Here is a 137,093-nt window from a genome sequence, read left to right on the forward strand (position 1 = left end):
GAGATGATGGATTGGCGGGGAAGGATGACAAATGGCAACCCAGTGTGATTCTTCACGCTACGACAGGGCATCTGCTGAAAAGGATTTGAGATGAAGCAAGGCAGAAGAAAGTTCACCTCTCTGTCCCTGGCAACATTTCCCCCCCAGTGTCCGATTAATGTTTCCTTCATATTGTAATAGAGCAACAGTGACATCAAGTGTTCGCTTTTCTGTTACCTTTAAGAGCAATTCTACATTTGCACCTCATTCAGAGTTGCCAGGCTCAGCTGGCGAAGGACGCTCCACCCTTGGCTAAAAATCACCTTGCAAGGAAAAAAGCAGCGCTGCCACTAAATGCCTATTAAAGAACTCTTATTGGGGTTGGGGGTGTAATTTTTTTATTTGATACGAACTTAGAGGAACATTTCTTTAAAAGGCGGTTCGGATAGTCCTCAACGTACGACCAAAATCGGGACGACATTATTCATTGCTAAGCAAGGCGGTTGTGAAGTGAGCCACACCCGATTTTGCGTCCATTTTTGCCACCGATGTGGCAATAAAATTGAAAAGTTGGAATGAAATAAAAGCAATTGTACTGTTCCCTAGTTCAAACATTAGGTTAAATTAAAATGTGATCAATTTGATCTGGCATAGTGCATTGTGTAAAGTTCACCATTGTGTTTTCTAATCAATAGTTTACAAACCCAGGCAAATGTACTTTATTTAATCATCATTAAACAACTAGAGCATGGTGCAGTATGTGAATCCAACCTGCAACTTCCAGCATTATCTAAAATTTGAAAGATTTTCTCCAATTGCTTGTCACTCTACTATTTTTTTAACCTGGATTTTCTTCTTGAAAATATTGAAATGGAGTGAAGATATCTTTCAAAGTGATTTCATTTTATTTTTTTCACTTTTTACAAATTTAATCATTTTGATAGCTGATAGCCACAGATCTATAACTCAGATTTATAGGGTTGGTTGTGTTTTTTTTATTAAAAAGTAATATATGTATTTAATTTTCTGTAAAATGAAAAGGATTATGGAATAGCATATGTATTTTTTTTGCTATGGTTCAAAATACAATAATTTACTCTGCACCTATCAAATAAGGAAACTTATAGACCTTTATAAGCTTAATTTATACCTTGTAATTTTTTTAAACCATCTGGAAATAAAGTCTTCTTTTTGAAATGGCTGGAAAGAATTGCCAAAGTACATTTATTCTCCATTTTATGTAATAGTAAATAAAAAATGTTCTGAATTGGTTATCCTAGTGGAGATTTGGAGGAATGGGTCAATAATCATTAAAAAGCTCAATAAAACCAGGCATTAATAGCTAAGGTATATGTAAATGAAAATAGTGTTTGAAGGGGGGAAAAACATATTCTGCTTTATTTAAAGTTAAACTAATCTTGAAATCCAATAAAGATTAAGCAAAATCCATGGGCAAGCCAAAAGCAAAGGATTTTCAGGGATGTATTCCAAATAAATTATTTAAATTCCACAGATCTACTGAAGTGAGAACTCAAATATCTGCTCAAGGATATTGCACAGTTGGGAGCAGCCTTCTCTATCTTTCTTCCACTAGATGGAGTCTGAAATTTTGCCAACTGACATTTGTGATTCCTGTATTCCAAAGTGATACCAAACAATAAAAGCCAAAAAGGAGGAAAAGAACCTGATGTCTCAATTCACCTTTATCTAGGAATCATTTATTTTGAACTTAAAGGGAGTTGCTTCTGAGAATATCAGTATAACTTGTATGGGAAATGAACTTTATTCAATGCAAAATTAGATTTGGGGAAAGTGAATTATGGTATTATTGATATAAGAGTACCTAATAAATCCAAGTGCTATATTTTACTTTCTCTCTTATTGAAAATGATTTTATTACTTCAGACGTATCCTCAAAGTGAGGATATAAGATGTTGGACATAACTTCCATTTCCAGTAACCTGCAACTAACTCTGTATACCTTACAGAGATATTATTATCTGCATCAACCAGCAAAAAGTATAAACAAGCTATCGACACACAACTCAGGATACACACACACACACACACACACACACACACACACACACACACATGGTATACACCAGGGAGTAATGATAAATGATTGGTGATGATGATGTGTCATGTCATCTCCATTATAATCTGTCTCTAAGACAGGAAGACCTGTCAAGTCTTCCTATGGTGCACAAATCTTCCCAATAATTGAATTGATCTGGCTGCTGGTTATCCTCTTCTTTCCTAATATTTCCTAATATTAGAGCCTCCTCTAAAGAACCAGGATATCATATCATGTGTTTCCAGTATGATGATGATATAATTTGTACCTTGAGTAAGGTGTCTGGGTTGATTTTTCTGATGTTCCATTTGTTGTTCAACAATTTTGTTTTTCTGTCGTGTTAAAAATTACAACTCATCAGCAACTTTTTGAGAGAGGGATTCTGGGACTCACATTCCAAATGTTTAGGATCCGCTTTCACTTTTGAGTCATCTGCATGCACATCTGCTTTCCACTGAGTGTAACCCTTCCTGTAGTATTCAGTGGCATTCACTCTCTATATTAGTAACAGTTCTTAACATTGAGCTACCACAAGGTGTCAGAAGTGAAGAAACCCATTTAAATTGAAATAAGTTTATAAATTACAAGAACTATTGTGATTTTAAAATTGCTGGGTAAAGCTATACTCTTTTTCATAGAAAGCAGAGGGGATTCAGGTTTATCTTCTCTTTGAAAAAACAACATGGAATTGCTTATGCATCTTCCTAGTTTGTTACTAATGTCTTTCCAACTTATCACTCTTGCCCATACCTACTCCACAAGCTGGAATTAATTTTAGATGCATTTAATATGTGCCATATATATCTATGAACAGTGTATATATACATACGTGTGTTTCTGTGTGCGCGCGCGCATGTATACTGCTCCTGTTCCTGCACCACAATTAAAGTGGGTCATTGGGAGGAATTAGCATATTATGGGGGAAAACAAAATGATGTTTAGCGGCTCCATCAGCCAACTTGCAGGATATAAATGTAACTCAGTAATTGACCAGTGGCGAGTTTCAATTTATTTTACTACTGGTTAGCACACGTGCGCACAAGCCTCCTACCACTGCCACTATCGGTTCGCCCAATCCGAGGCGAACTGGCAGAAACCCACCTCTGTAACTGACCCAGTCAAAGGAAGTAAGAGGATTTGGTTTACTGGGTTTGAAATGGTATTTCACTCCTTGTTTTTTGGTCTGGATGAAAGAATGGATGTTGCTGAGAAATGAGAGACTTTTACAGATAGAAGGCCATGACATGAGGTTTGGATGGCATGGATATTTATAGCATGATAAATATGAACAAAAACAAAGCAATATACATTTAGAAAAAGCAGTAAATACTGATCTTTGAAGTGTGCCTCTGCTTAGAGGTCCAGGGATACTGATTGACAATTGGAGGAGAAAGGGATCAGGAAATGGAAAAAGAAATGGAATTTTGTAAATCAGAGGGGGATCAGCTAAGCAGCTCAGAGTTTGCTCTTCATCTCATTCATTAGATGTGCTTTTCTTCCCTGATGTCTTCAAGTTCAAGTTGAATTCCTATTGGCTGCAAGGCACTAAATTAATGATTGCTGTTTTAAAACTCTTTGAATTTTTCTAGCTTAAGGAATTTCTGAATTTTGCCAGGTATCTTGAATATGAATGTATTTATTTATTGATTGATTTTCCAGAGAACTGATACATCATCCAAGTAGAGGAAAACGAGAAAAGAAGTGGTATTCAGAGACCTGGAAAGGAACTCAAAAACCCGGAAGGAAAACTAATATAACAATATAGCATTTATTTGAGTATCGCCACACACACACACACACCATGCAGTATCATTTTTGAGAGAGGAACTGCATGGTGTGATACAATTGGCCATTAATTCTGTTCCAAGTTACAGAGATTAGGAGTATCTAATCTTATCAGAGAGTTTTCCCCCTAATTGAAACCTCATTTATATAAAGGCACACAAAGAACAGCAATATACATTTTTCTGAATTCTAGGCAAGACAGGATGTGGGGGAGGGAAGCCAGGGCAAGCAGGTTATGTGAGGATTTAACTGCAAAAGAGGCCAAGGTGATAAGATAGAGGATGTCATTCAGTTGCAACCTGTAAGGCTAAGAAGACCAACAAGACTTCTGGTTTAGTGAGAATGCCTGTGATATTCAAGAATAATAGAGTACAATGGATTTTTTGTTAAAATCTTAAATAATCATGAGACAGAACGTGGGTTAAAAGATATTTCAGGTCTCCATAATTAAAACAATTTTCCTGTCCACTTAGTAGCAACAGCCTGGATGTTTAAGACTCCAACTCAGCCTGTTCCAACTTTGGGTCTATTGGAATTTGCTCTACTATGGTTAATAGCAGAAAGTAGGGAGACTGGGAACCTTGAAAAGAAATATAAAATATTAAAGCAGAGCTAATCCGTGATGAAACTAAAATGAATCTAGGGAGAATAACCTCTGAAGTAAACTACTGCCTAAGGAACTACTGATACAGTTCTAGAGAGGAATTATTGAGTCTGTCATTTGTACTTCTGTAACTGTCTGGTTTGGTACAGCAACCAAACAGAACAGGTGCAAACTTCAATGGATAGTTAGAAAAATTCATTCCATACTATAGGGGGAAAAAACCCCAATTGAAATCAACCTGCCTTCTGTTGAGGACTTGTAAACTTCACATGTCAAAAAAAAGGCTGAAAAAATATCTAGACCTCTCATATCCTGAACGTAAATTGTTTCAAACCCTCCCATCAAGACGCTGCTATAGGACACTGCATGCCAAAACAACTAGACATCATTGTGCTAAACACCTAATTCCCACAGCACTGTCTTATGCCAAAGGATATTTACTTATATGGTAGGGCTGTATTACTATTATCTTTCTCATCTTTCCTATTACCTACTCCTATTGGTATCTTATAATGATTACTTTGTTGGCTATATCTTATGATTTATAATTATATTTTATGCTTTACGATTTATCACTTTGTTGCTTGTATGTATACTGAGAGTTTATACACCATAGACAACTTCCTTGTATGTCTGATCACACTTGGCCAATGGATTCTATTCTATTCTATTCTATTCTATTCTATTCTATTCCAATTCCAATTCCAATTCCAATTCTTACTCTACTCTACCCTACTCTAGTCTACTCTACTCTACTCTATTCTACTTTATTCTACTCTATTATTTCGTATTCCATTCCATTCTATTCCAGTTTGCAAATGCTTTATGTTAATGAAACAGTACTTGGAAATCTGGAACTTGCATCCTAGCTATCTAGAGGGGATACAATTAGGGAAAGTTTGTCTGACTTATTCCACATCCTTCCATTTTTGATGACTCTTCTATCTTCTGCAACACTTTATTCATTCATTAAAAAGGGTTACATTTAAAGCACAGTTGAGATAAATTTGGAATGCATCAGTGGTGGGTTTCAAAAATTTTTGGAACCTCTTCTGTAAGTGTGGCCTGCTTTCCAGGTCCACTGATGAAACCTCTTCTAACTGGTTTGATAGATTTGACGAACCGGTTCTACCGAACTGGTGCGAACTGGTAGGAACCCACCTCTGGAATGCATGCTCTCTTTTTGTAATTGTTTCTCCATCTGCATCTTGAAGGACTTTGGGAAAAAAATTTTCAGTGTATAGTGTTTCAGCGGCACATTTTCATGCCTGAGCACCTGATTTTTTTTCACAGATGTCACCTAAGACAACAACGAAATCAGTATTATTTGAAACTCAGTTATGTTTATTCAAGGTACCTGTTTAATTAAAAGTGTTATATAATATGAGTATCACTTAACAACGCTCCTGCTTAGCAACCAAAATGTTGGCTCAGAAAGTCTGGCATTTGAAACAAAAAATAGCCTTTAAAGTTGTGGTGTGTTAGGAGCATTTTTATTCCTGCATTTTAAACACACACACACACACACACACACACACACACAGAGAGAGGGAAACATAGGAACTTCGAAGGGTGAATAATTTGAAATGGTAGTTGGAGAAAATAGTGTAAGTAAAATAGTGCTTTATATAATTAATGAACAGGGTTTTTTTAATAGTTTCTTTTTACATTCATTTCTGTGTTCATTTTCTTGCGAATGAAATTCCTTGAGGCTAACTTAATTTTTGGAAGAAAAAAAATAATGCCTGTAAACCAGCAAGAAATTTAAGACAATCTTTAAAATTTGTATTCGAAGAATTTAACAAGAAGGCATTTCTGTTTGCATTGCTTTCAGCAAACATTTCCTATTTTTACTGCCTTTCATTCACCCACTTTTCACTGATATGTTTATACATATTCATTAAGTGACAGCATTTTGGCAGACAGCATTGCTTTTTCTACATCGTGACCCGTCAAAACCGCGGTAGACAAAACCGCGCTCGATGAAAGCGCGTACCTGATGTCATCAGCAGCGCGACGAAAAAAATTAAAAATAAATTAAATTGAAATTAAAATAAAATTAAAGCAAGCCGATTCACATAAAGGTAAGGGTTAGGTTTAGGGTTAGGTTTAGGGTTAGGTTAAGGGTTAGGGTTAGGTTTAGGGTTACGTTAAGCGTTAGGGTTAGGTTTAGCGTTAGGTTAAGGGTTAGCGTTAGGTTTAGCGTTAGGTTAAGGGTTAGCGTTAGGTTTAGCGTTAGGTTAAGGGTTAGGGTTAGGTTTAGGGTTAGGTTAAGGGTTAGGTTAAGGGTTAGGTTTAGGGTTAGGTTTAGGGTTAGGTTTGGGGGGGGTTAGGGTAAGGTTTTCACTTTAATTTTAAATTTTCCGCTCACAGCGCAATGTTTTCATCGCGCTGTGATGACATCACGTATGCGCTTTCGTCGAGCGCGCTTTTGTCTACCGCGGTTTTGTGGTGGAACCTTTCTACATTACTGTATGAAAATGTCCTGCATCTAAAAATGACTGATTTATGGCCTTATCACTGCTGTGACGAGCCCCCCCCACCAGAATAATTGCTGCCGCCGCCTCCTCCTCCTCCAACAGCACCACCACATTTGCTGCCCGGCGCTGCAGCTGAGGTGAAGCTGCCAAAGCTCCCGCTGGCGCCCCTGCCCATGGCAGCAGTGGCGGTGCCTGCCTCCCCCTCTGCTCAGAACACCTCACCTAAGCAGGGGTGCTGGCGGGAGCTTTGGCGGCTTCACCTCAGCCGCAGCGTTGGGCGGCAAATCCGGCAGTGCTATTGGGGGAGGAGGAGGCAGCAGCAGATATTCCGTTCAAGCAGAAAGCAGAGCAAGGGATGGGAGAAAAGAAAAGAGCCTGAAGCGCCCGAAGCGATGTGCTTCCGGAAGGCGGAAAGCGGGGGGGAGATACCAGCAGGTCAAGCGTCCAGGAGAGCCATCTCGGTGCCGCCGAGGGGGGGGGACACCAGGTGCTGGGCTGCCTCTGACTTGCCCTCTCCATGGCTCCCCAGGGCTGCAGCAAACCAAGCAACAAAGCGAGCTAGAAGGACCGCTGTTTTTTTTGCTTTGATAGAAATCTCTGCGTGGCAGTTAGAAACTGCTGCGCGGGGGTTTCTTGCCACATGCGCGGCCGCACAGCCACGTACCTTAGAGGGAACAGTATTTGGGATGGGAAGTCACAGAAGAATTTTCTTAGACAACACAGACCAAGGTGGTTACGAAAAATAGAAATGGGAGGAGGGAGGAGCCAACGTTGCGACGACACATCGCACGGACCCGACAGTCTGGGTCCATTGATGAAACTTTTGTCTTTGGATGGTCTGGTAGGACCTAAACCGTCCCGAAGAGACGGTGACAGGGAAGCCAAAGCCTTGCTGGTCACAGGGACATCACAAAGTCCCTGTTTGACCCAAGGGTAGCGCTTCCAACTGAGGACAAACAGGCAGCCCCCAGGCTGGCATAGTCGGAGACAGCTCCTGAAGGAAGAGACGAAGCGAAAGCGTTCCATCTGGTGAGGTTTTTTTTCTTTTTTTTACTTTCAGAAGACCCGTGTTAAGAAACTTTTTTTCAAAAAAAAAAAAAAAACATCTAGTCCTCAAAGTAAGAATAAAGCGGTGATTTTGACACTTATTGGATTGCTACTAGAAGATTTCCTGCTCTAGTTAGTAATGATGTTTTGTGGATTGAAGTAATTGCAACATTTCCTGTCTCCCTGCTTGTAGTCTATGGACTGATCTTTTTTTTCTATTTTTTCCTTTTTACTACCCTAATTTTTTTTGTTGGCAAAATTAAACTACTTTTCTTACTTCAACAAATTTTTCCTTCTATTGGTTAAAACTATATGAAAGATATTTAAGGGAAAGCAAAAAAAATAACAATTGACTAATTATTGAATCTGCCACCTGGAAGCCAAAGTCTGAACTTTGTTTCTGTTTTGGATACAATGTATCCTTTGTTCTGCTTCACTTGGTTTCACTGACCTTGCAATGGAAGGGTTTGGAATTTACTTTTAAAACTTGATAAGACTTAAAGCACGAAACTTGTTTTGTTAGTGCTTCTGGTAAATATTTTGGCAAGAGAAGGAAAAGACAAGCAAGAATAAAAACCCTCCTATGTTAAAAACTTTGAAAGAACTGGTGTTTAAGATTCAAAATAAATACAGACACATTTCCTAAAATTTTGACAGGCTAGAGTGGCAGATTCCTTTTCCTATTTTTTTCCCTTTATATTTCTTTGCATTTTGAAAAATGGATCAATATTCAGAGGAAGAAAATTTAATAATCCAAAACATCCTGGCTGGACTTCAAAATATTGCAGAAGGACTTAAGAAATTTGACAAGAAATGGGACAGTTTATGGGGTGCTACAGCTAAAGCTCTGGTTGGAGCCCCAGAGATTAAAGAAGGGAATGGAAACATAGAAAATAAAGATAAGATGTCAGATGAATCCATCAATGGACTAAATACGAGCGAAAGTGAAAAGAAGGGAAGCTGGAAAAGTGTTTTTGACAACTTGGAGCCTTTCTTTCAAGATGCAGGAGGGGAAAAAAGAGTGAAAAAATGGAACTAAGAAGACAAATATATCCAGAAACAAGTTTGATAACCAAAGTTAAGCCTATGCTAATAACAATTAAAGAGCAACAAAACTACATGAGAGATCCTTTAAGCTACAGAGTGCGAAGAGAAGTGTTAAACTCTGAAAATATTTTAATAAGAGAAATGAACAACTGCTGGCAAGAGAGAAAGGTTTATTTTGCTACTGGAAAGACACTGGCTGATAATGCCAATTGATGATAAAATTAGTTAATTTTTGATGGTTAATAAGTAGGGATTTTAGTATTTTGTAGACTCTTATAGATTATCATTGAATGTTTAGTCGCTAAAATGTAATATACCATGATATTAACAATGAAAGGATAACATTAATTAGGCTAAATAACCAGGCCACAAATTGCAACTGAGATTTGATGGAATGATAAAACCTATAAATTTGTGTTTTAGACCTTGTTATGAAGCTATAAATAATTTGGATTAGAATAAGAGGTGATGTGACGTAAATAGCAAACAACTCTCCCAAATCTCAGTTTTCTTTTCTTCTCTGTCTTTCTCTAATTACAATAATAACAGGGAATGTTAATGCATATCTTGGAGATTTTCAATTAGAAATTTAAATTTGGATTAGAAATGGTAAACAATTGTTTTTTCCCCCGTCTTTCACAAAAGGGAAGGTTAACATATACTTTGGTGATTATTAACTAGAAATATCAATATTTTTTCTTTTCTCTTTAGATTGTCTTAGATTTTAAAAGGTCATATTGTTAACACATATTAATAGATTGTTGTTTAGAGATTGTTGTTTCTTGCGTTTGTGGAGAGAAGAGGAGAGAAAAATGTAAATAATCCTTAGTTAACGATAATAATAACAAAGATATGTTAGAGAGAGGAAATATTAGATGTCCTACTAATTGACTTTATTTTTTTTCTTAGAATATGCTATAAAGATATAAAGATATGGCATGTTGACTGGAACTGGGGGTAGGGGGAAAAAATTCCAGCAGGTGGCTGTGTTTTTGAAATCTTAACTAAATGAAAATTGTGGTATGGTGATAGTAAAATATATAAATTTTTAACTTATACAATTTAAACTGAATGGAATATATGTGATTGTGGACAGAATGCACGAAATGTACTTGTGACCAATTGGGATGAATGGAGTTAAGAATGTAGTGCTTCTTATTGGAAAAAAAATAACAAAAAATTTAAATTAAGGAAGCCATTCTAACTGATAAATTAAGAATGTATATCAATATCTGATCACTGATCAAAAGTTTTAAAAAGGTTTTTTTTTTCATCCCCTTCTTAGGGTAAAAAGTCAGGATTATCTGTACAGCTGCTGTGAAGCCAGGAACTGGGAGAGAAGAATCAGTGCTAAAGAATAAGATTTGGTCCACTTGCATTTCAGTGGTGGAACAGACTCATTCAACTTGGAACATTCAATATGGGACCTTGTATTGCTTTTCTATCAAGAATTACCTTCCTTCCATGGGTCACACAGGTGCAGTCTTTGTATCATTTCCACCAGAAGTAGAAAGTTGTGGGTTGTAGTTTTAACTGACTTTTTAAAAGTTTCAAAAATACAAAACTGAAAATCCTCATAGTTCTTCTCCTCTACTGTATTTTAAAAACACAATATGGTGTATTTAGGTTTAGCTTCCCCCCCTTTTGATCTTCATTTTAGTTTCTGCTATTAAATTGCTTTGACAATATTTTTTTTCTGGCTCCCACAAAGGTGAAATGCAAACATTTTTTTTCAGAATGCACAGATGTTAATTGATGTCACAGGTGTTTCACTTTTGCAATTTCTTGCTGTCAGAGTCTGTGTGAAGCAAAATGTGATATATCTGCTTTTTATAGCTTATCTTTCTAGTCAATTTGAGCGCTTAAAGCAGTGGGTATTCACTCTTTCTCACTCTATGTTGAATTGTTATGAAATGGAATATGTTACTGAAGCAAGAAGCAGACCAATTTTCAGCAATTTCTGTGCAGACATTAACTATGGCTCATGGTACACCGTCATTTATTTATACTCCAATTCCATTTGTAAGGTTAAAACCATGGAAAATAAATTATACTGTTTCAACTCTAATGCTAGAAAAGATTATAGCCTTATAATCTGGATCCCAACAATAATATGGCACACAGCATTAACAGGAACTGCACTTATTTTTATCTGGAAAATGTAGTCCAGAGATTACAGTGCCCATCACAGAAATATTGATGGATTTCAGGACAAAAGTTCCAAAGCATAATCACGTAGAGATATTATAAATGTTTAATATAATGAGCTATCCTGCCCAAATCTGGTGATTTCTAGGTTCTTGAAACTACAACTCCCAGGATTCTCATATTTTTAGGGTGGGTTCAATCCTTCCCTTTCTCAGCTCAATTCTCTTTCTCTTTTGACCCTGTGTAGTTTAGGTACTCATCATAATGGAAGAGACGACACTGCAGGCTTTTAGCTTTAGATGGACTTAAATAAGTTCTGTCACAGACTTAAAATTACTAAAATTACTTTTCTTTTGCGCATCACTAGCCTTTATACTCCCTGAAAAAAATTGTATTCATAATGTCAATGTTTCTTTTTTCCCCTGATCCCTTTCTTCTCAATAAAGCTATCCTCTCAACAGCTAGATGTGAGGTAGGGTGTCCCTTACTTGGAAAATAAAAGAAGATAAAAGGCATATTATAAATGTATGCATTGTTTCAACACACCGCAACAACTTCCTGAGTTTATCTCTTCCCAAACTTACCATTCTTTTTACATCTTCATAGGAGACTCCAAATAGGAATCAGGATAGTTTCAGACAAATTTTTCCAAGAAAATAAGATAATTCAAGGAATTCCCCAAAGATCCAATGAATTTAGAGAAGTGAAAAAGGTAACAGTTCTTGGAAAGCCCAAAAACAACAAGTATCACCAACTTATATGACTGCATTTGTATAAATGTATTTCTTGTTTTAATGTAAATATACTTCCTCTGCTTATAATATTAGATTATAGGTCTCAAAAGTTACTTACTCTCATCAGTTATATTTACATCTCATGTTCAGGGCAAGAGAACCTAAAATTTCATTCAGGACAACATATCTATAAAGCCAAGCTGACTTTCTTCAGATATAAATGACAGGTGAAAATCAAGATCAGCATAGAGTTTATTTCCACCCACCCACCCAAGTCCTTAGCATGCTACATTAACCGGACAATTTTAATTAATGTGTTCAATTTTTCCACAAGACAGTTTCATGCAACTTACAGCTGTTATTTACTTTACATTGATGCTATAACATTGTTTTATCAAGCCGTGTGAAAAACATAGGATTTATGGTGCCTCCAAAAAGTATTTCAGCTGGAACCACATGTGGGCAGTTCATTCTTAGTCTTTTTATGACTCATGGGTATAACACCAAGACAGTGATGGTCATAAAGTCAGCAAGGTCATTGCTTAGTCCTCTTGCTATTTAATTATTTGCTTTTTAGTTGCTTATTTATCCTGAGGAGTCCTTTTGTTGAACACTGCATTCAAGACAATATCAACATTCCCAGTAGTGTAAAAGATAATACATGTTTGCTCTTCTTTAATAGTTTTACAACCCCCCCCCCCAGTTTCTTACTTGTGTGTTTAATTTTTTTTTTCAGTAGTAACATTCAGCACTAAAGCCATGAAATAGTAACTATTTGGCATTTTTCAGTGAAGTGCAAGAAATAAAATAAATTATGTCTTTATTGCTAACAGATAGTAACAAGCAGAGTCACTTTTTTCCTGTAGATATATGACCCACTGCTTCTTTTGTATGAAGTCCAGCATTTCTGTCACATTGAAAAATGTCGTGGCAAATAATCATATTACGAAGATGTGTTTAATATTCTAGAATCTGAAGAATCAGATCTTTCATCATAGTCATCCTCTGTATAAATGGGTTGTTTTGCCACAATTGGGCATCCGTCCTCTTGAAGTGAGATTCTAGGATCCTCTGATGGGCGAGTGGGAAGGACAGGAGAACTTCGGAAGACCGTGGCAGAATTAGCAGAGAAGGGACTGACATACTGAGACCTCAGCTGATACTGCTGCTGAAGGGTCATGGTGTTCCACAAAGTAACATCATTGGGTAGAAATGGACTGGACTGGTTCCTTGCCAAAGTATTCCTCAACATCAATGGATACCGAGGAGGTTGTGGGAAGGGATGCTGTAATGGAACAGCCAATGGATTTGGTACAACATTACTAGTATCTGCAGAAAACCTCAGTGTGTCTGGGACTCGAAAAGCAGACCCCACTGACCATTTTGAAGAGGAGATAGGATAGGAGCTCAGAGTGTGTTCAAAGAGGTGCCCATTTGAAGGCAAAACAAGGCCTTCTGGTTCTGCAGAAGTTCTGTCTCCTCCCCCTAGGGAGGATCTGCTTGACAGGAGGACCTCAACCGCACTCACCAGGTCGCCCCCACAGCCTTTCAAAATCAATTCAAGCACGGTTGGCTTTTGGTTAGGGAATATTTTCTTTAACACTTCAAGGGGTGGCCGGTTGGCTTTTAAGCCAAATGGCAGAGAAACTGTCCCTGATGGGCCTTCAATCAAGAAATGGTTCTGCTCTGGTTGATACTTAGGGCTCTCAGGTCTGCTGTCAGTGCTCCCGCTGCTTTTCTGGACTGCGTAACCACCCTCATCAACGGAAACTATTTCAGGGCTCTCGGGAGTGAAGCTGTTCTTGGTCTTGGTCACCTCTGGGGAACTCCTTTGGTCTGTATCTTTGTCACTGTAGGTCTCAGTACTGTCTCCTCCACTGACGTCACCCAGTCGCTCTTCTGTCATGTCTATAAAACAGAGGGCAGCTTTGTTATGCCACTGGGAACAAAGGCATTATCATTTCTGTGTACATTTTTTGACTATTACAAGCACTGAATCCTTATGAATATATTGTTCTAGATTACAAGTATTAAAAAGGTGTTGATTTATAACAAAGATAGGGTATTTGCCCATTTAGCAATAGCAATAGCAGTTAGACTTATATAACGCTTCATAGGGCTTTCAGCCCTCTCTAAGCGGTTTAGAGTCAGCATATCACCCCCACAGTCTGGGTCCTCATTTCACCCACCTCGGAAGGATGGAAAGCTGAGTCAACCTTGAGCCGGTGAGATTAGAACTGCTGAACTGCAGATAACAGTCAGCTGAAGTGGCCTGCAGTACTGCACCCTAACCACTGTGCCACCTCACCTCTTTAATCCATTTATAATGACTTTGGCCCTTTTATTTATTTTCTAGATATTATGCTTTGCTTGTACCACAGACCACAGTCACAAATTGGAAATGAAAATAAGGAAATCATGTCCCCATTTGCTACTTCCCATAACTCTTGTTGTAGATCACTTATCTATTACACCACTACAATATTCTATGTTCATACAGTTATATAAGAATAAACCAAGTATATCATTGAAGCATTTTAGTTCATTTATTAGAAAATATTGAGACTAGATTCAGTGATTCATTAACACCAAATGGTTTTCAAAGGAATTATAGTTTTTCTTTTAGTCAAAGTCAACTGAGAAAAATAGTATTATTTATTTGTGGTCCATGGCATTACTATGATAAAGTACTCTTATCAATCAGCTGTCACTAAATCCTGAAGAGAATCTTAAAACTTTGGTCACTGTTGTCAAAGCATAGGTCAAATGCCAGCTTGAAGCATCCTGTCTGGAAAACATGTATGCTCTCATCTTTATTAATTTCCAAAATAATTGTTCTCAATTTCTGAAACCTCATCATGGTTCACCAAAAGGGAAGTAAGGAGACAGCTAAAGTAAGATTTTTCCTTCCAGAATGCTTGTCTGATGAAGAACTCTTAAATATTCAAGTTTCTATATTGTTTAATAAACTCCAAATTGGTATTAGTAAGGGCTAGAGTTCTGTTGATTTGGGATTGCCTTTTCATATCTAATTAATCATATCTGATTAATATTGAAAGTGTTTTTTAAAAATAATCTCCTTGACTATTTTGCAATTTCCTTTATCCTCACTTACATGACTTGGTGGTACAAATAATAAAATAAATAATAAAATAAAATGAATAAAATAAAATTAAAAATAAAATAGAATAAGACCACAAAGCAAAACAAAAATCTGCCAGATAAATTAAGATTACACACTAATCCTAAACTTTGCCTTTATTTGAGTTCTCTGTGCAGTTCACCAAGCCACACCTCTTTGTGAGAAAACCACAGACAACATGAATGGGGTCTGTTGAATGAAATGTCCTGTAGCATGTTTTCCTAGACACTCCTTCATTTTAGCCTATATTCTTGAACTTCTTGCTAAAATAAAGTAAGCAAGAAATAGCACAAATAGCTACCTGAAATGCACCTGTTTTTACACATTAGATTGGGGTAGGCAACCCTTTTTGATCTGAATATTTAGTCTCATGTTTGCTCGGGGTTCCACTCACTTGTGGCAGGCATAAAAACTATCAGAACCCAGAAACTAATAAGTGTAAAAATACCATACTTATTAGGTATAATAAGAAAATACCCACCAGGATATCTATTACATGAATAACTATAAATTATGCACTTTATATCATAATCTTAACTACATGTAAATCCTAAAAGCATTAATAAATCAATTCCCCTTTCCTCACCTATAATGCCTTCAGGCAACTTATTCTAAATATTCTAGAGACTACTTCTAAATAGTCTACCATTTAGATTTAAATTTTATGTAAAATTGATCTGGAGATTCAATACATGTATCATTATTACAAATATGTATCTGTTTCATTCATTTATTTAAAGAAAGTGAGAGGAAAAAGATAAGTAGAGAAGGTTGTAACCAAAATAGTTTTTGAAAAGTAAATAGGCATTCTTGTTCATTAGCATTTGTAACCAAGAAAAAATAAATATTTCATCTGAATCTGCCAATTTTTTACAGCAAAGTGCATAAATGTTCATGTTGCAATAGATAGAACCAAACCCAAATGGAATTCAAGAAAAAATATTTTATTACAGTTTTAAAATGCCAAATCTTTCAGGTGAAGATTTTGTGTGTCAGGATTCAATTAACATTGCTTTGAAAATATTCACATTTGTACATTATTTTGCTGTCAGACTAACAGAATTCAACAAGATTTCTAGATCTATTTATCAAATTGTATCCTATGTTGTTAAGCCTACATTACAATTGCAAGTCATCCTAAGTGTTGGTCCAAATCTCAGATTGAACTCTTTTTCCCCCTTCAAGAATCCATCTCACCTGCTGAATCTACACACACCTTTAATTCACGTGTGTAACTTTTAATTTTACATTGCTGAAACTGAGTAAGTGGATTTATAGCAAGTTTATTGAAATCCCCAGAAGTAGCTTGAAGCTTAGTTCATGTCCCCAGCAGTCTCCCAGAGAACCATATAATCCCTTTTCATTCAAACAGACTACCTGAAAAGATGTATACAATAAGTCATTCAAACATGGGCATTTGAATGAAGCTAAATATTTATATCTATTTAAATTAAAGAGGACTTTATTTGCTGCTTTAGATAACTTAGCTCAACAATTATTTTCCTTCTGAGAATGATCACTTACATGTCGAATATATACACAGATGGTGTAAAGCAGGGCCTCCAACCTTGGCAAACTTAACACCCTTGGACTTTAATTCTTAGAATTCTATGGATTCTATGAATTCCCCAGCCAGCCAAATCCACAGGTCTTAAAAGATTCCAAGCTTGGACAACCCTATATAAACATATCTGTTGTTTATTTGATTTTGGCTTTATGTGTGTGTGAACCCAGCCATTGCTATTTATGATCCATGTTTCTAGCTTAATTTATTCTGTAAATTTAGCCTATTGTAGTTTATTCAACAATCCACACTTAGCCCTGCCATGGTTTAGCATGGTGTCTGAACCAGGTCAGAAATTCTTGCAAAACATCATCCAGCAGCAGCAGCAGCTGCTTAGCCCCCTGGAGCAAGCAGGGATCTTTGACGGATGGAGGTGTCCTCCTCCCTTCTCCTAAGCCGTTAAGCAGAAAAGTGCTGACTAGCTGGCAGGGAAGAATTTCTCATCAATGAGCTTTGATTGTATTTGGTAAAGAAAATGCCTGTTGCCTGGTAACATTTCACTTGAGCCTGACCTACTCCAAAGTTATTGCTACCCGATTCGATTTACACTGTCCTCTGGTGATTACTGTAATCTTTTAAACTGGGAGGTTCATACATCAGTGGGGCAAAAATTGTGTGCTTGTCCCCCTCAGATTTATATGCTTTGAAGAAGAGCCAGACAGGGTAGCCTGTTTCTTCAAGCAATGGAGAAATCAATGCAACCTTCAAACCCCTCATGACCAGGAATGTTGCCCCCACACAGTATGTTAAGACCAAAACCTCACACGATGTTTAGGTATCCACTAAGAGAAACCATGGGAACCATCCAATGAATCAAGCAACACAGCACTAGAGACAATCTTGCAAAGACAACAACCTAAGTGGAGGATGAGTACAGACAGAGATAACTTGGCAAGCAACTGAAAGCTAACACGTCATATATATGTACTCATCAAAACTATGAGCATTTAAATTTCATTGATTTCAACGTGCTTACTTTTCTCCCAGGGCAACAGGCTGGCCTCCAGCTGGCTATTAGCCAGCATGATTACAGCAGTAATCCACTTCCTTGGAATTGAGAAAGGAGAACTCTTAACTATTCCTAGGATTAAAGAATGAATTTTCACCACTGCAATTGTAATAAATGTTCCATAGAACTATATCAAGGTACAGCTAGTACCTTGATATTTGATCAAAGCAAATATTTTTATGTCATCTCACTAATTACTTTATACTTATTCTAATTCTCTAGGGATTCTGCTCTTAAAAGATTCTCTGTTCTTAAGGATTGTGTCAGGGAATCTTCAGTCATTCAATTAAATCAATTAAATCAGTGGAATTAAAAAAAACCCACTCAAATGCTAAGGGAATTGTGTTACATACTTTTCTTTTTGAATAAGTTTTGCTTTGAATGGAAGTATTTTGTGTGCTCCATCTTGTGTATGGTACTCATCATGGATGATGATAAGGTTTGAACAATTCTGATATAGTCACTGATATCTATCAAACAAGAGCAGGAATAAATTATTCCAAATTATCTTCTTCCCATTTAGGTCTACTGGGAAAGGCAGAGACTGATTTCAAGAGAAATTCAGCTAAGAATTACAATATTACATGGTTCTGAAGCAACAGTATAACAATATACCACCACCTGTAAAGTTTCCTAATATATATTATTTTTCTTGATTTTAACTAGAGAAAACAAGAAGAGAAATGCTAGCTATATTTTCTTTCTTGAAAAGGATGCCACTTCTAAGACTACAAAAATACTCTAATAGCTCCCTTCTTAATCTCCAGCAGTAGGACAGGGCCTTCTTCACTGCCCAAGTTACAACCTCTCCCTTAATGGTGAGGGAAACACACATAGCTGCCCAAACTCTGTTTGCCATTAATTAAAATGCCTCTTTCCATTAAATTCAGTTTTTAAAAAATCCCTCAGCAAATGCAAAAAGAAATATAAAGAAAGACCAGATCTCCTCACCCAGAAAGTAAAAATAACAAGAATGGCAAATATTAAAGATCTTTAGTGAAGGGTTCGTACTCGGAGATAAGAACGGAAAAACCATTTCTAGTAGGAAAAGATGGCATTTTAGAAGATGCTTCAATATGAAGCTGAAGATGCAATGCCCAGAATGCTATGCACACTATTGCCCCAAAGAGCAAGGAAACGTTTGATGGGAAAAGGTTGACATTCAGAAGAGTCTGATGCTGTCAAGGAGCAAGTCTTGCTCGCTTGTGCAGTTGTCAAATCCAAGTTCTTCCATTTTAATGCGGGGGGGGGGGGAACAACCACCAAAATCTATTGAAGTAAATATGCACCTTCAAATTATGGACATTTGCAACAGAATTTAAACTCCTAAAAATGTGCAGCGGGGTTGTTTGCTTGCTCAGGATGAAGCCTAATCAAAATAAAGGAAACTGCAACAATTCTGTGCAGATAGATTCATTCTGTTGAATCCCATAACACTGTTCCCAAGTAAGGCCCACAGCACTGCAGTCTCTCCCACTCCCCCATTGACTCAGAATGGAGTCTTAGCTTACTCTACACTTTTTATAAGATTAAATGGAGACTCCAAACCAAGGGTGGCAACTATGACAACTTTACAACCTGTGGACTTCAACTCCCAGGAGTGGCTCAGGAATCTGGAGGTTGAAATCCTCAGGTCCTAAAGGGGTCATAGTTGCTCATCCCTGTTCAAAATTCCTCTTTGGAAATGATGTGGGGAGCAAGGGAGGGAAAGAGAGAGAGAATGGCCTGAATATGTCACCTCTGAACAATGTGTGTGTGTGTGTGTGTGTGTGTGTGTGTGTGTGTAATTTTCTGCAATCAAAATGGCTAATGCAAAGGCCTCCCACAGCATCTAAATTCGTATTTACTGGGAAGGTGGAGGAGAGAGAAAATCGGAAGGCATAAACGAAAGAATCACACGTGGACACAGATTTTGGGTTAACAATTTGAGTTCTTGTATGTGCCAGTATTTAAATTTTGCATAATAGTTCAAGTTACACGAGTCTTAAAAAAACTACCGTTTTGCCTAGATTCCATAATTTATTAAAGTGGGAATTACAATTTCTAGGATCTGTTCAGAGTTGGGGAGAAAAGAAACCTGGCAGCACTCATTCCCCAGAGTGACTATTTGGGGATCAGGTGCAGTTTGTTCGGCTTGTCTAACTTAAACGGACGGAGGCGCGCGGCAGACCGATCCATAGCTCGGGACTGAAGATCAGGCTGGAGAGGACCGGAAAGCGGGAAAAGGAGGCGTTGGTCCAAATCTTCCTAATCCGGACAAATAGTTAACGCAGAAACCCAACATCGAACCGGACTGACTCGGAACAAATATTCTGGGGCAAGATAGAATTTGCACACACAAAAATTATGGCGAACGTCGCCTTTTGGGGTTTTGGTTTTCATAGATAAAAACGACCGATCCGCACCTCAATTTTTAGAAAAGGACAGCAACATTCCCGAGGTCTGGTTCGGGCGCGTGGGGAGCTCCTGCTTCGCGCTTCTCCTGGGGACAGGAAAAGGAGGCGCTGGAAACAAAATTCCGGCCACAGCCTAAATGTCTTAAACAGCCCCATCTGAAGAAGTGCATTTCCGCATTTGGTCCCCTACGAGAGCGAGGGCGAAAAAGAGAGGGAGTCTAGAGAAAGAGAGGGAGAGGGAGAGGGAGAGGGAGAGGGAGAGGGAGAGAGAGAGAGAGAGAGAGAGAGAGAGAATGAAAGGCGGGGGAGAGGAGAGAGATAGAGGGAGAGAGAGAGGGAGAGAGAGAGAGTTGCAAAGAGATTTGCGGCAGAGAATTCGGAATGGAGTGCGAGGGAGAGGCGGCGTGTAGGTCGAGGTCCCAAGTTTAAGCTCCAGAAACCCGTAGCCCTCCAAGCGCACGCATGAGTAAGGAAAGAGTAAACATCTTTACACACGATGTTTAACCAGGGTCAGTTAATCTATTTTTTGAACTCATGAACTCACCAAAAGAGCTCGTCGGCGCGCTAAGACACCTTCCCTCCCCTCCCACCCAGCTCTGAACAAATGTAATACTTGCAAACAATTCGGTTTGCAAGTCGCCGAGGCTAGAGCGCGGCGTAGATCCCACCTGTGTAAAATCGGAACGGGTCGCCAGAGACTTAGGAGCGAGCCTGTAGCCCTGTGTGGGGGATGACCCATCAGCGGTTTTCCATCTAAGTAGGACTCCTAACCTGGTTCATTCACGAGCCCTACTTTCCTTAATCGTGGTTTAACACGACCCAAAATCGAGGATGTTGATTCATATATTGCCCAAGCCAACGGAAGGCAACCACACGATGCCTGACTTGAAATACCACGCCAAGACTAAGTTAAGAGCTGCAAAGCTATCTGGGGAGTTCTGGGAGTTGAAGTCCCCCAGGCTTAATGTTGCCAAGGTTGGAGACCCCTGTGATATGGGAACACGGACCAACATACTTCCGATTTCGGGAGAGACGTGGTAGGCACCAACGTCCTGCCTTCTCCTTGCGCAGAAAGGATCGCAATCAAAGGGCTTGGGGGGACGCTGCTGGCCAAGCTCGGTGCCCCAGCTCCAAGTCTTCATCAGAAGCCAACAAAACACCTTGATGAAGGTCGCTTACACTCGGTAACGTCTGACTTCCGCCCCGTCCCATTGCTTCTTTCAGCTGCGACTCCAAAAACCCATCATTCCCAGCTCCGCTTTGTCTGAAGAACCTGGAAACTGGAATCCTTGCCCCGACAATTTCCACTCAGCGGCGGGAACGCTTCTCTTCAGTGATGGGCTCTCTAGCCAAACGAAGAATGATGAGATCTGTGCAGGCTCCTCCTAAGGCTTGGGAGTCGGTCGGGATCGCTGGGGCTTCGCCAAACCAGGCCGTGCAGGACTCGATTGCACCGGGGGCTCAGACGCAGGTTTGTGCGCTCCCCACACTTTGCAGACACTCACCTCTGGGTTAGCGCTGACTGAACCCATCGCCGTTTATGCATCAGATCTTGGTTAATAGATTAGGGCCTTGTGTAAATCCAGCCGGGGTCTCCTTCATTGCTTGATTGTCTCCCGAGAGCGGGGACGAAAATATCTGGAAAGAACCTCACGTCTTTGACAGGTATCCAGAATAATGGAAGTGGGTTTTTTTTTAAAAGCACCCCACCTTCTGATAGCAGCCTCGATCTATTGCTTTCTTGGAAAATCTACCCTACTTTAACTGGTGTGATTTAAAATGTGGGGTTTGGGAGGGGGTATCCCTTCCTCCGCAGTCCAACCCTAGCAGTGGCATTGCACAACGAATGGGCACTTTTACAGCCCACTTTCTGCCCTGTTACTTTTCCTCCAAACAAACAAACAAACAAACAAACAAACCCCTATACAAAAGCGGGTGGGTTTCTGGAGTCAGCAAAAGAAGCTGCTGTGGAGTCCGAAAAAAAAACTTCCAGGTGGACACTGAGAGTTTGGGATGGTGTCACTAAATGAAATGGGGGACCCTTCTTGTTGACCGGGTAGACATGGCCTTCTCTATAGCTGCCTAATGTTGGTGGAATTAGCTACTGCAGGAAAAGCTTTTGGGAAGCTAACACTTTCTCACTGCAACTATCTAGAGAAAAGGATGGTTTCAATCCTCACTATTGATTTGTCTATATTTCTTTATTATCTCGTTTGTTTTATTTTGTTTTATTGTCTTTTTATCTTTTTTTCAAACTTTAGTCCTTGTTTATATTGATAAATAGAGCCTGAGCTCAATTTCATTTTTTTTATTTAAATGCATAAAACAAGGGATTAAACCATAAGTGCAATAATTAATTCAGATGTGTAACAATGAGAGGCTACCCTCAAAATTGCAATTAACTATTACAGCCTTATCCTGCTTCTTCCTTTCATCTATTTTCTCTTTCTTTTCTTGCCTACTTAATGTCAACCAGATCCACAGTGCCGACTCAAAAGATCCACTGACCTTAACAAACATCACTCCCAGGAAAAAGCATGAGAATAAACTTGCAGCCTAGATTCTTTTATATGCCTTCTGTTTTCTTGAAAACGTGGATGAGCCAGGACCAACATTAGGAAGACAACAGGAAAAAGGACTAGAGTTGTTTTATAATTAAAAGTTAGCGTCAGGATGACTTCATTGAAATATTCATTTTGGTTCATATATTCTTCTAACTCTCTAGGCAGCAAAAAAGATATTTATTTTCCTGATTTTTTTTTAAAAAAATAGAGGGGAATAAGAAGAGATTAGATGAAGCTAATACTCAAAATTGCCACTGTAGAAAGCTTCTAGTGTGTATTCAAGTAATGATGGTGTATTTAATAAATAAGCAAATCGTGTTTACATAAACCATGGCTTACTGTATATGATACCAGAAGGAACTGTTAAAGTAAGAAACAAGTTTACTAACTCATTGCAGGACCAAATGTAAAATCCTTGGAATTTTCCAGGCTCATGAGTATCTACTAACAGACTTTCTCACAGGATTTAGTAGGACTTGGCACATGTCCATTTCTTTTAGGCTTTAATTTTTATGGATCTTTTTAAAAATTGTCCACAGACTGATTTTCTGTTTTCACCAAGTTTCTGCAATGGGAGAAGAAGCCTTTAAAAAAAAAGCTTTCTATAAACGCTAACTGTGAAGTGGATCTATTTTGATTTTTCCAGATATATGATGAACCTAAATGGGACTGATTATTGTTGTCCAATAGTTTTAAGGGACTTTCAAGTTTCAGGTTGATGAAAGAGTAAATTCAGACATGAATATTGTTTCCAACAGATTTGCAAAGCACATCTTGTCTTTGGGAGTTACCTACAGAGTAACTCCCAAAAGGGTCCATGGGCTTCCACTCTATGCTTTCTTTGACCTGAAAGGTGACCTCAAATGTGACTCAAAAAACAACAGACCTGTGGAAAACTTGTTGTCTTCTGAAGAACCTTTTTAAAGATGGTGTCCATAGCTATTCAGGAACCCTGTTTCCAGAAAGAGAAGTCAAGAACCACCCTTAATATTTAATACAAAACAGGGTGTTCAGTAAAGCCCTTTTAAGAAAGGCTTATGGCTTGCCATGGCAAAATAACACTCCAGTTTTCAAATCCTTCAACATTTGACTGTGGAAAGTACTTCAAAGGCTGAATGTCATCCCAAAATCTGATGGAAGTGAAAATAAAATAGAATATATCTACATTGGTCATTGACCAGAATAATAAACAGCTTTATAGTAGGATTTACTAGACAGGGCTCAAGTGGAAATACATACTTTTAGAATTATTATTATTAAACCCTGAATTACTCTCCTTAAACTTAAAAGAGGCTGCTGATTGGGTGAAGCATTGAGCATCCAGAAGTAGTCAGGATGACAGAGAACCAACAAATTAAGATGATCCTGAGATGGCAAGGCTGGTTTCTTTTCCCCATGCCTGAGGCTAGGTTCACACATTACACCAAACCCCAAATTGTTTTAGTATACCTTGTGGAACCACCACAGTAGATCCACTGCTTGAACAACTCACCAAGTCACAAGCTGCCTTAAATTGCTTGGTGTCACAAGCCAGTCTAAGTCAAAACTAAGCAATCGAAATCAGGGCTTTGCCTGTTGGGTGAACCAGGCCAAAAGTGTACAAAAGGGGAGTTTTAATTTTTCCTTTTCAGACCCCTCTCAAATTGCTTCTCACCTAGAAACTTAGTCTGACAATCCACCGGTTTTACAAGAATAGCGCCAGATAAAAGCTTTTTGGGAAGCCAACTCAGAAGTCAATTTTTCCGAATCCATCTTCCGAGGAGCTGTACTTAACCTGCGACCTTGTCTTTAAGCCTGCAGCAATCGACAGGCTTCATCATATCCTGCTACAACCACAGCACGGATCTGTTCCCTTTCTACTGTGGAAAGCGCCGCGCCTCTGAAGAAACGCCGGAGGGGATTAAAATCTCCCGAGAGAAAGCCCAGAAGCTCCCCTGCAGAGGACGCCTTAAGTCTCGGAGACGATCCCGGTGGGCACAAAGCTAATCGCTGCTCTTCGGGGATGGGTAGAGGTGCTGTCCACTTCCTTCCCCCAGACGGGGGAGAGGACGGGGCTTCGATTATTAAGCTTCTTCCAAGAGACCCTTTCTGGCCCAAAGGGGAGACGCTCGCTCCCCGCTCAATCTTCCACCAGCTCTGCGTTGGCGGGGCTGGAATCGTCGACAGGACAAAAGCGCACGTCGCCAGGCTGCCTGCCTGCCTCCGCCCCTGGAACCTGCTCTGGTCTTGGGCTGCTTTCACCCGCAGGGAAGCGAAGAACAGAAGAGAAGATCGCGGGAGACGGGCAAGGCTGAGCTCCGTTCGGAGGCGAAGACTAGGGCCCAGCAGTCCAGCCCGCGAACGAGCGAGAGAAGATCGCCTCCCCGCCCTCGAAGCTCCTAGTCCTAAAAGACGCCGGGCTAATCCCCCCAGCTCGCTGGTGCGGGGGCTGTTCGAGACCAAACATTTGTTCCTGTGCCCCCCCGGGGGTCTCTATCCGGATCGGAGAAAGCAGGAGCATCGGGGTAGCTCTTTGGCGGAGCCCTAATTGCGGAGTCCTCCCGTCGCGCAGGGCCAGGGGCTCCACTGTTAAGCCTGATGAATTGGGGGCGCCGATCCTTTCATTTCCCTGCCTCATCGCGGGTTTCCTGGCTCCTTCACCGGGCCCGCAGCAGCCCCCCCTCCCCCAACTGGCCGGGCTCTGGGCTCGGAAAGCGCCCGGCCGCCATCCCGCACTGGGGTTCTGCCTTCCGTTCAAGAGACAGCCGAGTCATTTTAGGACACCCAACCGCCCCCTCGAGAAAACCGCCCGGCTCTTCCCCCGCTCGAGGGATCAAGTGCACCGACAGCTATACCGCCCGTCCCCTGAGCACCTACCTGCTTTGGCCAGAGGCGGCGGCGGGAGGACGGCGGCGGGCTGCTCGGAAGCCCATCTCAGCGCGGCGGCAGCTGCGGCCAACTCCATGGGGGGACGATGCGAGGCGGCGGCCGGGCCCTCCGCGGGGCCAGGGACGGCGGCGACGGCGGGCGCTGCTCCGGGGTGCCCGGGCGGCGTAGCAGAGGCGGGCGTAGGAGCAGCGGAGGCAGCAGCAGCGGCGGGCAGGGCGCGCAGCGTGTCGGGCAGGAGGCTCTCCAGGCTCTCGTTGGCCTGTTGGCGGCGCAGCGCCACCTGGGCGGCCATGACGCGCTGCCGCTCGATGATGAGGATGCACTTCTCGCAGGTGCAGTCCTTGAAGCGGCAGTAACGCTTGTGGCCCTTCAGCCAGGAGAGAACGCCGTGATTGCGGCAGCGCGCGCACTTGGGCGTCCGCTGCAGGGGCGCCCGGGCCGGCTGAGCCACAGGGCCGCCCATGTAAAGGTACGGGGAGCCGTAGCCGTTCATGGCGCCCGCGGGGGCCACCTCAGCCCTCCACCGCAGCCGCTAAGCCCGGCTCACTCGCGCCGGGGCCATGGTCGGACAAAGGCGGCGGCGGCGGCGACGCTTGCCTCGGGTCTGTTGGCGCCGAACCAGACGCTGAACTCGCCTCACAGCTCAAGTGCAAGTTGGGTTGGCGGCTCTCTCGCCCGCCAGCCTTCCCCGCCCCTCGGACCAGGCTCCTCCTCCCCGCCGAAGCCGCGGCGCTTCTGTCTTTCCCCTGGCTGCGCCAAATTCCTCGCCCCGCCCTCCCCCCTCAGCCCCCCCCCACTTTTCTGGAGACAGGTGGACTTGCCCACTGCGCCGCTCTCCTCGCTGAGGCCGTTTCTTCCGCGAAAGTGGGGGGGGGGGAGCGCCACTTCGAGCGGGGGGGGGGAGAGTGAGGCTCCCAACGCGTGCGCGCCTGTAGGTGAAAGCCACGGACGTTGCACGTTGCTGGCGTTGTCCCTTCTGGATGGGGACGCAAGGCACTCGATGCTCCTGCTAGGCTTTGGGGCCTGCAAAGCAACCGGGACCCCGCTTTCTGCAGAAAAGGGGCGGAGCTATTGCTGAAGGTCCTGTATCCCAGCCCTCGAAAACTTTCAAGCGCCGGGATTGGCTCAAGGGACCCTACCAGGCGTTAACTCTTTCCCATCCGGCGCGATTTCTAACCAATAATCCGCTTTAAATCGCTCCCTTAGGGTGAATTTATAAGCACCGTGTTAGAGGATGCAGAACGGGAGATCAAGGTGTATTTTCCCCCCCCCAAAAAAACCTTCCCTCCCCCACAATACATAAGCAGAAATCTGTTCCAGAAATACATGCATACATACATATTTACATCCCAATGAGTGTGAGTGTGTGTGTGTGTGTGTGTGTGTGTGTATTCATTCATTGGGATGTAAATATCTGCTAATAGATTTCTCAAAGGAGGGGAGAGTTAGAGCTTTGCAAAGTATCAGTACAAGGGGCACGATGCGGGCATCCAATAGAAAAAATAATTTTGGCTTTAGATTTTAAAAACCTTTTAGAAAGATTTTGCAGTATAATAAGTTGTTATTAATAAGCCAATTCGAACCGTGGTTCTAATTCAGATCAACCGCGCGCTAATGCAGAACATTTTGCTTCATTCAGGGTGAAACCATCAGACTTGGTAATAAAAGAAATGAAACCAAATATTCCTGCCTCTTTTGTATTGTTTATCCGTTGGATTTTACTTTGGGATTTGCTGCGAGCCTCTGGAATTCCTCCTAGCTCTCCCCAGGCTAAATGTGGACGGTTAGGGAAGGGAACATACTGTTTAATGTTCCACAGCTCTTGTTAAACCAGAATCGGAGTGGGGAAACGGCTGCCCACTCCAAATCCATTTTCCCCGGGTCCTTCAAAATCCAGTGATCCAACTCACCTGAGGGGAAGGATTTAAATACAGGGGAAGGAGATAAAAAGAGGATTGGGAATCGGTCTTGGAAGAGAAATGGACAGAAATTTAAGAAGGCGAAGATTTTTTTTTCCGAACGAAAGACGCTCTCAATAATTCGTAAGGTGGAAAATATGAACATTTGGAAGCACAGTTTGTAGAAATGATTCTAATGAAACGAGTCACTTTTAAAAAAAGAGTTGCTTATTTTACAAATTAATGTTTAACCTTTAAGAAAATGCAACAAAGCGAGCCATTGAACCCAGATGTTACTAAATGATTATACACCGATCAACCAGAGGATCAACTCTGTGTTGAGCGAGAAAGCAACCCGGGGGGCTTGGGGGCCGGAGGTCAGGCAGGCGGGCAAGCCTCTTTTGGCCCTGGCAGGACCCAGGTTCAAGCGGCTCTTCCAGGCAAACGCAGCCCCGCTTCCCGAAAGGAGCCGGGCCAAGGAAAGCCGCGACGTCGGCTGGCCGGCCTTCCTCTGCAGTCTCTCTTCTTAAGGAAGCGGGGATGGAGGCTGGCTTCTCCCAAAGCAAGCCGGGCCGCAGAGCCGCCTTCTCGCCTCTTTTACTGAGAATCGGAGCTCTGCCGCCTACGCCCACCCCACCCCTCTGCCACCACCACCCCGCATTTGACAACATCTCCCCGCAGGTCTAGGTCGGCCTTCCTGTGAGCGCCACGTCCCCTGCCTAAGAGCCTATTGTAACTCAACACCTGACGAGAACCGGTCCCATCGCTCGGGGCAGAAAAGGTTTAGTCAAGCACATAATGGGATCCCAGCAGAAGGCTTTTCAGAAGCGGGGCCCAGGGTAAACTTCGCCACATGAACTCCGTTTCCAGGGCTGTTAATCTTTTAATTGGGAAAGGAAAAGCGGCGTAATAAGAGAGGAGGCAATTTCAAGGTGACTCGAACGTGGTCGCCGTTTGAGCCCCGGAGAATAGGTTGGAAAATGGGATGAATGGGACAAACATATGGTCCCAATCAGGTCGAGCGGCGGGGCGGGGCACTCTGCCTTTGGGGGCGAGGGGAAACGGGGGTGGAGGGAGACCCCAGCTCGTTTTCTACGAAAGCCAGCCTCCCAGGCAAGAACTGCAGGGGCAGCCGAAGTCCGCCGAAGCTGCATTGACAGGAAGGGGTAATGGAGGAAGCTGGGGCCTAGAATCATCAAATCAGCGTCCCTTCATCTGGGTTTGATTCACAGAAAGCGGGTGGGTGGGGTGGAGAGCTTACATAAAATAGGAAGGCAAACCTGGCATTCTGAAAAAGAAAAGCGAAATAGGACTCAGCGTGATGGGTACTTGGGTAGGAGCTCACCAGAGTGGCTCAGGATTCTAAAGTAGGAAGTAAAAACCATCCCAGAAGAACCGGAGGGCAAACTATGTCGAGAATAGGCGGAGAAATATGTATTGTCATTTTATGAAAGGTATGCAGGTGTTCAGGTCTGTCAATTCTATTCCAGTGAATATTCCATATGTTAATATATTGAAATGCTGAAAGAAGAGTGGAGAGAGGAAGGGCTTAGGCAAAACTTCATGTCTGGGGATCCCACTCAGCCAGAGGTTTCAAAAATTAGCAAGGCTGCTTCCTTGTCCGCCAAAGTTGCTGAATTAACCGGGCAGTCTGATCCAAAGACAGGTACATCAAGGATCATCCCATCCAGAATGCAAAAGCACCGTCCAGTCACCCCACCCATTGTAATTTGTTGTAGGCCGCCTGAGAATTCTGGCTGGACAGGCGGATCCATTTCGAATGAATGAATGAATCGAACGAACTATCGTCAGCTCTGGATTAACTATCGTCGCTCCTTAATTAAAGCTCCATCGGAAACGATCGAGGAAATGAAAAAGGTTTCCAGATCAGCAAAAGAGTAGAAAGGATTTTTTAAAGAACAGGCGCCCCAGCGCTACCCTCGGAGCCTCAAAAATACCTCGGAGCAAAGTGGCAGGTGGGGCCCTGAAATTAAGACCAGTGGGATCGATCCAACTGTTCCTGGCTCGCTAAAAACAGTGGGGCTCAAAACGAACAAAGGTCGCCCTTAAGTAGAAGTGGCGTCTGTCCTTCGGCTAATACTTTACTGACCCGATGGGGGGGCGGGCGGGACACCTGTGCCTTCGAAATGCCCGAGAACGAAGGAAAATAGCCATTCTGACTCTTGTTTAAAAGAAAATAAAACCCGCCTTTCTCCTTCCTCCATCACCGAATTTATTTGAAATCTGTTTTCACCCCAAAACTTGCACAGTACCGCAGGTCAAACACTTCTCCTATTTCCCTCCCCCTCTCAAAAAACAAGGCAAAAGTAGGGAAAATCCGAAGTAGTAAAAATGAAGTATAGTCCCATAGTGCTTTAAACGGACCTCAACACCTCTGAGTTTGAGAGCAAAACATTGGAATCTGAGGATGTCAGAATATTTTGAACGAAAGAGACCCACGGGAATTTAGGAAGAAAACCTAACGAGATCTCCTAAGAAACGGCTTCAGAAGAACGGCGCGCTAAATATTAGGTGGACTGGAAAAACGAATGCTAGAAGCTGCCGCCGAACACTTAAAGGGTCTGGTTTATTTTTCTATTGGTTTGAAATTGGTTTTATTCGTTTGGTAAGGACATAGAATTACGGGGAAAATATCTTTTAAAAAAATGGATCACTGGTTCTGAAAAAGGCTCAACCGGGAAGGTGACATCCTTCTGATAAAACCTGAAGACGAAGCCAAGGCAGGTAAGGCTTTCTTCCAGCGGCAACTTCCTATCTAGTTCGGGAAGAGAAAAAAAAATTAGACTTCAAACATTCAGCAGGAGCTCCGACCATTCCCCGGGGAGAGGCGACGGGATCAGAAGCCCCCAGCCCCACCCGCGCCCTCTCAAGGAGCCCTTACATTTCAAGGTAAAGGATTTTGCTGGCCGCTGCCGCCTTGTTCGGCTCCCCTCCGCCCTCCCTCCCACCCACCCCAGCAGAGGTGGCACAATGGGGCGAAAGGACGAAGCCCAGCTGTACGAAAAACAGCCGTGGAAATCTCGAGAAAATGAATAGAATTAATAAAGGTCACTGATCACTGGCCATTCATAAATATTTGGTGACACTTTTCTTGTTCAGGGTCCACCTCTCCGCCCCTTTCCTGAGGGGGCGGGGCGGAGACTCGGCAGGCTCCCGAGCCGCAAGGCGGGTCGCCATTCGGGTCTGCAAAGCAAAGGCGGGTGGTCCTTTTTCCAAAACCACCGCGCGCGATCGCAGATTCTTTCTTAAGCAGGGCGGCGTTGGCGATGGCCGAAAGAGGGCAATGCAAAAATCTCTGGGGCAGCCGTCCTCCTATCTCGGGGGGGGGATCTCTGAATAAACAGGGCAAAGACCGACAAGGCCTCGGTTCCGGAGAGGCTCTTTGGGGTAGATCGCGAGAACCGATCTTAAGGGCTTCCGTTCGCCAGCCCGTAAGATTTGGGACCAAGGGAGCGTGCTAAGGATTTTCAGCCGGCCGGGGAGAATCGAGCTGACGGTTCGCCTTAACTTTGCCTCTTCAAGCCCAACTTTCCCAAAGCCGGAGAGCCGTAAGCTCCTCCTCTGCCGTATTTCGGAGAGGAATCCGGCCCAAAAGCTGACTTTTCCGCTTTTAAAAACAGCAGAAGCTGAGGATCCACCGGGGGTTTAGTTTTGGGAACCGAAAGAGATGCAGGGCCACATCCTGAGAAGCTCCTCCTTTCGTGTGGCCCGCCAAGCTTCATCCAACTCCCAAGTTAGGCGCCCATTGGGGTCCGAGGGCGCAGACGCACCGCCTACCAAAGTCGGACCACTTCGCGCCCTTTCGCTTTCCTCAGGCTCCCCCTCGGCCCCTCCAAGCCTGTAAAAGAACCTCCCACCCCAAATCCCCACCACCCTAGCGTGCTAAAGAGACAGGCTGGCGTTGCTTTCCTACGGCGGCTGCCTGGCTAAGGAGACGCTGCTTGGGGCCTGGTCGCTCACCCGGAGCCGTCTGGCCGGAAACGGGAGCGCGACACCAGAGGTCTCCAGAGGCCCCGCCGCGGTCATTTCCACGCTCTACAGCGAGATGTCAAGGCCGGGAAGCGCCGGCCCGCCTGGTAGTGTGAGAAGCCGTCCGGGTGGGCGCTTTGGTCGGCGTCCCCAATAGTTCCGGCGGTGGGAAAAGAAGGTCCCCATTTCCAGCCAGGCGCGATTAGTCGCCTTAGTCCAGCCGCTTGGAGGCCGCCGCCCTGCAGCCTCACCGGGGTGCAAAGGCCTTCCCGGCGTTGAAGCTTTGAGGCGAGCTGCGACGGACGGCACAGGCGCCCTCTCGGCCCGGCTTCTCCGGGAAAGGCGAGGAAGGGTCGTTCAGCGATGCTGGAGTTGGTGCAGCGAGGAAGAAGCGGGCCCGGCTCGCCTGGCCTTTCACGCCCTGTCAAACGCTCAGCAGCCCCGAGTATGAGTGCCTGAGTGTATAACGCAGCTCCGGTTCCTCCAGCCGCCTCGACCTCAAGTTCCGTAATTTCCAGAGATCGCGGTCATACGGACTGAGAGTGAGGCCGATGGGTACAGGGGGATTTTAATCTGCGGTTAGGAAAGGACGCCGTCGGCGTGATTTTCCTCCAGCACATTGTACTTATGCATTCGGAATAAAAACTAGAAGCGCTTTGGCAGTGTGTTGTGTGTGTGTTTGTACTAGCTTCTTCGCAAGAATGTCACTTCCTTGAATTTGAAACCGGTCACACTTCAGTGAATCACTTGGAAGAATTTTCATTTTACCTATTGTTAAATAAACGCAGTTTGAATCAGATCTTAATTCTGGAATTGGGGAAGTGAAGTTAAATGAAACCAGCAGGATTTAACTCATCTAAGGAATGGGGCAGGGGAAAGCCCTCTTAAATAGATTAATTTGCAAGGATATTTTTTTTGCCTGTTAGTTAACAAGAGGCAAGCCTGCTTGAATTGGTTCAGATTTCACATGTTTAAATTTCACTAAACGTGTATTTATGTAAGTACATTTTTGGACTTAGTTCCAAGGGTAAATTGTTACCTGAGGTTTTTTTTGGTGGGAGAGGGGAGTTCAATCTCACTGGTAAAGGATTATGCTTTTTCACCATTCTATATGCTCTTAAAATGCATTGGCTTAGAGGCTCTTAAAAAGCACCTGCTTATTAACTGGAACATCTTGCCAAAATTTGTGCCCATTAATGGAGTAAATAGGCAATGATTAATTTCTGTAATTAACATGATTGGGTTCATAGCTGTATGTGTGACTTAGTTTTAGCTGGATAAGATCATGGTGTCACAAGTACATGAATGAAGAAACAAAAATATAAGGCACTCCTTATAAAATAATGTAACACCTTAATATATCTGCTATAAGCACGGAACTATACACTCTTACATTAAATTACTATTTATTAGATAGCCTTCATTTCGTCAAGCATTTGTAAAATAAGTTACACTTTGCATATGACCAAAAGCAATCTTAATATTGCTTAAATGTATGTAGTGATGTAAAAAAAGGATTTCAAGTTGTAAACTATTAATGAAATAGTTGGTCCACCAAAATAATTCTATTAAAAGGGTGTACATGGGAATAATGAATTGCAAATAGATTTAAAGTCTTGCTATTTTTGGTTTTTAAGGTTTTACTGTTCTTTTGAAACCATCAAAATGCAAAAAAAAACCCCAAAACACTCCAATACTTATTCTTAGGTGTTAGGGTTGCTTGTACTATTGTCAACATTTGTTGTATACAGTACGCGCGCGCGCGTGCGCACACACACACACACACACACACACGATAGGAGACTCAAAAATTGTCAGCTTTATGACTGGCTTTGCTCTAACCTTCATTTATGGATATTAATCAGAAACAAAAGATAACGTTTGATTGAATTGCCTATATAGTACCAATTCTGCATGATGCTGACACTATGATCTAAACTAAGTTACTACAGATTTAATTATGGTAACATTGCAACTCTCACCCCTAAGATATATATGCCTTCTCAATCAACCCTTGAAAAAAGGTTGAAGGGGAAACCATTATTTAACCGCAAGAAATGCTTCAGCAATTTTCTCAAAGGTGCAAATGCAAATGTGTTAGGAACAACATACAAATATGTAAATTAACATTTCAATCCTATAAAAATGTATATGGGGATTTTTCTCATTGGCTTCAGCAAGAGTAAATTGTAGCTGGAATTACGCTGGTAATGGCTGTAAACAGATTTTAAGTGTTGTGAACCCGAGTTGGAATCTCTTTATTTTTTGTTACTTGTTTCTTCTAATTAATACTCATTTCATTTTCCATTTTATTCTTCAGCTTTCCAGCTTTATATAGGTAACACTAGATTTTTAACCTTCCCTAAATAATACAAGGCCCTGGAGTTTAGCAGATACTATCTTCTCTTCTGGAATAGGGCAATGGTTTTTCCATCGTTTCTTTAAAGATTTTAAATACAATTTTGTTAAAAACATTCACACATGGGGATAACAGTAAAGTACAACCCTCAAATTCATATATAAAAATGATCTAAGAGACACTTGAGGGTAATGGAATTGGGGGACACTTGAGGGTAATGGAATTGCATCTGCTGTATGCAATTCTAACTTTTCCCTTTGTGTAAAAATATCTGGTGTTATTGTGGAAGTACTTTTGATACATGTAGGAAAATTTGCTTTTTTGGCTCATTATGTTGGTAGATATAGATTGGGAATTGAACTCAGGACAATTACCAATTCTTGTTTGCAGCCGTTTTTTCCCCAATAGATTTCATTCCACCACCTCCCAAACGCAGGAAGATAGCAAAATCTGAATTTCTCATATTGAAAGGATGAAGGTACTGTCAGTTCCTATTCCATACCTTCATTATTTTTGTCCTGGTTGTTACATGGTCACTTATATTTTGGAAAGAGCAGCTTGATCTCCAAAAGGAAGTTTAGACCACGCTTCATTTAATTATTTCCATTATCTAGATTCTATTTGGGAAGCTGTTATAATTTATAAAGGTGGGCAACTTTACCCAAATGGATTAAGAGTGAAATACTTAATACTTCAATGTATTGTTTGAAATACCTTGAGACTGGACAGAATGTCATGACAGACATTCAATTTAGAGTATATATAAATGATGATGTTTTGTTTATTTAAGTTACTCTGAATCTTTCTTCATTTGTAAATAGGTATAGATTCACTTAAGTCACACTCAAGTAAAAAGAAATTACCGGTATATATATATTTTGAAGAGCCCAATAGCAAATGAATACGTTTAAACAGATACATGGAGTAGTGAGCTGTAGGCACTATCAGACTTATTTCTGATTTTTGAACTAACACAGCTCTCCTGTGAAATAAATATTTGGAGGAAAGAATAAAAGGATCGCCATCTTTATTTGTTGGTAAGGTTATCTTGTGTATTTCTTCTCATAATTCCAATTGAATTTGTTTTTAATAGCAAAGTTGTCCTACATTACTTTTATATGGCTAGGCAACTTTTGCTAATGTATTAAAGCACAGACCTGAAAGAAAAACTTGATATAGAATGTAATCTGACCCTTGTGTAGTGCCAGGGAGGCAAGGATGCTTCTAAATTCATCTTATCCCTGCCAGGATTGGACTGGCACAGTGGCATTCTTTCATACAATAAACACCCACCTCTCTTCCATTGTTGCATGATGTTCTCTTTGGATGATGGAGAGAGGAAAGAGACAACTGAACTCAGGAGAGAAACTGAGAGCTCCACTAGGAAACCCTAGCTCTATATTTCAACAGTTTAGAAGGAAAGTGAACAGGGGGAGGCATTGTCTTGGCTGCAGTTGGCTGTTAGCTGCCCAGCTCAGCTGCCTCGTCCTTAAGACTCTTTTCCTTGCCCTCTGCTCCAACTATGTGTCTGTCACAATGGCAACAGGAGCAGGCTGCAGCAGAAGGCACCCGACTGCAGTCGCAGGCTGACAAGTGTGATAAAATGATCTTCCTTAACTAAACTCGTAAAGCACCGGGCAATAAAACTCAATCTTCTGTAAAATCCAATTAAGTCATTATCTGACTGATTGTATCTTTAATTGAAAACAGAAGTGACAGTAAATTTCTGTGATATATCAGGATCAATCGATACCACTATACAATTCAGCCCCAAGAAGTGATTTATAATGTCAAACCCATATAGGTAACTCCACATTATTCTCTCTAAAACCACTGGTGGATGAAATTAAGAGTAAGTGCATTTAATAAAAAACAAGATGGTCAGGTTATTGATTACAACAGATGGGGGCGAAATCAAATAGATGTTTTCAAAGCACAGAGTGAAGAAAATACAAGTAATTTATTTTTTCCCCTGTTTAATACAGCTTACCAACTATGCACACACAAGAAAATTTGGTCATCAATAACATTTTTATTTCAGTACTACTGCAACTATAGAGAACAATGAATTCTTTTAAAGAGCATTTTATTTCTGGTTGGCTTCTGTAACTAAGAGAAAGTACATGCTAAGGCATTTTTAACAGAATATTGAAAAAAATCTATAATAACTTTAAAAGGCCATTTTTACTTGGAGCATTGTAGCAAATAGCTTAACTTGTACAAACTTTTTTTTTTACATTTTATGCTAGCAATAGAGGCTATATCTGGTCAAAATACAGTGTCTTCCATTAAAACAGAACTAAGAAAAATCCATCACAGACTTTTTATTAATTAAAAAATACCATTCTTGCTTTAACTTTTATCTACTTTTATATATCATGAAAAAAGATCCTTGGGTCTGTAAAACATAGAATCTTACATCTCAATCTTAACTCATGCAGTGCAGCTTTAAAAAGGAAGAGCAATTCTGTTTCACAACAGGAAGGTATCTATTTCTCAAATTTTCATATCTGAAATATCTTGCTTTTGAACACCATTAAAGAATTAATCAAGCCCTTTTTGTGCTAGATACATCAATTTTAAGCAAATCTAAGAATCTTTTGCATACACTGAACTTCGATTACATTTTATCTACAAAATAATCTTTAATTTTATTTATATACTGTTTATTAGTCAAAAAGGGACTTTTAAAAAAAGAATTAAAGAATACCAATAAATTTCTTTCAAAATATTTAAGGGTAATGCTCTTGTAGCCCTTTACACTATACTCATTCTTAACTAAGACTGAAAATCACAAAGTGCAGAACAAATATAAAGGGAATAAGTGAACATTTTATCAACAGTTATTTCAGCATCTGTCATCACAAAACAGGCAAACCCAAATTAACAGGAAGGCACTTCTTCAAGGGAATCCACACCAGGACTTTTATTTTTTCCATCCTGCTTATTCACCATCTTCCATAACAGAATGAACTGGAAAGGTGCTGGAGTCAGAGGCGGATTCGCACTCCAGCACAGCCTTGGTACTTTCATTGCTGATGGGAGAACTGCTGGAAAGGGAAACCAAGCCAGAATCTTGACTACTGGGTGGCGAAAATACTAAAGAAGCAATGGGATAAAGGGGAAGGAGAAAGAGAAAGAAAAAAAAGGAATGCCAAGATAAATGACACAGAATAATAACATTGTACAGTTGGGTTGCCTTACATACATCCATGGACATATCAATATGCAATGAAAGTCCAGAACTTGTACTTAAGCACAGTCTAGACATGTATAATATTTCAAATTCAGAATAGAGCTGGAAGGAATCTTAGAGGTCTTCCAGTCCAACCCTCTGCTCAAGCAGGAGACCCTATACCAAGTCAGATAGGTGTCTGTCCAGTCTCTTCTTAAAAACCTCCAGTGATGAAGCACCTACAACTTCTTAAGACAAGCTGTTCTACTAGTTAATTGTTCTCACTGTTAGGAAGTTTCTCCTTAATTCCAGGGTGTTTCCTTCCTTAATTAATTCCCATCCATTGTTTCTTGTCCTGTCCTTTGGTGCTTTAGAAAATAAGTTGAACCCCACTAATAAGATCCAAAATAAGTTTTTTTTTCTTTGGAAAATATTTTTATTTTCATTATGTTCTTTGGAAAATAAGTTGGCCTCACCTAATAAGATGGACGAGAAGAACCACAAAGTTGGTCCAAGATTGAAAGTTCCAAAAGACTCAGGATATCACACTTGCCTTTTTTTAAGGATACCCAGATTCATTTATCTCACCCATTTTCCCAGGGAAGAGTGGAGAGAGAGAAGATGCTGTCCATGGTGAGTCGTAAAACATTAACTTGAATCATGGGCTGGTCATTCATGGTATTAGATTGTTTGCATCTCAGATAAACTTGCAGGTATAAATATTCAAGATATATTTATCCTTTCTAAAACCTTTGCAGGTCCATGCAAAAACTGGACAGCAACTCCCCCTCTCTATAAGATTCTCACAATTTCAAAAGCTGGATGATAAGGGAAATTCAGAATTTTGAAAAAACTTGTGCCATCAAAGCATCTCCAGAATGAGAAAAGGCACACTTAGAAACTCTATGCTTGTCATATAGGCTGACAATCTATGGGAAATAAGGAGATGTTTGTGTATTAATTAACCTCTTCTAATTTCAATGAAACAACTGAATGATGAATTGACTGTATTTTATGCAGAAAGGACGTTGGTCTTACCTGAACGTCTATTTTCTGATGGGAGGAGGGAATGGTCACACGTGGGTTTTATCACAGCCTGATTGGTCCAAGGCTGAGAGGAAATCTATAAATACCGGTGCCTGTCCATTGCTAGCCCAGATTCTCGAACATGAACGGTACAACTGAAAAACAAGAAACAACACAACAAACCCCGGGAAACACCCCCCGGGCCCTCCCCTTGGCCCCAACAGACAGAACTCAGGGCGGGTTGTGACCATTCCCTCCTCCCATCAGAAAATAGACGTTCAGGTAAGACCAACGTCCTTTTTCCAGAATGGGAGGAGGGAATGGTCACACGTGGGACATACCCAAGCTAAAGTCCCAGGGAGGGAGAACAGGAACTCTAGGAACCAAGGGGAGCCTCAGCTGCCACCCCCTGTAGGACCCTACGACCGAAAGACGCGTCCGCTGACGCGAAAGCATCCAGACGATAATGCCGGATGAACGAGGTTGGAGAGGCCCAGGTAGCCGCCCGGCAGATGTCTTCAAACGGGGCCCTCGTGGCCCACGCTGCCGAGGTTGCCGCGCTCCTTGTAGAGTGCGCCGTGACGCCTGACGGAACCGGCCGCCCTGAGGCCACGTAGGCCTCCGAGATGGCCTGACGCAGCCAACGGCCGATGGTAGCCGAGGACACCCTCGAACCCAGAGCTCCAGGTAGGAAGGAGACAAACAAGGCCTCCGACTTGCGGAAATCCTTGGTCCGCCAGAGGTAGATCCGCAAGGCACGGCGGACATCCAGACGATGCCAAAGACGCTCCCTGTCAGTGGACGGACTCGGGCAGAAGTCAGGCAGGACGATCTCCTGAGCCCTGTGAAAGGGGGTATTTACCTTGGGGACGAACGCCGGGTCAAGGCGAAGGACCACTCTGTCCTGGTGAAAATGACAGAGGTCGTCCTTACAAGACAGGGCGCCCAGCTCGGATATACGCCGGGCGGAAGTGATGGCCACCAGGAAGACCACCTTCAGTGATAAGAAGCGCAAGTGCACCGAGCGGAGAGGTTCAAACGGGGCTCCTGTTAATGCCTTGAGGACAAGCGGAAGATCCCACGTGGGGAATCTATGAACGGGGGGAGGCCTGAGATTTGCCGCCCCCTTGAGGAACAGCTTGACCAGAGGAGACTGGGAAAGAGAAGAAGATCCCGCCCCCCCCAAGACCGAGGACAGAGCCGCCACTTGGCGACGCAAGGTGTTTTGCGAGAGCCCGTCCTCCAGGCCCTTCTGAAGGAAATCCAAGACGTTGGGGATGGTGGCTCTGATGGGAGAGATGCCCTTGGGGGAGCACCAGCGGACGAACGCTGCCCAGGTGGAGTTATAAATGCGGGTCGTTGAGGGACGACGGGCCGCCTCGATGGTGCGAATGACCCCGGAAGACAGATGAGCCCCCCTTAGAAGCCGCCGTTCAAGAGCCAAACGGTCAGCTGAAGCCACTGAGGCTCTGGGTGAATCAGGGCCCCCTGCCGTAAGACCACCTCCCCCTGCGGAATCCTCCACGGGGAAGTCACTGACAGCTGAACCAGGTCCGCAAACCAGGGTCTCCTGGGCCAAAACGGGGCCACCAGAATGACCAGGGCCCTTTCCGTCACCACCTTCCTGACGGTCCCCGGGATGAGTGGAATGGGGGGAAAGGCATAGAGGAGGCCCGGGGGCCACCGGCTCCTGAGGGCATCCGTGCCCTCTGCCGAGCTGGATTGGAAACGGGTGAAGAAACGCGGGAGTTGTGTGTTCTCGGGAGACGCAAACAGGTCCACCCGGGGGGACCCGAACCGACAACAGATCTCCCGGAACAGCGACGGGTGGAGTTGCCACTCGCCGTTGTCCAGAGTTGCTCGACTGAGCCAGTCCGCCTGGACGTTGGAGAGTCCCGAGATGTGCTCCGCCACCAGGGACTGTAAGTGTTTCTCCGCCCACGACCCCAATCGCAGAGCCTCCAGCCAGAGGGCTCTCGAGTGGGTCCCGCCCTGACGATTGATGTGCGCCTTGGTGGCCACATTGTCCGTCAGGAGGAGAACGTGGCTCCCTTCCACCGAGGAGCGAAAGTGACTCAGAGCCAGACGCGCGGCCTTCAGTTCCAGCCAATTGATGTTGTGACGGAGGTCCGAGGCCGTCCATCTGCCCTGAGCCATCCGAGAGCCCACCAGGGCCCCCCACCCGAACAGACTCGCGTCCGTGGTGACGGTCACCCTGTTCGGCTCCCAGAACAGACACCCCCGCTGGATGGCCGGGGAGAGCCACCACACCAGGGATGCACGGACTCCCGTCGAGATGCGGAGAGTCCGAAGGGAATTGCTCATTCGTCCCCTCTGATAGGGGATAAGCTCCCATTGAAGGGGCCGAAGATGGAGTCTGGCCCACGGGACAATCCCTATGCAAGAGACCATCTTGCCCAATAACTGCGACAGAGAGAGGATGGAAACGGAGCGCTTTGTGCGAACGCTCTCTGCCAGCCGACGAAGGCTGACCTGCCTCTCCTGAGACAGACGCACCTCCCCCAACTTGGAATCTATGACTGTCCCCAGATGCAGAATGCGAGTGGAGGGAGTGAGATGGCTCTTTTCGAAGTTTACCGAGAACCCCAGGGCCTGGAGGCCTCGAATGGTAATCTGAAGATCTGAAACGGCCTGAGACAGGGAGCCCGCCTGAAGCAAGACATCGTCTAAATAACATTGGAGGCGGACCGGGACCGATCTCAGATGGGCCGCCAGAGCCGCCAGGACCTTTGTGAAGGTCCTCGGGGCCGAGGCCAGGCCGAAGGGAAGAGCCCTGTACTGGTAATGGTGGGGCCCGTGGGAGAACCTCAAGAACCGGCGATGAGCGGGCAGGATGGGGATATGAAGATAGGCCTCCGTGAGATCCACGGAGGCCAGGAAATCGCCTTTCCTGATGCCCTGAAGGATGGACTTGAGCGATGACATTTTGAACCGCCTGTAGACCAGAAACCTGTTCAGGCGCTTGAGGTCTAGAATTGCTCTCCAACCCCCCGTGCTCTTCGGGACCACGAAGAGATTTGAGTAGTGGCCCCGGCCCCGTTCCCCTGCGGGAACCGCCTCCACCGCATGGATTTCGAGGAGGTGGGTGATCGCCTGACTCATCAGGCGGCGGCGCTCTCGACTCCGGGATGGAGGGAACGACCGAAAGAGATTTGGAGGAGTGGAGAGAAATTCTAACCTGAGCCCGTAACGAACCGTGGCTCGAACCCAGGCGTCCGACGTGATGTCGTCCCACCGGTCCGCATAAAGAGCGAGGCGGCCGCCGATGGGATGACTCGGGTTCGAGTCACTTCCCCCTGCGGAAGGGACGGCCGCCTCCCCCCCGAAAGGGCCGCCGAGCCTGGCCCTGGAAACGGCTCCTGTCCTGGAAGGGCTGCCCCAAGAAATGCCTGTCAGAAGAGAAAGAAGAGAAGCGCTGGTTATAGCCGAAGTTAGGGGCCCTATACCGTTGCCTACGGAAGGGACGTGACTTGTTCTCGGCCTTCTTAGCCGTGGAGGGTAGGACCTTCTTCTTGTCCTTATCCTCCACGAGGATGCGAGTAAGAGCCTCCCCGAAGAGATCGGGCCCCTTGAAGGGGGCAGCCGCCAAATCCCATTTCGCTTTGTTGTCCATTTGCCAATGGCGCAACCACAGGAGCCTACGGGAGGTGACCGAGGTGGCCAGGGCGCTAGAAGCAAACTTGACCGTGTCCAAGGTCGCGTCAGCTGAAAACTGACACGCCGCCAGAATCTTGACCAGATCCTGATGGATCCGGTCCTCCTGTATGGGAATGCGTGCCTGCAGCTTCTTGAGCCACATGACCGTGGCACGATTAAAGTAGGAAGCCGAGGCCGCCGCCTTAATGGCCCACGCTGTGGCGTTGAAGTTCTTCCGCAACGTAAGCTCTGCGCGCTTATCCTCCGGCTTCATCTTATCTGCCGCATCGCCCGACACCACCGGGGAGGAGGACACCAATGCGGCCACAGGGGTGTCAACCGTCGGGAGCTGAATGGCCTGAGCAAAGGTTTGCTCCATGTTATAATGCCGACGGTCGGTACTACCTGGAGAAGAGAAAGTGGAAGGTTTAGCCCACTGGTCGGTCAGAACCTCTAGGAACAAGGGAGGGGCAGGGATCTCTTCCTTGTTGGTGGCCGTGGCAGAGAACATGACCATGTCGGGATCCCTTGGGGGGGGCACAGAGGGATCCCCAGTTCCGACCTTGGTGGTGTGCCTCGCCTTATCCAAGAGAACTTTAAACAAGGCGGGCATAAATAGGACCTTAGAAGAAGGCTCCTCCGAAACAGTGGTATTCTCATCATCTGAGAATCCCATCTCCTGGGGTAACTCCCCCCCACCCAGGAAGGAAGCCTCACTGATCATGGAAGGGGAGGAAGCCCGAAACTGAGCCCTGTTCAGCCCCCCATGCCTAGAGTAAAGGGAGCCTTTGTCCCGCTGGGCAATGCCCCGAGTGATGGCTGCCGAAATAAGCCTCTTAATCCCTTCAGGGAGATTATCCAGATCCTCCACATCCCCATAAGTAGAAGCAGGGCCCTGAGGAGCCAACCTTTGGGGGGAACAGGGGCCTCTGGACGTGCCCTCCAGAGGATCATCTATGGGGGATGGAGAACGCCCCCTCCTGGAGAAGGCCTGCGACCTACCAGGGGAGCTGCATGAAGAAGCCGGGCTAAAACCTCTAAGTAGAGACCTTTCTGAAATGGGCCTAACAGGGGACCTGGATCTGTCCCTAGATAAAGGCTTGGAGGACTGGGCCTGCCTTTCTGCCCTGGCAAAGGTCCTTTCCAGCGCCCTATGGCGAGCTGCCTCATCCCTAGAGACAGAACTGGAGGGGCGCCTTGAAGAAAGGGATCTCTGAGGGGGAGCCCCCCTCCCCACCTCCCGATCCAAGGCCTCCTCACTCCCAGTAGGGCCTGCCCCTTGCCCCTGGGGAATCTCCGCTCCCTCGTCCATGCCCCACTCACGTGTCTGACGAAAGGAGCAGGAATCGGCCTCCAAAGTCCCACCTGAGACCAGGGCCTGAAGCCTGTGGGGAGACCTAGGCTCAAGGCCTCTCACTAGGCCGCACTAGGCCCGTCAATAAGGCAAGGCCTCACGCACGTGGCAGCCTCCAAAATGGCCACCGGAACTCCGTGCGCGGGAGAAAAGGGCTGGAAATAATCACCAGCAGCCCAGCCAGGCTTCTAGCCGGCTTCACTTTAAATTGAGCAGGGAGAGCCGCTCTCCCCCCCTGCTCTGTCTCCCCGGCAACACAAACAAAGGAAGCCTGCAGCGAGGGGCCCCCTCCGGAGCGATCTGCACGCTGGAGCCTCGAGGCTTAAAGTTTCACTTTCACTTTCCTGCTGCAAAAACACAGCCTCTTCAAGTAGTTTGAACGAAGCAGTTTGAATGCTGCAAAAAAACAGCCCCTTCAAGTAGTTTGAACGAAGCAGTTTGAATGGAACCGCACCCCCGCACCCGGGGACGGGCAAAGGTTCCTGGCCTGCGGGGGGGAGACTGGTGCCCCACTGGGCTCTCCCCCAGCCGCCCGAGGCAGAGATCTGTCCCTTGGGGCCGCAGCAGATCAATTTAGAATTTGAATTTAAAGTGCCCAATTAGCCAAATAGGAATCAGATTGAATAGAACTCACCCAAAAGGAGAAAACAAACAGAACCTATCCAACTACTCTACAGCTTGGACCAGGCTGAGAGAGAATCTGGGCTAGCAATGGACAGGCACCGGTATTTATAGATTTCCTCTCAGCCTTGGACCAATCAGGCTGTGATAAAACCCACGTGTGACCATTCCCTCCTCCCATTCTGGAAAATAAAACAAAGACTCCTCCTTGAAGTTCTGGTAATACCTGAATTAGATCTATAAAGACCATGGCATTGTTCTATTAAAATCAAAAGGACTTCGTATCTGCTTAAGGCTTGGAAGGAGTTTTCCTTAACATTTTAAAAAAGTGGACTGTAGAAAAAGCACATTAAAACCAAAATGCAGACATAAAACAATTAGCATTACAGAACAGCAGTAGCATCAGTAAACAGAAATACCTACAAGAAGACACACTGACTTAAAAATGGCACATGTATCATATCATAAAACAAATGATGCAATTATCTGATGTCATAAAGTCTTGCATAGGTACCAAATTTATATTGTTTGTCATGACACATAACACAGGTCCTCCTTGCTTCCAGGCAGATGTCAGTGACGGGTACGACTTAACCAATCAATACATTTCAAAAACATTAACATCAATGTTGAGACATATTGAGAAGCTTAAGCCAATTAGATGGCAGACCAATATTCCAGGATTATCTATTTTGCATTCAAATTTTGAGAAAAAGCTACAACCAACATACTAGCTTTTGATGGTGGAAGCACTCCAGAAAAGGAAATTCACATCAAATATGTTCAAACAAAAGGTATGAAAATGTACAGACAGTTCTCGAGTTACAACCACAATTGAGGATTTCAGTTGTTAAGCAAAGCAGTTAAGTGAGTCACATCCAATTTTATGACCTTTTTGCCATGGTTGTTAAGCGAATCTCTTGCAGTTAATAACACAATTGTTAAACAAATCTGGCTTCACCCATTGACTTTGCTGATACAGGCTGACTGAGGTCACAAACGGCACTCACATGACCCTGGGGCAGTGCAACTGTCATAAATACATGCCCATTGCCAATTTGATCAGGTGACTGTGGGCAGGTTGCAACAGTTTTAAGAGCAAGTACTGATTGTAAGCCCACTTTTTCCAGTGCATTTATAACTTTGAACGGTTGCTAATTGCTAACTGTATTGTTGCTAATTTGAGGACTACCTGTAACCTTTCCTCAATCAAGCTTAATTTTAGATGTTCAGATGACTATATGGACACATCCATATTTTCTTGGCAACAATAAGAAGTCAATGGGGAGGAATGCCTTTTCAATTTCCCAACAAAGCCTACAGTCCGGAGATTTCCTGATGTCAACCCATGAATCACCCACATTTAACACCTTTGACAAGGGGTTGTCCCTTGGTTGAGCAGATAAAAAATACTACTCTGCTAGGGTCTTTTTAAAAGGTAAGGGGAGCTCACCTTGAAAAAAGGTAGCAATGCCTGTTCTTATGCGGCAGGAGTCAACTTGACTCCAACTCCATTTGAACTGACACTGCTACTTATTTTTGAAAGGGCTCCAATAACAGGCACATCACAAAGAAAACTCAAGCAATAACTCAGCAGCTAAATTCCTAGTTGCTTTTAAAGGCCCAGAAAAAGGTGGTAACACAAATGGGAATCAGAGATGAATTCTTTTGTTCATATGTATTTTGGTAATATGGACTCTTTATGCAACTGAAGAAACAACTGCACACGTGTGTGTGCGCGCGCACGTGCACACACACACACACACACACACAAACAGAAAATCTAGTTTGGATTATCAGATATAATTCAGGGAGAAGCCATGCTTATTCTACAGACAGATGGCCCCCAATTCTAGAAAAGGGTAAAAAACAGCATTAGCAATTATAACAAGATTTAAACTAGAAATATATTTTGCACATTCGTGTGTGTGTGTGTGGGGGGGGTGCTATTATACACGTACTCCAAGAAGTCCTAAATTCTAGTTGTCAGGGCAACCGTCTCTCCCCCAACTGAGTGATTGCCTCTTTCTTGGAAGCCCCACAGTAGTGCTGTGCTGAATTGGCTTTTTTAATTTCTCAGGAGTTTTTTTTTTTCCCCATGCAAGGAACATTCTGTTTTTTTCTTATTATCTTATTCCCAAAGAGCTTGGAAAATGCTACAACTGCTGATCTTACTTTCTCTTACTTTCCCACCACACTTCCTTGTCTGAAAAAACCCATAAGGAATTCTCTCTTGGTATCTTCCCTTGAAATATAACGAAGCGTGGATGCCAAGGAGGTTACCAATTCCTTGACAGATAGCTGCACTGTGAAAGATAAGGGACACACCTGCCTTGGCTACCTTATACTCCACTCAATTTAGAGATTCAGTAAAGTACTTTTCTTTGAAAAGCAACTCAAGTTTAAATTCTTTTTCATCAAATTGAGAATTGTCAGGAAAAAACCCTCTCTTTTCCTGCTCAGTATTTTCTTTGTGGGAGGGATATGCCCTTAAGACAGTGCTGATGCCTGGCTGCTGGAGAAATCCCTATAGTTTTCTTGGCAACACTGGCAGAAGTAAACATTTATATAGTCCACCTCATTATAAGTAAAACTTCTTTTTTTTGGGGGGGGGGGGTATGGCAGTGGCATCATAACTGGTTGTCCAATTCTGCTATCCAGGCCTCTGGTGTTCCTTCATGCAGATCTTCTAGGGAATCAGAGAATGTACCTCATGGACAATCTTGCATAATATGTCTAATAGCTTGCATATCAGTACCACTATCACAACAAGAGGAATCTTTCCATCCCCACTGATACAGGACAGAGGCATTTCTTCCAGTATCACACCTAACTTTGTTCAATTTCAACCAGACAAAGTGAGGCAGGTCAAAACCAGATGGTTTGATAGAGGGACCACTAATGATCAGGCAATAAAAAGGAACCTCTTTCCAGGCCTTCTGGGGGGTTAAATTGGGTAGATTTTAATTGAATAGCTGTTTTTTCAAGCTGACCTGGATTTCAATCTTGTGATGGGCTGTGAGAAAGTGGGTGGGATACAAACACTTGGAAATGAATGAATGAGTAAAACAGACTCCTAATCCAAGAGGTTGCTCATCTCTGGCCAGTGGAAGATATCCTGATTTCAATGGCCCCATACAGAAGGGATGACATAGGAAGACATGATGAAAACTGAATGTAAATGTAGAAAGTGGCATATACAGAAAGATGCAGGACCCAAATCACCAAAGAACTGATGTTATACCAAAGGAAGTGCCCAGGTTCCAGAACAATAAACAGGAAAAGATCAAAGCAAACTTTTAAACAGTTCAAAAGCTAATATAGTGGAAGAAATATTTGCAACATTTCAATCTGTGCTCGATACAAAACACAAAATGGAAGGGTCTCTGACCTCATTCACCTTTGATGAGTTAAGATTCACCCACAGCACTCATTTCCCGCCTAGCCTGGATGTAATTAAGGGTAAGCTGCAGTGGCAATTTCTCTCCTCATTAACTTCCTGATTGGTTTGAGCCTCAGATTTCCACCAGGCCTCCCGTTTGTCATCATCAAATCCAAATGGCCAATCTTTAAGACTAATGTTTGTGTAACTAAGTGCCAACATCTGCCATGGCTGCTTGTACAACAATAATAGTGAAAGGGTAACATTGATGCTCCTGTGTTAATTCTGCATATATTCATCAATGGGGAAATCTATGCTATAATTAGCAAAATGCTTTGGTACACAAGTATGCTAGAGTCATTTGCAGAAGAAAATGTGTTGCAGTCATTCTGTTTTGAATGGTTATAATTCAGTGGGGAACTATATCCAATGAATTTCTTTCAAGTAGACTATAGAGTCATTCTCCTTTCTTTGACTTCATTGATTTAAACTTACTACTTTTATTGCTTTCAAGAAACAGAAAAATGAACCAATGAAATCTTTTACAAGCAAGCAAAGTTATTAACTAATTGAAGGACATGATGTTTTTATGATTTGAATTTTTTTGAATCTGCTTGATGTAATAATTAAGGTACCAGGCTAAAAACTGGGAGACTGGGAGTTCTAGTCCTGCTGTAGGCAGAAAGCCAGCCAAGTGACCTTGGCCCAATCTTTTTCTCTCAACCCCTAGGAAAGAGGCAATGGTAAACCACTTAAAATCGTGTTAAGAAAAATGGCAGGGGCTAGTATAGGAAAATGTCAGGAATTGAAAACTGATTTGAACCGAACTAAACCAAACAATAGCAACAGCAGAACCTCATACTTTTCTTAATAATAAATGTCACAATAAATACAAACTATATTCACCATTGAGTTTATTATATTTTTATTGAAAGTAATAGGTCCTTGTGCCTAGGTTAAGAATACCAATCCACGTTCAATTATTCACAGATCTTTAAGAATAATGGATTTTTCTATTGGAGATACATGGAGTCCACCATACTGAGCTTACACAAATAAGGAAGCAACTCATGCTATCTAATTTCAACCAAGGTGTAAATGAGGAAGAACAAGCTGAAATTAAATCCGGATGAAACAAAGATGATGTTGAGAAACAGAAAAGTAGAATCTGCCCAGAAAAAACAGATTCACAATTTGGCAGTGTTTCCTGATGCTCGGCTGTCAGTGGATTTGCAGGTGGTGATTGTGGCAAGGAGTGTGTTTGCACAACCCGTGACCTTTTTGAACTATCAAACTTGGCAGAAATTATCCACAATTGGTTAAAATCCTTCTTGATTAATGCAATGTGCTATATGTGAGGTTAGAAGTCGCAACTAGGGCAAAATGTCACAACTATTATCTGGTTAAGAGATACGTTTCTTGGCTGTATTCCTATTCATGGCAATAGTTCTACTTGGCACCCATATAAATTATCTTGCATTGTTTTAAATTTATTTTTACATTTTTTGATGCATGCCTCCTGGAGTCACTTTTGAAGTGGGAAGCTATAGGCATACAATACAATATAGTACAATAAAATTAAAATGCAAGAACAATATCTACAGGAGTACCTCTTCAGTAGAAACCTATTTACTCATAACATCAGATGAAGCCTTTTTGAAGATGACCCTCAGGTCAGAAGTTTGTCTACATGGAAAATGGGAGTGTCTTCTCTTGTGAACCTTTTAGGCCTGTGATGGCGAACCTATGGCACATGTGTCCAAAGTGGAACCATATTGCCTGGTACGTGTGGCATCGCTCGTTCCTCTTCCGGGTTTCTGGTGCACATACGCATGCAATGATCAGCTGGCCTTCGTGCATGTGGCAGTGCTCAAAACTGGAAGAGCTGATCTTCTATTTTCTGGCCGTGAGCATGCATGCCAGCCAGCTGATTGTCGCATGCATGCACGCCAGTAACCAGAACACTAGCTGGCCAGCACATATGTGCGCACTGGAAACCGGAAGTTCATTTTCCGGTGCACACATGCCCCCTGGACAGATCCTCTTCCGGGTCACAGCCAGATGAGCGTGCAAAGCGCAAGCATGCACTCACTCTCTTTTTGGCACTAAGTATGAAAAGGTTTGCCATCACTGTTCTATGCCAAGCAATTTATTTGTCAAAAAAGTATGTTTGCCCCCTCTTACCCAGGACTGAGAATAAAGGAAACATTTGTATTGCTAGGCTTTTGCCTCTGAATTTTTGTGATGGTTTTATGGATGTTAATTTAATTTGTGGTTTTAAGTGTACTGATTTATAAACTTCTAGAAGATGTATAAAAGTTTTGCTACTTTTATAAATTGGCATGGACTGTTCTGGGATTTTTTTTTTCAAAATACATGATTAATTTAAGAATAAAATAAAGAAATGATCGAATAGAAACAGCAACCTTACTTCACATAGAAGAGCCCACTTAAAAGAGAAATAACTGCCTGGAGTGTGGGAAGAGCTTTAGTCAGACTTTGACCTAATTTTTCATCAGAGTCCACCAAAAAAAGTCTATAAATGTGGAATAGGGAGGTAATTTGAGCTGAGTGCAAAGAATTCATACAAAGGAAAATTGTCCTTCAATAAAGAGACCTCCTGTTGTCAAAATCCAGCAGGGGGCTGGACTAAAGGACCTCCAAGGTCCCTTCCAGCTCTATTCTGATTCTGATTTAAGTCCTTTGCTGGCCATAATGTGATGGACAGAAGAAAACTATGCATCAACTCTGAGATTTTTTTTCTTCCAATTCTAGTTACACAACATGAATAAATGGGAAGATTAAGTTTAAGCAGGTTGCTTAAGTTAATCTCCTACGAAGCAGTGAAGAGTATGTTGAACAGTTACTAAGTGAAAGAACAAAATCTGGATTGAGTTCTTCCTGTCAGAAAAAGCCAGAATAGTCCTGCCTCTAGGTTGATCTAACCCAGAAAAAAGATATTCTTTCTTACTGATTACAAATACTGTATGAGGAAAGTCCCTTAATCAAACCCTTTTCAAAAATCCACTACAGACAAGAAATGTGGAACTTCCTCAGATGCAATTGGATTTTACCTTCTGTCAACTTCAGCTAGCCTACTAGTTGTCAGGAATGCTGTGGACCAAATGTCAACACAGTAATGTTTCAAATCACTCTAATAGACCTGAGATTTGGCAAAACTAGAACGAAATCAAGTGGTCCTATGGGTTAATTAGGACAAGGCTGGTGAGGCTCCATCTCTCCTTCTATAGGCAGTCCTCGATTTAACCACCATTTATTTAGTGACTATTCAAAGTTATTGCAACACTGAAAAAAGTGTCTTATGACCATTTTTCACACCACGGCAGCATCCCCACAGTCATGTGATCAGAATTTGGACACTTGGCAACTGGCATGTATTTATGAAGGTTGAAATATCCCAGGTCATGTGACCACCTTTTGCAACTTTCAGAAAAGCAAAGTCAATGGGATGCCAGATTCATTTAACCTTGTGACTCACTTAACAACTGCAGTGATTCATTAAAACAACTGTGGCAAGAAAGGTTGTAAAATGGGGCAAAACTCACTTAACAATTTTTTGCAGCTTAGCAATGGAAATTGTGGGCTCAACTGGGGTCACAAGTTGAGGTCTACTGTATGTGACTTTCTTCCTTTTCCTATTTTTGTTTGGTTTCTGCCATCACTGAAGGTTTCAAGCATGCCATTTTCAGCTGCCTGCTTGCGCAACTTTCCCAGTGCCTAAATTTTCCTATCTTCCCTTAACCATCCGCCCCCCCCCCCATGATGTCCATGGTTTCATGTGTGGCATTTCCACCAACGTGCCTGCCTGATCTTCCCAATGCCTTACTTTCCCTTCTTCTCCTTAGCTGTTCTTCAAGCGAGCATTATGAAGAAAAAAAAATGCAAGCGGAAAACTAACTTTTACAATGAAATCATCAGTGGACCAACACCATACAAAGAACAGACTAACTTGAGTGAACTGCTGTTAAGTCAATGGCCTGGAAAATATAATATGCTTCTAGAGATGTGAGAAACCACTAAGACAGTCATGCTTGAAAAGCAAAATGTTATTTGTATTTACATTTTAAGACCATTAGACTCTTAATGCGAAGCAATATTTTAAAGATTTAAGCTCTGAAAAGGTATAGTTGATTTGTTAAAGCTTTTTCACACTCTTATATTCTTTCAGCTGAGAATCTACATTAAAGTTGCAAACTACAGGGCCTTCCGGAGCGCCAGGGGAGGACGTTTTTGCCTCCCCTAGGCTTCAGGAAAATCTCTGAACTTCCGGTTAACCCGTTGGGCCTGCTTTTCGCCCTCTCTAGGCTTCGGAGGCTTTCCTGAAGCCTGGGGAGGGGGAAAAAACCAAACTTCCAGTTTGCCCATTTGGCCGTTTTTCGACCTCCCTAGGCTTCAGGAAAGCCTCTGGAGCCTGGGGAGGGCGAAAAACGGCCCAACTGGAAGTTCAGGGATGAACTTCCGGTTTGCCCATTGGGCATGTTTTTCACCCTCTCTAGGCTCCGGAGGTTTTCCTAAAGACTGGGGAAGGTAAAAATGGCCTCCCCCGGCCCTCCAAAAGGTTAAAAATGAGCTGGCTGGTGCACATAGGCCCGCCAGAGTGAGAGCTGCCGTGCTGGCAAATATGGCTCCGTGTGCCACCTGTGGCATACATGCCATGGGTTGGCTATCATGGCAATACACTAATAAGAAGGAAAATTAGATAAATGAAGAAAAGGCATCATATAATATATGCTGTAAGTTAGTACAGATGAACAAAAATAAATGCATAATAGGTTTGGGAAAGTGCTTCACGTGCCTCCACATATTATCCTAGTTATTCCAAACCCAAATTTTTACTTTACTAAGATGATCATAAAGAAAAAAATGATTTCATTCAGTGCCATGTCTGGTTATGCTATTCCAATGTTTCAATGGTCAAAATAGTCATAGTCTTTGTCTATTTACTAAGATATGTATTATCTGTCAAAAAGGGAGTTTCCCACTTTTACTTTGAGTCAAAGTTCTGGTTATCCTAGATCCAAAATCCAAGAATGCTTAAATTCATTTTTTTTCTAACTGAAGCCAGTAGTTATATATGCATGCTATTTGCTTAATAAGAAGTAATGGCAGGGATTCCATGAGGACTGTACACACTTTCAAAAACAACTTCAGAGTTCATATGAATTCATAGCATCTACTATGAATCAAGACAGTCTGTATTTTTTCAGATTTCTGTAAAACCCTAAAAAAGGCACTGTTGCTTTAAAACTTGTATTAACTTTAATGAGTGGATTCCTTGAAACATCATCCTCTTTTCAGGCTTGGAGAGAAAAGGGCCAGGCTGTTTTAATGAAGAGCAGAGAGATGCTTTTGTTCCAGGTGGCCCAAAGTACAACTTTCAAATCATTTTCAAAGCATGTAAATTTCTAAATCACATCTGCAAATAGCATCCAGGCTGCTGTGAAAATACATAAATATGGAAAGTCCTCTACTTAGAGCCTCAAATTTCTGTTGCTAAGAGAGACAGTCATTAAGTGGACCTTGCCCCATTATACATGTGGGCAAACTATTGTGGCTTCTTGCCACAGTTGTTAAATGAATCACTGCAGTTGTTAAGTTAGTAACACAGTTGTTAAGTGAATCTGGCTCTCCCACTGACTTTGCTTGTCAGAAGATCGCAAAAGGGGACCACATGATCCTGGGACACTGCAACCATTATGCGTCAATTGCCAAGGGTCTGAATTTTGGTCACATGACCTTGGGGACATGTGATCATGAATGTGAAAAATAGTCGTAAGTCACTTTTTTCCCCAGTGCCGTTGTAACTTTGAATGGTTTCTAAATGAACTATTGTAAGTCGAGGACTACCTGTACTGGCTGCTGCTAAAATAGTCGCCTATGATCAGTTGTGGGTTCTGGATCCCGGTGCAACTGGTACAGTGCAACAGGGCCCAGCGTCCACCATGGTTCCACCACAAAACCGCGGTAGACTAAAGCGCGCTTGACGAAAGCGCGTACGTGACGTCATCACAGCGCGACAAAAACAGCACGCTGTGAGCTGTAAACTTAAAATTAACGTGTAAATCTAAACCTAACCCCCCCAAACCTAACCCTAAACCTAACCCTAAGCCTAACCCTTAACCTAACCCTAAACCTAACCCTAACCCTAACCCTAACCCTTAACCTAACCCTAACCCTAACCCTAACCTTTATGTGAATCGGCTTGCTTTAAAAGCGCTTTTTAAAGCGCCCTTTTTTCTCGGCGGTCGTATTTGTCGCGCTGCTGATGACGTCAGGTACGCGCTTTAACCGGGCGCGCTTTAGTGGACCGCGGTTTTGACGGGTCACAGTCCACCATATGAATGCACGCAGTGCACGCATGCATCCTTACCTTCTGCGATGCTCTGCGACGCTCCAGCTGCTCGGCAGAGCGTCACGCAGGCGCTTTACGCTCCGTGCACATAAGCGCCGAAGAGCTCAAATACAGGTAAAGAGGGCCGGCAGGCTCTCTGGAGCACCGTACCGGAATGGTACCCGGTGCTCCCGGCAGGCACCGCTACGCCCGTACAACCCACCACTGCCTGCAACCCACCACTGCCTAAGATCCAGTTTACTTCTCCTTCCACAATAAGAAGTGTTCCTCTGTCTTGAAACCTCTATCCTTTTCATTCACATGTTGCCAATCTCACTGTAATTAGTAACTGAACATGGAATAGATATTTTCAGTCACTGCCCCTATTTGCCCTAACATGTCATTGTTTCCGTATCTAATACTTCATCACATAGGTTTTTTTTTTTTTGATGCACAACATGACAGATTTCTGGCATAATTTCCTACGGTCCTTTATTCTTAGCATTCAAAGTAATGTAAGAGATATAAATGGAGGGATTATAACATACATTTGCAGTTCACCCGTTTATTTGTAGTTAGGGAGAAGATTAAGTTGTGTCAAAGCAACAAGTATAAATGAAGAAAAGTGTAAACACATTTCATTTTATCTTTTTCCCCAAACTTCATTTTTAAAAAATGATTTATCTTTACAAAAAAAAAAGAAGCATGGAAGAAAAGAAGATTGGATTCTGTATCTCTTCCACTTCCTCTCTCCTCCTTTAATAAGGAAATTGACTTAATTCCTATTGGGATTAAAAAAAAAACCCACCACACTAGAGATATGAGCACAGGATTCCAACAAATTTGTCTGGAAATAAGTTCCAGTGAACACAGAATCTATTTTTGCAAGGAGGGTGTAAATATAGATGTACTTATTCTGTAAGAGCGACACCCAAGTATACATCCTTTCAGAATAAGTCCCTTTGAGCATAATAGATTTTATCTCTGCAAACATTAAATGTACATGTCAGGAACCCCCAGAGCTTTCTTTCCTGACCTCAGGGCTGATCTCAAAACATCAATGTAGTAGTTTAAGGGGCCTCTTAATTATGAGTGGCGTACTAGCTTGTTGGAGAACTTTGAAGCATTCTTAAAACCTAGTTAATGTCTCCCCTAATGAAAGGACTCACAAAGGACAAAATTTGGACTGTCTTTGTTCTCAAATAGGTACCTGAAGAAATGTCATGAAATTGGGCCCAATGAGGCCTACAAAACCATGGGAAGATGGGAATGTATAAACAGGGACATTAAGTCGTATGAAGGTTTATTTTTATTTTTGTTCCGTGCTGAGCCCTCAATTTTGGATGCTGTCTTTAGAATTCAGGCTCCAAGTTTGTTAACCCTATCGTAGTTCTTTTATTCAAATACAATGTTTTCTATTGATTATCGCACCACATACTGTAAAATTGCTTGGGCAGTACATCAGGCTAACTCACTGCTCACTCCAGGAGTTTGATCCTGACTTGCTCAAGGTTGATTCAGCCTTCCATCCTTCCGAGGTTGGTAAAACGATGACTCAGTCTGTGGGGGCAATATGCTGACCCTGTAAACCACTTAGAGAGGGCTGCAAAGCACTATGAAGCGGTATGTAAGTCTAAGTGTTATTGCTATTGCCTAGTCACCTCACTTAAGGAAAACCTTCATCAGATACAGATGAAACTGCATCTGTAATGGCATCTCTCCACTCAGATTGTATCTGTCAAGATGGACAAGGAGAGCAGATATAAGGCTGGAGATCCAAGGGAGTATGTGATTATATGGACAGATCCATGTACATGGTCATCTTTGTCTTTTAATGGGATTTTTTTGTAGGTTCAAACCTTCTACGTGGAAATGAATTCACAGACTTCTTCACTTTAGGTGAGTATATTCAGCACATTGCCTTTAAAGACAAGATCCTCTTGTTCAGTGGTAGAAGGAAAGGATATCTAGAAGCTCTCATTTACAATCTACCTTTCCTTAAACTCTCAGACCAGAAAGATGCAGATTTTATATTGTGTCCTATTCTCATGTGTAGTGTTTTCCATAACTTCTCTGAGTTTGTGAGTTCAATTCCCAGTAGGGGGTTTGAACCCCTAGAAGTATCTGGCTAGATGCATTTGAAGGGTTTCAATAAAGGATGAAGTCATTCACATGGTATCCCTCGGTAGTCAGTGTAGCTACAAAACATCACACAGGATATAAACTGTGTGTAAGAATGGAGAAAGTTTCCCTTCCTCCCACCTTCAAAATCAATAGAAGTCATGGAAAATTCCATACATTGGAACAAGACATACTATAATATCTGTATGTTTCTGCTCTCAGAGTTTACGAGAAGGTATATATACCATTCTGAGAACTTCTTCTAAGAACTCAGAGAGAATGATTGGTCCAAAGTTACCCAGCTGGCTTTGTGCCTATGGCAGGACTAAAATCTCCCAGTTTCAAGCCTGTTGCCTTTAACCACTACACAAAACTGTCCTGTAATTTCTAGTTAGACAGTGGAACAAGTGGAAATTGGTTCAGAAGCGGTTTGAGAATGTTTCTTCTCCATAACACAATGCTAGGCTAACTCGAATGGTAGACTTACGTAAATTTGGAACAATGTATATATTGTGTGCCTCTGGCATTCTTAGTTTAAGTATTTCCAACCCGGACTGCTTTCAAAGTTTCGAGATTTTAGCATGGCTATTTAATGAATGTCCCAGAAAAGCAGAGAAGCCGTCTTAAAATCCTGCATTAAATAGAAGAGAAGCAAAGATTTTCTATCTTTGATAAATCCAGATCCCAGTGTCATTCTAGAACTTGTACTGCTCAAGTAGTTTGTGATTCACAGAACTTTACATAGCAATAAATGTGTTAATCTTTAAAGTGCCACAAGATTCTTCAAGATTTTTGACACAAAACACTAAGAGCCATCTCTGCAACTATACATATGTATATGGATAATCCTCGACTTACAACAATTCATTTAGTGATCGTTCAAAGTTACAATGGGACTGAAAAAAGTGACTTATGACCATTTTTCACACTTATGATCATTTACAAACTGGATGCTTGACAATTCTTGAGACCTTCTGGCAAGCAAAGTCAATGGGGAAGCCAGGTTCACTTACCAACTGTGTGACTAAACAATTGCAGTGATTCACTTAACAAATATGGGAAGAAAAGTCATAAAATGGGGCAAAATTCGCTTAACAAATTTCTCACTTAGCAACATACATTCTGGACTCAATTGTGGTCATAAGCCAAGAACGACCTGTACTTGAAAGTACATCTCCCATCAAAAATAAACAACATACCAGAAATAGGAAGTACATATTTTGTTCATTTCTGGTAGAGGAATTTGATATACACAGATTTTTTAAATGACACCTCTGCCTCGCAAAAATCAGATAACCTTTAGTAGATAGGCAGGGTGAAAAAAGGGAAATACTGGCAAGATTTAGAAAATAGCAGCTTTGGCATTTGCATGCCTGATCTACTTCCACAGGTCTGGAGGGGAAAGAAATATAATTTATTAGAGCTCATTTGGCTCAGCAACAATTGCTTTCTCCGAAAGGAAGAGAGAACAATATAATTGAACATAAGTGCCCTCTTGAGTGGATAAGCCTACAACCGCCTGAGGCGAGAGCTAGTACTGATGTACTACATGGCATTACAAGAGTGCTGGGTGCTATAGCTAGCAATTATCCTGGTATTTAACCAAATCTATCGCTCATCAGCAAAGCGTTTAGTGCAGTAGTCAGAGCGAGACAAGCTGACATGGAGCACAGTTACTTAACTGTCCCCTGCAGCGATTATGCTGTTCCTTTCCGCAGCTCAAGAGTCATGTCAAATTAAACAACAACACATTGACTTTTCACTTGTAGAAACATTACCAGTGATTGACAGCTCTGGGATGCTGTAACGGGGGGGGGGATGTCTCTCATCAGATCAAACAGAGATTCCTTATTTGCCAGGCAGCTTTGCTCTGTTTTCACTCCCCCCCCCCCCCGCCCCCAGCTAGCTTATTTTCTCATGCATGGTTTTCACTCCCCCTTCAGTTTGCTTATCTCTGATGGGCTCTTTGTAATCAAGGGCTATTTTCTTGCTGAAGGAGGAACAAAAGTGAAAGTTTGAGTCCCAGAGGTGTCACTTTTCCTCATCAATCCAAATGTACAATCCCCCCCCAAAAAAAATCAGTATTCAAAGCCGCAACCATTAAACAGAAAACTAGCAAAGTTAAACTATTAAGAGAGATATAACCATTAGTTCATTGTTCTTCTGTGTACTTTCCTACATAGATGTAATACAATGCTATCTACCCTTTGTTGATGGGCATTTTTCTGGTGTTTATGCTAGACAACTTTCTACTTGCATGGTCACACAGACTTCAGCTGTAGCAACGTTTCTCTACACCAAGTTTCCATAAACGCTAATGGATCACAAACTGTTTCCAACGAACCTCCAGCAAGTCTGAGGGTTGCTATTGGCAACAGTTGCTGAAGTGCCAAGCAAATAATAAATCTACTTTAATATAAATCTAATTTGTAGTAGCATACCTGTAATTGCTCTCTTACTTCCTATCTGTTTCGTGAAGGTTGACACATACGCAACAGGGCTACCTTAATCCCACTACAAGGTATCTGTCATTTTGCTTATAATTCTCCAGAACAATTCTCTTCTCCCAATTGGATTACTTTGGCAAATGGTCTGACCGATCTAAAATGTACAGATAGTCCTCAACTTACAACCAGTTGCTTAGTGACTATTCAGTTACACCCCCAGAAATGGGTGACCCAAACTTTAAAGTTCCAAGCAGTGTCACAATAACATTTTAGGCACTTGGAAACTGGTCTGTATTTGCTGTCTGCAGCATCCTGCAGTCATGTGAAATGATTTACAATGTTTTTTTTGTTGGAAACAGGTGCTTACTTCTGGTTTCTGATGAAAAAAATCCCATGGCAGACTTTTGGTTTGCTTAACAATCGCTGCATTCACTTAATGACTGCCACAAAAAGATCACATGAATGGATGAGGTCATGTAGTGACCTGCTTAAAGACCAGTACGACTTACAACCGAAATTCCAATCCATGACAGTGATAATTCTGGTTTAAGTTTAAGATTTATAGAGTATAAATACATATACAAGTAATCCTCAACTTACAACCACAATCAGGACCACAATTTCTGTTGCTATGTAAAGTGAATCGTGTCCTGTCTCATGATTTTTTGTGCCACAGTTGTTAAGCGAATCACACAGTTGTTACGTGAAACCAGCTTCCCGCATTGACTTTGCTTGTTGGAATCATGATGGGAAAGATCGCAAACGGCGATCACATGAACTTGGGATATTGCAACCATCATAAATACATACCTGTTATCAAGTGCCTGATTTTGACCATGTGACCATGGAGATGGTCCAAAGTACAAGGCTCAGTACTGTTATTTTTTCAGTGCAATTGTAATTTTGGTTGTTAAATGAATATTTGTAAGTAAAGGATATAATCATCAATAATGACACTATAGTTATTATTGGCATCAGACTTATTTCTTAGAATACAAAAGCATGAACCTAGCCAAGTGTTCATCATTGGCATTCTCAGTGGACCCAGAAGGATTATGTAGGCAAGTCAATAGCGCCAACATTTTTTTCTCGCTACTTCCACACTTGGCTTAAAGAGAAAGAGGTCACAAATAGAGAGGTCTATTTATAGCAAGACTCATGAGAACAAGTAGAGCACTCAGAAAGGGAAGCCATTGCAACAATCAGGTGACATGAGTGAATTCGCTCAGCCACCGTGCTCTCATGCATAGGAGGTAATGATGGGGTGAAATGCTACTGGTTCGGGCTGGTTCACCCAAATTGGTAGTAAAAAATGCTACCATTTGTCCAAACTGGTAGTAAAAAAAATGCTTAACAAAGTAAAAAAAAAAAAAAAGTTTTGACAATTGGCAGTGCTGCGCAATGGTAGATTTGAGGTCCGTTTTTGTTCCAGGAGGCTTCCCTGAGGCCTGCTAGGTCAAAAATGGGGGGGGGGGGGAGAGTGATGAAATTCAATTTTTTTACTACCGGTTCTGTGGGCGTGGCTTGGTGGGCATGGCAGGGGAAGGATACTGCAAAATCTCCAATCTCTCCCCACTCCAGAGGAAGGATACTGCAAAATCCCCATTCCCACCCTACTCTGGGGCCAGCCAGAGATGGTATTTGCTGGTTCTCCGAACTACTCAAAATTTCTGCTACTGGTTCTACAGAACCTGTCAGAACCCGCTGAATTTCACCCCTGGTGGGGAGATGCTGCAAAAAATAAATAAATAAATAAATAGGGACGGAAAAAGGAGATGGAGGAAGGACCACAAACCTGGATTTCACCCCTGGTGGGGAGATGCTGCAATAAATAAATAAATAAATAAAGAAATAGGGACGGAAAAATGAGATGGAGGAAGGACCACAAACCTGGCACTAGACACAGCTTCAGAGGATGCCTTGAAAGAGCACAGCAATCCAGGGCTGGAAGGGACCTGGAGGTAATCTAGTCCAATCCCCTGCTCCAGCAGGACATTGTTAAAATCAGTTTCTGTCTTTTGACCCCCCAGTCACATAACTCCCCACCAAGCCACACCCACAGAACCGGTAGGAAAAATGTTTAGATTTCACCACTGAGGTAATGGAACCAAGTATCTCTTTCCTATGGCTTAAAATAAATCTGTGTTTGTTGATCTACCTTCTCCCATACCCGCGGGTGAAAGCTGGAAATATTAGGAAATCTATCTTCTATATTGCTACTCTCTCTTGTTCTCTTGCCATTTTTTCCCCTCATACTTGGGTTGAGAAGACAAAGACGAAAAGTAAATTTCCACACCAAGGGCTGAGTTTGGCTTATGTGTCACTAATCTCAGGTTTCCTACCCCATACTTAAAAAGTGTTCATTTAAAATATCATTGTTTAACAGCCTTAAGGACCGTGTCCAGGAAATAAAACAGGGAAATAAGAAATGTATAGTTCTCATAACACTGCCATTCGTCATCACTTGTCATACCCCATAGCACACTTGAAGGCAAAAGTTGTTTATTTTTCTATTAGAAATTTAAGACCAAAACGTAATTCCCAGTGTTAGCAATTATAGACAAAATTGCATCAAGCCTTCCAAGTTGCTATCAAGTATATTTTGTTAAAAAAACAAGCTAGCAGTCTTATCATTGTTTTTAAAAGGGTCTACGAAAGCTTCTAGGCAGGTGGCTTCCAACATTCAGAGTTAAAAAAACATTGCGTAACTCTTCTGCCTTTCAATCCATGAAAAAGATAACTAATTGTATAAATAATAACTGATAAGTTATAAACTGAAAGCCTCCATAATCAAATTTTCCTGACTTTTTTCTTCTATAATGAAGAGGGTAATATAAATAAGCTCAATGCTTTGCTCACTTGTTGACAATTCAACAAGTGAATTCTTTTTTTATCTGAACTTTGGTGCATGGACTATAAAGCTGGCATCCTAGTGGAATGGCTACAATGATTGGAAAACAATATAAACCCCGGTATAGTATGACTGAAAACTTAAGTTCTGGCAAATGTTGTCATCTAGTTTTGTAACAGAATTATAGCAGAAAAGATGTTTGGGGATTGTAGAACATTATATTTTTGTTGATGGATTTTATAAGTTTATTTATGATTACAGATAACAAGGCTTGCCAGTATTTGTTAAAACATAATTAAACTAATGAATAATCAGCAGTAAATATATAAGCAACAACAGAAAGTAGTGAACAGAATGAAGAAAGTATAGAAATTAATATTACCAACTACATATAAGTAACCCAAGAACAAGTAAATATGTATTTCTACTACTTAATTCATTCAATCATTCCTCCATCCACCCATTTATTTTTCCAGCTTTATGAATGAAAGCAAATTATATAGTATCAAAATACACACACATATATACATGAATACATGTGTACACTACACACTGTATGTGTTGTATATATGTATGTATATACATGTATGCAGACACACATATATATACATATGTATATATACATATATACATATACATACATAAATATAATGTATGTATAGATAGATAGTATATATGTATATAGTGTGTGTGTGTATAAAATAAAACTTTTCAGTCTTGAGAAAACAAAAGCTACCCTCATATAACAGCCAAATTCCTACATAACTCAATTTCGACATCTCATCTGGTGTGAACTGCACTCATTCCTAGTGTAAACCCCACCGCACTGTGCAATGATATACTGTAATGTCACCTCGCAATCTGGATTTACTATAAAGGGCTTCTGACGAGTTTCAGAGCAGTAAACACTGCAGCGAGGTGTATTTCACACTGAGCTGGTTTTTATGAAGAACACTTCACCGCCCAGCCACAGCACCCAGATGATGAATGGTGAAAGATGCGTGACAAGCTTCATCATTGTTTGTAAATCTTAACTGTTCCCGCTCACTAACTCTGCAGGCAATTTTCAAAGACAGCGGCCGACAGAAGGACAGCACAGCTCTCCTGAAGGTTATTCAACTTGTACTTGGCCTAAGCGCTGCCTCTGAGGAGGTCTGCACTGAAAAATAACTTTCTAGTGATCAAAACACCAATCCTGAAGATACATTAATGGGAGACAACTGAAGATATCCCACTCCCAAATAAGCTTGCCATGGAGCAGTATTTCCAAGGGTAAGATCCAGAAGAAATGTGATTAAAAATTGCCAGCCCTACTAGATAAATCAGATCAAGAAACTGGCTCCACAGGAATATTAGAACTATACTTCATTGAGATAGATTATAGTAACAGAATCTTGCAGGTCTTCCTGTGTGTTTGCCTTTCTCTCTTTTTTATATCGCGGGAAATCAATGGGAACCAGTCTTTTTCTTTCCTTCCTCCTAGGTTTAACAAATGCTCCTGGGGAAATGGGACAACTTGCCGCAGCCAACTCGCTATGGCCAAATCACCACGGTCAATGCCCCATGGCTAACTCATCGTAGGACAACATGGCCAACTCACCATGAGACAACTCACTGTAGGACAATTCAACAATTCAATTTAATTCTTTAAAATAATTAATTAAAAAATAATAAAAAAATATTTTAATTTTTGTCATTCACATTTCATTTTTCCTTTGGCATTCTTTCTTTTATTATTCTATTCCACTATTTATTTGATATTAGTGTAACTCTTGTCTTGCAGTGAGTTGTTCTGTGGCAAGATGGACATGGCGAATTGTCATAGACCCTGATCCTGCACTTATTATCTTAAGAGCTTCTGAATGGTTTTTCCCCTACGAAAGTTGAAGAGCATCTTAGCTTATTTGGGATCAAGGACAGGGGACAGGAGTAAATTCTGTGTATATTTGGAGTAACTCTTATTGGATTTAATGGCTCTTATTCCCCAGTAAGTGTTTATAGAATTGCCTGCAATCCTAGAAGTATTCTTGCTCACAAGACTTTCCACAGTTATAGTAGGTAAACACAAGCAGATGATAGCTGATCCAAAATTCACAATCACTTTCCCCAATTACAGATTTCCAATTCATTCATCCACTTATGCATTTACAAGATAGATATTGTTCAGCCTTTAAATCATCTTTTGATCACCTAGCAAACACAAGGCAGAATATTTAAAATGTGTTGAGGACAACCAAACAGGTTTAAGTAATCTTGAATATCAAACATTAAACTCTCAAACAAATAAGCAAAGTTGTCTCAAACAATTTCAGTGATCACTGTGGACATTCTGGGAGGATCACTTTTAATCTTCTCTTAATGTTTGATTATTTACATTATCAGGATTACAAGACTAATTTGACTCTATGACCTTAAATCAACAACCTATTCAAAACATAGTAGAAATCTAGGGAAAAAATTTTTTAGCCGTTCCTCTTTGCTTAGTGTCTTCCTTGGGTTAAAAGAAACACTGGACTTAACTAGTAACATATAGTAAGGGGAAAAATAGGTGATTAGAAGATTCTAACTTCCCACTACAGTACTCCATACTGGGAGAGTCAGCCAGCATGCTTGAATTCTCAGATCTGTATTACCGTAGCAAACAGAATTAAAAAATCATAGTAACCTTGAAATCCTGCCATTATTTTTACAAATAACTCAAAGTGGTGAACATATCAAACACACCTTCCTCCTCCTGTTTTCCCAACCAACCTGTGAGGTGAGTTGGGCTGAGTACTGTGAGTAGCTGGGTGATTGGTCCAAAGTCACGCAGCTGGCTTTCATGGGTAAGGTGGAACTAGAATTCAGTCTCCCACTTTCTAATCTGGTGTCTTAATCACTAGATCAAACTGGCTGATGGCTCCCATGATTGGGATGGAGGTGTTTGATGTGTATCCCACTACTATTTGAGATTAGAGTACATAATAAGCTACTATTGTAGCTTAGCCGTGGATATAGCTTTTCTCAGAAAATCTGCCTGGTTCTGTTATGATTTCTCTTCGGATGTTTAATGAAATCTTTTTGATAGACTTTATATTTTGCCCCTTTTAAACATGGCCTGAACTGTATTTTAAATACGGCTTCCTTTTTAGATGTTAGGATCATTAACACTTTTTTTTTTAAATGATCTTATCCACCAGAAAAATGCAGAGATTTTAATCCAAAAAGTTACTTTGGGGTTATAGGGACACTCTATAAGCAGCTGCTTTTTCTGGGGCTGCCAACTTCCCTTCCTAGTACAATCCCCAATACAATCCCACAAAAATAAGCACCTATTTTAACTTGCAGGCAGATGCTTCCATATTTTAGGTACAAAATGCTACATATAGCTGTAATACCCATGTTTTCCCTTTCAATCCTATTCACAAATTAATTACCAACAATAATAGCTAAGGACCCAGGAGTTAGCAGAATACAATGCATGGATTATAAGGAAGTGGTGTAATCAGGAAGTGTCAACTAAATGACTTGCCAGCAAGCAAGACAGAACATGAGAACTCTGTATCACTTCTACACATGGCCTTCTTTCAGGATTGTTTCCATGGTATCAACTAAACAAATCCGTAATTACATTTACCGATGCCCCATTCAGAAATTGGAAGGAGGCGGGAATAAAAGAAATAACTTATATCTACTCAAATTTGGAATTTTGCTTCAGTTGGGCCCAAACTGCCCAGAATTTGCTTTGAGATCCTTGGAGTACACCTACCTACCTACCTACCTACCTACCTACCTACCTACCTACCTACCTACCGTTGAATAGACCTAGTCCTCTTAATTACTTAATAAAATCTCCTTCTCCCCTAACATGCATCAGCAATGGGAATACCTCTTTGACAATTTCTCTTTTTTGATGACACTGCAATGCCTTAATTCAGGATCTGAATTAAATTTCCTAAACCCTAGTAGGTAACCACAATCCCATGGTCCCCAAAGTTCTTGAAGCCTCACTGTAAAGCCTGCTCTTCCCTCACCATCACACGGCTAGTTATCTGAGAGGAAGAAAGAGGAAGTGAGGGACAATTTCCAACTCTGTGGTTCTCAGTCCTCGTAATGTCACAGAGCACAAGCTGAACATTTCCAAGGCCTTAGGAATTAAACAATTCAAGTTATAAAGCTGAGTAGGATAGCAAGGAATCTCTGAAAATAAATTGGGGATCATTATCTTGTCTGCAAGTTGGGCCTGTTAGATGAGCGGGGTCTTGTTCAAGATCAACAAAAACCTGGGAACCTCTTGTTTGGATGATTACAGTCTGCTGACCACATGGTGGGTGCTCAGCAACATTTGCAGCATCCCAGTCAAGTGACTGCACTTTAGGATAGTTTTGCTTGAAAGCCCAGCATTTAATTCCTGTTTTTAGCAAAATAGGCCCAGAGCAAAGGAAAGTTGTTCGTAACTTTCGGGTGTAAAGCAAAGGTTTGCTTTACAACCGACGTTAAAAAGGGTCATAAAATTGGGTTGGTGACCCTCTTTACAACCATCACAACTTATGACTGTGATGGGCAGTTCCATTAGGGCTGCAAATTGAAGATTACCTGTAGTCATATTTGACCAGCTGCTGCCATCACTGACGGATTGATAAGATTTTCATCTTGCTTTTACTCCAAGAATTCAAGACGGCATACAAAGCACTCCCTTCAGTTTTTCTCCTCAACAACCCTGTGAGGTAGCTTAGGCTGAGGATAAATAGCCAAAGTGAGCTTCTGTTATGGGAGTGGACTTGAACTTGTCTCTCTCCAGCTACTTGACTTGGATTGAGCTCAAGTTAAGAAGAGATGAACCTGATTAATACATAGCTGGGATACAATATCCTTTTGTTTTTAATGACATGCTGAACTAACCTGAAATTACACTTTAATCTGATTTGTTGCTCTAAGATAAGATATTTTAGAATGACTCTCTAAGAGGTAAGCCAGGTGATTGGCAGCGACTGAGAACAGAAGTAGGATAAGAATCAGCAATGAGGACAAATTTTCAAGCCATATAATTTTATGTTCCCTCAAGGATAGGGAGGAACAGAAAGCCCCTAAAAGAATGGCATAAAAAGGATCCATGCCCCAATGCTGTCATCCCTGGCTAGCAGTGAACACGCAAGAAAGCCACAAATTGTCTCAAGATTATTGTGCTTACAGACCCACTGGCTGATTTATCTAGGGCATTTCTCTATGGTGGTAGTTGTGGTGAGCAGAATCCTAGCAAAAGGCCGATACTGATGTTGGGCAGTTGAAGCGAGCGTTGATGGGTTCTGGTGAGGGTTCAAAACAGCGGCCAGGGGGACAAGTGGGGCTATTGCGGATCAGAAGGTTTGGGAGAGGGAGAAATGGAAGTGGTGTAGCGGTGCTTTCAATCTAGTCGTCTGCTTTCTGAGATTTCACTTGATATTATTCCCATGACTTAACACCCATTTCTATAACATTAAGAAACAGAAACTTGATTGAAATATTGAATTCTAGGATGCTATATTTGCATTCAACCCAATACTGAAATCTGTGCTATGTAGAGGCAGCAAAACTGGCTATCAGTATAAACCTGGTTGGGATCTACAGAAGCTATAAATATATGGTTGTCTTCAAAGTGTTAACTACATGGATATGTCCTCCTATACCTTTTGACAGTAATATGGAAGTTGTATATCAATGCTTTCTTCTTCTATCATCATCATCATCATCATCATCATTATATACTTTATTCATTAAATATGAAACTCAGCCAACTGAACATTCAAAAATGCATTACAAATACCAGTGAATGGTGCTAATGGTTGATACAGTTTGCTGCCAGCGTCCTAGGTATCAACAAGTACTACATCATCATCATCATCATCATCATGTTAATCTTTGGTGAGATTAACAGCCTTTGGGGCTGGTTGGTAGCTCAACAGTTCGAGTCCTAACCAAGGACCTAGGAACTGTTAAGGTAACGTCGGAGGATATAAGTTGTTCCAAGTAGGGTGGTTTTTGTAGAATCAGAATGTTCAAGTCTGATAAATTTAAAATTTCCAAATAGCCAGGTAGCTCTTTAGGTATTGCTCCAAGGGCTCCAATTACAATTGGGACAACACACGATTTCTTTTTCCACAGTCGCTCAATTTCAATTTGCAAGTCCCGGTACTTTGTGATTTTTTCTTGCTATTTATCTTCAATTCGTGCATCTCCAGGTATTGCAATGTCAATGAACCATACTTTTTTCTTGTCAACTATTGTTATTGGTGTGTGGGCCAAGTGCCTGTCAGTCTGGATTCTGGAATCCTCTGGAATTGGGGGCCTATAAATTTAATAAATAAATAAAATAAAATAAATAAGTCCCACAAGATCTTGACTTTCTCATTCTCTAAAACCTTCTCAACCTGATGTTCCCAGTGGTTTTTGCTGTATTCAAATCCAAACTTTTGGCACAATTTCCAGTGAATGATCTTAGCAACACAGTCATGGTGTTGTAGGTAGTCGGTTTGTGAAATTTTGCTGCACCCATTGATCAAGTGGTTGACTGTCTCGTCTTTCTCATTACAGAGGCGACATTTGCTGTTGGTGGTAATATGTTGAATTTTTGCCTTCATGCCGTTTGTGGCTAAGGCTTGTTCTTGAGCTGCCAAAATAAAGCTTTCTGTTTCTTTTTTCAGTGCCCCTGATCTTAACCAGTTCCAAGTTAGCTTTTGGTCAGCTTTGCCTTTAATATTTTTCAAGTATTGGCTATGCATAGCTTTGTTTTTCCAATTTTCAGCTCACTTCTCAATTACTTCTTTCTTATATTCAGCTTTTGACTTAGTTGTCTTTAAAAGGCCTCCTTTATTTACTTCCTTAATCATTGGTTCTTCACTTTTCTGCATGTAATCATTCAAGCTGTGTTTTTCTTCTTCCACAGTCTGTTTTACTTGTTGGAGTCCTCGACCACCCTCTGCTCTTGGTAAATATAATTGGTCAACATCACTTTTAGGGGGCAAAGCATGATTCATTGTCATAAGCTTCCTCATTTTTCTGTCCAAATTGTCCAACTCCATCTGGGTCCACTCAATTATTCCTGCAGAGTATCGAATCACAGGTATAGCCCAGGTGTTTATGGCTTTTATGATGTTTCCTCCACTCAATTTGGATTTTAATATCTTGCGAATTCGTCAAATGTAATTGACGGAAGTTAATTCCTTGACTTTATTATGCATTAAGTCAAAGGCCTCTAAAATCCCCAAGTACTTGTAGCCTTCTTCTGGTTTTACTGCCTTTATCATTTCTTCATTCTCAAGTTCTATTCAATCATCTTCTATGATCTTGCCTGCTTTGGTTGCCATTGTTGCGCATTTGTCAATTCCAAACTGCATACCAATGTCTTGGCTAAATTCTTTTGTGCTTTCAATTAATAAATTGAGTTCAGCTTTTGCTTTACCAAACAGCTTCAAATCATCCATGTACACCAAGTGCGAAATTTTCAGTCCTTTCTTTGCAAGTTTGTATCCACAGTTCATCTTCTTCAAAATGATTGTCAGTGGTAGCATTGAGAGTATAAAAAGTAGGGGTGAAAGGGAATCGCCATGGAAGATGCCTCGTTTAATTTCAACTTCACCCAGTTCTTCTTCATTAGCTATAAGCTTCGTTTTCCAGAGGTTCATTGACGTTTTCATGACTTTTTGTATGTTGATGCCAAACATTTTCAGGCATTTCTTGATCCAGCTATGGGGAACTGAATCAAACGCTGCTTCTTCTTCTTCTTCTTCTTCTTCTTCTTCTTCTTCTTCTTCTTCTTCTTCTTCTTCTTCTCCTCCTCCTCCTCCACCTCCTCCTCTTCTTCTTCTTCTTCTTCTCCTCTTCTTCTTCTTCTTCTTCTTCTTATTATTATTATTATTATTATTATTATTATTGCATCCAGTTTGGTCTACAGTTATAAGCATGTGGAGGTATCCTATCCGAATAATAAACAATCAAGGCCGGTTTCACTTCTGTGCCAGAGAAGTTTGCCAGGTGCTGCCACCTATTGAGATCTTTAAGCTACAAAGTTGTTAAAGGAATTCTGACAGCAAATAAAGGGAGAATGAACAAGAGGTATCCTTCAAATCCTTATATTTTGATTTCAAAACATGTACGGTACATGGTTCCACTTTCTATCTTTTTTATTGCAATTACAGAGAAGATGGGAGACTTGTGTCTGCCTCTAAAATAAAAATGTACGCTGTGCCTGAAATGATCATTGTATTCGGAACACGGAGGAACTATGAGAAGGATCACCCAAAATGTATGCTGTGTGATTTCGAATTCGCACCCTTTCTAAGCGTACCTGTGTTTCTCAGGCTGGCAGGTCACCTACTATGGAAAAATACTTTGTCACAGCTGGGAAAAGTCTGCTTGAGCTCAGTAAATTACATCTCCCTGCTTGTCTGTTGATGATTGATGGATTAACTTAGGGAACAATATCAGAATTTGGAATATTGTCTGGACAAGTAGTCAATAGTGATGGAAAACACTGAATCTTTTGCAATTTAGAAATGCACAAGGTATACAATTCTCCTCCTTCAAAATCCTACAAACAACTTTCTCCAACTAGATGCCTTCCAGATTGGTTGCACAACAGCTCCCAGATTTGCCAGTGTGCTACATACAGAGGGCAAGGTGTTGAGGAGAAGGAGTAAAATACTGCTCCCCAACAATTTATATATTGCAAACTATTCAAGTTGAAGAACGATTTAGTGCTATGCCAACAGCTGCAGGCTGCGAAACCACACAGATTCTCAAGAAGTCCCCAAGCACAAACATAAACCAAAACTTTGAAATATTTATTCTCTTAAGGAATAATGCTGGAGGAAAAAATGATTACCATAAAGTGGAAGTAAGCAGCCATTTTAAGAGTCATTCAGAAAAATTTAATAAGATGTTATCCTTCTCCAATGTTACCTCTGCCTCTACCCAGTTCAGCCACTGGCTTTTCAGTAGACGCCCCAAAATCTCTTCCCATGAAGGTTGACAAGATGCTTACCATTTGCTTTTGTTTCAGAGTAAGAAGGATTCTCCTCGAAAGTAAAAATTTGGGGAACACAGGCAGGGGCTCCAACGCTCTGTCCCAAGTAAGAGCTGGAAGGATAATAAGAATGCATCCTGTACTGGGAACTCAAACTGTGGCGACCTTCAGGGCTTTTCACCTGTTAAGAGAACAGCAGAAAGAGCACATCATACAAGCTTGTAAAGAGAGAAAACCTGCATCGGACGGAGACAGTTTTCCTTACCCCATAAGTATGTTTTTGGCTTATTGCCATGCTCTCCTCCTGCTGAATTTGTCTCTAGAACTTTGTCTGAGAATGTTAGGCCTGAAATGTTTGATTACTTCTATGTGAAAATTTTTTAGTGTTATCGTTTTTATCCCTTGAAAGGCATTTTGAAAGTCTGAAGTAGTGCTCAGGTCTTCACAGAAGTGAAGGTGGCTTATAAAGGCTACCCTGCCAACACTATTCATATTTATCTTTGTATAGTTGTTTTTATGACTGTAAGCTGCCCAGGGTTACTCTGAGGTAAGATGGGCAGCCAATAAATGTTATAAACCAATAAAATAGCTTGTGGTTGCTACTGCTCAAGATTTTCCAGATTTTGGATACTGCTTTAAATGCCTCCAGCCCTTCTTTGATTAGTAATGATGAGGAGACCAAAGGGGTACGAGGAAAAAGATAAGGCTGCAGTGCTTTCAATTCTCTTCCAATCCAGTTTCCAACTTTCACATGTAGAGACCACTATAAAATAATTTTGTTGTCTCCAATAAAAAGAAAGTATGGATATCATGACAGCATAGTGCCCTGCTTCCTACCATCATACGGTATTCAGTTTCTCAAACTTTATTACAGGGCTGTCAAGCAGGCAAATTATTTATTCTTGGGCAAAGTCGTTTCAGTTCGTGAGAAAATATAAGCTATTTACAAATTTGACATAAGAAGCATAAAAATGCCAAGCAAAGCTTTAATTTTGGGATGAGACATCTCGTTTCAAACCTCAATCTTCTTTTAGCCAAGAAGACATTCTGACTTCATGAAAGCAAAAGATTTGCTCATGAAGATTTGGCTGAATGTGTTACAGATCTTGTCCAAACCAGGAAGATTAAAATTTTCATGTTTCCAAACTTTGCAGTACAATTACAGAATATGAACTGCAGCAAAGTAAAATAGCACTCATGTATAAGTACCCAAAGAAAAGGTGTACATGGGAGAATTGTGCATTTCAGTGGACATTCTTTATATGGATAGTTTTCAGGCTTCATGTGTATTCTTTCTGTTGAATTTTGTAAGACCGAGCAAAGGTCTCTTTTGTTCTTAGCCTAACCTATCTCTCACAGGGTCGTTGTTATGGGGAAGTAGGAGGCAAGAGTATTCGGTGTATTCACCATCTACTGCTTGATACATATTCCTGTTATTCATCTTTACATAATTAGTCATAAATTGAGGACTACCTGTATAGGTTACCAATTTACTAGAATTCTGAATCATGACACTGGAAGTTATTTTTCAACCAGGAAGAAAACTGGGGAGACGCTCCTTAGGGCGACCTTTTTGTACAGCCTTTTTTCCCCCAAGCTCGCTGTTCATGATCTCCTTTTATTTTGCTGTGAAAAAAAAAATCTTTTTTTTTCTTTCGGTTGTTTGCGCACCCTCTAAAAAGAATAACTGCAAAAGGATAATATAATTTCAGAAGCGATAAATTGCACCACTACCCACTGGTGCTTAAAGGATTTCTGCTTTGTTTACCTTATGTAGGCAATGACCTGTTTCCTTTTGAGCCTTCTTGTGTTTCTCCCATTTCTTACTCTTTAAAAAAGCCAACTAATTTCCCAGGATCCAATGAATTATTACAACTATTACTAGTAGTATATGCTCCTTGCCTAGAAAGACATGGTTTATAATCTTATTATCTGCACCAAGCCTGTGAACCACAGTACGACCGACAGACAGAGGCGAGCCAAGGCTCTGCAAACAATGTGTTGAATTAACCACTAGACTAAAATGCTTTCATTTTTATTTTATTAAAGTATTTAGAATATATATAACACAGTAAATCTGAACCACAAGGTTTCCTTTCTATAGAATTTAGTTACTCTATTTTATAGTAACAATAATGAACTAGCTAAACATTAAAATGTTTGATCTTAGCATGTTCTTCATGAAATGAACCCAGATGATACTGACAGTGAACTCTTTTAGCCTGACATGAACACGTATGCTTCAATGTGCCATGTATGTTTCAAAAATACTTAATTAACTCTGGGGGATAAGAGAAGGCGGCAAAAAGATTTAAGAAAGAGGTACCTCAATCATCCAATCTAGGAAATAAACACTTTCAAAGCAACTATACCAAATAAATTATGACTATTGTAAACTTCCTCTTATCTATTTTTGTTTCAGAATCAAGGCAGATATGAGATTCAGGAAATCTGGCTTGTACATCTTACCGGTAGATATTACCAAATCCATGATTGGACACATTACGATCGGATGCTACTTCTGCCAACTATTGTTTGAACAAAGCCTCTCAAAGGAAATCAATCCATGAACAAGAACTTTGTGCCTCTTGCTGAACTAAACATATTGTTAATAGCTGGTCATTATGTTCCTATATTATCCTCCCTTATGGACTGACAGTAGTAATCACCTATGGAAACATTCTCTAATATGGCACCATCCAGATATGTTGGAATGGTAAATTCTAGCAAGCAAATTTGCTAGGCTAGGATTTGGGGAGTTTCAATATGTTAAGAAAGGTTCCTTCTAGGGTAGCCTATGCCAAATCGATGCTCTTGAATTCTGCAGATTTCAACTTCCAGAATCCCAGACAATATATCAGGAGATTGCCCAAACTGGAGAAACTGCTCTGGAATTCAGAATTATATGGAATCATCATATAATAAGGATCATCATAAATACTGAGTATCTTCATACTGTAATTGCTTTTAAATTTTAAATCTACCTCCCCTCCCCATTGACTTTTTCCACCATTAAGACACACAGTGATGCTGTGCTTGCCTCCCATGGATTCTAAGTGGAAAAGGTAATTTTCATACAAAAGAACCATCTGTATCTGTCCCACCTTGACAGACAAACTCAATTAACCTTTGCTATTCTCTTCCAATCTACTCTTTTAGACAAAAGCAGTGATCCACAAACAATACGTTACCATCAGAATCTCAACCACTGTGACACCAAGAGATATAGTCCTATCAGCAGTATCGGAAAATAAACAACTTAGATTAGTTTCTCTAAGAAATATGGATTATATTCATGTCACACTTGAGCTGTCAGAAACATTAGGTTACTTTTAGCATAAATCTGTGTTGTACAATGTACAATATGCTGTCTGAATGACAAACCAGAATGGATTCAAGTTGCTGACATAATTCAACTACATGTTAATATTAAATCCAATGTTTAAATTATAATTGGCTATTTTATAGATTAGTCATGACTAATTTAAAAACAATGCTGGCATTCAATTAGTAGAACATCCTTGACAACATTCTATAGTTCCATTTAATATACAAATAAACAATCTACACAAGGCGTTTCAAGGCAGTTTTGAACCAGTTCAAACAACATTCAGCAGAAATGATCCAGCTGTCATGCCCTGCTTGATCATTCCTACTTAGCTTCTTCTCTCACTTGGGAGAGTTAGAGAAATCAAGGAAGTCTCTCCGGTGGCTTTTTTACCATTATGCTGAATAAATCAATATGAATCTTGGCTTGTGTTTTTCTCAATAAAACAGAACCATTTTTTTTCTTTTTCTTCCCTTGACTTTAATCTTGGACTGTGGTCTAACACACTATTTTTATGAAATATTCTGTGTAAGATTTAGGTAAAGGACAAAGCTTGTGTGATAATTTTAATTGGAGGGATTTCGTACAAATTGTTCAAGGATCTGAACAAGTGCTGCTTTTCAGATTTAGATGGAGATGTAGGGCAAACTGTGGCCTACAGATTTCATTTGCTGAAATCCTTGGAACTCACCCCCAAATCATGATTGCTGAAAATGCAGCCACACACTGGTGTTAGTGCTACTTTCAAATAACACATTCTTTGCTTCAGTGACTACAGTGAAGGTAGTCTTCAACTTACAACAGTTCGTTTAATGATCTGTTGTGGCCCAGCAGGAGCCGTTGGAGCTGCCACCAGACTCCGACAGCGAGGGGCCCTATGAGTCGGCCCTGGAGGATCCTGGACAGGGTTCCGACTCTGAGCAGGGCGCAGAGAGACTGGTTGATCACCAGATGGCGCCTGAGCCTTGGACCAGTGGGGAGGAGACAAGGGAGAGTGATCCGGAAACCAGCAGTGAGTTGTTCCTGGATGCACGCCATCAAAGAGCTACTCGGCATCAGGAGCAATTACACAATTACAGGAGGTAATTGCGCTCACCAGATGGTCATTAGGCTCCTCTCCAGACTATAAAAAAGACTGCTTGTGACACGCCCTTCTTGCAGAAGTCAACGCTTTGACTAAAGAGAACGTAACTACCTTCTTGGCAGGCTGGATTGCTGCCAAGGTTTGTCTGAATTGCTGCCAAGGTTTGTCGGACTTGCTGCCAAGGTCCTTATCTGTTTGTTTTGCTTGGCTTTCAGCCACCGAGATTCTGGTCTTGCTAATTAAAGTACATTCTAGTAAAGCTTGTCTCGGCTTTCTTTACTGGACGGAGGAGAGGGTCAGAACAATGATCATTCAAAGCTACAATGGCACTGAAAAAAGTGACTTATGACAGTTTTTCACACTTCTGACCACTGCGGCATCCCTTGGTCACATGATCAAAATTCAGAAGTTTGGCACCTGACTCATATTTATGACAGTTGCACTGTCCCAGGGTCATACACCTACCTTTTGCAACCTTCTGACAAGCAAAGTCAGAAAGCTAGACTCACTTAACAACCATGTTACTAACTTAACAACTTCAGTGATTCGCTTAACAATGGTGGTAAGAAAGGTCGTAAAGTTGTTGTTAACAACCGCAGTTGTTAAGAGAGCAACATGGTTGTAAGTGAATCTGGCTTCTCCATTGACTTTGTCAGATGGTCACAGAAGACGATTACGTGACCCAGGGATACTGCAACTGCCATAAATATGGGTCAGTTGCCAAGTATCTGAATTTTGGTCATGTGACCATGGGGGTGGGTGGGTGCTATAACGGTCGTTAAGTGTGAAAAACAGTCATAAGTCACTTTTCAGTGCTGCTGTAACTTTGAATGGTCACTAAATGAACTGTTGTCAATCGAGTTCTACCTGTATTAATAACAGCAATGATTTCTATTATAGTTTGTTCAACAAACCGTGGTTTAAAATCTTGACTTAACATTTCTATATTGTTAGGAATATAATCTAACGGTTGGGTTGGCAATATATAAACCATGTAACAATGCTGTACCTGTTTCTTTAAATCATACTGTAAAATACGATTGGTTGCTGTTTTCCTCAATCGGCCATAAGAGGGAGCCAGAATGACTGTTAGCTCTCTGTTTGTTAGATGCTAGGCTGATCTGATCTGAGTGTTTTGGAAGCTGGCTGTTAGAAAGTGCCGTAAGCTATTGTAAGTTTTGCAACTGCTAGCAAACTTTGAGTACCAGACTGATTATATGATACTGGACTATGTTATTTGGATTATTCCTTAACTGAAAGACATTGATGACTGAGTGTCTTATCTGTGTATGACTTGGACTGTTTGATGGACTCTGATACCTCTATTTCCACAAAAGTAAAAGCCTATTTAAACTGCAGTGTCTCTGTATGCTGGTTTGTGTTCTCCAACACAACTCTCACAACGCTTCTCTGAACATATTCGCTCTCCCAACAGGGAGCTTACCTAATATATATATACCTCTTAAGACTAGCCTTTCCCTATGGTGGGTCTACAACTTTCAGAATTCACAAAATGGTGGAAGGCCCTGCTGAAGGAACAAAAGCTTCTGATCATCGGCCCTTATAAGGATTGTACAGGTTTTTTAAAAGAGCTTTGGAGCCCGCAGCATCAGCCACTAGGGATGTGGGGCCCTGAAATAGGGCCTCTCATGCAGTCAACTCCTTCAATGCACTACTACCTTCATGTCTAGCACAGCCACCTCAATCATTTTAGGTGACTCCCACCTGAGGTGAGCTTTGAGGGTAGAGGTGATGGGAGTAACACCTTCTTAGCTGAGGTAGCAACTGCGTTCAGTCAGTCATCACATTCTAAAGAGCTCAAATGATGCCTGAGTTTTCTTAAATCCTTCACACACAAGTTGTTTAGGTCAACAAGCTCAACGCCTCTTGCAATTAATAATGTAATATACCAGTACCTGTTGGTACACCCAATTAATTTTTCCTTTTAGCTTTCCATGGCAATTACTTCATATTGCCTTCCCAATAACTGCCACGGGAAGGAAATATCAGAAGAGAGGCCCTAGAAAGACGTGCGCAATTCATATACAGGCAGTATCGCTGTCTGAAGCCTCCGAACAGTCTTTTTTTAAAAAAAAAAATCACTGTCCTTGTCAAAGAAGAGGAAATGCTTACAGTATCTCCCAACCTTTAAAAGGTCATGAGACTTGACTCCTGTTCCTGAGAATCATCTTCTGGTAAAAAGTGTTATGTATTACTGAAACCTGGCAAAGTGGCATGTATTACTGAAACCTGGCATGTATTACTGAAACCTGGCTGGGCACAGAAGGAGTCGTCCCCCTTGTAGAGATGTGCCCAGAGGGATTTCAGGTGCTTCATCAGACGAGAGCCCAGGGAAGGGGTGGCGGTGTGGCTATTATTATCCGGGAGTCTCTGTTACCTCGTAGGGTCCCTGCTCCGGAGCTTGCCGGGTGTGAGTCCCTGCTGATAAAGTTGGACCTCAAGGGTCAAGTGGGTTTGCTGCTAACGTACCTGCCTCCCAACTGCGTTGCAGCATCCCTCCCCTCGCTCCTCGAGTCAGTAGCCGAGCTGGCAGTTGAGCTCCCCAGGCTTATAGTTCTGGGGGACTTTAACCTGCCATCGCTCGGTGAACGCTCTGACGGGGCGCAGGAGTTCATGGCTTCCATGACAGCCATGGGCTTGACCCAGGTAATTCGGGGCCAAACTCATACAGCGGGTCACATGCTCGACCTCGTATTCCTCTCGGAGCAGTGGATGCGTGATCTTGGTCTGAGGGGTAATGAGATCATACCCCTGTCGTGGTCAGACCACTGCCTACTGAGGCTTGACTTCCGGAGGCCAAACCCCCACCGTAGGGAGGAGGAACCGACCAGGTGGTTCCGCCCCAGGCGACTTATGGACCCTTTGAGGTTCCAGACGGAGCTTGGGGTAATTCCCGACACTCTCGCCCACAGTTCGGCGGAGACTCTGGTTGCCGCCTGGCATTCGGCGGCGTCGGAGTCTCTTGACCGGATTGCGCCACTACGGCCCCTCCGGGTCAGCGGATCCCGGAGACCTCCTTGGTTCACCGAGGAGCTCCGGGAGAAGAAGCGCCGGAGGAGACGCCTAGAGCACCTGTGGAGGTCCGATAAGTCCGAGGAGAACCGAGCACTTTTGACTACCTGCACCAAGGATTACATCCGGGCACTAAGAGTTGCCAAAAGAACGCATATCTCCGCCTTGGTAGCGTCCGCCGAGTCCCACCCAGCCACCCTGTTTAGGATCACCCGCTCCCTCCTCAATAGGAGGGATGCGGGAGACCCCTTGCAGGGTAGGGCTGAGGACTATGCCCAGTTCTTGGCGGACAAAGTTGCTCGGTTTCGTTCGGACTTGGACTCCACCGCCGTAGATCCAGCCGAGACACAGGGGGATTACTTGGTAAACCATCTCTGGGTTGAGTTCCAGGATGTTGCCTCTGGGGATGTGGACAAGGTCCGATTAATTCGAGCTGTAAGCGCCTCCACCTGCATTTTGGACCCGTGTCCCTCCTGGCTGGTTGCCAACAGCAGGGAGGTGACACATGGCTGGATCCAGGCGGTCGTGACCGCCTCCCTTCGGGAGGGGCACTTCCCCGCCGCACTTAAGACGGCGGTGGTGAGACCCCTCCTGAAGAAACCATCCTTGGATCCAGCCATTTTAAACAACTATCGTCCTGTCTCCAACCTCCCCTTTATTGGGAAGGTTGTCGAGAAGGTGGTGGCCTTCCAGCTTCAACGGGCCTTGGAGGAAGCTAGCTACCTTGACCCCTTCCAGTCCGGCTTCAGACCCGGTTACAGCACTGAAACCGCTTTGGTCGCATTGACCGATGATCTCTGGAGGGCCAGAGATGGAGGCCATGCGTCCATCCTGGTTCTCCTTGACCTCTCAGCGGCTTTCGATACCATCGACCATGGTATCCTTCTGCGACGACTGCGGGAGGTGGGGGTGGGAGGCACTGTTTTGCAGTGGTTCTCCTCCTACCTCTCGGACAGGTCGCAGTCGGTGTTGGTCGGGGGGCAGAGATCGTCCCTGAGGCCCCTAACATATGGGGTGCCGCAGGGTTCGGTCTTATCCCCCCTACTATTTAACATTTACGTGAAACCGCTGGGCGAGATCATCCGGAGGCACGGGATAAAATACCATCAATATGCGGACGATACACAACTGTATCTGTCCGCCCCGTGCCAACTCAATGAAGCGGTGGACGTGATGAACCAGGGCCTTGAGGCCGTTAAGAACTGGATGAGCGCTAACAAACTGGTACTCAACCCGGACAAGACCGAGTGGCTGTTGTGTTTCCCTCCCAACAATTTGGCCGACATTCCAACACTCAGGCTGGGGGGTCAAATTTTATACCCCTCAGATAGGGTCCGTAATCTAGGAGTCCTCCTGGATCCACAGCTGACTTTTGACCATCAGTTGTCGGCTGTGACCAGGGGGGCGTTTGCCCAGGTTCGCCTGGTCCGCCAGTTACGGCCCTACCTGAACCGGGAGGCTCTCACAACAGTCACTCGAGCCCTTGTGATCTCTAGGCTGGAATACTGCAATGGGCTCTACATGGGGTTGCCCTTGAAGTGCATCCGGCAACTGCAGTTAGTCCAGAATGCAGCCGCGCGAGTGATAGTGGGCGCACCGCGGTTCGCCCACATTACACCCATCCTCTGCGAGCTGCACTGGCTACCTGTCGATCTCCGGGTGCGCTTCAGGGTATTGATGACCACCTTTAAAGCACTCCATGGTAGTGGATCTGGGTACTTGAGAGACCGCCTTCTGCCGATTACCTCCCTTCGACCGATTAGATCGCACAGATTGGGCCTCCTCCGGATCCCATCTGCCAGTCAATGTCAACTGGCGACTACACGGAGGAGAGCCTTTTCTGTTGCAGCTCCGACCCTGTGGAACGATCTCCCCGTTGAGATTCGTACCCTCACCACCATCCAGACCTTCCGCACGGCCCTTAAGACCTGGCTCTCCCAGCAGGCCTGGGGATAAGTTCTTAAATTACCCGCCCGAGTGTTGACTGTTGAATGCAAGTTGGTGTTTTATTATTTATCTTGTTTACTCACTGTTTGTCTTTTATTATTGCACCCCCTTCCCGTGATTGTAAGCCGCCCTGAGTCCCCTCAGGGAGAAGGGCGGCCTATAAATCTTAATAAATGTCTAAATGTCTAAATGTTATAATTTCTGTTTGAGTAGTTTTGAAAAACAACCCTTCCTAGTTGGATAGGTCCCTAACCGCATGAAGTGTAATCCCTCCAAGATTGCAGGCAAGTGGTAGAACAGAGGATCTGCGGCCTGAAGGCCCAGGTTGTATCTCCAGGGGGAAGTAGGAAAAATTTCCGCCTGAAACGTCAAAGAGCTATTGCCACTCATACTACTAGACCAGTGTTTCTCAACCTTGGCAACTTGAAGATGTCCGGACTTCAACTCCCAGAATTCCCCAGCCAGCAAATGCCAAGGTTGAGAAACACTATACTAGACAGATGCATGGTCTGCATCAGTATATCATATATTTTTAAATGTTTTTCAGGCTATTTTATTCAATGGGGTTTATATCCAAGTATAGTTCCCACCGATGCAAATCCTGTTTTCATAATAAATGTAAGATAATGAAGTAATGTGGTAAGTCTTTATCCAGACAAGGGGTAGTCAACCTTTTTATTCCTACTGCCCATTTTTGTATCTCTGTTAGAAGTAAAAATGTCTAACCGCCCACTGGTTCCACAGCAATGGTGATTTATAAAGTAGGGAAGTAACTTTACTTTATAAAATTTATAAAGTAGAGTTACAGCAAACCCCTACTGTTCACCATGAAAGCTGGAACGCCCACTAGTGGGCGGTAGGGACCAAGTTGACTACCACTGATCCAGACCAATAGCAGGCTCTGTTATTTAATCTGCACAAATGCTATGATTTTTTTACCATCCCGTATTCCTGCATACCAATTCCGTGGGGTCTGGTAGGATGAGCAATAGTCGAAATTTAACCAATGTGCTTCCTGTCTAAGTGGGAATTTGGACCAATATCCTCAGTTCTGGTCAAACGCTTCATTCTAGTTACATTTATGTAAAAATACAAAACCAGTAACCACGAAGAGAATGACTCCCGACATGCTGATAAACACAAATTTCCAATAAATCTCAAGACAGAATGTTAATTAACATATACCTATTTTGAGGAGGGAAGAATCTAAGAGTAAGCATGACAATTCTATATTTGTCTTTTTTTTAACACATCTGCTCCTCCCTAGATATATTGGACCACAATTTCCATCATCACTGACAATTAGCAATAATAACTGGGAATAATGGCAGTTTTACCCCCACATCCCTGGGGAGTATCCAATTAGGAAAGGTCATGTGCTTTGAACCTGTAGAACCACAGCAATTCCAGTGATTCTCAAAGTAAACTCAGAACAATCTTAAGTCATCAAACAAGGCCCTGCCTTTACTCATTTATACAGTACCTGCCATTGGTTTCCCGACTGGCTTGACATATAAGTTGTTGGGAGGCTTCGGAGGCTGTTCTTAACAGGTGACCCGGTCAATGGGCTTCCCATATCACCAGAGGTGGTTTCAGTGGCCACAGCCATTTGATACTGAGAATAGTTGTACAGGTTGTTGTAATAAGGATACAGGGATGGCTGGTATAAACTGCTGTAGTAGGTGGGGTCCATAACTAAGTCAGATGTGCTCTCCAGATGCCCTCTGCTGGCCAGGGAAGGAATGTCTTGAATCAGCATCCGTCCTTCTGCAGAAAGAGAAAAAGGGGGGGGGGGAAAGGGGAGAGAAAGAATAGACGAAAGAACCAATTATTCAACAGCAGAAGCAACCTGAAAAACCTGCATTTTATCTCTTGGTGCATTTTGGATTACAGAATGCAATTCAAAGCAAAGAAACAAGGGAGCAGCAACTAAAACCATGATGGAAATGAGATCAAAATAGGTCTTTTTCTACATTATCTCAAGTGCCACAAGGGGAAAAAAAATCATAATTGTCAATTCATCAAAAATATTAAGTGTTTCCAGTCCTCCTGCATAGCTCAGTTCCATTGCTACCTCTTTTTTTTTCTTATTTGCCAATTTAATGTCCTGCTTTTCCAAATAGAGTCAATTCTAATAAAATTTAGACAGATTAAGCAGATGGTTTGCCTTCATACCCCAGATCCAAACTAGCAACACCCTCTATGGCACCTGGTTCCACATCACCGACGGTGGCAGGAATGGGAGGACATGTACATGTAGTTCTTGACTTATGACCAGAATTATAATTGCAAATCATTAAGGTCTTAATTCAAGGCACCCTAGTGACCAGAAGAAAATCTCTGGCCATTTTTGTGGCAATTGGTAAGCAAACTTCACAGTCATTAAGCAAACTCCATAGTTGTTAACTGAACCCACCAAAGGGGCAATTTTCTGGGAAACTAGCAAAAAACACTGCAAATCACGGTGACGTGAGCATAGAATGTCATGATGGGATGTAAAGTTAACCCACACAACGTGCGGCCATGTGACTGTGGAGGGAGACAGTGAACCATTAACAATAGATCATAAAGCACCCATTCTCTGCACTGTCATAAATTTAAACAGTCATAAAACAGTCATTAATTCTGCCTCTGCCTACCAGCATCCATCAGCATTCATCTGACTAGCATCCTTGCAGAAAACAGCAAACAGCCCAGTCAGCTTCAACACCTTTACAGCATCCTGATTCAGCATGAGCAGCTGATTGGCGGTTGGATCAGCCTCCACACACTCTGGCGATCCCCGCCGCCTGGAACCAGCCAAAAACACGAAGCGCAGAGGCCAAAAACGTGACGTGGGACACAGCGATCGTTGGCCATGTGCTGTGTTGACCCCGCAGCCTGGAACGGGTCTTAAACAGAGCATGTGGAGGCTGAAAATGCGACGTGCAGAGGCTGAAAACAGGCAAAGGGTGGGTGGGGCTTTGGCATCATTCGCTGTATAAAATGCAGAGACATTTTCACCCACTTGGGGGGGGGGGAGTGCATCTTATACTTTGAAAAATATGGTAATTCTGAATCTGCACAGATACTATGTCTCCAATTAGATTTGGCTCAGTTACTCACTGGAATATTTGAGATGCAATCATACTACAATTTGATTACTAGGGCAATAGAGCTACAGTATCTTCTAAGCCAGGAGGAAGATATATGGATTATATCAAATAAAAAACTATATTTACTATTTGGGCACAAAAAAGAAAAAAAAGATGACCAAGTATGGAAAGGATAAGGGTAATGCACCACTATTATCCAAGACATTCTTCCATCACTGAAATGAATTAAGCAACAATTCTCAAGAGTGACACCATCTGACCGTAACAGAGAAAAACTCACACAAGCCTTCAAGAGAGTCAAGGAAATTAGACTGACCACTGCATTTAAATGGACAATTCTTTCTTGCCATTGTTTGCACTTTGAGGCAGCACACAACTAAGCTCTCACATGATTTATTATAATCTGAAAGCCAACTGAGAAAACAAGGTGAGGGCTACATCATCTTGCCACATGGCCTATCTTTGAATCAAGCTGTATTATCATATTAGCAATGTCATTCCTCATAAACTGTCAACAGTGAAAGCAATAATGATTTCGACAAAAAAATGCCACACTTGGAATTAAATGGCTTCTACAATCAATAAACAAATCATTCTAAGCAACTGGTGGCTAATTCACTGGCTATAAATCAGAAAAGCACCAGATGTAAACTGCAATATTGGAAAGGAAAGGAGAGGAAAGGAGAGAAGGGAGGGGAGGGGAGGAAAGGAGAGGTAAAGGAAAGGAGAGAGGGGAGGAGAGGTAAAGGAAAGGAGAGAGGGGAGGGGAGGAGAGGGGAGGGAGAAAGGAATTTATTTGCTACAGAGATCCACAATGGGGCAACTTCAAGACTGCAGTATAGACAGTTTTTCCTTGAATTTCAAAACCTAATGAAGTTGCATATATAGAAAAGAGAGAAATTAATTAATTAAATGTATATGTCACCCACCTTCCTGGTAAGGCAACTCTGGATGGATTACAGATCATAAAAAGAAAAGCAACTAAAAATTAAAACTATACAAATTAAAGCTTTAAAATGTGCAAAAAACAGGAACCAAGAGACAGTACAGGGAGGAGGTCTTGCCCTGTCAACCACCTACAGCAGGGAGCCCCTCCCCCCCAGGAGTCCAAGCCAACTAGAAAAACCCAAGTTTTAATACCTTTCCAGAAGCCCCAAAGCACATGGGAGCAGTTCTTACCTCCAGCGGTCGAGTTTTTCACAGGGTCGGGGCCACAGTCAAGAAGGCTTCTCCTTGACTCTGCCTGCCGGACTTCCTTAGCAAAAGAGGGTTTATAGCAGGCCTCTTCCAGAATTAGACTTAGAATTAAGGAACTGGACACTCTTAGCACTAAGGCCCCAGCTTTCATATCAAAATTATTTTGTTTTCTTAGTTATATTTTAAGCTGCCTCTTTTTTGGAAGGAGGGATGTAGAGTAGAGGATTGGTACTTCAAAACCCTTCCCAAGTTATCTGTTGGAGATAGACTTGCTGGGCCAGGGGGAGGAGTCAAGCAGGTAATTAGTCTGGAATCCTTATGTAGGCACAAGAGAGCAGACCTTACTCCCCTTGAATGCCACTGAATTTTATCTAGTTTGGTCTAGGTACAAACTGCCAGTCTGGGAAGATTCCTGTGAAACAGGCATAAGCAATAAAGTAGTTAATTGGAACTCTTCATATGTGGATCTAATTATTCACACCTGACATTATCCCAAATCAGTAAGAAATGTTTAGTAAATCACCTAAAGATTTACTAGTATATTTTGATCATCTACATGTGCATATCTGGTCCGGACAATCTTATATTAAAAAAAGAACAGGGGCAAGCCAAGATGTTTTGTTATATGAGGCAAAAAGAAATAGTGCTGGGCCCATTTTTTTCAGTTTAGGAAAACAACAGTTAATCAGCAGTGCTACAGAAACATACCATGATATTGTAAATAATTCCAAGAAGATACATAAGAGAGAAAAAAGGATTTTCCCACTAAATGTAGTTATACTTCAAATTGCTAGAAATACTTTAGCATAAGGTACTATTGTATTGTATAATGGGACGCAGTGGCTCAGTGGCTAAGACACTGAGCTTGTCGATCAGAAAGGTTGGCAGGTCAAATCCCTAGTGCCACATAACGGAGTGAGCTCCTGTTACTTGTCTCAGCTTCTGCCAACCTAGCAGTTCGAAAACAAGTAAAAATGCAAGTAGAAAAATAGGAACCACCTTTGGTGGGAAGGTAAGAGCGCTCCATGTGCCTTCGGCATTTAGTCATGCCAGTCACATGACTATGGAGACATCTTCGGACAGTGCTGGCTCTTCGGCTTTGAAACGGAAAGGAACACCGCTCCCTAGAGTCAGGAACGACTAGCACATACTGTATGTGCGAGGTGAACCTTTACCTTTACTATTGTATAAAAGGTACAATTGTGGGAAAAGAGCGTTGAAACCTACCTGATACGCTACTTCTAATAGGGTGGAGATAGCATCAATGCATGGATTGACACTGTCCGTGCTCTGATTGCACTGAGTCTGAATATTAATTAGCCAATGTACTATATAACCCAGTTTCCGGCGAAGTAAATGAAGACACAGACTCCACGTGTTATCCCAAAAAAACAATCTTTAGTGATACAGGTAAACAGAACAAAACCTTATGCAATCATTAACCACAAAAATACTCTAACGGCAGGTAAAAGAGGTCGCCTCCAAAAAAGGTAAGGGATGGGGCTGGATGCTATCTCCACCCTATTAGAAGAAGCGTATTAGGAGGTACCAACACTCTTTCTCAATAAGGGTGGAGATAGCATCCATGCATGGGACATACCCAAGCTAGGTGTCCCTAAGGGCGGGAAGGCGACCGTTCTGGCAGTTGAGCCTCAGATCTTACCCCCTGCAACACCCTGCGGCCGAAAGCGGCCTCTGCCAATGCAAACTTGTCCAACTTATAGTTTCTGATAAACGGTGACGGGGATGCCCAAGCCACCGCCCTACAGATCTCGATCAGAGAAGCCTGAGTGGCCCATACCGCGGTGGTGGCAGTACTCCGCATAGAGTGAGCGGTAATACCCCCTGGAACATCCAGCTCCTGGGCTGCGTAGGCTGTCACAGTACAACGCCTCACCCATCTGCCAATCACTGTCATGGAGACCTTTTTACCCAAGGACGAAGACTGAAAAGATACAAAAAGCGCCTCTGACCGTCTAATCTCAGACGTGCATGCAATGTAAATTTTCAGTGCCGACGGACATCAAGATTGTGCCATTGCTTCTTGAGCTGTTGAGTCGGGGTGGGGCAGAAATTAGGGAGCACCACCTCCTGGGGCCTATGGAACCATGACCCCACCTTCGGCACAAAAGAAGGGTCCAGCCGAAAGACCACCCTATCATTGTGAAACTTGCACAGGTCCTCCTTAACAGCGTGTAGTTCCGAAATCCTCCTGGAGGAAGTTATCGCCACCAGGAAGGCAACTTTCCAGTAAGTAATTTCATGGAAATTTCTCTTAAAGGCTCGAATGGGGGCTTAGTAAGGGTTCCAAGGACCCTGGTAAGATCCCAGGTTGGGTAACTGTATACAGCCGGTGGCCACAGGTTGATAGCCCCTCTTAAGAACCTTTTTACTGTGAGGTGCTGTGAAATAGCCTGGCCGCCTCCCCAGGTGAGAACGGTGCCCAAGGCTGCCGTCTGATAGTGTTGGGAGAGAACCCTTTATCAAGGCTGTCCTGTAAAAATTCCAGGATCTGAGGGATGGAGGAGCCCTCTGGATTAATCTGTTTAAACAGGCACCATTTACAAAAAATTCTCCAGGTGGCATCATAAATGTGCACAGTCGAGGGCCTCCTGGAGGTCTGTATAGTATCAATAACTCTGGCTGAGAACTGATCCCCCCTTAACGTGAGCCACTCAACCGCCAGGCAGCCAGCTGGAGCCATTGGGGCTCCAGGTGTTGTAAAACTCCCTGGCGGAGGACAATTCTATCCGCTGGAATCCTCCAGGGCCTCTCCACCAACGTCTGAAGGTCGGCAAACCAAGGACGCCTCGGCCAGTGCGGGGCCAAAAGTATGACCTCTGTTCTGTTCTCGATCCTGCAGACAACCTTGGGGAGGAGAGGTACTCAGGGAAAAGCATAGACCCCTGGGCTACGGACAGCGAAGAGCGTCTGTTCCCTCCGCTCCTGGTGTTCGAAATCTTGTGAAAAACCTGGGAGCTGAGCATTGGAGGAACTGGCGAACAGATCCACCATCGGGACTCTGAACCGGTGTGTTATTTCCTGAAAAGAGAAGGATGTAATTGCCATTCGGCCTGGTCTACTATAGCTCTACTGAACCAGTCAGCCCGCACATTAGCCTCCCCTGAAATGTGCTCGGCCACAAGGGAAAGGAGATTATTCTCTGCCCATGTCCCCAGGACATTAACCTCTATCATGAGATCCCGTGATCTGGTGCCCCCTCTGGATGGCTTCACTATCAAGGAGGTGTTGAATAGCCTCCGCCATCAATAACCATCTTTGGGGGGTAGCAGAAATAGGGCACTGGAGGAAGGACATAGGAGGGTGGGCAACAAACTCCAGAGTCAGACTGAACTTGACCATGGCTCTAACCCAGGCATCAGAGGTCGTGGCCTTCCACTAGTTGGCGAAGTGCCGTAGCCACCCCCCCAATGGGAGCCCGATCCTGTGACTGGTTAGGATTTGCGGTAGTATCAGTTACTGCCTCCACGAAAGGGACATTTGGACTGTCCTCCCCATTGCTGCCGATATGCTGTTGTCTAGGGTGCTGGGAGAAGCTGCCCTGCTGGCGGAACCTGAGGGGGAATAATCATTATTCCTAAAGGACCCCCCCCCCAAACTCCTGTCTAAAGTGTTGTCTCCTGGGGAATGGGGCAGCTTGGGCGAACCTTTTCTTAGGGTTAGAGGGCAGGATCTTACTCTTGTCCTTTCCCTCGATCAATAGGAGGGTCAAAGAATCCCTGAAGAGTGTTTCCCCTTGGTACGGCTCCAACGCCAGGCGCCACTTGTGTCTCAAGTCAGATTGCTATTGTCGGAGCCACAGGAGTCTGCGTGAGGCCACCGACGAGGCCATGGCCCTGGAAGTAAACAGGGTTACGCTCAGCATGGCGTCAGCTGAAAACTGGACTGCGGCGATAATTTTATTAAGGTCCTGGTGGGCTCTAGAATCTCCTGCAGGGATACATTCCACGGACAGAGTCAACCCATGCATGGATGCTATCTCTACCCTTATTGAGAACCTAACAATCTGAAGGCAAAAGGGAATTTTAAATTGTATAAAAATGGATGTGGAGACTCTGCATTGGTTTCCATTTTTTAAAAGGTCAGTAAAGTAGAGGATTCGATTTCTAATAGTCAAGGGGATGAATTTTTCAAAAAAAACAAAACTCAATTGTTCTCCATGTTATAAAGTTCTTAGACAGCGTCTATCCTGTCCCATACTCTCAATGAGAAACACACATCTTTTATGCCCGGATCAATATCCCATTTGATAAATACCCTTATTGATCCTTTACTTGGATAAAAGGCATCAGGAAGACAGAATATTATGAGTTGTTAGCAATCATTCATTTTTGTAGAAGGTACAATGCACAAACTTTGAAAGGCAATACAGCTATGAAATCAGCTATGTTGCAAAACAAATGGCTCTTCCCAGAGGTACAAGATGTCCCCCAAAAGAAGTTCCTACACTTGGCTAGCAAGGTTTTTTCTCTAATTATTTTGCCAGTATTTAAGAACTGGGGGTTGCAAGTGAATCCACGCCAGCCTTCCTCAATTTAACATCCTCCAGATATGCTGTATTACAACTTCAAGAATTTCCAATCAGAATTTCTACATCTGGAGGGCACCAGGAAGGAGAAAACAGCAGAAGTGTATCTGAACACATACATTGTGCTTTCTTTTCCATCCAGCAAACGTGAGTCAGTCTCACACATAAGTAAGAGCTAATACTCTTAAAAACTCAAGTTATGAAGGCAATTACGACTAGGATGTGGTCATAAATTGTGATGTCACCTAACCACATTTCTTAGCGACGGCAATCATTGTTGTAACTCCAAGACAAGCAACTTATTAAAGAGGAAGTGGAGGGAGTCCCAATTAAACAGCATAGGCGTGCCATGTTTGTGTGTGTGTGTGTGTGTGTGTGTGTTTCAACAAGGATCTAGTATTGTTTTTTTTCTGTATGCATGTATATCTATGCAAAACATACAACTTGTTTTGTCACAACAACTTTGTGAAATGGGGAAGAAGAGGGAGGGAGGGAGAGATTGGCTCAATTTCCCAATGTCCTTCAATGGTTTGAGACAGACTTGAACCCAAGCCTCCCATTTCTAGTTTCACCCCATGACTGCTGCACTATTCTCACCCTTGGAACTAAGATAACTTAGTGGCAGACTGGGAAATGCTTCGGTTTCAGTTCTATAGCACCACACTGGTCTTAAAGGCCGCTTCAAATTCCTCTCTCTATATATAGCTCAATGACAATCCAGAAAAAGATCCTGGGGAAAATTCAGCTGCTTAAAAAAATTGCAGATTGATGTAATTCTTGCAATTCTTATGGCTTGCTCTGAACATTATGTGCTTCCGGACATCTTTCTGGAAATGAATCTGAAACATTCAGTTTTAATAGCAGTAGCACTTAGACTTATATATTGCTTCATAGTGATTTCCAGCCCTCTCCGAGCAGTTTACAGAGTTAGCATATTGCCCACAACAATCTGGGTGTCTCCTTATTTTACCGACCTCAGAAGGATGGAAGGCTGAGTCAACCTTGAGCCGGTGAGGATCGAACTCCTGGCAATCAGCAGAATTAGCCTGCAATGCTGCGCCACCATGGCTCTTTATATCCCATTAAAATCTGTCCATACTAGGCTATGATGTAACTGCCATAGGTAACTGTTAGAAGTATGGCACCTGTTCATGGTAATAACATTTGCAGGGTTATTATTTTAATACCACGTTACAACAATCAGATTATAGAATTTTAACAATGATTTTAATATCACAAAGACAAAGCCATGAATTACTACAAAGCTTATATTTGAATATTGAATATTTATTTTTTGACATATGCTGCACCAGAACTCTATTATGTGCAAAAAGAGAGAAAAAAGACATAAATGCACAAATCTAAATCACAAATCTAAATCTAAAATTGTATTTTTCCCTTGGAAACTAATCTCCACTTCAATGTTAGAACTTTTTTTGGTCTGACAAATGATGGACGAATGCATAGAAAATCCAGAGTGACAGCAATGCATCATATGGATGATAAATATGATCTGTTCCCATAAAAAGTAGAAGGTCCAAAACATTATTTCTATTCTAAGCCCTTCGTGAGGAAACATCCAGGGAGCATAGACTAGATAAAACCCATCAATCTTAATAAACCAATGATTGGGTGATCTCTAATTTCTGGAAGAAATCAGGCCTATGCTTGGAAAGCTAATCCTCAAAAATCTATGATAGATTTTTCTGGCAGATTAATTTTCCTGCTAATGTGTTTTGATGTTCAATTTTTTTCTCATTTCATCATCTATGGAAGAGTCAATAAATGTTTTGGGGAGGATTTTCTCTCTGGAAGTACACTGCAATAGAGAAGAACCAATTCACCATTAATTTAGAAAGTTACATTTTTTAAAAAAGCCACACAAAAGAAATGAGGACATTCTGACATGTACTCTTTAGTTGTTTGATTGATTAATAGTATCCAAGTGTAGCTCATTTAAACTGACCATCTACTGAGCATTGGTCTACTGTTTGAGCTAATAGGAGAACTGGTATGTCTTCTTCAGATATACCAAAGGGAATTTTTGTGTGTACTGAAACAATCCAGTTGATTCCATTATGCTTTTCCCCTGGAAGTGTTCTTAACCACAATTTTTAAAGCAATTAGCAACTAGACTAGAGTAATTCAAGTGAGTTAGCATGTGGTCACAATCTTCAAGCTGTAAATTTTAAAGAGCTTTAAATAACACATTGCTCACTTATAACTGTGGTTCTTCAAATGATAAACTGTACATTTACAAATACACACACACACACACACACACACACACATTATTCAAGGTGCGAACATAACTAATACCTCTTCCTTCTATTTTTTCCCCACAAGAAGAACCCTGTGAGGTGGGTAGGGCTGAGAGTGAGTGACTGGACCAAGATCACTCAGCTGGCTTTCATGACTAAGTCAGGACTAGAACTCTCAGTCTCCCGGTTTCTATCTTAGTGATTGAACTACAAAGTTAAGATAGGGCCGGGATGGCGAACCTATGGCACGGCTGCCACAGGTGGTACACCCTCTCTGGGGGCACGTGAGCCGTCGCCCACTCAGCTCCACTGCGCATGCGTGCATGTCTCTTACCGGCCACCTGATTTTGGGTCTCTGCCTTGCATGTGGGAGATGTGGGGGGGGGGATCGTGTGCACATGAGCAGGGGGCAGAGAAAGCACGAGGGATGTGGTGTCCCCCCCATGCCCCATTTTTAGTTGCACGAAGGCCTGCTAGGCCCAAAACAGGCCACAGGGAAGTGTGGTGGGCCCCCTCTGCGTCCTGTTTTTGGTCCTAGGCAGCTTCACAAAAGTCTACTAATCCCAAAATGGGGCACAGGGTGGTCACACACATGCACAGGAGGTGATGTGCATGTACAGGGAGCTTTGCATTATGGGTGCAGGCACACGCACTGTCATGCAGGCACACGTGATTTCGCCATGCGAGGACAAAAAGGTTAGCCATCACTGAGATAGGGCATTCTAATGCTTACATGGGTGTTTACTAATGTTCTATGTCTTAATTTTGATGGGCTGTGATAAACCTCTTCTTTCAATTTACATGTTTTGAAATATTTTATTTGTTTAATGTCAGTTCCTTGAGAGTGATGCAGGACAACTTCAGACTATAGCCACTTTCTACATAGGGATGGAGAGAGAATTACATGAATGCACTAATGATCATTTGAAAACATAAGTAATGTGTTCTTCATCAATGTGATCCATTAGGTGTCTACCTAGCTAACATCTTCAGGCAATTGGCCAACCACAAGGACAACACAATCCATCCAGGTGCAACATTTGATCAAGAACCTGTGTCCAATTAATGCTTTACAAAGACAGATAATGGAATGTGCCAAGGAGATGCATTGGATGCAGACTGAGACCACAGCAGCAGTGGGAGAGAAAGACTTCATAAAATTAAATTTTTATCTCAACCCCAACTCAAGTTTTATATGCTGCAAGGAGACCATAAGATGTTAGTCGAAAAAGATAGAAGCATTTGCAGTAGGTAAACAGAGGAGAAAACTATCTCCCTGGTTCTCCCAAGAGTCACAAACTCAAAATGTTGAATGTTTATGGACCACACAGTAAGTGGCAACACCAGAGGTAGAGTTCAGCTTTTGGCTGAATGAACAAAGTCAACGGGTGAGTCATCACCATCATTACTAAATTCAATTTTGGTGGCTTGACTCCAGAAGTGCTCTGGGCAGCACCAAAATTGAAAAAATAAAATAAGCCTGAGGTACATGAGAGTAGTTACTATGCTGACGTCTGTCTGATGCTCAGTACAGAAAAACAGCATTTTATAGTGTTGCTCAACACAGAAAACAGAGTTAGAACATACTGAAGGGATGATTCATTGTAGAGCCTTTACTGGAGGACCTCCAGTGAAGATCACACCCTCTCTCTAGATTACAACACTGTCAAAGCCCTGCCAAGACCTACCATCCAGTAACTTGAAGCCATTCAATTTAATCTTGCCCTCTGGGAGTGTTTCTCCCTTTCATACAAACTAGGTCTGCAGGATCAAACATACTTACCATAGTTTCCTTGAGTGGGGAACTCAAGGAAAGATGCTGCTGCCTAAAGAAGTCTTTTTGTCTTCTTTGGTACATAGATAGTTCTTGACTTGCAACCATTCATTTAGCAACTGTTACAGCAGCACTGAGAAATGTGATTTACAACAACTGGGATTTACATTAAAGCACTCCCATGGTCAGCGTGAACAAAATTAAGGCGCTTGGCAACCAGCATGCATTTATGATGACTGTAGTATCCCAGTGTCATATGATTCACATTTGTGACCTTCCCAGCTAGCTTCCGACAAGCAAATCCAAGGGGGAAATCCTGATTTCTTTAATAATTGCCTGATTCACTTAACTACTGAGGTTAGTCGCTTAACAACCATGGCAAAAAGGTTGTAAAACCAGCTGTGTCTCACTTAAAGACCACCTTGCTTAGCAATGGAAATTCTGGACTCAATTGTGCTGGTAAATTGAGGACTCCTTGTATCTAAAAGTACACTTAAGATAGAAATCCCAGAGTTTAGATCCCCACATTGAACTTATTAGGCATCTAAATGTGCTAAAAAGTTTAAAAGTCTATTTACTGCACATTGGGGTTTATGGCTAATCTTTTTACAAGTCTGCCTACACATTCTTAAAAGCACAATAAAAACTGTTTTCCAGGCAAAGCTGCTGGCCATCTTTGATTTATTTATTTTTTTATGTTGCGCTATCTCTTCACTGGAAGTAATTATTCACACATCCAAAACTTCTTTTCTGATCACAAAAGAAGTTTAGATCCCGACTCAGCAGTTTCCAGCCCACCCCTCCCCTCGGCTGAACGCATCCTCCCTTCCTCATTAACAGACCTGGCTTTAAGGCTGCGTTTGAGGTCGAACAAGAGCCTTGAATGAGAGTGGTGTGAAATCACTCCCTAAAGCCATAATCAGGAACCGGTGGAACAATATGTTTCTCCCACCAGACCTCTCATGACAGAGCAATTTTTGCTGTCCCTTGTTGCTGGCCAGCTTTTCTCAGCCATCAAGGTTGTTTTTTTGGAATAGAGTTAGAAAGAGCACAACAGAAGCCAGAAGTTTTACCTGTTGTTTTTTTTTTAAATGGCTTAAAAAAAAAGAGATTTTCCTTGCAACTTGCATTGTTTCAGGGCTGAACTTGTAGCTTGCCATAAAGTTAATGTGCAACGCCATATTCATTTCAGTTAGGGCTGTGAGGTTTTTTTTACCACCCCCAAAAAGAGCCATTATCTGTAATTACCCATCTCGAAGTATAATTATTTCTCCTCGGCTGCCTTACAGCCTCCAGGATTTGATGCAGTTACAGCTCACTGCGTTATGTGATCAAGGAGGGATTCCTGACCTTTAGAGCTCTACTCTCCACATGCAGAGACAGAGCAGTGCTGATGTGTCCCCATGGAGTATCTGCATAGAAATGTTACTTGTACACATTGTCCAGAGGTGGATTTCTGCCAGTTTGCCCCGTATCAGGCAAACTGGTAGTGGCAGTGGCAGGAGGCACCGTCCACCTGCCTGGACGCAGAAGCATCGTGCGAGTGTGCGCACGAGTGAACTGGTAATAAAATAAATTGAAACCCACCACTGCCACTGTCAAACATTTAGCAATGGCACAGCAGTTGCCAGATCAAAAAAGGTTCAATGTTTCCAGGCTTGCTTTGCCCGTAGGATCCTTAAGAGTATTTTTATTAGACAGACAGAGCATAAGAGATGGTTGAAATAAGATATAGAGTCCTCGACTTTCAACCGTTCATTTAGCAACTGTTCAAAGTTCTAAAAGCACCAAAAAAAATACCTTGCAACTGGTTCTCACTCTTACAACCTTTACAGCAGTATCACCATGGTCATATGATCAAAATTCAGGCCTTGGCAACTGGTATGTATTTACTACGATTTCTGCTTCCCAGGATGATGTGATCAACATCTGCAACCTTCCCGGCCAGCTTCCAATAAGCAATCAATAATAGAAGCCAGATCTGCTTAATAACTACATGATTCACTTAGCAACCACAGCGATTCACTTTAAAACTGTGGCAAAAACATCATAAAATTGGGCACAATTTACTTACCAAGCACTTTGGACTGTCTCTATTTACTATTTATAGAATATAGAAATATATGTTCTGCCCAGGATTCTGCCCAGTGATAAATGTATCTTCATCATTTTTAAAATTATAACATTTCACTTATTTATTGGATTTCTATAGCTGCCCATCTCAGCAACCGACTCTGTCACAATGTCACAAACAGATAGTAGCCTACCTTGTATCAAGGAAGGCAGCACTGAATGAGCCTATAGCAATAAAAATACTGCTCTTGGCTGGGAAGTTTAGAAAAATTACATAATATATCTCCATAGAAAACAACATGGCTACAAGTAAAACCACTTCCACATCCATACATACACCATCTTGAGTAAATGTTTAAAAAGTTTATTTGGAGGAAGAAGATCTGACTATATCGGGGGTGGTGGTAGCTTTTTCTTTCCTCCTTCCTAGTTTTGTAGGAATTCACACTGGCTGTGCTAGTTGGGGATTATAGGCATTGTAATCCCCCTCATGAAAAGCAGGTCAACATGCTGAAGTTGTTACTGAAGTCATTTCAGCTCCGGAAGCAATAAACTAGACATGGATTGTTTATGATTGTTACTCAGGATTCACTGGTTCTTTGTTCTCCCATGGCCCTGTCGCAGAATTTACAAAATACAGTATGTGGAGACATCTCTCTGAAGAGATAATGGGATTCTAAACTTTTTTCCCATTTAACCATTCTCTTATGGGACAGTCTTACAATTCTGAACACTTCCTACCATGACCATCTACTGGGGCAGGGATAGCTAACCATGGCCCCTTTATGACAGGTGGACATCAGCTCCCAGAATTCCTATGTTCTCCTTAACAACCAGGTAAACAAATATACCTAGCTGCCTAATGCTAATGCCCCTCTTTGACACTACAAGAAAGAAACTTTAATTACCCCACTTTCGCCTTCTTTGGTATACTTGGAAGGGATAGAAAAATGGTCTCAGGCTTGTTATTATAGCCCCATATTAATAAACAGAGTTCTAATTTTTCTTTTGAATGTTTCCTAACCTGGCCTATTTCAAAGAGCTGCCAATGGGAGATCTGAAAGGGTAAGAGTGATGCAAGTAGCACATGTAATATCACTGCCCAGTTTCCATAGTGGTATCCCGCTCATTCCTGCCACATCTTTCCCATTACCCTCAGGAAGGAATATCCTAGAATATCTCTTTTAAAATAAGTTACTGTGTTTTTAAAGTAGAATGACATTCCTGGTAAGATGGTTTGGGAAGAGCGTTATCCTGAAAGATGCGAAATGAATCAATCTATTTACAATGAAAGAAATGGAATTGTATGGAAATAGCAGAGCTTGAAAAGTAAAAAACTAAAAGTCCTGAATACAATATCAAAATGAAAAGACGGGAAAAAATTCTTTACAAAAAAAAAAAAAAAAAAAGCTAATTTCTTCTAAGAAAAAGGAGAATAGGGATTATTCTATAAAGATCTTGGAGGAAAATTGCTTCTTTCTTGGTTCTTTTACATAGGTTTTGCATTAAAATGTTTCTCTCAGCTTTAATATTAGGAACAATTAAAGGTATTTATATAAGCAGTAAGAGGATTAAAGAAATTGAATCTTCTAGTATGACAATACCTATTCAAGAAAGTTCTCATCTCTCAGTCTTACGTCCTCTTATTTAACAGGAAATATATTAGTAGAATTTTACACAGCTGTTTAGCCAGTCAACTTTCATGTCTTTTATTAATTTAGCTAATAACAGAAAACACATTTTTGAGAAGGAGCTCAAACACCTGGCACTTTTTGAGACATAATGGTGATTTAAATAATTTAATAGTGTCTACCTGACCAAATTTATTTATAAAAAGGTAAATTAAAATACTGGTATATACTAATTAAAGAAGGTGTTGATACAATAGAATTCATTATAGGGATACTCACAAATAATCTCTATAATCTGAGTTTACTCTCTAGTAACAAAGAAATTAAATAAATTAAACTTCAAATTAATTAAAGATAATTATGCTTTGAATAATTGCATTGTTTTCATTAACTTACAATAAATGAAACGATAATTCCCTTCCATGTAAACTTGCCCCGTCTGCCAGAGTTGAGTTTATATAATTAGAATGATAGATGTCAAATAATCTTAAACAAAGCTAAGGTAATATCTAAAATATTACTAGATTTTTTTTCAAATTGTTTTGATCCTTGCCACAATGCATATAATTAGGTCGCATGGCATTGTATTATGTCAAGCATAATTGGCTATTTTGTGGGGAAAAAATACAGTAGTTATATTGTAGCTGTGAAGTAGAAACTGCCTGTAATAATAAAAAAATAAATTATAAAAACTAAAAGTATACAGAAGGGGAAGTTATGTTAGCAGTCAGAGTCTAAACAGAAAGGGGCCCACTGAATCTACAACTAAACCAGCTCCCATAGCCTCTTTCTCTTTGTGAACCATTTCCATCTGACTTGTTTATTTTTTATAGGCTATGTTACAGGTGCTTACATTTCCATGTTTTATTCTCCCTTGCCTATTCTTATAGACCAGGGGTATCCAACCCTGGCAACTTGAAGACTTATGGACTACCCCCCCACCCAAATAATTCCCCAGGCAGCATGGAAGGGAATTCTGGAAGCTGACATCCACAACTCTTAAAAGTTGCCAAGGTTGGACATCCCTGTTATAGACCACAAATCTAATGGCCCAAAATATGGAAATATGTTTTTAGCTGAGCTCTAAACTCCTACCATATGGGAAAAAAGGTAAGGATTAGCACAATTCAGGGTGGATTATACTTATATTCTCTATTTCTCTGTAGGAAAGCTACAGGGTATTTACAATTTTGCAATTTAAGCATTTTCTTAGTGGAGAATTTTTTTTACAAAAAAGTTGTTCAATATTCCAAAGAGCAAATAAGCAATTGCTAGCTGTATATAAATATTGCTTACTGTTGCTATATACAGTGCATGGGTCTCATCATACTGATGTCTATATTTAGCTGCGTGCTCCTTACTTGCCATTTCTAACTTCAGCACTCTCGATCCTTCAAGCAAAATGGTTACTGAGGCATTCTGATACTGCTAAAACTATCCACTGAATTCTAGGATATGTGCAAAAGGCTTCAAATCTGCACAGTACAATTGTTGTAAATATTATCAAGCGTTCTTATAAGGCCTATCTGCACAAGAGAAGACAGCTTTGGGGGCAGGCAGGGGCTTTATCAGGAAAGACGTCAATGCCTAATGCCATGTGACTCTCAAGGATGATTTTCTTTTCTCTTTTTTTTTTGGTCAGAAAAGCACTTGGCTCTGTTTTAAATACAGTGAAAGGACCATAATATTCTTCCACACCATTGAAAAGTTGGCACAGTTGCCAACAGTTGACATTAAAACTAGAAATTGATCCACCCTATTACATTGTGCACAGTATACTACAGGTGAAACTCGAAAAATTAGAATATCGTGCAAAAGTTCATTTATTTCAGTAATGCAACTTAAAAGGTGAAACTAATATGTAAGATAGACTCATTACATGCAAAGCAAGCTAGTTCAAGCCGTGATTTGTCATAATTGTGACGGTTATGGCTTATAGCTCATGAAAATTCCAAATCCACAATCTCAGAAAATTAGAATATTGTGAAAAGGTGCAATATTCTAGGCTCAAAGTGTCCCACTCTAATCAGCTAATTAAGCTATAACACATGCAAAGGGTTCCTGAGCCTTTAAATGGTCTCTCAGTCTGGTTCAGTAGGAATCACAATCATGGGAAAGACTGCTGACCTGATAGCTGTGCAGAAAACCATAATTGACATCCTCCATAAGGAGGGAAAGCCTCAAAAAGTAATTGCAAAAGAAGTTGGATGTTCCCAAAGTGCTGTATCAAAGCACATTAATAGAAAGTTATGTGGAAGGGAAAAGTGCGGAAGAAAAAGGTGCACAAGCAGCAGGGATGACCACAGCCTGGAAAGGACTGTCAGGAAAAGGCCATTCAAAAGTGTTGGGGACTTTCACAAGGAGTGGGCTGAGGCTGAAGTCTGTGCATCAAGAGCCACCACACACAGACGGATCCTGGACATGGGCTTCAAATGTCGTATTCCTCTTGTCAAGCCGCTCCTGAACAAAAAAAATGTCAGAAGCTTCTTACCTAGGCTAAAGAAAAACAGACCTGGTCTGTTGCTCAGTGGTCCAAAGTCCTCTTTTCTGATGAGAGCAACTTTTGCATCTCATTTGGAAACCAAGGACCCAGAGTATGGAGGAAGAATGGAGAGGCACACACTGCTAGATGCTTAAAGTCCAGTGTGAAATTTCCACAGTCTGTGTTCATTTTCCAGCAGGACTTGGCACCTGCCCACACTGCCAAAAGCAGCAGAACCTGGTTCAATGACCGTGGGATTACTGTGCTTGATTGGCCAGCAAACTCGCCTGACCTGAACCCCATAGAGACCGTGGAAAGAGAAAGAGGAGAGATATGAGACTGAACAATGCAGAAGAGCTGAAGGTTGCTATTGAAGCATCCTGGTCTTCCATAACACCTCAGCAGTGCCACAGGCTGATAGCTTCCATGCCACGCCGCATTGAGGCAGTAATTGCTGCAAAAGGGGCCCAAACCAAGTACTGAGTACATATGCATGCTTATACTTTTCAGAGGTCCAATATTGTTCTATGTATAATCCTTGTTTTATTGATTGCATGTAATATTCTAATTTTCTGAGATTGTGGATTTGGGGTTTTCATGAGCTGTAAGCCATAATCATCACAATTATGACACATCACGGCTTGAACTATCTTGCTTTGCATGTAATGAGTCTATCTCATATATTAGTTTCACCTTTTAAGATGCATTACTGAAATAAATGAACTTTTGCACGAGATTCTAATCTTTCGAGTTTCACCTGTATATTGATCAACTGCATTGATTTATATTCTTGTGGACAGGTTCTTCAATTTATTATACAATCAGGCATTCCAGATTATTCATTGCATTAAAAATTACAGCAGGCAGTCATTGAAAGCCAATCAACATTAACATTTAATTGACAGGTTGTGCACTGTGGCTCACAGTCTGATACACTACTTCAAGAAATAAAAATGTTATGTTTTTTAAAATGTAAAGAAGATTACAACTAAGTGGCATTTCATAGGTGTATTTCACTTAGTATTAAATGATATTCAGTAAAATAACCAAATCCAATCCAAAATTAGATTTGTCCTAAGTAACAAGGCACTGGCCATAGCTAAATGGCCATCTCCAGAGATGGGTAGGGGCCTCTACCCTGAACATTTCATTAACCTCAGCTTCACTGGAAAATGGGTACCCAGAGAAATTGAGAACTTGAGACCTATGTTAAGAACACATTCATGGTTTTAAACCCTTAAATTTAAAGCCTTAAATTAAGGTTGGACAATAATAATTCACATGGCTCCCAGCATCAAAACTCAACTTCCATGGAATGTGTGGGGCTGATATTTCTTTAATTTTTTGGTAATGTGGGAGCTAAGGACCATGGTGAGTTTTTATTCTTAGATGAAACTGGAATGTTTTTTCCTCTTTTCTGAGAGGCAGAATTTAGGACAAAAATAAGTGCCTTAAAATTGAGGTTAAAGCTTCCAATTCAAAATCCAAACTTAAATTCCTGCAAAATGCAAAGAAATGTAAGCCAGATATTATGGATACCTAGTCTAATGAATCCATGAAAACATCAGCAACACCTCTTTCAATCCCTAGAGTCTATATATGTTGCATGGCTTTCTGTACTAACCATATTAGAATTCTCTACATTAAAAATTACACAGCATTAGGGAATTACATCTCTGCATTAGGCTGTCACAGAGCTCATCTAGGCTCTTCTTCCTACAATTCTAGTCATAGTTATGAACATATAATTTCTAATTAATGGTATATAATCAATAATTAACAGGAATTTGGAGTACTGTTGTTGGAATAGTTTACATCCAAGTCATAAAACTTCTATGTAAAAAAAGGAGGAAATGTTCTCTGAGATTATGCTGGTACTGCTCTCACTTTATCTTGGGGACAAGTCAAGGGCAGCTTTTCATAGATCAACATTTATAATCTGCCTGAAAAATGTGGTTCTATTTAAGACAACAAACTTGACACAAGATGCAGAGCACACTCTGATCTGAACTTCTGCACTAATTTGGAAACAGAGGCTACAGTTTCTTGCAAGGGGTGGCCAATAGAATTTGGGACTAGGTAATTCAGAAGGCAGTAATGCCCATGCATGGGTTGTGTTCCTGGGCACAGAGTAAGAAAGACTTCCAAGCACATGCAACTGAAAAGCTTTATACAGCCCAATATCTTGCAGATATCAGTAATTAGACATTTGGAAAATTGAAGTCCAACGCATCTCTGCATGAACCAAATTGAGGAAAACTAACAGAGAAACAGAGTTGGAAGCGACCTTGAAAGTCTTCTAGTTCAACCCTTGCTCAAGAGGGAGATCCTATACCATTTCAGACAAATGGTTGTCCATTCTCTTCTTAAAAACCTCCAATGATGGAGCTCTCACAACTTCTGAAGGCAAGCCATTCTAGTTATTACGTTAATTGTTTTGCCAGGAAATTTCTCTTTATTTCTCGGTTAGTTCTCACCTTGACGTCTATGCTCTTGTCCTGCCTTAAGGTGCTTTGAAGAATAGGTTGACACTCTTTGTGGCAGTCCCTTATATTTGAACGCTATCATGTCATCCGTTTTCATTAAACTATACATACCAAATTCCTGCAACCATTCTTCATGTTTTAGCCTCCAGTCCCTATTAAATTTTGTTGCTCTTCTCTGGACTCTTTCTAGAATCTCAACAACTTTTTTATATTGTGGCAGCCAAAACTGGATGTAATATTTCCATACAGGCTTCCCATAGGAAGGCTTCCTTCTCAGTTTTTGATGACAATGAACAAGATATTATTTTCTTTCTTGAACAACTGTCCTCTCACAATTATAATCTGAACTACATGCATTTTTCCACAGAAGGAAAATGAATGTCCTATTCACCCCTCACATAATTTTTTTTCAAGGTTTTCATGTTTTTAAAAATTGCCTATTGAAGAATTGTATATTGTTCAGCCATATTGAAACACATTATAATCATGATTTTCTGAATTAGATCGGTGGGTTCACACGTAATGCCACACATCACAAGCCACACAGCCAACTTGAAAGGTCATGATAAATCCAAATTAAATCAGTAAGTTTATGGCTCAATGTAATGCTCACAGTAGTCAGAGCGGAGTGATAGAGCTCACTGGATACAAAGCAGATGATAACACAAAATCATTGAAAAATGCTGTATTAAGAGAAAAAGCTGAAAATCCAAGCAGAAATAACTTCATCTACAATTCTGTAAAGTCTAATACTAGTATTAGACTGTAATCTTTTCAATAACATATCAAAGACTAGGTTAAGTGTGGAGTAAGAACCTTTTATGAATATCTAAAAGGGCAGACCTTGGAAAAGTAAGACTGGGATAAAATTATTATAAGCTCACTGTAAAAATAAAATTAGGGAGGTATCTGCTGATAGAAATTCTTCACAGGCTACTTTAATCAAAGCTACATTCTAGAATCCACAAAATGATAAACACAGGAGGATTTTGGCAAAGAGAAGCAGTCACTCAACTGGATGGTTCAGAAGTGCTGCAAATAAAACAAAGAAACTACACTGCATCTCCTCATTCCACGTTACCACACAGTAAATGCCTCTGAATTCAGTGGCATGTCATTCTAAACAGACTAACAACAGTTGAACTATAAATTATCCAAGTGCATTTTTGAATAAGTAGACACACAAAGTCACAAATAAAAAGTTAAAATGTGTGTTTAGAAATTATAATAAAAATGGTCCAAATAAAATCAGCAATCAAGTCTTATTTGTTATCTTCTAATTGCGGATTCTAGGATACAGCTTCTATTGAAGTAGCATGTGGTGAATTTCTACCAGCAGATACCTCCCTTATTTTATACTGTTTCTTTACACCAGTTATTCAATACAGATCATAGTAAATTAACTTTCCATCTTACCGGATAGATTATCTGGATTTGTTTAATGTGCTGTGTAAATCCAGTCAATATTGTTTACAAACTTTTTTTTTAATAAATACCTAGGAAACAAACAACCAGTTCAGAGAGCACCAAGAATTCTACAGATCAATCCTGCAGATCAATATATATAAAACAGTCCAAACTGCTGCCTGACTGCCTCACTTATAAGCAAATGTTTTCCACTTCACCTTGAAGCCTAATCTGGTTCACTTTTGAACTCAATCTTGCTCATACCAAATCAGGTCTGGTCCTGTTCAGTTTTCGAACGGCCAATCAACAAAAGAACCAATCAGCTGCTCAGAATTGAAATACAGCTCCAAATGAACAACCATTCACACAACCGACTGACCAAACTGCCACACAAGACATTTATAAACTAAGGAGAATAGGACAAGAAAATCCTGCTGATGCTGTTACCTAGTCTGGTAATGAAACATTCAGAAACTAAATTGAAACAAGCATAGAGAGCAAACCACTGCCAAAATGTAAGCTACAAGTATTTTCTATATTTTCAAAACTATAATCTCTGCCACCATCTGTAGCTGTTCAGTTTTTGCAGCAAAATTATCTGCCTCTCCGTGTAATTAACTGGTCTGATTTTGCTTTTTTTCAACCACTGTGGGCAGCAAGAAGTCCTTTGCAGCTTTTTCACATTCCAAGTGAGTCTTGTCTTCAGGGAAAGTTTCATGGGGCAACCCAGCTTGCATCCCTGTTCTATTATGAGCAACTGCTTGCAAATTGTGAGCCCGGCTGGAACAGATACCTAAGCACAAATATTTACTTCTTTGGAAAATATGCCCAATTTTTCTTTCAAATGTCATTATGTATCTCCAGTCATCCTTTGCAATTTAAATTAACTAAATTAACTAAAATAATCTGGGAATTCTAGAAATGTTGCTCCCCAACATATCTGAAGGGCATCTAAATTGGGGAAGACTTCCTTACATTTTTAAGCGTGCACTTTTTTTTAAAAAAAAGATATATTTGCAAATGCAATTGCAAACTCTTGATAGGTTCACTGCTTTTGCTTTTATTTAATGTGAACTTGAGCCCATACACCATATCTCATGCTATTGATGTGATCAGCAATAAGCTTCTGTGCTTTAAAAAAAACTAAAGAACAGATGCCGATGAGTCTCTCTGTGTCTGAGGCACTGTCCTTGGGAACATGCTATCGATAAATCCTTCCCCCTCCTGAGAATAAATCCTTCCCCTCTCATGGGAGTAAATAGTAAGAGAAAACTACATCATTTACTGCTTAGTGACAACTTTTCTCCCTAATGTTAATGGTTGTATGCAAGTGGGGGAGGAAAGAGGAGTGAGGGAAAGTTTCCATAGTATTGTGATTAGGGAGGGAAAATTGAATCCAATTTAACCCCCCCCCTTTCCACTGGGTGTTTCAGAAATAACTCCATTGCATACTAAACATTTTATATATATTTTTTAAATGCATACACAATATTATTGCCAGCCATGTCACAAATGCAACATGTTGCTAGGCTCTTCACTATCTCATATAAATAACATACCTCTGCAGAGGTTAAGAATTGTCTCAAGAATAATCCTAAGCAATTCTCTTAAATCCATCTGCCAATGATGCTTGAAGCATTGCCTTGTGTCCCAACGGTCTAATTGAACCTTTAGTTAAGAAAGGAAGCGTCTCCCAATTTAATTATTTCCCTTGTATTTTTTAGTTTCAAGCCATCACTCTTTGTTATGCTGCTGCAAGCATTGTAAATAATACCTCCCCTTCCTTCATATTATTACCTCTCAAATATTTATAGACTGTTATATTCATCCCCTCTCTTTCTACAAGGTATACATCATTTCTGTCATCCAAGTCTTGATATATTCAGATTTATCCACCTCCCTGTTCATAATGAGATGCCACACTCTAAAGCAAGGTTCCAACAAGAGAGAAGAAATGCTGTTAGACTAACTTCCTGATTTCAGCACTTCCATATCATCATTTTCACCTTTCCCAATCTCACAAAAGTAATTCGACGTTCAACTTCCCAGCAGAATGCAAAGAACAAAGATCTTTCCATTTTAAAGTTCCATCTATTTCATGTTTTTAGTTCACATGTGCATCTGTACTGTGATTTGTAAAACCAACTTCTGCTATGAGAGAAACTGCCAAGTGGCCGAAGTACATGTCCTCTCTTGCATTTGAAGTCCCGGAGATAGTGGTATTTGGATACCAATGGGTCAGCAACTGAAGCTCTACAGCAGGGGTGTCAAATTGGTGGCCAGTGGGCCAGATGCATCACATCTGGCCATGCCCATCCTGCCGCCACAAAGGCAAAAAACATTGTGATGGGTCACGTGATGCGATCAGGTTTGACACCTGTGCTCTACAAGAAGACAGGCTAAACAACATCCAGGAGGTGAGATAACAACAGTTATCGCCAAATGGGAATTGGCTCACTCTTTTCCAAATCTTTAACAAAACAGTTGCCTTCACTACTACTCCAAATACAGTACAGCACCGTGAGGGGAAAAATTGTTCAACTGCTGAACAGAGATGATAGCATGAGATCATAGAGTCCTTAATCTATCCTGGAAAAGGGCAAAGACCCCATATGGTACTGATATTCAAAGCTCATTACAGACTGTACCCATGGGTCAGCCCTCTTCATCACCAGGTGTGCTGTTGACCAAATTTCCTGGACCTCCATTTCCCAATATATGGGGTAAAACAGGCTGATTAATGCCTAACATTCACCTTGATCACCACTTCTAAGGACTTGGGAATGAGCGTTTCAGTTAACTGACGGTTAATCAAGAATGGAATGGCATGGCTAAATTTAGCATCGATGCTGCATTTCTGTAACCAATACGGCCAAGAGACAAACAAATAAATACTGTATGCTAGATTTTTAATTTGTCAGGGAAGTCAATATAGTAAATAATTAACAGTTATTAACTTTAGCCTTTTTCAAGCTATTTAAAGTTTTAGCAAAATGAAAACCACCCAACTGAATCTGAATTCAGAAATGATCAATTGGTAAGTGGCTAGTAATCATAAAATACTGAATACTCTATTCACCTTGCAAAACTGGGTACTGCACAGCATTCCAGGTGAACACTTCAAATCATACAGCCTCCATGTACAATGGATTTCAATATACAAGTTTGAATATTTAATGGGGTATTTATAAATTTAGGATTTGCTTTTCCCCTTCTGTTCCAATTAACCATTCAATGGGTTAGATCAGTGGTTCCCAAACTTGGCAACTTTAAGGCTTGTGGACTTCAACTCCCAGAGTTCTCCAGCCAGAAGAGCTAGCTGGAGAATTCTGGGAGTTGAAGTCCACAAGTCTTAAAGTTGCCAAGTTTGGGAACCACAGGGTTAGATTGAAGAAGCAAAGTGAAGATTACAATATATCCTTTTAATACCCAATTCTGTTAGTATCTAGGAAACTCTTCATGGATACACTATAGGAGAATATTTGGATTAACAGGAGATTACAGTAATTCCAGCAATCCCCATATTTATACCAATGAGACAAGACAACATGGAAAATGTTCCAGTCCTAATTTCTTTCCATGTTAACTTTTTCAATTGTGGAACTGTATGGTTTCAAGTAATCCTTTTAATTTACTTAACCATAAACTATAGAATGCAATCATTTAAATAAATGTTCATTAATGATATTTCCAGTATCATTTATTTTGTAAATAAGTATCAAACATTTGCACACAGGTTTTGCACATATATGCTAATTTGCACCACCAATTTACCTACTGATCATCTTCATTCCAATAGCTTTTATCTCATGGATTTTTTTATGACAGAAACCATAGTAAGTAAATGAAGAAATGTGATATTTTGTTTTTTAACACCAGCATCTTTCAAAAAGATTAAAATGAAACTTCCAAAATTTTTAGTCAAACCATTCAAATATTTGGAGTCGGCCAAATCTAAAAAATGGCTCTGCATGTAAAAATGGCTTTTGCACATATTTGTAGAACTGTATTCATATAATAGCAGACTGTTCCCACTAAATGTGATTAATGTATGCAAAAGAAAAATTAGCAATACAACTACTTTTTTCTCCTCAAATCTAATAAAAGTTTAAGTATTAAATTCTGGTCTTGCAAGATAGTTCAATCTTTTAAAGAGAGATTATGAAAGCACATTTTAAAAATCCTATGAGCATTTTGTGCTAGAATTTTATAAGCATCTTAAAAATTATATTGTGATCACCTCTGAATAGTCTAAGTTTGATTAACAACAGGCACTTTTTTTATCTAATTCATTTTTGCAAGAACCTTATGTGAAATATTATTTTCATTTTGTAAAAAAGAAAACTTGCTTTGATTGGGGCAAAGGTAAGGATTCACCAGGAGTGAGTGAAAACAGGTATTAAAGATAGCTTTGTTCCCATTTTGCACAATAGAAGGAGATAACCCTTTTCTGACCAGATTCCACCAATACATGGATGAGAAGGAAAAGGCTAGATAGAGTAGGCCTTAAATATGAGGAAGGCTTGGATTTTACTTATTCCATGGAATTTTGGAGATTGCTTAAAAACTATTATCAAGCCTTTTTAAAGGAAGGCTTTTTGAAAACCCCAGTTGGAACGATGGTTTTTTAATATGATGGATGGGTTCCAAAAGAATTGGATTGGGAGGACAGATGGTCTGTTTTTGAGTTAAAATCAGGAATAAGCACCACTATATCTAAGAAACAATCATATGGATGAACCCTCTTTACAAGCAGATCCCGCCTTAGCAAATCATCATCTGCTCAATCAAGGTACAAGTGGTGGTAGAAGAGATGGGTCAACAGTCTTCATTCATGTTCGTCTTACTCTTAAAAAGACAGACAATATAATTCTTCCTGTTCCCCCTTTTAAATTAGTTGTGAGAATTTGTTTTATTTTCCCTCAAGAGAAGGGATTCTTCTATCAAACCACCTTTTTCTTTCTTTTTGGCAACCAGGACACACATTGAATTCTTCAAGAGATAATAACCGGTCTTTTGCAGAGGAATGGTACTGTATGTGCTTTATGTCTGTTCATGCCATGTGACCAAGTCACATTTCAAACTACACATACAAACACAGAAGTCAGTGTCACACTTAAATTAAGATATGATTCTGAATGGCCCAGGAGGAGGAGGATGATGTTCTTTGTCATAATGAGAAAAATAAGAAACAAAGAAACAGTGGAAATACAAATCCTTCTTTCGCTTTTCTCACACAAGCACCTAGTTTCTAAAGGTTTAGCTATCGAAATACCTTCATTATTTCATTTGCTTATGTAACTCATCCTGTTTCCTCTACTTTATCATGGTTGAAGGTGATGTATTTAGGCTACAATCTTAACACTAGATCCTTTTCAGTAAGAAGTGCGGAATTTTCAGGCTCAAAACATCTACTTCAGTGACATGCAGTGAGGTTTATAGCTGGTGAGGCACTGACATAGGAGTTTCAAATTTGTTTAGACTTGTGGACTTCAATTCCCTGAATTCCACAGCCAGGCATGCTCAGTTCCGATTTAAAGCGAGAGTATTTTCCCCCCTTGCGAAATAAGTTTTCCTTCATTCTTTTTCTTCTCCCTTCCCCTCCTTCCTTCCTCTCTCCCTCCCTCCCCACTCTCTCAAACAGACACACGCACACAGAGAAGTTGGATCCCTCTCTCTCTCACTCTCTCTCAAACAAACACAAACACAGAAGTTGGATTGGATATATTTTCCAATGGCTTGAAAGCAGCTCCTCTGCCATACACCCCCCCCCCATTCCCCTGCTGCCTTCCGATCCGAGCCTTTGATTGCAGGTGGAGCCACGTTGCCTTTTCAAACTTGTAATCAGTGAAGCTGGGCTTATATACTTTTATCCAGCTGTGTGTGTGTGTGTGTGTGTGTGTGTGTGTGTGTGTATGTGTGTTTGAAAAGGCAACGTGGCTCTGCATGCAATCAAACTTTTTGAATTCCTCTCCCCTCCCCACACACGCACCTTTTCCAGCTGTTTCAGAGAGGATTTCAACTCTGCTCTTGCCTGCCCTCATGAAAAGAAAATGTAAAAGGAGAAAGGCATGAGCTCTGAGGCCAGACTGAGCTAGTTGATCCCAGAGCCTCTAAAAACCGGCCTCTACAGGAGGCTAGAGAACCACGTGCCTCATCTACATAAGGAATTTTTTGGCTTTTAACCCTTGCTTAGCTCTGCTCGAGTGATCATAAAGTCAGACTAAATGAGGCACCTCGTTCTTCTGCTGCACCCTGTAGAAGGCACATTTTTAGAGGCTTTTTTACACAGTTAAGCACTAAGCAGTGTCATCCACTGTGATTCTGGCAGCAACTACCTCAGCCTTTTTCCTTTTACATTTTTTTTCTTTTTATGATGATAGTGGTGAGACCCTGCCTCCCCTGACTGCACGTCCCTGCTCTGCTTCATGCTTCTTTTACATTCTTGATCTCCATTAGCATAACCAGTTTTAAAAATAAACAAACTGAAATGCAATGACAAGACTTAGGAATGAAAATAATGGTAAGTCCTCTCCCTTTATTCACTCTTCTGTTCTGTCTTCTTATTTTTTCCCCCCTCAGATAGCATGGCGTGTCACCAGAGGCTTGAAAAATGGACTCTGGCCTCTCAATGTGCCATAATATTTCCGGCCTGCCAATAAAATGGATACAGCAAAAAAAAAAAAAACTTTTCTGGTACCTTGTATGATTTGTGTGGCTCCTTCACACCCTATTCCTCTCTCGGTAAACCATGTACAGTGTGATGAAGTTGGAAAGAAAAACTGCTATACCTCTAAGGAAGTGGGAGGGAGAGAAAACCTTCACAAGAAAGGAGTGAACCCACTGCTTTCTGGAGTTGTCAAATGAAAAATCTGGTGTCATGGACTTGTGGACAATAATAGCGGCTGCTCAAACTGTCTCGACTGGAGAGAAGAATGAAACACAAATTATGAAACTGCCATCGACTTCTGTGACTTATTAAAGCTGTGCCTGAACATTTATTTCTTTTGCTGGTATCCAATTCTGCTCAAACTCAGAGGAACTTAAGTGTATAAATAAGAAATCATATATAGAATTCTGATGGCTGTTCTTAGCAGGACTTGCTATATAATTTAGAATGCAGGAAGTTCTGCATAATCCATAGATTGGGAGGGAATGCAATTTTTCATATAACCAAACTAAACTACAGACTGCAGTTAAAATTGCTTTTTTAAAGCCAATTGAGATCCGAGGGTTTTTCAGTGGTCACTGTACTATGATTTGCAGCATCCTTCATTGTGGTTCACATGATTGAAGCTCTGGGTTTCAGCAAAAATGAAAGCTTCAGGAGTCAACTCTTTAACGTATCTCTTTCTCTTAATGCAACCACAACTTTCTTTAGGCTCATGAAACCTTAACTCCCTCCCCCACAAAATAATTCCTCAATAATGTCATACTTTATAAAGACTAAAACATGGTTAAAAAAACAACTTGTTGGAGTTCTGAGAGAGACTAACAGTGAAAAAAAAGTACAGTCAAATGCAGTCAATTTTTTTATCACTTGCACTTTGCCTTTTGTATGTTTGTATGTATGTATGCATGCATGCATACATGAATGTAATTATGAAAATTATTTGCCACCCATCTCGTAACCAAAGTTTCTGGGCAGCTTACAACAAAAAATATTATTGCATTAAAAATAATAAAATGCAACGATCATAGAAATACAATGGATAATATCATTAACAAATAAAACCATTACCACCAGATGTGAAAGGAAGGACATACCAGGAGAAAGGGGGTGGGTGGGATGAAGTTTTAATTAATCAACCAGGTTCAGTAAGAAGATCTCCCACTGGGTCCCCAAGCCACCTGGAAAAGCCAGATCTTAAGGCTTTTAGGAAACAGCAGGCAGGTGGAGTTGATTTCACTTTAGGGGTTTGGATATTCCAGAGGCAGGAGCCATGGCAGAAAAGGTTCTTCTCCTGGATCCTGCCAGCCAAAATTCCTTGGCTGACAGGATCTGCAATATGCCCCCTCTGCCAGCATGGGTGGAGTGGGCCAGTTCCATTGAGGTGATATGGTTCCTCAAGTAGACTAGACTCATGTCATACATTGCTTTAAACAAACACCTTGAATTGCACCTGGAATCACTGTCAAACTGAATAGTGCCTGAAGAAATAACATTGAATTTATGAACAAATAATCAGATTAAGGCAGGCTATTCAACTTTAACCAAAATGATACCTCTAAAAGAATGTACACTGTAAAGATGTAACATAAAACAGGATTTTATTGTCCCAAAGGTGTTTTTTTCAAGAGGCAACTGGACTTGTGGTTTTTCTTTGAAAACATTTCACTTCTCATCCAAGAAGCTTCTTTAAAAAGCACCTTTGGGACAACCATGACCTGGATGACTAAGGATCTCCATAGGATTATTGTATGTGCTTTTATGCATGCATCCCTGGTTTACTGAAATCAAATTAGATCTGTTAGAGTCCAAGAAACTCATGACGACAATGTGTCCCCCCCCCCCCAAGATGTAAGACTTTGAAGGAAGGTCCCTTTATCTAGGACGTTACCTGTGGATGAGGTAGACACTACAGTTGCTGTGGTTGTTGACTGGGGTGGGCTGGTGCTTTCCAACAAGCAGGAACTGTTAGCATTGTTTTCTTTCTTCACGTACATTTCTGTGGCGCTAGGCAATGGGATGGGGTGGCTAATCCCCAGCTCTTCCTCTTGGGCTTGTTGTCTTCTCAATGCAACCTGGAAAAGGGAAAGTTACACTGTATTTGCACTGTTATCTAAAAAAACAACAGCAGCAAAATTGGGCAGAACACTGCAGTTTTCTTTATCTTAACACACAAAGGCTTATGGACGCAAATAAAAACATAATTTTAAAGCTAAAAAAATTAAAAAGAGAAAAAATAAGAGAAAAAATTAAAGAAACCTACAAGGTAAGCATCTACCAATAAGATTTCTAATGTGGCAGCTGTCTAAACTTAGTTAACTGTTATTTTTTTAACCCTTGGCTTTAGTTATTTGGAAACCCCCTGAAAAATAAAATGAGATCCTTCAAATATAAAGAATCAATTTGAACTGTGATTAAATGAACTGTTTTTACTGAAAACCAGAGATGGAGATTTGGATTCTTTTTATTCATGTTTTATAACAAAGGATTTACATCAACTGGAGTGAGTAGGATTAACAGCATCTATCTTTCATAAACAACATAATTTTTCACCTTTATTTCATATGCATGAGTCTTTTGGGCATCTCAGGATGTAAGCCTTATTAAAGCAAAATAATACAAAGTACTTGATACAGAATTTCTGCAGAAAATGTGAGGTTTTCAAAACATTATTCTGCTCTGGAAAAGAATTAAAATGACGTTTGAAGTTCAGAGCATTCATTTTATAGAAATCTCACTGAAGCCAATCCAGGCAGATCTTTCTTGAGCATTATTTTATAAATTATCTTATGCTGTTGCAATGTAAACAAAGTGAAACAAGACTATATATTCTGGGCCACTTAATTGCACATATGTAAAATATATACAGTATGTCTTTCATTCAGAGTTACCATTAAGAAATGGCATTTTCCCCTAGCATAGATCCTTTAACAGTTACATAATATTGAGCAAGAGTGTGAAAAATGTTTCAAATCTAAACTGTTCTGAACTCAAAAGATGTCTGTCTTAAATGCAAAACAAACTATTTCAATCATTTGAAAAGCATTCGTAACAGAAACAAAATTGTTCAGAGAACAAAATGACTTTCAAAATGACTGGAAGGGCCCGTTTCACACTTGACGTGTTCTAAACACACCAAATTTTGAGAACTAGAAGGATAAATACTGTATGGCTGATTTTCAGACTGGTACAAAATGAAAAAGTAGGTTAACTGATTACAAAGAAGCAGAATGCAGAAACAGAGGTGGATTAACACCATAGCTAAAGGAAGCAAAAACAGGCATACAAATATCATTAAACCAAAACACATTTTAACATTTAATGCACCAGGAAGGAAAACATTAATAACCAAGCCAACTGATACCAATTCAATGGAACAGTAGAACGTTTGCATCTTTTAAGTTTGGATCCGCTGAAGGGGTAAGTTTTTTTATCTAAGAAATCATTTTTTTCAAGCCAAGACATTCCAGATACTATAATGTGCTATAATTTCTATAACCCCAACAGTGTTGTAGCTGGGGATGATGTGTGTTGAAGTTCAAGGCATCAGAGACTACAAGAAAATTTTGATCCTTACACTATCGTACAACTAAGAAGTTACAACTTTATTGCAACCAACAGGTACAAAATGATTGGTAATGTTTTTGGAATTAAACATTTCTGAAACAGAAATATTCCATGGCAACTAGGGTAGTGCTAGGCTGCAAAAAAATATTTTTGTCTTTGCTGCCATCTAGTTGTCATTCATATTGTTGCAGTCCAGATCTGCTAACCTTACTACAATTCCAGTTTTCACACCTAGTGCTGAAGTTTGCAAATTATATAGCACCAGGCCAGTAAGATACAGGCTGTTTGCTGATATCACACAATTCTAACCAGCATGTATTTACAATGGTTGCAAGGTCCTGTGGCCATGAGGTTGCCATTTGCAACTTTCCCAAGGAGCTTCCAACAAGTAAAGTTAATGGAGCAGCCAGATATACTTAAATAAGTATATTTAGTGTAATATGTATTCTTAAATAAGTATACATAAGTGTAATAGGATTAATGATTATGATGATTAACAACCATGGGAAAAAGTTTGTAAAGTTGGGCACAATTCACTTAACAGCTGCACTGCTGTTGATGGAAGTTCTGGCCCCTACTGTAGTCATAAATTGAGGACTACCTGTATGGATACTACCCTTGGATTACACAGGCTAAAATTCAATCCTTTCTTCAAATGGTAAATCTGATCATTCTTTGCCCAGACAGCTTTGAAGCAATACGGAAGAGATTTGCTATTGTCTTATTAGGTTTTTTCCCCAGGTTTAGCCTATAGCATTCCAATTTCTGTTGAGCTCCCTTCCAAGTATTAACCAGATCCATTTCAATTTAGCCTGGAAGTGAACGAATACACATACAGAACCATTCATTTAATAACTTCTCCCTATCTTTTATCTTCATGCATGTAAGACTAAAATTCCCCCAAAAGGCTTGTGTTTACAATGACTGATGAAAGCTGTTGTCCATAACATTTAGACAGCATCACTTTGGGAAAGCCAAATTAGACACCAAGTTTTTACACTAAACTCTCATATTTAAGTAATGAGACTAAATCTGAAAAAAAAAGACTTATGACTAGTTTTCACTTACGATGGTTGCAGCAACCCATGATCAAAATTCGGGCACTTGACAGCTGGCATGTATTTCTGACAGTTAGACTGCCTCAGTATCATATATTCACCATTTGCAACCATCTCACCCAACCTCTGACAGTCAATGAGGGAAAACAGAGTTACTTAAAAACTAAAGTGATTCACTTAACAACTGTGGCAAAAAAACCCGTAAACACACAATGCACTTAACTCTCTTGCTTAGAAATGAAAATTTGCTGCTCTATTGTGGTCGAGGACGACCTGTATTTAAATGAACATGCCAGTGAAACAAGAAAAGCTGGCAAAAGCTAAAATATGAGGTTATAATTCAGACACATATTACAAAACCCTACTCACATAGTCTTTTTTATATAAAAATGATTGTTTAACAGAACCAGAATGTCTTCTGTTAGTAAACATTTTTTTAGTGATGTAAACTGAATTGTTGAAGAACTTTCTAAAGTCCCATCCCATTTGTGTTTTACAGCAACATCATCGTTATCTCTACTACCAGGGATGAAATTCAGCAGGTTCTGGAGAATCCATAACGGAAATTTTGAGTAGTTCGGAGAACTGGCAAATACCACCTCTGGCTGGCCCCAGAGTGGGGTGAGAATGGAAATTTTGCAATATCCTTCCCCCAGGAGTGGGAAGGAAATGGGGATTTTGCAGTATCCTTCCCCTGGAATGCAGTGGGAATGGAGATTTTGTAGTATTCACTGCCACACCCACCAAGCCACGCCCACAGAAAAGGTAGTAAAAATTTTTGAATTTCACACTGTCTACTACCCAAATTTCTTCCCTGATCATCTGGTAGCCGTAGCCCATGATGTAAACATCTGTATGTCATTATTTCCATGTATCTGTTAGCCAAACCCAAGAATGACACATGATTCTTCTACACTGAGTTCTTTATTGTTTTCATATCTATACAGACAAATTCTTGTCAGACTGAGGACTTTATTATCTATATCTGCAATATACTATGTAAACTATTAGAGGGGGGGCTGTCTTCACGCTCTTTCGCATGTAACATCCAGTCTGAGTTGACTCTTACTCCTCTAGACTGAACCCCCTTCCCACCTGGAGAGCCTCCTTACTACATTCCATCACTGTATCAGAATGAAAAGAGTTTTACCCACTGTTCCATCATAGTATGAAGGCAGATTAAATTTGCAAATTCTGGCCCCCATTCTTCATGGTGCTGAGGTTAGGTGATCAGCTGCAGTGTATTTGGGGGTTCACTGTTTGTGTCCCTGCATGACCTCTCCTCTCTGGTCACTGGTCCGTCTCTTTGGCTGCCCCTTCTTATCTGCCACTATGAAGCTGACAGTGACCCTTTCACAGTAATGAAAACATCTTATAATATAAAAACTACAAATGAAATCAAAACCAATATTTTAAAATGATTCTTAGAAGAACAGCAAATTAGCACTATTGACTGCTAATTCATTTAAGCTCACAGCTAAAATCATTTCCTAATGGCAATGTACATTTTACTTGCAAACGTTCTTAAGATCACCATTATTTACTTATGAACAAAACTCCTTAGAAATAGAGAATTTTAAAATTACTGTACAGCTTTACCTTCATTCTATACTCCCTGTCTTTACAAGCAATTCCCATTTAAAAGATCTTCTTCCTAACCTTGCTGGAGCGACTCCTTGAGCCTTTGATTACTTTTCTGTTGCATTTGTAGAAAAAGGTGTAATTTATTAAATTTTTATCTCATCTTTATTAATTTGTAAGTAATTCAATGTTCCTAAAACTCATTCCTCTTCTTATTTTTTCCAGAACAAAAATCCTGTGATGTGGAGTGGGTCGATAAGAGTACGACTGGCCCAAAGTCACATTACCCAATTGTGCATAATGGCATCAGAGTATATGCTTAGATAACCAGATATTATTCCGAGCTGTTGAGACACCAATCACAAAGGCTGAAGCACTTTAGTCATAACAGATGTCATGGAAAAAGCTAAGGGCTAGTGATGCAATCAGCTAATATTAAGATAGTATAATTTTGTAATGATGTAAGAAAGGTGAATAGGCACTGCACCATTGTTGGAACAATCCTTTCCATCAGTAGGATCATTGTTATATTAATAGTAAAAAATACAGTTGTTTCCTTTGGAGTGTTTGAAAGAAATCACTTAGGTTTAAAGGAGATGGCTACTCTCTGCAGAACAAAGTCTTTCAGAAAGACAAAATTTGTTCATATTTACTTAAAACAATCAACTATGGGAGCAACTTTAATGATAAAAGCAAATCAGCGCAAATCAGCATGATAATTACGGAGTTAGTAGTACAGGAAATTTTTGTAGGACAAACAGTAATGTTGTCTTGTAAGTATAAATGCATGTTGTTTCTGTGCCAATTTCTTTTTTAAAAATGAGTATCCAGATAAGCCAAAGAATTGGGCATTGATGGTCACACAATGGAATGGCATTCTACCTTTGACTTGCCAAACTGGCATTCTTGAGATATTTTGGACTACAATTCCCAGCACATCTGGAGATTACTAAACTGTGGGAGGCTAAATTGAAAAAAAAAAACTGTTGAAAGATTGTGACAACACTCTTTTCAAAGTATTCAGAAATGGCCTACAAATTTTTTTTTTAGTTTACAATTTTTGTAACCTTTAAAATGTTGATAATTGAAAATAATTATTCCAATTTCTCATGATTCAAGCTGAACATTCTGAATGGGGAAAAATTTAAAAATACCTTAATGTACAGTTTTCTAACAGGAAGAATTTTTAACGCAATGATTTTGCAACTCAAAATGCTGAATACGTTATTTTGCAAAAAAAAATGTTTTTCACTCACTGAATTTTAAACATTGTAAATGAAAACAAAGACATGAACATGTTAATACTTGTGTGGTTACTAATATTAAAATTTGATGTCACTGATTAAAAACTAAACTAATGAGTCTTTCACTAAGGAGTCTTTCACTGACCTAGTTAGGATCTAGGATGTAGAACCTACCACTCTTCCATTACCTTAATAAGCATTATTTCCACTCAAAATCAGTCTCACACTCAAAATCAATCTCACACTTACAAATGCTTTCAAATGCAACGATGCAATTTGCATTATTCATTGCAGGCATCTGTTTTTCATTTTAGAGGCGAATTCTACATATAACAAGCATTATTACTTGCAAAACAATCCTAGAATATTAGCAAGCCGTGCGCTATCTGAAACTAATGCCAAGAAAAGCGGGGGTGGGTGGGTTATGAAAATAGACAATGATTGAATTCCATATTATTTGGACAATAAAAAGAATATGCAGTGTTTTGCTGAAAGCCAGAACAGTATCTTGGGCGATGCGGGACAAACTTTTCTCCTCTCCCAATGTATCCTCAACTCCGGCAACGAAGTCAAGGGTTCCTGCAGAAAAAGCATCCGGGAGTTTGTTTTTTTTACACCGGTCTAGCCTATCCAATTCTCCGGGGCAGAGGTTTTGGGGGATGAGGCTTAGCCTTACTTTCCAACCTGCATCACTGAGCGGCAGTAAGGCCGCCCTGTGCTTTTTCTGCCCTAGAGCCGGTTCCCCGCCATTTCTTTCCTTGCTTAACCCTCCGGCTGCTCACCTGGGCGGCCATCACCCGTTGCCTCTCGGCGATCAAGCTGCATTTTTTACACTGGCAATCTCTCCACATGCAGAACCGCTTGTGGCCCTTCAGGGGCGAGGAGTAGCCGTGGTTCCTACAGCGGGCGCACTTGGGGAGCCGCGGGGACTTTTTCCCCGCGGCGGTGGCGGCCCCAGCAGGGCCCTGGGTTAAACCCCCGGAGTTGCCGCCACCTCCGGCAGCCGCCAGCCCGGCAGCTTTCCCAAAAGGGCCCGTTTTGGTCCCCTGGGCGTGATGCTCCGACGAAGCCGACGGCTTGCTGAAGGAGGTCTCGTTGGGCATGGCGCCTTTCCGAGCCGTTAAGTGCAAAGAATGGATCGGCTTTTCAAGGAAGGGCTTGCTTTTTAACCGGAGCCTGAAAAGGACGGGCGAGGGTCCCCGGAGGAGGCAGCTCGCCTTGGCCTGCAAAAGCGGTTGCTTTTTGCTCGGATTGGGATGCAGCCTCTGGAGGAGCCGGCTGGCAGGTGGCAGCAAAAGCCGTGCAAAGTTAGCAGCCCACCTCGTCACTTTGCAAAGACGCGCGAGCCAAATGGGGAACTCGCTGAACTTTTTGCTATTTGTTTGAAGGTATATTTCCAGAGCCCAGACCCGCTCCCGGGCGCTTTAGGCTCCACCCCCAAGGCCCTCCAGCGGCCTCCTGCAAGCCTGACCCCCGCCCCGCACCCCAGCGGCTAGGCCCAATCTATGAGGTTCCTTGCAGAGAGATGCCTGCAAGGCAACGGCCTTTGGCACGGAAGCTTCTCCTTCGGGTTACAACCCACTTGCAAAGGTCTATGGAGATTCTCAATCATCCAGCCAAGATGCTTTTTTCCAAAAGCCAACTGGACTTTCTAGTTTTTTTCTTTGAAAACCTTCGCTTCTCATCCAAGAACTGAAGAAGCTTCTTGGATGACATGCAAACGTTTTCGAAGAAGAAACCCACCCCCCCCAAAAAAAAAATCCAGTTGCCTTTTGGGGAAAAAAAGACATCTTTGGATGGAGTATTTGAAACAGTGGCAGAGTTCATAAAATAACCGGGTTAGTCTTCAAGACGCCACCAAACTGTTCGCTGGCTTCAATAGGGAATGTTTCCACCGCCCCGCTCAATGCGGCTGATTCCCAACGATGGGTGCAAAGCGAGGCAGGTCGCTGGCGCGCGCAAATCCGAACCGCGCTCGCGCAAGGCCGCTGCAGCGCAGGCTGGATTTCTGCAACGCGCCCCTCTCCCGGCAACAAGGGAGCCACAAGTCGGTTTGTTTGGCACGGAGGGCAAATGGAATGGGTGGCGTTGATAATTTGTAATGGCGGGACAGCGTGGGGAGGCCGAGACGCAAAAATGACATGTTTTTAATCTCGTTTTTTTGGCTCTTTTCGCGGAACCTCGTTTGTCCCCGGTTTCTTTGCAAGCCTTTTCTTGCGTTCGTTCCCAGAGAACTTTGGAGGTTTGCAGCGTTGGCGAAGGCGGGCGCGTATAATTGGAAATAAGTCTTCGTAGGGGGACTTAATTTCGTCCTTGGGAAAGGTGGGGGCATGGGGGGCAGAGGATCAGCACAAATATGTCTCGGGCCAGACGATTTATGGGGAACAGCTGCTTCCAGACCTTACTTCCACTGCATGGGGATGAAGAGAAGTGGGAGATTTCCGCCCAATTTCACATCTTTAGTCTGGCTGATTAACGGCTAAAGCCCACCACCTCCCTGGAAAATTCAAGGTTTCTCTTCGGTCGGCATTTTGAGAAATAGTTCTGCAACGGCTGTAAATTTGAATAGTAATTCTTAAATATATGGACGTTTCGTTCAAAGGCTCTGAGGGACAAACACTTTTTCTCTTCCAGAAAGGAGAGTGTTTATTAAAGATGTCCGTTATCAATTGCTGATTGACAGTTTCTCCCCTAGAGGAAAACTTGTTAAATACTTCTCACCCGCCCTATAAGATACTGAATATGATAGTGGAATGAAAACAAAATACAAACAGTTCAATGTATATGATTCTGACATTGTTACTTAAGAGGTAAATGCAAAATACAATTTAAGTAAGTAACACAATAAGTATTTCATGTGAAACACCTGAACAGAAATGGGAATTTGTGGATCTTTAGGGGAGGGGAGGCAGCTAGAGGTAAAATTTCTAATTCAAACCCGGGTTGAAGAATAAAACGGTAATTCCCACCACAGAACAAAGATTATTGCTGCTGGGATAACATTCCAAGTTTGCCTGAAGAATCCCTACCCCAAAATTATAACAGCAAAACCTACTTTATCTAAGTTGACAGTGAAACAAAATGAACCAGTATATGTGCTGTCAATAGAAAAAACGCTACTTTCTCAATCTTTTTCCAGTGTATATAAATTAGGACAATCCACCTAGTTAGAGGAATCCCCCCCATCCAGGTCATGTCAGGGCCAAATTGATTATGAAGACAACTCTACCATTGTTCATATGCTTTTTTTTATTAAAAAAGTACAGACCTTTATGCCCAATTGCCAATGACAGAATATGATGCAAGCAATCAGATTGATTGTCCAAAATGGGGCCAGAGGGAAAAATTCGGTCCCCAAAGAAACTGAAAGACCAGATTGAGAGGTCAAGACATCTGCTAGGCTTTGATCTAATTTGTACATTACTTATTAGTTGTGTTTATGTGACATGATAGGTCAAGATAATGGATCAATAAGAAGGTATGTGCCACAGAAAAACATCTTGCAGAAATGGACACTGCGAATAATATGTTTTATTAATCAGATTGAGATATATTGTGTTGTCTGAACTGATTCCAAGGGTATAAACCCCTGGTTTAGAATTGCAGAAACTAGTAATCAAATCTGTCACCAGCCTTGTTTTCGGATTTTAATTTCTGTATGCATTTTTGTATATTCAGAACTTTTTAACTGCTCTGAACTTGGATAAAACAAGAGCCTGATCTTGTTGAGCCTTTCATAATATGGAACCAAACCTCTGTCAATGAACAGAATCAACTGCCCTAAAGTCATGTGCAGCAATAAGGTATGCTGGTTACATATGAAAGTCTGCTTGACGAGGGCTTAGTTTACTTAATAACACTATGTAAACTAAGGCCTGTAGTGGCAAAGGGAACCTGTATGGTAGGGCAGGCTATGAAATATTATGGGGAAATGGCTTCTGGTGTGTTATTAGCTGTTGAGATGGCTTTTGTAAACAAGACACTTCAATTGTGTTTTTTCATTAAAATAAATCATTTGGCTATATAAGAAATTGTAGGTTACTTAGGATAATACATTTGCTTGTCTAAAATGCCTACATAAACAGCCTCTTCCCTATGTAAAGAGGCACTGGGATATGACTAGAGGATCCCATTGCAGTCAGCTGTGCTGTTCTTGGGAATAACCAGCTGGACCTCTTAGAGAAGATGGCTGGTAGCCCTCAGATCAAGAATTACAAGCAAAAATATGTCCTGAACAGGATGCTAGGCTATTCCACCTGACACTAGAGAACACTGACAGTAGAGGACGTTACTGAGAAGCTGAGGTCGCCACAGTTAAACATCGTTTTCATGTTTACAATGCAAGTGACATGGTTGCAGACACAGCATGAAAGTCTATAAATAAGTTAACCATGAGTTAACTCTCATAGACACTCTTAGTCCAGTAGCCCAGGATCTGAAAATAAACCCCTCATATAATTGTGGGAAAATCACTATTTTCTATAAGTCACATAGATTGCTAAGAACAAATGTTAATATAATTTTAAGCATACGTTTTGTAAGGGTAAAGTCACTTAAAATGCAAATACCGTGTTTCTCCGAAAATAAGACCCTGTCTTATTTTCTTTTGGGCTTGAAAAGAAGCACCCAGGCTTATTTTTGGGGAGGTCTTGTTTTTTTAAGTGCAGGTGGCAGCAAGTGCAGGGCCCAACAGGAATGGAAGCGCAGCTACCGCTGGCCCTGCCCTCTCCATCCCATTGTCTACTTGTTCACGGCTTCAACAGGCCAAGCTCTTGGCATGCCCCATTCTCCACCTGTCTTGCCTGCTGGCCCAGCTGCTGCTGGGACACACCTCGGCTGTGGTGCCTTGCAGGGGCTCTTCACCCTCCTGGGAAGGTGGGTGGATGTTGGGGCGCGCCAAGAGCTTGTTGTCAATGTCCGAGAGTCGGAGTTGCCACATATCATGGAGGGGGGAGGGGCACACAGTTGGGTGTCAGGTATTGGGTGCTGTAATGAACTCACACTGGTAGAGGTTCAGGAGAGAGACAGTTTTAGCCAGATCAGAGGCCATGAATCCAGGCTTGCTGGAGCCTGCAGAGAGCCATGCCTTCATAATAAGCTGGTTGCCAGAAGCCAGTGATGCTGGCTAGAAACATTTTTGTTTTTGTATTCACTGTGTGCTGAGCCAAGTCCAGTAAATATTTCTGTTGAATCCCTCAACGTGGTCTCTTCCTTTGCTGGCCAAACTTGGAAGGTGACACTTGGCCCCAATTGAGGCCGTGGCCAATGAAACCAGAATAGACATTACCATCGAACAGAAAAGTAATTCTCCAAAAATCAGAACTAGATCACATTGGAACCGGTAAGATAAGCAGAGAAAATAGGTTGGATCAAGCCAAGGTTGTGGAGAAATGCATTCCAGAAAATCTGCCCAATGAATCTTAAAGATCAGAATTGTGCAAGTCTCAGTATTTCCTCTGACACTGTGGAGCCCAAAGTTGCACATGGGGCAAGCAGAGTGAGAAAAGTATTAGTGTTTTTGAATTTTAGTGTTGGAGAAGGAGATGCCTGAGAACACATTACCATAGATGGCAAAAAATCCCCAAACCAATGGATCATTGAATGAATCAACCCAGAGTTCTGACCTGAGGCACAAATGTCCAGGCTCAAATTAGGCTATTCAGATATGGCAGGGGTGTCAGACTCCATTGAAGCCTGCATCAAAGTTGTGTTTGACCTCGGAGGCCTGTGGGTGGACATGACCAGTTCGACCTCAGTCATGTCAAAGGCATCTGTGATTGCCAAGTGCTAAGGCTCCCTGAGATCTCCCATCATTCATTATAATCCTCCCTCCCTCCCACCCACCCTTCTCTTCTTTTTCCTTTCTTCTCCTTTCTTCCTTCCCCTCTTTATTTATTTTTCCTTTCTTGCTCTCTTCCCATCTTTCCTTCTTTTGTCTTTCCCTTTCTCTTTTCAATCCTTTCTAGCATGCTCAAATACAAAAGAGTAAACATTTCTCTTTTTGTTTCGTTTTTAGCTTGTTTTACTAGCCTTCTGCCAATGAAAACGGGGCTCAGGGGGGTTGTGTGCAGGCCCCCAAGCTTCCTTTTTACTGGCAGAGGCACCGCGGGCCAGTCTTTTGCTGTTTCCAGGCCAGCCCCGTGGGCCAGATCTAAGCACCTCGTGGACTGTATCTGGGCCGTGGGCCTTGAGTTTGACACCCTGAGATACAGTGTACAAAGATGTAGCTCTTTGGAGAGGTCTATAATGCTGGGAAAGGTGGAAATAAGGAGAAGAAGAGAATAGCCAACAGCAAGATGGATGGATTCAGTCACACTGCGAATGGCAACACTGTTGGAAAACCTGTCATGGATAAAAATCTATCTATGTGGTTGCTAAGAGTTGACACTGACTTGATGACACATAATGGATCCTGCAAGAAGCAGTTCAGCAGGTGCTCACAATGATGTCCATTATGACAGTGCCTTTACCTCTCTTCCTGCTCACATGATGAAGAGCAAAGCATGTTCTGGTCACTTGGTGCATATGTGTATATATACACACAAGTAGTCCAGTTTCTCAGCAACTTTTCGAAGTTACAGCAACCCACCCCAAAATCTATTTCTGAGCCAGAATTCAGATAGCTGCCCTTTCCCATGGGTACATGATTGCATTTTGGATGCTCAGCTGCTGGCTCGCATTTAAGGCCATCTGCAGCATCCTACGATCACATGATTCTGATTTATGATGATTTTTTTGATGAAAATCAGTGTTCATATCCTGTTTCCAGCAAAAAGAAAATTACCACTGTGACCAATGGCTTCGCTTAAAAATGGCTGCCAAAAAAAACAGTAAAATCAGGTGCAGTCATAATTTGTGCTCAGTTATGGCTGTAAGTCAAGGACTACCAATATGTACGTATATAAGAACACAGGCACAATGAATGGAGAAAACTTAAGTTTACATACAGACATAACATGTTCATTATACAGAAGAAAATACAGATGCCTCCTTTAGCTCTTGCTGGTAAAGTGATTGGAAAAGATGTCAGAAGCTAGAAGCTATGCATGGTGCTTTTATTTATTTATTTTTAATCCAACACTATGTTGTAAAGAAATTTCTGGGCTGCACTTTCCAAATTCAGAAGTGTTCTTTGGAGCTATTTGGGATTTTCCAGAGAGGAAGGGAACCTCTGGTTTGTTTTACTATTGGTCACATAGAATGAAGTGCAAGATCCCACCCCGTGGGTTGGTTCTTTGACATCATAATTATTTATAAATGTTCCTGCACAAACCTAGTTCCTCCTATCTAGTAATTGATTATTCTCTATCATCAGCCCCCATGCCCCTCAGATCGGCTCCAGGGAACAACAGTTCTAAGTTTGGTGCAAATGATTGTACAAGGGTAGCAAAATGATATACAGATGTTCATGTTGTCACACAAAAGTTGACTTTACATACTTTCTTCCTGACATCTGATGCAAGTATGTCAGTTGTAACATTTACAGTATATCAGTGATGGCTAACTTTTTAGTCCTTGCATGCTGAAATTGTGTTCGTGTGACAAGCGCACGTGCCCACACCCAATGAGCCCCGCCCCCTGTGCATGCACGCATGACCCCCATGCTCCCAACACACATGTGCAAGACCCCCCTGTGCTCCACGCGAACCCCCCTCCCTGTTTTGGGCCTAGCAGTCCTCCTTAAAGCCTCCTGGGACCAAAAACAGGCCGCAGGGAGGGCGTGTCCTCCCATGCCCTGTTTTGGGTCTTAAGAGGCCTCCCTGAAGCCTCCTGAAACAAAAGATGGGGTACAAGGGGTTCATGCTGCATCCCTCTGCACCCCCTCCACTCCCACGCTTGAATGTGGGATCCCCCTGCCCTCCCCACGCATGCATGTCTGTCTCCCACATGCGTGGCAGAGATCTGAAAATTGGCTGGCGGGAGGTGCGCATACATGTGCAGTGAAATTGAGCTGGGTGATGGCTCACGTGTCTGCAGAGAGAGCTCCATGTTCCACTTGTGGCACACGTGCCATTGGTTAACCATCCTTGCAGTATATGATGATATAGACCTGTTTGTTCATTTGCTCCTTTCCCCACTGCCTATGTACTTACAGACCAAGGAACAAGCACAGATCTCTGTGTGTGGTGAGCATAAAGACATTCAGATGGCTTTGTGTATAATCCTGTAGCAAACTCTTACATTTATGGTCTCCTTTGTAGTTGATTTTCTTCAATGTCTTGGTATAACCTAGAAAGCTCTTACTTCAGGAAAGGAGGATTAACTATGCTCCTTTTTTATCCTGATGTTAAATTTGCCTTGCCCACTTAACTTCCTAACACAACTATTCTTTCAGCCAAGCTTCCCATTGTGCCAGAAGTTAAATTTCTTCATAAAATTGTTCCTCCCTCTAATTCCCTTTGTGGTTTGCCCTCCTTAGGATCGGAAATTCCGAGGATGGACATGCAAATTATAAATATGCTTACCTGACAAGCTAAATCCAAACCAACCAACTCACATTTTGGCTTAGTAGGTTGTGTCAGTCTAGTCACACTAGTTAGTAATGTATGTTTTATGGTTTATGACTTAGCAGATATGAAGACAGTCAACTCTTATTTATAAAGGGAATCAAGGTTACACCCACCATAGTTTAATGCAATGCATGAGCCAGTGACTACTGTTTCTGGCCTACCCCAAATAGTTCAGTGACTCTGTTCAGACAGCAGGTGCCTCTCCCGCTCAGATTAAGTACTGCAGAACATTAACAGTAGAAAAACAATCAGAACTCTTGAATAAACAAGGCGCAAACCTTTCCTAAATACAGCATTAAGCATCCTCAGATATTAGGCCGTCCGCTCAAACGCACCCATCCCACCAGTGGTGGGATTCAATTTTTTTCCTACAGGTTCTGTGGGCGTGGCTTGACGGGTGTGGCAGGGGAAGGTTACTGCAGAATTCCCATTTCCTCCCGATCAGATGGGACTCTGGAGGCAGAGAATAGATGGGGGCAGGGGCAGTCAGAGGTGGTATTTACTACTCAAAATTTCCACTACCAGTTCTTCAGAACTAGTCAGAACCTGCTGAATACCACCTCTGCATCCCACCCTCACACACCATTATCCTTTCACAGTGCTGCATAACATTCTCTATAGGCACCCAATGTTGCAAATCTTTTCCTTGGAAACTTCGTTTTTGAAGGTTATATTAAACGATGACCCAGTTAATCAACCTGATTAATTTATCATGGCTTCAAAGCTCGGCTAGGCCTGATTTGTAAAAGGGACACAGAGGGGCAGGCAAAAGCTACCCCTGTATTACTTGACACAGATCCTCCGATTCATTTTAGGGGCACTGAAAAAATTAATTGGACCAGTGACTTAGAACATTGAAGGGCTGCTGCATGACTCATTAAGCTGACATTCAGAACATTTGTAATTCACAATGCAAGACGGATAGAATCCTATATGCACTCTATATGTTTGTGCTCTTTTATCACAGGCCAACTCCAGTTCATAGGAGGCCTTCTGATTAGAATGTCACCATCAATTGAGAGAGAAGACAACCGTAATGGAGCTAGATTTGATAAACTGGCAGAGTGTGACGAAGGAAGCTTGGGACTCTTTAAAAGAGACTACACAATTAATTGCTACCTTTTTATTTATGATACTTAATTTCCTTTTGGATACAGCTAGTTTTCCCCTGTGGCAGAGAAGGTCAGAAATAAGTAGATTGTTTCAAGTGATTAAGCAAATGCTTTCCTCTAAATGCTATTTTTAATACTGCTCTTCTAATGCCAAAACGTCTTGGCTAAAGGGCTTCAATCCATGTCTTAAACAGTTTCTTTTCTGGATGAAGAGCCTATTTCATTTATTCCCTCTTTACCCTGATAAATAATTATGCCAAGCTCTGCTTTGTTTAATCCTAGCTTGTCAACTAAGACACAAAAGCTGGGCTCACACTTAGTACTATGCTCTCTACATTTCCAGTCTGGCACAGAGTGGTGTCAGAGTGCCTATGGACACACCTCTTGGTATTTTGTCTTTTCTGCATGTTTGTGAGTAAAAGCGGATAAAGAAGCCTACATATATAGATTAGTGTCAAAGTAAACAATACTGAAACGTGGAGCAATATCTGTATCCAGCCATTGGCCATGGTCACATAATACATGAGTTAAACCACTCTGGCCGCTTAATGCAAATACACATTTCTCCTTATCTGCATTCAGTATGGCTGCTTAACTATGGTCACTGTGGTTCTTTGGCGCTTCTATGAAATTTCTCCTGTGAAGTTTCTCCTATGAAGACATCCACTGTTAGTATTAGCCTTCCAGGATGACGTTCCTATCATTTGGGTCATCCCACCAAGTTTCAGTGATGCCCAAAACATTATATCCTACCCTAAGTTAGGATTACAAGTTCTCACTCTCTGTTTCCCATTCTTTCTTCACCAGTGTAGAAACGTCTTGAGATTGTGAGTGGTGCACCTCAGCTTGGCTTTCCTGTTGTAATTTTCTACTAATCATGTATTTCATCTGCAAACTTTGGCCCCCTCTTTGATAATATGGATGATTTTGCCACACCACCTTGTATTTATTCAGTTTAGTTATTTAGCTACAGTTAGAACAGGGATGGGTAACTATCTATGACCCTTTATGATTTGTGGACTTCAACTCCCAGGATTCCTGAGCCATATTGTAAAGGGGCTATAGTTACCCATCCCTGAGTTAGAATTATACTGGGGATTGTTGCATTTTTTTATTTTAGCATTTTGTATTTTATCTTCATTATATCTGTGTCATTATATATTGTGTGCAGTACCCTATCTTTTGGTACATTTAATAAAGTTGAATTTTATTTGTGTGTGTGTGTGTGTGTGCGTGCGTCTGTACCTTTTGCTATAAATTCATAATCAAAATCGAAGCAAAGCTTTCCTTTATTTTCCTTGAAAATAGAATGATTGGTAATGCTGTTCCCACTTCATTCCTTTGGCAAAAGAAATTAAAACTGTTAATTTAATTGCTGTCCACTAAGACTATTTTGTGTTAAAAAGGTAGGCAATAAATCCTTATTGATTTTCAATAATCGTTCCTTCCCATTTACTTTTCTATCTGTAAAATGGGTACAGTAGCAAACAACATCTAAACATTGTTCAAAAAGGAAAGAATCTATGGTTGATTTAATTGTAAATTGTATTAAATGAGCTCTAAGCAAAAAACAACAAAAATATTTTTTCCTCATGGCTCAGGAACTCATTCTGAGTATATAAAAAGAGCCTAAAAACCCACCATGTTTAATTGCATACCTAGCACTCTTCACTGTTAAACTTGCTATCATTTAACAATCTGTATTTTTATGACTGTATGAATCAATAGTAACATGTTGTCATCCTTAACATGACAATATTGAGAAAGAGGTATCTATTTTGACTACCGTATTTTTCAGAGTATGAGATGCACTGGAGTAGAAGACGTACCAAGATTTTGAAGAGGTATATTAAATAAAAAAGTTTTTGCATTCTGCAGACCTCCCAAAAACGGGCCCGTTTTTTGACAAAAAAAGGGTATGCATAGCCTTTAGGAGGCTTTCAGAGTGCTCCTGGGGGCTGGGGGGGGAGAGAAATTTTGCCCTCTCTGAAAGCCTCCTAAAGGCTATGCACGGCCATTTTGATGAAGAGGCGGGGTTTCGGGAGGCAAAAAATGCTGTATTCAGTGTATAGGATGGGCCCAGATTTTCAGCCTGTTTTTTGAGGGGAAAAGGTCCGTTTTATACTCTGAAAAATACGGTAGCTGTATTTTTATCTTGTCTGTTCCCATTATAAGATAAATCTTACCTGCATGGAAAATGCATTTTTAATCAGAAAACAAGTTTTCTGAACACATATTAGACAGTGCTCCCTGTTCCACCATGCTATTACCATACACTAAAACAGAAAGGATTATAATCAGATATGTCAGTAAACAGGATTTAAAACATTAAAAAAAAATCATCTCCCTTTGCTGCACTGAGCCTTGAGATCTAATAAGCCAGAGAAGCAAACAAACGTCATTGTCATATCTTTCATATGACATTTGGAACAGATGCTGATGCTCTAAGCATATTTATCCTGCTTTTCAGATTACATTGGATTATGCACCCTTAAATCGGTGTCAATTCTTAGCAACCACCTAGATAGATTTTCTCCAGGAATAGTAGTGTCTCTTATTTAAGTCTCTACCTGTCAGAGACCTATATAAGATGGAACACAGAAATTAATGCCTATGACATTTAAGAAGCTGGCTTTGAATTTCACCCAGTGTGGTTCACAAATATGAAAATATGCAGAGGGAAGCACATTGGGATAGGCAAATCCAGTTTTTTTAAAGTTGGCAAATACAATAACTAACCCCATAAGATTCCCCATGTCAGTATGTGAAATCTCCCATCTAGAATAAATTGAGAACCACCAGAGAGGCTCAGAGAAAAATGGATTTACAAATGATACTCTGTATACTTTAGACTATGGCTTCCTAAATGTCCAATCAGCATATATTGCCAATCTAGAAATATAGATGTTAATTCACACATTATCAGAGAGACATGGACACCATTATCTTTTGGAATAGCAATTAATAGGTCCTATCTGAATAAATCAAATAATGGTGACATGGAGGAAAAATTCACAGGGATACAATTTCTTTTAACACTGCCTTCTTGATGTTCACCAGTAGGGGTCTCCCTTCTCCTTAGGGAAATGGCTGCTGTTTGACAGTAATTTTCCCTTTGGAACAGATTAAGACTAAAGAGTGTTGAAATGTTGCTAAGAGAAAGTCATTTACTATTTTGCCAGATTTAGCAATCCTTTTGGGAAATCTTTTAGCAATTGTTTACAGAAGGTCTTAACTGTATTTTAGGTGCTCTAATACAATTTTTCATAAACTGTATATTTTTTCAATTCTGTGATTTATAAATACTAGGATTAATTATTTTAATTATAATTTCTGCCACATGTTCAAGAAGTGAAAGATTCCATAGAGCTATACAATTATTTCCTAAATTAACCTGATAAATCCTTTGGAAATTAGACTGAGTATGCAGTATGTGTTGTATAGATTATCAGATGATTGTGCATTTCTTTGGACCCTAACCCTTATCAGTGGGACCACCAACAGCTGGTTTATGCCATAATCTTTCAGTTTTAATTTTCAAATCTTTATACTTTTTTGATCACCAATTCTTTGCCTTCTCTTTTGCTGTTGCTACATCAATTCACTTTCTTCTTTTCAACCATAATTAAATCTGGTGTGTTATGAGCCAAGACTTTTATCAGTCTGAATTCGGAAATCCCACATTTTAGCCTGTTCATTTTTTTTACTAATTTTTCAACTCTATGTCCCCACCAATCTTTCATCACTGGGACATGATAATTTATACAGATGTTCCAATGAATCATTTTGGCATTTGTGTTATGTTGTTGTTTATAATCAGATGGTGAGATTTTCTTGCCAAGCTGAGTATATGATCTACTATTTTTTCTGCTTCTTTAAACAATCTGTACTTTGAACCATTTGATGATTTTTCAATTCTGGGTTTGACTGCATTAATTTAAATAGGTTGCCCTTGTATAGCCAAAATCAAGTCTTCAGGGTTTTTTAAGCCATTGCCAGATTTTTATCTTTATCCCTTTTCCCCTTCCAGCTTTTGTAGAAACTGACCATGTAATGCTTTTCCTTGCCCACATTGTGTTTTTATCACATGATTATGATTTTTACTTTTTGTTTCCTGTACATTTAGCAAGTTTCAATTTTTAACTTGCATCAATTCTTGTTCTTGGCTATCTTTTATATCAGCCAATGAACATTTTTCTTCTTCTTTAATTCTTCTTGAACTAAAGCTGTGTCTCATTTTTGCCGGCCAGTTCATTTAGTGACCGTTCAAAGCTATAACAGCACTGAAAAAAGTGACATGACCATTTTTCAAAGAGACGACCGTTGCAACATCCCCATAATCACATGATCAAAATTCAGATGTTTGGCAACTGGTTCATATTTATGACCTTGTGTCCCAAGATCATGTGATCATCTTGTGCAGCTTTCTGACAAGCAAAGTCGAGGGAAGCCAGATTCACTTAACAATCCACGTTACTAACTTATCAACTGCAGTGATTCACTTAACAACTGATGCAAGAAAGGTCATAAAATGGAGCAAAATTCACTTAACAAATGTCTCGGGAACAGAAATTTTGGACTGTGGTTGTAAGTTGAGGTCTACCTGTAATCTATCAATATCACTATAGGGATGTAATGCTTATCAATAGTAATCAGTTTTCTTACTTTTTGGTTCAAATTGTCCAGTTCAGCTAATGTCCAGTTAATTCCAGCAGTGCATTTTATATTACAGGTACGACCCAGGTATGGATGGCTTTGATGGTGTTGCCACTACTCAATTTTGGCTTTACCACTTTTCTCACAGTGGTTGTATTCCTTACTAATCATAGTTTAATTTGTCTGTGTGTGATGTTATCCAACTGTAATTTTAGGCTATTGGTTATTTTGCATTTCCATTTCATTGTTATGATTTTACCAATGCATTGACACTGTAGCACATTTTAAAGCCAAATTCCATCGCTATACTTGTGTTAAAATTCTTACAGTGTTTGTCACTTACTAGATTTCAAATTCTGTTTTTCCATAAAGTTTAGATCATCCATATAAAGCAAATGTGAGACTTTATTAGCATTTTTTTGCTGTCTGATAGCCAATATTTGTTTTCCCACTGAAAGTGGGATCATGGCAATGAAAAATAATAAAGGTGATAAATGAGTCACCCTGGAAAATATCTGTGTGATGGTTGACAAACCCATATTTTTCACTTCCAACCACTAATTCTGCATTTCACTGTATCATTATTATTTTTTTATAAATATGCTTTTACTGACACCAGCTATTTCCAAACATTTAATGATTCAACTATGTGGTAATGAATCAAATGTCTTTTTATAATCTATCCAGACTGTTTATAAACTGGTCATAAGTTTTTGCAATTCTCCAGAATCATGTTGTCAATTAGAAGTTAACTATTTGTACATCTGCTTTTCCTTTTATTTTCTTTCTGTTCTACTGGGATGATGATCATCTATTCTCAATGACAAACATAATGGTAATAGTTGACATTTTATGATTCCCCACCATGCAGCTATTAAATTAGATTAGATTAGATTAGAAGTTTATTTGTATGCCGCCCTTTTCCCTGGGGGGACTCAGGGCGGCTCACAACCCAAAAGGGAGGGGGAGACAAACTTTTAACATATAAGACAATACATAATTAAAAACACAACATTCATACCATTCGGGTGGGTTACAGTCTTAGCCCCAGGATAGCTATCTGACGGGATAGCCAGATTCTGAGGGCTGTGCGGAAGGTCTGGAGGGTGGTGAGGGTACGAATCTCCACAGGGAGATCGTTCCATAGGGTCGGAGCTACCACCGAGAAGGCTCTTCTCCGCGTAGTTGCCAGTCGGCATTGACCGGCAGATGGAACTCGGAGGAGGCCTAATCAATGAGATCTAATAGGTCGCGTGGAGGTAATTGGCAGTAGGCGGTCTCTCAAGTACCCAGATCCACTACCATGTAGGGCTTTATGGGTGACAAGTAGCACCTTGAAGCGTACCCGGAGATCGACAGGTAGCCAGTGCAGCTCGCGGAGGATAGGTGTTATGTGGGTGAAGCAAGGTGCACCCACAATCGCTCGCGCGGCCGCATTCTGGACTAGCTGAAGTCGCCGAATACTCTTCAAGGGCAGCCCCATGTAGAGCACATTGCAGTACTCCAGCCTAGAGGTCACAAGGGCACGAGTGACTGTTGTGAGAGCCTCCCGGTTCAGGTAGGGGCGCAACTGGTGCACCAGGCGAACCTGGGCAAATGCCCCCCTGGTCACAGCTGACAAATGGTGTTCGAAAGTCAGCTGTGGATCCAGGAGGACTCCCAAGTTGCGGACCCTGTCTGAGGGGTATAATGTTTGACCCCCCAGCCTGAGAGGTGGAATGCTTGCCGAATTGGTGGGAGGGAAACAACAGCCACTCGGTCTTATCTGGGTTGAGCACGAGTTTGTTAGCCCTCATCCAGTCCCTAACAGCTTCAAGTCCCTGGTTCATCACGTCCACCGCTTCATTGAGTTGGCACGGGGCGGACAGATACAACTGCGTATCGTCCGCATACTAGTGGTATTTTATCCCGTGCTGCCGAATGATCTCGCCCAGCGGTTTCATGTAGATGTTAAAAAGTAGGGGGGACAAGACCGAACCCTGTGGCATCCCATATCTTAGGGGCCTAGGGGTCGATCTCTGCCCTCCAACTAACACCGACTGCGACCTGTCCGAGAGGTAAGAGGAGAACCACTGCAAAACAGTGCCTCCCACCCCCACCTCCCGCAGTCGTCGCAGAAGGATACCATGGTTGATGGTATCGAAAGCCGCTGAGAGGTCAAGGAGAACCAGGATGGAGGCAAAGCCTCCGTCCCTGGCTCTCCAGAGGTCATCGGTCAATGCGACCAAAGCGGTTTCTGTGCTGTAGCCAGGCCTGAAGCCGGACTGGAATGGGTCAAGGTAGCTAGCTTCCTCCAAGGACCGCTGGAGCTGAAAGGCCACCACCTTCTCAACAACCTTCCCCACAAAGGGGAGGTTGGAGACTGGACGGTAATTGTTAAGAACGGCTGGATCCAAGGATGGTTTCTTCAGGAGGGGTCTCACCACCGCCTCTTTAAGTGCGGGGGGAAAGACCCCCTCCCGAAGGGAGGCGGTAACAACCGCCTGGATCCAGCCCCGTGTCACCTCCCTGCTGTTAGCAACCAGCCAGGAGGGGCACGGGTCCAGTACACATGTGGAGGCACTCACAGCTCTCATGGCCTTGTCCACGTCCCCAGGGGCAACATCCTGAAACTCAACCCAGGGGTGGTCTACCAGATTATCCCCTTGTGCCTTGGCTGGAGCTGCAGAATCGGAGTCCAACTCCGACCGAAACCGAGCAACTTTGTCCGCTAAGAACTGGACGTAGTCCTCAGCCCTACCCTGAAGGGGATCCCCCGTGTCCCTCCTGTTTAGGAGGGAACAGGTTATCCTAAACAGGGCGGCTGGGCGTGACTCAGCGGAGGCAATCAAGGTGGCAATATAAGCTCTTTTCGCCGTCCTAATTGCCCTGATGTATTCCTTGATGCACGATGTTAAAAGTGCTCGGCTCGATTCGGATTTGTTGGACCTCCATAGGTGCTCTAGGCGTCTCTTCCGGCGCTTCCTCTCCCGGAGTTCCTAGGTAAACCAAGGAGGCCTCCTGGATCCACTGCCTCGGAGCGGCCGTAGTGGCGCAATCCGGTCAAGAGACTCCGACGCTGCCGAGTTCCAGGCAGTAACCAGAGTCTCCACCGGACTGTGGGCGAGAGTATCAGGAATAACCCCAAGCTCCGTCTGGAACCTCAAGGGGTCCATAAGTCGCCTGGGGCGGAACCACCTGGTCGGTTCCTCCTCCCTACAGTGGAGGTTTGGTCTCCGAAAGTCAAGCCTCAGTAGGCAGTGGTCTGACCACGACAGGGGTATGATCTCACTACCCCTCAGACCAAGATCACAAGTCCACTGCTCCGAGAGAAATACGAGGTCGAGCGTGTGACCCGCTGAGTGGGTTGGGCCCCGAATTACCTGGGTCAAGCCCATGGCTGTCATGGAAGCCATGAGCTCCTGCGCTCCATCAGAGTGTTCACCGAGCGAAGGCAAATTGAAGTCCCCCAGAACCATAAGCTTGGGGAACTCAATTGCTAGCTCGGCTACCGACTCGAGGAGCGAGGGGAGGGCTGCTGCAACGCTGTTGGGAGGCAGGTACGTTAACAGTAAACCCACTTGACCCTTGAGGTCCAACTTCACCAGCAGGGACTCACACCCGACAAGCTCCGGAGCAGGGATCCTACAAGGTACTAGAGACTCTCGGATAACAATAGCCACACCTCCACCCCTTCCCTGGGCTCTCGGCTGATGGAGCACCTGAAAACCTTCTGGGCACATCTCTACGAGGAGGACTCCTCCCTCCGAGCCCAGCCAGGTTTCAGTAATACATGCCATATATTTGCCCAGGTTGAAAAGTTGATTACATCATCAGGAAAGACTGTCTACTTTTGCAGACTACCATTCCATTTGCTCTTGTCTAGAAGGAGGATTAGCTTCAATGAAAGTACATAGTTATATTTGTCTCAAATTTCAAGTAATTTGTGCCAAATAAATGCCCAATACCAAATATTTTGATATTATTCCCTCTAGAGTATGTCCAAATTTCTCAGATGTGTCCTTCAGTTTTAGAAGAATTTCTTGGCAACTCTTGCAAGTTTATTTTTTGTTACAGCACAATGCTGCTGTATGCTTGGTAAGGTCTCTGGATTACACTCTTCAGCAACTGGATCTTGAAAATAAGCAAACAGTGCTTAAATAAGCAAACAGACATCCTATGATTAGCCATTTCCTTCCTGAGGAAAATCGGCAGGGTGCTTCTGGCCACAAATCAATTCTAAATAAAGCTGCTCTTCACAGTGAAATGGCAAACAGAAAAATGCTGCTGTTTTAAATGCTGCTATGTTTCTCATCTTGGTACCATATATAGGCACCTGCTTTGCTGGAGGGCAATCTGAACATTAGGCCTTCAAATACCACTCTAGAGGTCCCAGAATCACCAAAAAGGTGTCTCCATAATAAACAATTACTTAAAAGGGGATACAGTGGTTAAAAAGTGCAACTAATTATCATCTAATAAGTTACTGTAATATGCATATAGCCAGATAGGAAACCAGGCAAATATTTTCCTTATATGTGGTTGGAAGAATCTTAGGAATTCTATCTTCTTTGGATCCCTTATTAGAAATGGACTCTGCATTATCAAGACACACAGAAAACAAACTTATTTTGGGTTTTGCTACATAGGTAACTTGCATTATTAATCCCTCCATTGCTTTCAATGGAAAAAGAAACCAGCTAATTGTTTTTTCTTTAGCAACTACTATACAACGGTTTGGCTAAAAAAAGTTTTTTTATATGAGGTTTGGTTTCCTGACAGCGTTGGCTGAATTTGTTCATGGAAAACATTTGCATAACCCAGTGTTTCTCAGTCAGCTTTAAGATGTGTAGACTTTCAGAATTCCCCAGATATCATGGGCAATTCTGGGAGTTGGAAGTCCACACATCTAAAAGACGCTGAGGTTGAAACATTGGTATAACCTATATACAAATCTCAAAATAGTTTACATTATAATTCTACCAATTAAAATGTGACTTAAAACATTAATGAAATGACATTTTAAAACACATACTGTATATACTCGAGTATAAGCCTAGTTTTTCAGCCCACTTTTTGGGCTGAAAAAAGCCGCCTCGGCTTATACTCGAGTCAGTGAAAAATTTGCCCGAAATGGAGGAGAAAAAGGGGCGGGGCCATGCCGCTGGGTGACACTCGTGAATGGCCCAGTGCCCCTGTGAGTTTCCCCTCCCTCTGTGTCAGTTTGCCGCGCAGCGCGCACCGCACCATCCCCCCTCCTCACGTTCTAATGTAATGCAGGGCTGTCTTACGATTCCCCTTCCTCCCCCTCCTGCCGCTCTGCAACGATGTCCCACCTCCTCCTTGTTATGGCAAGCAGCCACATAGCGATGTCCCACCTCCTCTGGTACAGTGATCCAATGATAGGAATCACTGTGCCGTGTGTCATAGGAGGCGGGACATCGCTCCCGCGGCTGCACGGGACATCATCATCACAGCGGGACATCAGCATCATGAGGTGAGTGAAGTATTTCATTGAATACACCGCTAGTTTACTGTTTTTCTTTGAAATAAATATTCAAAAACATTATTGGTATCTATTTTTATTTTTGAAATTTACCGGTAGCTGCTGCATTTCCCACCCTAGGCTTATACTCGAGTCAATAACTTTTCCAGTTTTTTGTGGTAAAATTAGGTGCCTCGGCTTATATTCGGGTCGGCCTATACTCGAGTATATACGGTACAATGAGACAGAGTTAGGCCAAAGTAATTGTATCTGTCCTTCCAAATTCTATATATGTCCAAATTGTTTTTGGAAGGACTGGCATGAAAAAGAAATCTTTGGGTATATCTTTTTTCTGGTTCATCGTTCTGATTCCTGAGTTTTCAATGTGTTTACACTACGGTCATCAAACAGAACTTTTATTTCACAGCAGAAACTAGCTGTAGGAAGCAACTGGATTTTTAAATTGGGATTATTTTTCTTCCTAAAAATTCTGAAGCGGCTTCACGCTACAATGAAAAATAAAACTTGTATTTGACTGACATTGCCTTTCCATCTTCGTATAATCACATATGAAACAATGGCATTTCTGCCAGGAAATCACTTTGATGTCATCTTAGATAGGAAAAGTTAACAGTGTTGAGGATTACTAAAATAAGGAAGAAACAGAATTATTTTATATTGCTTAATTTCCCATCTGAATGATTCCTGGTTACTGCAGTAAGCTTTCCCTTTGACTTAGTAGTGATAGTGTAGGTTCGGACAATTACTCGCTACCAAACAAATCAACAAATACAAAAGTTAATTTTGAAGGAACTGTGGCAATAATAATAAAATAAAATCAATACAGAAGTACAAGAGTTACAATAATTTTGATGAAAACGTAGTCACCAATAATAGAAGTATCTGAATGAAACAATTAAGGCAGTGTTGAATTGTCCCACGGGAAGTTGTCTTAGACCAGGGATGGTGAACCTTTTTTGGCTCGCGTGCCATAAGCGGGTGGAGCGCAGGGGGTTCGTGCATGAGCATGCCGCACCAATTATGCAATGTGCAACACACACCCCAGCATGCATGCACGCATGACAGGCGCTCCCATTTTTTGCAGGGGCCTTCTGGAAGCTTCCCTGAAAGCTCCGGAGGGCTTAAACTGGCCCTACGAGCAAACCAGAAGTCCACTCCCGAACTTCCGGTTTGCTTGTAGGGCCGTTTTTTGCACTCGAGGCCTCA

At 41.6% G+C, this 137,093-nt stretch overlaps 2 protein-coding genes across 2 annotated transcripts; both read right to left on the reverse strand.

Moving 5' to 3' along the window:
- Positions 1 to 12,844: 12,844 nt before the first annotated feature.
- DMRT3 (doublesex and mab-3 related transcription factor 3) lies at positions 12,845 to 25,937 on the reverse strand. The gene is made up of 2 exons (XM_032213973.1): positions 25,433 to 25,937; positions 12,845 to 13,809 (listed from the first exon to the last, which is right to left on the reverse strand). The coding sequence occupies exons 1-2, from the start codon at positions 25,935 to 25,937 to the stop codon at positions 12,845 to 12,847; spliced, it is 1,470 nt and encodes a 489-aa protein (XP_032069864.1).
- Positions 25,938 to 36,635: 10,698 nt separating this feature from the next.
- On the reverse strand, positions 36,636 to 117,227 carry DMRT1 (doublesex and mab-3 related transcription factor 1). The gene is made up of 5 exons (XM_032213974.1): positions 116,907 to 117,227; positions 110,566 to 110,749; positions 80,533 to 80,816; positions 69,676 to 69,838; positions 36,636 to 36,790 (listed from the first exon to the last, which is right to left on the reverse strand). Exons 1-5 carry the CDS (start codon positions 117,225 to 117,227, stop codon positions 36,636 to 36,638), a joined length of 1,107 nt encoding a protein of 368 aa, XP_032069865.1.
- Positions 117,228 to 137,093: the final 19,866 nt, after the last annotated feature.

The sequence above is a fragment of the Thamnophis elegans genome, chromosome 3, assembly GCF_009769535.1.
Source record: "Thamnophis elegans isolate rThaEle1 chromosome 3, rThaEle1.pri, whole genome shotgun sequence".
NCBI classification, from domain to species: domain Eukaryota; kingdom Metazoa; phylum Chordata; class Lepidosauria; order Squamata; family Colubridae; genus Thamnophis; species Thamnophis elegans.

Bases quoted from the DNA above. Each gene is read 5' to 3' on its own strand.
- DMRT3 (XM_032213973.1), bottom strand. From the start codon at position 25,937: ATGAACGGCTACGGCTCCCCGTACCTTTACATGGGCGGCCCTGTGGCT. The intron at 13,810-25,432 runs GTAGGTGCTCAG...TCTGTTTTATAG, and splicing joins GCCGCCTCTGGCCAAAGCAG to ACATGACAGAAGAGCGACTG.
- DMRT1 (XM_032213974.1), bottom strand. From the start codon at position 117,227: ATGCCCAACGAGACCTCCTTCAGCAAGCCGTCGGCTTCGTCGGAGCAT. The intron at 80,817-110,565 runs GTAACGTCCTAG...CTCTTTCTGCAG, and splicing joins AGTGTCTACCTCATCCACAG to AAGGACGGATGCTGATTCAA. The intron at 69,839-80,532 runs GTACTGTATAAA...TTCTCTTAACAG, and splicing joins AGTCGGGAAACCAATGGCAG to GTGAAAAGCCCTGAAGGTCG.